The 144,179-nt window shown below is 40.4% G+C and overlaps 5 protein-coding genes across 17 annotated transcripts in view; 4 read left to right on the top strand and 1 right to left on the bottom strand.

The window, feature by feature from the left end:
- The window catches only part of kif26aa (kinesin family member 26Aa), a 104,295-nt gene extending 103,954 nt beyond the window's left edge, over nt 1–341 (top strand). For both annotated transcript variants that reach the window (XM_083562582.1, XM_083562583.1), the window contains one exon: nt 1–341. This exon is cut by the window's left edge and continues 1,368 nt beyond it. The gene's annotated coding sequence lies outside the window, so the exon portion shown is untranslated.
- Nucleotides 342–70,365: 70,024 nt separating this feature from the next.
- Nucleotides 70,366–105,420, top strand: mthfd1a (methylenetetrahydrofolate dehydrogenase (NADP+ dependent) 1a, methenyltetrahydrofolate cyclohydrolase, formyltetrahydrofolate synthetase). 10 transcript variants are annotated; one of them, XM_083562620.1, is made up of 29 exons: nt 70,372–70,913; nt 71,049–71,182; nt 71,293–71,394; nt 72,068–72,152; nt 75,594–75,653; nt 75,757–75,810; nt 76,406–76,542; nt 77,327–77,427; nt 78,134–78,270; nt 80,908–81,019; nt 81,331–81,458; nt 82,411–82,508; nt 83,436–83,609; nt 85,470–85,606; nt 86,570–86,613; nt 86,779–86,883; nt 86,996–87,070; nt 90,679–90,771; nt 90,873–91,007; nt 91,103–91,171; nt 92,142–92,253; nt 94,995–95,125; nt 95,627–95,668; nt 95,799–95,899; nt 96,115–96,292; nt 98,568–98,675; nt 98,774–98,896; nt 101,706–101,789; nt 105,292–105,420. In XM_083562620.1, the coding sequence occupies exons 3-28, from the start codon at nt 71,294–71,296 to the stop codon at nt 101,757–101,759; spliced, it is 2,694 nt and encodes an 897-aa protein (XP_083418746.1). In that variant the 5' UTR covers nt 70,372–70,913; nt 71,049–71,182; nt 71,293; the 3' UTR covers nt 101,760–101,789; nt 105,292–105,420. The 10 variants fall into 10 exon arrangements, 9 of the variants coding, with proteins under 9 accessions (XP_083418746.1, XP_083418745.1, XP_083418742.1 ...); XM_083562619.1 differs by having other exon boundaries at nt 105,314–105,416; XM_083562616.1 differs by lacking the exon at nt 105,292–105,420 and adding an exon at nt 103,122–104,043.
- Nucleotides 105,421–106,322: 902 nt separating this feature from the next.
- LOC310737894 (uncharacterized protein) lies at nt 106,323–116,986 on the top strand. 2 transcript variants are annotated; one of them, XM_083562637.1, is made up of 3 exons: nt 106,323–106,443; nt 111,122–112,811; nt 112,854–113,520. In XM_083562637.1, exons 2-3 carry the CDS (start codon nt 111,168–111,170, stop codon nt 113,301–113,303), a joined length of 2,094 nt encoding a protein of 697 aa, XP_083418763.1. In that variant the 5' UTR covers nt 106,323–106,443; nt 111,122–111,167; the 3' UTR covers nt 113,304–113,520. The 2 variants fall into 2 exon arrangements, with proteins under 2 accessions (XP_083418763.1, XP_083418762.1); XM_083562636.1 differs by adding an exon at nt 115,979–116,986 and having other exon boundaries at nt 106,328–106,443; nt 111,122–113,441.
- A 5,668-nt stretch (nt 116,987–122,654) lies between these two features.
- On the bottom strand, nt 122,655–130,478 carry zbtb25 (zinc finger and BTB domain containing 25). Of its 2 annotated transcripts, XR_014536923.1 has the most exons (5): nt 130,411–130,478; nt 129,103–129,291; nt 126,825–128,097; nt 123,718–125,531; nt 122,655–123,617 (listed from the first exon to the last, which is right to left on the bottom strand). XR_014536923.1 is itself a non-coding variant. In XM_083562733.1 (3 exons), exons 2-3 carry the CDS (start codon nt 129,273–129,275, stop codon nt 127,095–127,097), a joined length of 1,176 nt encoding a protein of 391 aa, XP_083418859.1. In that variant the 5' UTR covers nt 129,276–129,291; nt 130,411–130,466; the 3' UTR covers nt 126,041–127,094. The 2 variants fall into 2 exon arrangements, 1 of the variants encoding a protein (XP_083418859.1); XM_083562733.1 differs by lacking the exons at nt 122,655–123,617; nt 123,718–125,531 and having other exon boundaries at nt 126,041–128,097; nt 130,411–130,466.
- A 3,612-nt stretch (nt 130,479–134,090) lies between these two features.
- On the top strand, nt 134,091–141,918 carry zbtb1 (zinc finger and BTB domain containing 1). Its single transcript, XM_083562646.1, has 2 exons — nt 134,091–134,772; nt 138,373–141,918. The coding sequence occupies exon 2, from the start codon at nt 138,388–138,390 to the stop codon at nt 140,395–140,397; it is 2,010 nt and encodes a 669-aa protein (XP_083418772.1). The 5' UTR covers nt 134,091–134,772; nt 138,373–138,387; the 3' UTR covers nt 140,398–141,918.
- The last annotated feature ends 2,261 nt before the right edge of the window (nt 141,919–144,179 follow it).

The raw sequence follows: 144,179 nt of genomic DNA, 5'->3' as shown, positions 1-144,179 counted from the left end.
TTCGATTGAGTCTCTGATGATCTTTTTTTTTGGAACCTCGTACCATTTTTTCCAAAACCTTTAAACACTAAGAATTAATATTAGAATAAAGAAATCTAATTAAACCTCATTGTCTATTCAATTCTTTATTATTTTGTAATTCTGCCTAATTATTGACATTATTTTATAAGTTTGAAAAGAGTTTTCTGTTTATTTTAGAGCGATGTAAGACCACTCTTATCTTCTCAGTGTTTCCGCTTTATATTGTACAGTTTTTTTAACACTTTGTAAGAACATGTACAGAAACTTCCATATGCATCACTTCATGATTGTGAATAAAAAAATAAATAAAAGAATTTGACCTTGTAGCGATTTTCTCTGTGATCTGATGTTTCATCATTGAGTAGATTGGATTATAGAGAGAGAGAGAAAATTTTTTTTAATGCAATAAACTGCAATACAGTATTTTGCACTGTATCAGATGTAGCTTTTGCAGGTTCCTGGAAGATTCCACTGAACAACTTAATGACATTTATACAAATAACTCCAAGTGAGAAACTCTAAAGATTTGATAAATCCACAGCATCATAACGCACATTTATCTCAGTCTCAGCATCTTTTCAGCTCGGAGGATGGTGATGAAAAGCAGGAGTGCACTGAAAGCTACATTATATACACAAATATGTGCGGTCTCCTAAACATTAAATTGGTACATCCCATTCCACATGTAGTCCCCAGTCACTGTTATAATAAGCTTTATTCTTTCAGGAAGATGTTCCACTAGATTTTGTGGAGGTTTGTGCGGAGATTCCTTTAATGCCTGGGTTGCAGTCAGTGTTCACATTCGCCCCGAAGGTGTTTAATAGGGTTCATAGCAGGAGATCTTCCACATCTTCCAACCCATGGAAAGCAGATCTTCATGCTGCTGCTTTGATCATGTCAGAATAGCAGTTGCACGGCTCCAGATGTGCACAGGACGATCTGCTTTTGGCACACTGACTTATGAAGGTCGGTGCTCGTTGTGACTGTGCGCACAGCCTTGTGCTGCCATCTGCTGGGGTGTAGTCTCAAAACGTTTTGAAACCACCTCGTATAGATCAGTATGGTCCAATTATTATTTAACCACGCCCATAAAACTCCATAAAAGGCAATTTTTAAAGAAGGCAATGACAAAATGATTTCCAATAAAGCAGCTCAGCCACTGCAGCTAATTAACCTCATAGACTAGCATTGACCTTTTGTTGAATAGGGAACCATTACCCTTGTCTTAATTGAATGCCTTTAATGTTTGTGTGTGTGTGTGTGTGTGTGTGTGTGTGTGTGTGTGTGTGTGTGTGTGTGTGTGTGTGTGTGTGTGTGTGTGTGTGTGTGTGTGAACCCATATAGAACACTGCAATAACAAATCAAATTATGCAATTTGAAGCTAGTCAATCAAAGCTTCATGGTTGGTCCTGCTTTACTCTTATTGAATATAAAGTGGGATATGCACACCTGTAAATAATTTATGAATAAATAAATTCATATACAAAATAAACAACAAGACCTGTTACAGACACAAAAACAAAACAGGGGCGAAAATCCCGGTTCCTAACACATTTTTCCCAGATCCAGCCAAAACTACACCTCCACGCTCTCGGTGAGAAGCGATTCCATTACACTGCACACCGCTTACAGAAAGACGAGCCTGATTTGCATATGCAACACCGCTCATTTGCATATCGAGTGCCGTTCATTTGCATAGCGAGTGTTGTTTCAGCGCTCCTGCTCACACTTCTGGACTACGGTAATGAATAATAATGAGCCATTATAAGATTTTGTCGTCGGTGTCACGCTGGATGTTTTACTATAATCCACTGTAGTGTAGCAGGTCAGAAAACACAAAAAACGATACAAAAAATGGAGAAGCACTTTATTTCAAGGGCAGCTAGTCAAGTTCCTATAGTGTATGATTTTCTTTTATGTAAAACAAAAGAAAAGATTAAGCTTCTGTGGACTTTAATACTTATTCTAGCAAATCTGAAGAACATGTTGCATTTCTGGAGCATCTTCTGCCAAAGTTTTAAGAAGGTGTTTGTGTTAAATAAGAATACAAATCTGCGAATAAAATCATGGATACCACTGATCCATCCATCTGACTCGTATCATATATGCGCAAACCCAGCATTCGCATTGGTAAAAATTGTGACCAACACCCAGTCCCTGACCTTCACTTTCCATGTGGTTTCACTGACATCCAGATTTAGACAGAGTACTAATTAAGAGTTTCGTTAGGATCGATGCTCAATCACTGCTTTGCATATGTTTCTTTTATTAAAACATGAACTGGATTTAGTACTAAACCTTGAGGACGCCTTTTAGGTTCCATTGTAGGATACTTTAAGATGCTTCAGAGGTGTGGTGTATAATAAAGCAGAGAAATAAATAACAACGAATTGTCTGTAAAGTGAGTGAAGTGCAGTCCCTTGAGTCCAAACTTAATACTTTTACTGTATTGGCTTCATCTGATTTATTGCCAATTAAACTTGGACTTATTTTAGGGCACTGGTTTTGGTAAATATGGACTTTATAAAATTTAACATTTAATTTAGACTTAACCTTAGCTCTCTAAAAATTCAGTCTCTACTTAACCATGACAAAATCTCCACCATCTTTAGGATTTGGTTTTGATTGGATTATCACTTGACTTTTCTAAGACTCAATCTTGACTTGATCTAAGCTTGGCCTTGACATGTTAAGACTTGACTTGGCTCAGTTTTGACTCCTGAAAGACTTTTAACTTGACTTTGACTTTACTTGGACTATCTTAAAAATGTTTTAACGTGATCTTTACTTGACCTCAGTTTGCTTAAGACTTGGTCTTAACTAGACTTTGACTTTGGCCTTGACTTCCTTAAGACTTGGTCATAAATTTATCTTAACTTGTTCTTGATCATCTTAGGGCTTGTTCTTGACTGGATTAAAACTTGACCTTGACTTCCTCAAAACTAAAACTTAAATTCACCTAAGCTTGGTCTTAAAGATTTTAAGACTTGATCTTGACTTAGTCTTGACCCTCTTAAGACTCAGTTTTTACTTGACCTTGACTTTACCTGGACCACCTTAAAACTCTCTTTTTTAAATCTGATCTTGACATTCCCATGGCCTGCTTAAGACTTAGTCTTGGCTCCACCTTCGTAAAATCTCTGTCTGGACTTGGCTTCACCTCAACTCCCTGAAGACCCTGTCTTGACAATATATTTTAAATTGACTTTGACACCTATTTAATACTCTGTCTTTTTCCAAGCTTGACTTAACCTTGACTGCCTAAGGACTTTGTCTTAACTCTGTATTAGACTTGACTTAGCTTTGACCTCTTTGAAACTCAATCTTGACATAACCTGGACCCTTTTAAGTCTTGGTCTTAACTTGATCGTGATTTGGCTGCGAACTCATTTAACCCAATCTTAACCTCTACCCATTCAAGACTTGGATCTGTTTTGTACTTGTAGGTATTTTACAGGAGAGAAGAAGAACACTGAACGCTTGCCAGCTCTCTAACAGATGCGCACTTTAAGAGCCATCAGTCACTGTTGATTTGCATTGCTCGGGGATAAGATTAGGTAAACGAATGACGGCATAAAATCAGCTCAATTGCCCGCTGTAGAGCCGTTAACGAGTTACCAGACACGGAGGACTGGTGAAGCGACGCAACCACACACACGGACAGTACTGAGGCCAGTCGAGAATTTAATTACGCTACGGACTCCTCGGCTTGTGAGTCAATAAAAAATGTCGTCGAATGGAGTTATTTAATTACACTCTCGAGTGCTGTGGCTGTAAAAGTATCATTAAGCTCAAATAGGAACCCGGAGAGGTTTATAGACCTACAGGGGAACCTCGGTTTATGTGTGTATGTGCTAGCATGCTAGTCCACCTGGTCTCCTTCTCCTCAGCAGATGGCCTTGTTAAATAGAAAAAAATGGCGACGCTAGTCAGAAGACATCCATTTATTTATGTCTGAGTCGTGTTTAGCTGATGATCGTTCAGGAGGGAACTGGTGTCGTCTTCATGGACCTGTGTGTACTGTTATGTACTCCTATGATCTACTACCCCACATACCCACACACAGAAAAATGGCTAAATTACAATCACAAATAAACCTATTGAATAGGATTGAATGCAAAATTAGCAATAGTTCACAAGGATAGCTTTATAAGCATTCATAAGGACACAGCTTAACTACATTTCCACTTAAAAACAATTGATCTAAACTACAGACACCTTCTAAATGTTTTTTACCCCAATTTTGCCCCGAGTCAAGTGACAATGTTTACGACAGTGTTATCAGGCTTCGTTGGACATTCATAAGCCATTTTTGATAAATCAAAACCGTTATAAAGAGTTATACCATCAGCTTTTTCATCCTGATAGCAAATTCAACACAGCACTTAAGTGACATAAGTCAGTGTTCATGAAGCTTAATGACATATATAAATCCAATATTCTTAACATTTATCTTTATTCGATCAGTACTCATCAGTGAGTCATGATAGTGAGTTTGAAAGTTTGATTTGCTTTGATCAAGGTTATCTTGAGAGTGTTTATAAAGCTTCACGACACCTACATAAGCCAGTGACAATGAATAAATTCTACAAAAACTCTTCTTGTTGTTTTTCAATATGAAGTTTAATCTAAGATCTGATTCACATATCTGAGCTGTCATGATTAGAGTGTTCATAAGGCTTCATTATGACTACATAGGCCTATTGTGATAGATAAAACTGAAACAATTAAAAGGATGGTTAAGTCAATTTTATAATCATAAGGCTTCATAATACCTACATAGGCCTGACTGGTGGATCTTTCAGAGGCATTTATAACATTTTATGTTATTTTCTGTCAATGTTGAAGTGTGACGTAGCGTCTCAGTCGTGCGACACTATGAGTTATGTGTTCATAATGCTTTATTACACTTACTGTATTGAGGCAATTTTTGATGACAAATAAAACTTATTTATAAAAGTTTATTTCACCAATCTCTGACCGTCTCACTAGTTAACATTGTGAGGTAAAATCGAAGCATTGACATAAGGTAAGGTTATAACACTCCACAGCTTGACCTAAATTATAACCTCATGTCAAGTGACTTTGTAGCTCAAGTCAAAGTATATTGACATATTTGACATGCAATCTGAAAAATGCAGTGTTTATTAAAGATTTTAGAGCAAGTCTTTGTAAATGTTTGTTATTTTATGTAATTTTATCTCACTATGTTATTTTAAGTCACTGATATAATTTGTGTCATGTTACGTCATTGCTATATTTGTCATGTCACATATATATTACTTTGTCATTTTATGTCACTTGTATATCACTTTGTCATGTTATGTCACACATATCTATGTAAATCTATGCCACTGATATATTTCTTTATGTCATGTTATGTCCTTTATATATATTTTTATGTCATGTCACTTATATGTCTCTTATTGTAAAGTCATATCACAATTATATTAATTCACTTCATTCTTTGTCACATACAGTATATCTCTCTATGTCATGTTAGGTCACACATTTATAACGTCTATTTATTTTACTTATTTATCCCTTCATGTCTTCATTATGTCTTATGTTGCTTATATTTTATTTATATTTTATGTCATTTATATATCACTGTATATGTACATTATATTCAATGTTGTGAATCGATTCTCAAATAATGGAACATGAGGAAATCACAGACATGAACAAAATTGATTGCTTTGAATGAATTTGGCTTAAAAATTTATTTATTGTTTATTTAAAGCTTAAAAAAATGGAGTAAACTAATACAAAAATGATCAGCATCTTTTTTTCCAGGTGATTTTTCCTCTAATGTTAATCGTATTTTTTTTTATGAATGCTGGAGTAACGAAGGAAAAAAAAGAAAGAAGGAAGGTGGGAAGGTTGAGAGGAAAGCCGTTATTCCCCCTCAGGCTAGAAAGCGTAATTGAGTCCTCTTTAATGCTGAATATGTGCGAGGGTGAAGGAAATGGAGTGGCGCTTGGTGGCATGTCGTTTCTGACCTGTGACCATGTTTGTGTGTGTGTGTGTGTGTGTGTGTGTGTGTGTGTGTGTGTGTGTGTGTGTGTGTGTGTGTGTGTGTGGATCTGGTAGAAGTGTGAAATTGGTTATATTTGTCCAATGAAATAATTTTCTGCTGAATTAATGATTCGAGGTTCAACCTAAAAAAGTGCTTATTTGTTGTTTTTGTGTAGAAGTTACAGCGTCTCACAGCTCAAACCACATTCGCTCGTTTGCAGAACTACTACCTGACGTGAACGTTCTGAATGCTAAGTACCAGGAGGTTGTTTCAGTACTGAAATTCATTTCAGCTCATTTTAGAAGAGACGGTTTAAGTTATTTTTCTCTATAAAAGCTGCTGATTGCAGCCAAACTGCCCACATGTATTGACTGAAATGTGTTTCTGTGATGAAGCAGCCGAGAGCTCCAGCAAGATTCAGCGTTTAGACACACCAGGGGAGTTAATAGGAGAAAAAAAGGAGAAAGAAATGGTGAAAATGTGAAAGATGCACTTTTAAGGCTTGTTTACTGGGCGTCCCATTCAACATTTAGTCTCCGTTTTCTCTTATAATGACCTCCACTCTTCTGGGAGGGGTTCCTCTGGATTTTGTGGAGATTTGTGGCAATTCCCTCAGCCACAATGTTGATAGTAAAGTCAGGTACTGATGTAGGTGAGAAGGTGAGGAGGCCTGGGGTCTCACATTCATCCCGAAGGTGTTCAAAAGGGTTGTAGATCTACAGCAGCCCACTCAAGATCTTCTCAAGGCCTCTAGAGCCATATGTGGTTCTTCTCCAAAATGTTGGAGGCACAATTGTATAGGACGTATTTGCATGAAGTTTTAGGAGACCCAAACCTGTGGCATGACAATGCCAGCTCCATGAAAATCTGCTTTCCTTGGGATAAACGATGTGAAAGATCTTTTGCTGTAGAGCTCTTAAACATCTTTGGGATAAATGTGAATGCTGACTCCACCCCATACCTCCTCACCTTCTCACCTGACTTTACTAACACACATAGTTGTGGCTAAATGAAGCTCCACAAAATCTATTGGAACATCTTCCCAGAAAAGTGGGGCTTATATAACAGCAAATTGGGACCGAATGGGGAATGTGACGTTCAGAAGGAAGCACATATGCTCAGGTGTTCACCAACTTTTGGGCATAAAGTGTATTTTTAAAGCATCTATAAGGTGGTATCCAAAGGTTTGGAGACTAGTTTTGTAACACGGCAACAGGTGGCAGCACGAGGCTGCACGCACAGTCACAGGAAGCACCGAACTTCATGAGTCAGTGTGCCAAAAGACATCATCCTGTGTACATTGAAGTCTGCTCAGTTTCTCGCCAGAAACAACATGATCTCGCGTCCACAACCACCCTACTTGCCAGATTTGGCTCCGCTTCTGAAAGATGAAGATCCAGCTCAGAGCTCAACATTTTCACACCATTGCAGAGATCCAGCATGAATCGGAGAAGATGTTAGGAATATGGATTAGAATGATACGTAGGAATAAAATTTTTTTTGTTGTTGTATATTATCTATCCTTTTGTTGAGTTGATTAAGGACAGGAAGCAGGACTGGGCACAACAGGAAGTCATTTGTCAGGAAATGCCGGCTGTGTTTCTTTGACAGTGTGTGAGTGCAGTGAAGACGATGGTGTGATTGACCCATGCTGATGATGCGATGCCAAGCTGTTTCTTTCCTCGTAGAGGGTCTGACAGTGATCGGGTTAATTGCTTCTTGTCACCCTGCATGTGTGTGTGTGTGTGTGTGTGTGTGTGTGTGTGTGTGTGTGTGTGTGTGTGTGTGTGTGTGGAGAGTGTGTATAGGGTGTGTAGTAAACGGTTGTCTTTGTGCCGCCTGTCACATCTTACACATTAATCCCATCAATGGAGCGTCATGGCAACCGTTTGCATTGTGGCTCATTGAAAAGACCTTTATGTAGGTTTTTTAAAAAACATATATTAGTTTGTGTGTGTGTGTGTGTGTGTGTGTGTGTGTGTGTGTGTGTGTGTGTGTGTGTGTGTGTGTGTGTGTGTGTGTGTTTGCTTCTTTCAGTTAATATTATTCCTTTATGCCTAATGATGAGGTAAGTTTCTTTTTTCTGCCTTTTTATAAAATAATAAGGCCTTTTTTTTTTTTTTTTTTTTTTTTTTTCTGAGAAAAGTACATTCCTGAAAAGAATGAAAAAAAGAATGTTTTATCTCTATTAGCGCCACAGAGGTTTATTATAATCGGAATTTCTCCTTGTGCAATTAAAAAAATTTAATACAAATAAAATTTTTTTGTTTATTATTTTTATATTTTTTTGTTATCCCCTCACCACCCGGCCGCAGTACACGTCCCCTTACCACCCGACCCCAGTACACGTCCCCTTACCACCCGACCCCAGTACACGTCCCCTTACCACCCGACCCCAGTACACGTCCCCTTACCACCCGACCCCAGTACACGTCCCCTCACCACCCGGCCGCAGTACACGTCCCCTCACCACCCGGCCGCAGTACACGTCCCCTCACCACCCGGCCGCAGTACACGTCCCCTCACCACCCGGCCGCAGTACACGTCCCCTCACCACCCGGCCCCAGTACACGTCCCCTCACCACCCGGCCCCAGTACACGTCCCCTTACCACCCGGCCGCAGTACACGTCCCCTCACCACCCGGCCGCAGTACACGTCCCCTTACCACCCGGCCCCAGTACACGTCCCCTCACCACCCGGCCCCAGTACACGTCCCCTTACCACCCGGCCGCAGTACACGTCCCCTCACCACCCGGCCGCAGTACACGTCCCCTCACCACCCGGCCGCAGTACACGTCCCCTCACCACCCGGCCGCAGTACACGTCCCCTCACCACCCGGCCGCAGTACACGTCCCCTCACCACCCGGCCCCAGTACACGTCCCCTCACCACCCGGCCGCAGTACACGTCCCCTCACCACCCGGCCGCAGTACACGTCCCCTCACCACCCGGCCCCAGTACACGTCCCCTCACCACCCGGCCCCAGTACACGTCCCCTCACCACCCGGCCCCAGTACACGTCCCCTCACCACCCGGCCGCAGTACACGTCCCCTCACCACCCGGCCCCAGTGCACGTCCCCTCACCACCCGGCCCCAGTACACGTCCCCTCACCACCCAGCCCCAGTGCACGTCCCCTCACCACCCAGCCCCAGTACACGTCCCCTCACCACCCGGCCGCAGTACACGTCCCCTCACCACCCAGCCCCAGTACACGTCCCCTCACCACCCGGCCGCAGTTCACGTCCCCTCACCACCCAGCGGCAGTAGACGTCCCCTCACCACCCGGCTGCAGTACACGTCCCCTCACCACCCGGCCGCAGTACACGTCCCCTCACCACCCAACCCCAGTACATGTCCCCTCACCACCCGGCCCCAGTACACGTCCCGTCACCACCCAGCCCCAGTACATGAGAATGATGAGTTACTGTTTAAAGCCTGACTGTTCTGAATCTCTAACACTGGAGACTCCTTTCATTAATCCTACAGAAAAAACTCCTTACACAAAAACATCACAATATTAATGATGTCATGTGAACCTACTGTCACTATGGAAATGATCCTGGTGCCAGAGCTGCTGTTATAGGAAAGTAAGCCACGCCTCCTGGCCAATCATAACGCAGAATTCTCCAGCTCTGTACTCGAACCTCTTTTCCGTCGAAAAATCGCTCATTAACTCCATGTTTTTCTTTTCAGCTCATTGTGTGAACAAGACAAACATCAGTGTGGAGGGTCCTCGAGTCTCGACCACATCATTAGTGTGTGTGTGTGTGTGTGTGTGTGTGTGTGTGTGTGTGTGTGTGTGTGTGTGTGTGTGTATCACAGTGTCATAAAACCAGTACAGATTAGTGTTTGGCACTACGCCTATTTAATAAAAAATTTTAAAAAACCTGCATTAAAAATGTTGTGTTGTGGTGTTTTGTGTTCACTTGTGCTTTGTTGTGTTGTTTAGTGTTTGATGTGGTGTATTTGTTGTTCTAAAGTGTGTTGTGTTTTATTGTGCTGTGTTTTGTAGTGTTGTGTATTCGTTTGCTGTGTTGTGTTGTTTTGCCTTGTGTGTTGTTGTGATGTACTGTGTGGTGTAGTGTTGTGTTTTGTTGTCATGGTTTTTTGTTGTGCTGCATTGTGTTGTATTGTGTAGTGTTGTGTTTTCTTGTGCTGTGCTGTGCTGCATTGTGTAGTGTTGTGTTTTCTTGTCTTGTGTTTGTTGTGCTTTAGTGTGATATGTTACATTGTGCTGTGCTGTGCTGTGTAGTGTTGTGTTGTGCTTTGCTGTATTGTGTCTGGTGTGTTGTCTTGTGTTTTGTTGTGATGTACTGTGTGGTGTAGTGTTGTGTTTTGTTGTCATGGTTTTTTGTTGTGCTGCATTGTGTTGTATTGTGTAGTGTTGTGTTTTCTTGTGCTGTGCTGTGCTGCATTGTGTTGTGTTGTGTTTTCTTGTCCTGTGTTTGTTGTGGTTTAGTGTGTTATGTTACATTGTGCTGTGCTGTGTAGTGTTGTGTTGTGCTTTGCTGTATTGTGTCTGGTGTGTTGTCTTGTGTTTTGTTGGTGTGTGCTGTATTGTGTAAGGTTGTGTTGTGCAGTGTTGTAAAGTGTTGTTTTTTGTTGTGTTGCATGGTTTTATCATTTGTTGCACTGCACTGTGTAATATTGTGTTGCGCTGTACTGTATTGTCGTGTGTTTTGTTGTGCTGTATTGTTGTGTTATCTTGTGTTGTATTGTGCAGTGTTGTTTTGTTGTGTGTTTAGTTGTGCTGTATTGTGTTGTGTTATCTTGTGTTGTGTAGTGTTGTGTTGTTGTGTTTTTTTGTGCTGTTTTGCAAGGCCCCTCTGCTCCAGGGTCCTCACCTCATGATGGGATATGTGAGGAAATGATTTCACTGTTTCAGTGTGTGTGACAAATCAAATCCTCTTCCTTCTTTCTTCTATTATATTGTATTGTGCTGTGTGTGTGTGTGTGTGTGTGTGTGTGTATGTGTGTGTGTGTGTGTGTGTGTGTGTGTATATGTGTGTGTGTGTGTGTGTGTGTGTGTGTGTGTGTGTGTATATGTGTGTGTGTGTTTATGACTCCTCTTTGTGCTACTAAATGAAATTTTCCCTGTAATTACATTTGGCTGTAATTGTTAGTGAGGTTTGGACTCGGGTGCCGGTGATGTTAATCTGAATGTGCCCTGTTATAGCGTTGAATTTGACATAATAGGGTGGAGCCTGGTCACAAATGGGCGGAGCTTATATCATGGACATGTGGTAACATTTATATGCTTCTAATTTAAATACAGATCTTTTTCTCTTGAATATTTATTTTTATTGTAATTAGGTTTGCTGCCCCTTTTTATTAATGGTTTCCTTCCAGGAATGGGTGCATGTTTTTGAGCAATTTGTAGGTGACTTCAAACTCTTCCATGGAGCTCCAAAAGCCTAGGGGTTTCTATCCATGAGAGCTTCGTGAACCATTAAATACATCCATCAGCATCCATTTTGAAGGTCTCACAAATGATCAGTAAACATATCTTAAGGTTTTCATTTTCTCCCACTTATCCGTAATTCGGGTCACGGGGGCAGCAGTGTAAGCAGGCCCCCGCCTTCGACTGCTGCCCAATCCTCACAGCACCGTCCCTTACGGTCCCTCCTGCAGGTGGTGAGCCCACGGGAAGGCGGCCCTACGTCACTCCGACATCACGGACCTTGATATTTCCCTCGTAAGGGACCCCGGGAGCATAGAGGGTTAAGGGCCTTGCTCAAGGGCCCAAGGGTGGCAGCCTGGCGATACCAGGGCTTGAACCCCAGACCTTCCGATCAGCAACCCGGCGCCTTAACCGCTGGAGCCACCACTCCCCCTTAATCTTAAGGTAATAAATACAAATATAGACATTAGTAAGACATTAGTAAGAGCAATAACAACTATTATAGACAAATGTGAGACTCTGTTTGCTGTGAAGGATGAAGCTTCAGCACACACACATGCTAATCATCTGTACATAGGAATCATGTGCAGGTGCTTGTGGAAAACCTAGTCCTGGTCCGCAGGTGCCTTTATCCAGAGCGATTTACAATGATATCATTCACTTTTCCAAACAAAATGTAGGATTTGGATTCGGAAATGTCCTACAAATAACCTTCTATGAACCCTAATGTCCAGAAGACCTGTTTTTTCCTTTCTTGGTCACAGGATATTTATTGTTGGATCCTGTTCCAGTCCATTTATTGAGATAATGTCTTTAGTATTAGAATGAAGCGACAATCAAGTCAAAGTCCACGGGGGTTCTTGGGAAATTAAAACGCACGGATGGACATGGAAAAAAGGACAATGTGTGTTTCTGGATTGTAAGTTTCCAAAAGAGGCTGAAAAATGCAGATAATCAAAGTAAAAAAAGAAGGTTTTGGAATGTTTTCCTCCCAGCCTTTCTCTTGCTTTGCTTTGCATTTAGTGCTGATGATATTCTTAAATTCTGGATTCTGATTGGTCAGAAGTTGATCACTATGCTTCATGTGCTACAGCAGATGACTTGATGTTCAGATTTCTGTCTCCAGTGTGAGAAGTAAAGCTGTAGGTTTTCCAACTTCAAGCTGCAGGAGGTTTTTCAGCGCTGTGTTGTGTGTGTTGTGTGTGTTGTTGTTTTGTTAAAGATAAAGGTTGATTAGATTTATATACTGTGTGTATCCTGTTATATATTTATTTATATATTCGTCATTCTTTATTAGCAAAGAAGTGTGGAAAACCACAAAAAAAAAAGACAAATATTATCAAACAAATAAAAAACAGATCAAATAAATAAATAAGTAAATATTTGCACAAACAAAAAGATTATATATTTATTTATTAACGTTATTCGGTCGATAAAAAAGGCATGGGTAAATGAACAAATGTAATAAATGACACTTAATTACTCTCTTAATTAAAAAGTATTGCAACATTTAAATTTCAATACCATTTATTAAAGAATTAAAATATAACAACATTGTATTAACATTTTATTAAAATAAATTTTTTTAATTGATTAATTAATTAATTCCTTTATTTTTTATATAGATGTACTTTTTTACTCCACTATATTTAATGCACAATGAACATTTTGGAACCTCTGTTGAAGATCTCATTAACACTTCCTGACCCACATCTGCTGCCTCGAATCCAAAATGAGCTTGAATACTTTCCAAAACCTTTGAAAAGCAGATTTTGTTGAAGTTGAATAAAAAATGTTGCCCCTCGCTGAGACTGAGCTCTGCATCAAATCACAGTCAGCTCTAAAAAATTTGTCTACAATTTATAGAAATTGATTTATTTTCCGTTAAAAAAACTGTCAGCCTCGGATTTTATATGTAATTAGTGTATTACTATAAAAATTTAAGTCAATTCTACCACTTCTGTAGACACTCTGTATGTGTGAATGACAGTTTTATGGCTTCAAATGATTGTATTGTACTGAGCACAATCTCACCACCCCACACCGGTCAGACATTTCAAAATAAATGACGTCATTATTCATGTGCAGTTGCATGTGGTTTCTTAGAGTTTTTGGTGGGTAGTGAAATTAGAAATCTTTTAGTAAGTTTTTGGTTTTATTTCCCACAGAAAGGCTGTTTTTAAGCACTGAAAAACATTTCAATGTTTCAAATAGTGTTTCACTTTCAATTCAATTTTATTTTTACAGCGTATTTTTATAATAGACATTGTCTCAAAGCAGCTTTACAGGATGTAAGAATTATAGATCAAAAATGCAAATATAGTTCATTATTTGTATTTATCCCCCGATAAGCAGCCTGGGGTAAAACTCCCTTAGATGTTATGAGGAAGAAACTTTGAGAGTCCGTTTTGGAACCAAGAGCTATTCAACATCTGAGATTCAACACCTCCATGCCAGAGCCTTTAAATGTGTAATAATGGAGAAACAGCATATTTAAAAAGTTATTTTTATCCATTAAAAATGTTGTTTATCCTCAAAGTCCAATGTCTGACATTTTCAAAAAGTGCGATTCAACAGGAGCTGGTACATCTGTAGATTGTTCTTGAGCCACGCTGGGTCTTACGGGGTCTTCTCTTTTTAATTTCAGACAAAACGTTTGTGTAATTACAATTACAGTATATATCACCTTTTTTATTATTTCTCTTTACCCCCTGTCACCTAAATTTTTATTCACCCCTAGGATATTTCAGGAAGGTTCCACTAATCACATGATCCACATCATTCAGGATCACCAGAAAAGAAAAAGTAAGTTCTTTTTGTCTGTATTTTTCCCTTGATTTTCTGAGAATAATATTAATAATAACTGTAAGGAGATCATTAGAATACCTAGAACTTTGTCATCATGGATGTGGGTTAAGTAGATTCTGGGTACAAAATGAAAAAAAAAATTATTATAATGATTAAACTCTTAAAATTCATAGGTTTAAAACAAACTGGATGAAGTATTGAAATATTACAATACAAAAATGTATACAATAACAATAACAAGCTACATATACATGAAAACAAGGTTAACCAAGAGGTTTTATTGGCCACCGAAGATCTTTAAAGTATTTGTAAAGTATTTGAAGTAATTAAAGTATTAGTAGAAAAGCTGTACCTGAACCTTAATCCTGATAGATCATTTATTCCTCACTCACTATTGTGCGTTTGTTATTCATCCAATTTATAAAGCATCAGCTCAACGTTTTTTGACGTTGACGTCAAACGGCTTGACCAGGAAATCAGAATCAGTTCTGAAGCTGCCACCAAGCAACGTAACACTTATTCCTGGTAAAACATACACAATAAAAATCCCTAGCAACAGCCTGCATGCTTGTAACCATCCCCATTCATGGCATGTCAGTTTGGATAAAGCAGTGAAGGCTTTGACGCAGATGATGTTTAAGGAACGCTCTCTGAATAATGTATGACTTGTATTTGTGCCACAGTATGGATACATGAAGAGGGTTTATGTTTTTAAAGAGAACTTACCGAGTAACACACCGTCATTAAATCTTTTAAATCTTTTGGCCTGGTTTCTGTATAATAAACAGCCAAATCAGAAATCACACTCTTGGGTCAAAAGTCAAGGACAAAGTGTGTACTTTCTGCAAATAAAGCAAATAAGCAGCTTATACTGTCAAATTAAAACAAAAGTGGACCCAAGATAGAGCCAATAGGTACCCTGTAGTTAACAGAGAGAAATTAACCAAAAGTAACTGAAAAATGTAACATTTTTAGGAGGTAAATTATTCAACCTATTATTAAAACTATAAAGCAGTTATTCTGAAGAAAATTAATTCAAAACCACGAGGATTAAAAGGAAATCAATACAGAGTGAAATAATGAAGGGGCCTCTTGACCAACTTTAATAAGTAAACCAGTATAATTAATTTCACTTAAAAATATATTTTTGGTACAGAAAAAAAATATAATAATCTGTATAATTGTTTTATAATTGTCACTGCCAGCAAGCAGCTCCTGACTACACAGCGGGTAAGATTATCACACCTTCTCTTTTTCTCCATTAACTAAAATAGTGAATGCATTTATTTTTCTGTCTGGTTCTGGATAATTTAATTGCTCAACATGATTTTTTTTTTTTTTTATGGATATCAGACAATCTATAAAAGCTTTCAAGAACTGTCTTTCCCAGAACACACTAAAGCTTCCCAGCAACACACTCTGTCACATTTACATTTAACGTCATTACTAAATGTCCTGCTCACTATTTACACACCTGCGATCCATCACCACTCAACATATACTGTAGAGAGATAAGTGGTCTGATGAGGCAGCAGTGCAGTTTCCTTTTGAATCCAGTTACTCTCCAGGTTTCTTCCTAAAGCCATCTCAGGGAGTTTTTCCTTCACATAGTGGCCACTGGCTCACTCATTAGGGATAAACAATTATTAGGAAAAAGCTTATAGGCAATAAACGTATTCATTGTTTTTTACAACCTTATAAACACTTTATCTGTGTAAAGCTGCTTTAAGACAATGTGTAGTGTAAAAGTGCCATACAAATAAAAGCTAATTGAATTGAACATATATATATATACAGTGGGGAAAATAAGTATTTGAACACTCTGCTATTTTGCAAGTTCTCCCACTTAGAAATCATGGAGGGGTCTGAAATTGTCATCGTAAGTGCATGTCCACTGTGAGAGACATAATCTAAAAAAAAACATACAGAAATCACAATATATGATTTTTAAACTATTTATATGTATGATACAGCTGCAAATAAGTATTTGAACACCTGTCTATCAGCTAGAATTCTGACCCTCAAAGACCTGTTAGTCTGCCTTTAAAATGTCCACCTCCACTACATTTATTATCCTAAATTAGATGCACCTGTTTGAGGTCGTTAGCTGCATAAAGACACCTGTCCACCCCATACAATCAGTAAGAATCCAACTACTAACATGGCCAAGACCAAAGAGCTGTCCAAAGACACAAGAGACAAAATTGTACACCTCCACAAGGCTGGAAAGGGCTACGGGGACATTGCCAAGCAGCTTGGTGAAAAAAGGTCCACTGTTGGAGCAATCATTAGAAAATGGAAGAAGCTAAACATGGCTGTCAATCGCCCTCGGACTGGGGCTCCATGCAAGATCTCACCTCGTGGGGTCTTAATGATCCTAAGGAAGGTGAGAAATCAGCCCAGAACTACACGGGAGGAGCTGGTCAATGATCTGAAAAGAGCTGGGACCAACGTTTCCAAGGTTACTGTTGGTAATACACTAAGACGTCATGGTTTGAAATCATGCATGGCACGGAAGGTTCCCCTGCTTAAACCAGCACATGTCCAGGCACGTCTTAAGTTTGCCAATGACCATTTAGATGATCCAGAGGAGTCATGGGAGAAAGTCATGTGGTCAGATGAGACCAAAATATACCTTTTGGGTCATAATTCCACTAAACGTGTTTGGAGGAAGAAGAATGATGAGTACCATCCCAAGAACACCATCCCTATTGTGAAGCATGGGGGTGGTAGCATCATGCTTTGGGGGTGTTTTCCTGCACATGGGACAGGGCGACTGCACTGTATTAAGGAGAGGATGACCGGGGCCATGTATTGCGAGATTTTGGGGAACAACCTCCTTCCCTCAGTTAGAGCAATGAAGATGGGTTGAGGCTGGGTCTTCCAACATGACAATGACCCGAAGCACACAGCCAGGATAACCAAGGAGTGGCTCTGTAATAAGCATATCAAGGTTCTGGCGTGGCCTAGCCAGTCTCCAGACCTAAACCTAATAGAGAATATTTGGAGGGAGCTCAAACTCCGTGTTTCTCAGCGACAGGCCAGAAACCTGACTGATCTAGAGAAGATCTGTGTGGAGGAGTGGGCCAAAATCCCTCCTGCAGTGTGTGCAAACCTGGTGAAAAACTACAGGAAGCGTTTGACCTCTGTAATTGCAAACAAAGGCTCCTGTACCAAATATTAACATTGACTTTCTCAGGTGTTCAAATACTTATTTGCAGCTGTATCATACAAATAAATAGTTTAAAAATCATACATTGTGATTTCTGGATTTTTTTTTTAGATTATGTCTCTCACAGTGGACATGCACCTACGATGACAATTTCAGACCCTCCATGATTTCTAAGTGGGAGAACTTGCAAAATAGCAGCGTGTTCAAATACTTATTTTCCTCACTGTATATACTCAGTTGTATCTGCCCGTGGTGAAGTACTACACAGAGAACCCGTCCTCAATTGGGTGGTGCACAATGTCAATTTATGTTGTACTGTACAGAGATTAACACTTAAACACAGAGCCAGAAGGTAACACAGACATGAGGGATATCTGGGATAAGAAACGCCACCACACCACCATCCACAAACCTGTGTGAACGCATAAGAGTGAGAAATGACAGCATACAAACAACCCAGCTAAAAAGTGTCTTATGTTTGCATACAGTTATAATTAATGAATGAGTAAATAAATAAATAAATAAATAAATAAATAAATAAATAAATAAGTAGCTGAGTAAGTGATTGTATGAATGTGTGAGTGAATAAATGAATGAATGAGTGAGCAATTGGTTGAGTGTATGAGTGAGTGAATAGCTGAGTGGGTGAATATGTGTGAGTTAGTGAATAAATAAATTAGTAAATGCATAAGTGACTGAGTGAGCAAGTGAGGGAATAAGTGAGTGAGTATGTGAATGAGTGAGTGAGTGAGTGAGTGAGTGAGTGAGTGAGTGAGTGAGTGAGTGAGTGAGTGAGTGAGTGAGTGAGTGTGTACATATGGTAGTGATTAAGTGAATAAGTGAGTAAGTGATTCAGTCATTAAATATGTATGCAAGTGATTGAATGAGTGAGTATGTGAGTGAGTGAATAAGTGACTGAGTGCTCAAGGATGTTAATGTGTGTGTGTGTGTGTGTGTGTGTGTGTGTGTGTGTGTGTGTGTGTGTGTGTGTGTGTGTGTGTGTGTGTGTGTGTGTAATAAGTGAGCAGTTTTGAACAATTATAACTAATCAGGTGAATGTGATTGAGACAGAGTCCGTCACTGGAAAGTCTCTGGTGGTCATATTAGTATGATGTGGTGTGTTCTGGGATACAGAGTTCTTAAAGGCTTAATCACGAGTAGAAAAATATCAATACCTACATCACACAGGCCTTTTATTACAGAAGTCACAAAATCTTTTAGCTAAAACCTGCAATTGTTTTTCGATCCCTTGTGAGGATAATTAGAAGCGATGGGTGGCAGCTACGTTTTCCTTTGATAGGCTGAGAAATGTTTAATTACAGTTGTTTATTTCAGGTCACTGTTTGCCGACACTGCTGTAAAATCACTCATTATTGCGTGTCTTGGATTGTGTACTGATTTATCAGCAAAACATCAGCATTTATACACCACATTATTATTTCCTCATATAAGGCAGATTGGAAGAAAAGACAGTGACTCACATTGGGTTAAAGCACTCCTGGCATCAGAGACATGAAAAATAATGAGGGAAATGAGAAACTTGGTGCTAAGCAGGCTGAAGTAATGATAATCACATGGAAAGTAATTGGATGGTGGAATTTAATCAAGTTCCCAATCAGATGAACCATTATGTTCTCCAGCCTGGAAAATGTGACCTCCAGGTTAAACAAAAACACCAATTTCCATTTCCAGGAAAACATTTCTATCTATTTCAATTATAGGAGATATTTTATTCCCAGAACCGTCATACGATGAAATATGAACAAAGTTTATAAACTCGCTTTGTTTTACAAGAAAGTAAGTTAATTATCTCCATTTGCACACAATCACCTACAAAATAGTCCCCTTGCACGGCAATACATCGCCCCCAGCGTTCTTCTGGATTGTGTCCTGGAAGTCTTCTATTCGAAGCGTGTCAACTATAATATCCACCAACCTTTTGGCAACACATCTGGCTTAATTAACAGCAATGTGGGACATCGTGTGGGCATGGATTTGGCAGACATACTTTTTTACATGTCGAGCACCTAGTGCTTGTTTTACAGTTCTTTTTGAAAACAGTATTCTTGTCTGCCCCAGCTGCAGCCTCACATAAAACAGAAGAAGATTCAGCACCCTGGACAGATCTCACAAGTGAGGCAGAGGCTTCTGTGTGAGGGGGCGCTCTCTTCTTTTAATTCGGGGGGCTCTAGGATTACCCTTATCTTGTTCCGCTTCTCAGGCATGCAGACAGGGTCCATCTGGCTCCAGATCACAAAAAGCATTGTATAAGGACACATCAGTGATGATCTAGAAAAGTGGTCCCTAACCCCCGGTCCGTAGGTCAGTTGGTACCGGGCCACACAGAAAGAATACATAACTTACATTATTTCAGTTTTATTTATTATCTGATTCTGACCAATGTTTTATTTTGGAAAATTCCCGGATTTTCTCCTCCACATCTGTCTATGACTCACTCTTGATGCATGTCATGATTCCTCAGTCACATGTCTTACCTCAATCCACTACCTTCTTAAAGAGGCTCTGGCCACTAACACATAGTACATTACGGCTAAAATGAAACCCCCAAGTGAGCAAAATTAACAAAAAATCATCCTCCTTCAGCAGTAAGTTCCAATCACCTTGTCCATGTTGTCCACACCTTCTTGGTTGTGCTTGTAGTCCAGAATGACAGTGGCTTCTTGTCCTCACGATCACTGATCTCTGCTGTTTTGTTTTTGTTTTGTGTTGTGTTTTGTGCAGTGTACTCAGGAGGAGCACATTCTTGTGAAAAAACTAGATTGGTGGGTGTGAACTTTGCGAACTTTGAGGAGAAGGCTTTTCTACCCGTTGTTTCAGGTAGTGCAGGGGGAAGTTCAGGCTTCTTCTTTCTGACTGTTCCAGCCCTGGTGATCTTTCTCTTCAGCAGCTGCTGGCAAAGTTTACAAGATGTGAAAAAAATGTCACATGTGACATTGTGACCCCTCCATCTGTGACATCAAGCACAACCCACATCTGGTGATTCTTCTCTAAAACTTTACTGGTCAGCTTCCCAGGGTTTTTTCTGCTGTTCAAATGATCACAGGTTCATCATTGACCCTGGAGACAACACTCCTGGATTAACCTACAAAATGCTCTGTGGTTTGTAATGTTTACAGAAGAATGGTCACATTAATTATCACTTTAAACCCTAGCGGTAGTTTCCACCAAAATGCATGATCACGTTTTCATGCTTGGTTCTGTTTCTCTCGCTTTCTTTTTCCCTAAAGTTCCAACAGCATTCATTTCATTTCTGTTTATCTTCACCACACACAAAAGCCAAAAACAATCATTACTCTCTCATTTCTTTCTTGTGAAGAATAAATCCATAATTAGAGGTGTGTGTGTGTGTGTGTGTGTGTGTGTGTGTGTGTGTGTGTGTGTGTGTGTGTGTGTGTGTGTGTGTGTGTGTGTGTGCGTGTGGAGGTGACTTGAATAACAATACAAGGATTACAAAAACTTTTCTTTATCTCTGTACAGTCATTTCTGGATAAAAAAAAGAATCACATATTACAACACGTTCTTTTATAATATTAAAAGTAATGGCACCCTTCCATCCGTACTGCATCTTGATGATATGCAGCACTCGGTGCTTCTTTATCTCTACATTATTTCTGAACGTAATTACGATCTTCCTGTGAAGAAAAACATGGTCGTTGTGGAGTAATTAAACACAGACGCGAAGTGCGAGACGGTGCTGTCAAGGGCGAGCATATGATCCTCAGTTGTTTTTTTTGGAGGGATAATAATTAACAGAGCTCTCTTTAAATAGATCGCAGCTTTTCGTCTGTGTTTGTAGAGTGAGGGTTTGAATATTCATGAGCAGGAACGTGTGTAGAGATGAGCCCATTAGGATTCAGACCAGGATTCAAACCAGTACCACAATGTAAAGGTTTTACAAGAGTGTGAAAATAAACTACAGGATTTTCTTATCTTTCTCTCCAGGGATCCAATGCAGCGCAAGTGAACTGCTGTATCTAATTAATTCAATTTACCTTCCGTTATTTTAAATGTTTGCATTTTTTTTTTTTTTTTTTATTCAATCTTATTTAAATATATGCTTATACTGTGGACACAAGCACTACGTTAACAGGGTGCTTAAGCTTCTCTCGCTTGTTGTCTTCCCAGAGTCCTTTTATATTCTCCAGCCTTCTCCAAATCAGTAATGAGTTGCCCTGCTGATTATTTGCCTCCAGTCGTGCACTATTTCTCCCCCCTGCCCTCTGTATATGTGTGTTCCGGCTTTCCACAATAGTAGTGCTGAACATGCGCTGTCCATTCAGCACCACGCCGGCTGTGGTGTTCAGAGCAGCTTCTCTTGTTCTCATAAACACAAATACTCAAGCACCTCATATTAGAACTAACGGCCTGGACACCACATAAACCCCTGTAAGCAACCCCATAACCTCACTAATGCAAAAGAACATCCTACAGACAAATTCTTTACTCTGTTTTTAATTAATTTGTTCATTTTATTTTATGTTTCTGTAAAGAGAAAAACGCACCTGAAGGGTGATGTCAACATCGATACCATTGTACACGAGCTACAGTAGGGTGGTGATGTTTTCACACTTTGTTTTACCTCTTTCACAGCATTTATCCTCCAATAATACAGCATGATGATTACTAGGACCAGCACTAGCATCATCAGTAGGAACTTTCTTAACAACCATTGTGCTAAACATATAGAACATTTAAACATTTATATGTTTTAACATTCATTTTAATAAAATTTTTCATTTTTATTTGATTGTTGTATTTTTTTTATAGGATTTTTTTTTTTGCAGACAAAGAAAGTTGCATAAACTGTTTTTATATATTTATTTAATTATATTTCCCTCACTTTTAACAAAAACCTCTTTAAAGTAAAACAAATGACAACTCAAAATAGTGGAGGTGTTGCTGCACTTAATATTCAGAAATTAATTAATACAAATAAATAATGAATTATTTTTTTAATTGTCTGCAAATGTTTTCTATGTGAATTCATCAAAACCAGAAAGGTGAAATTCGCTGATTATCTCGGTACTTTGGCAACCGTGTAAAGGTTTAAGGTATAATGTATTAGACATCAAGTCAAATATATCTAGTCGAATTTGATTCAATTCAATTCCAATTCAATTTAATTGAATGTGATTTGTAGAGCTTTTTCAATGATGGACATTTTCCCAAAGCAGCTTTACAGAAATAAGGCATTTTACCTCTGGAGCTTTTTGATTGGAGACCACTTGCTGCAGCTGGAGAGGATTCCGACGATCAATGAGGTTACTGTGAACGTTAAACTCGAGAACATTCAAGATGGATTTGGACTATAATTAATATGAACATTCTGCTATAATAAATTCAGACTACAATCATCAACACTTTTCCCCTCAAGTCTTCATCAGTGAACAGGTAATAACTCTTTTAAATCTTGTTTCTCTTAAGGTTTCTTCATCATGAGGGAGTGGTAGCTTAGTGGTATTGAACTTTGGATCTACATCAAGCTGCCACTCCTAGGAGCATCTACTAAATACCATAAATGTAATGTAAATGTTTATAAAGTCTCAGAGAGGTTCTCCCAGCCGCTGGCTCGGTCTTTAGGAATAAACTTAGGGATCAAATTTATAAATCTGTAGGATTATGAAGTGTACAGTATATTTGTAATCGGTTTATTTCTGTAAAGCTGCTTTGGGCAAATTTTATTGAAATAAATCATCAGAATTTGTCATTTGGGTTGAAAAATGATGTTGGATAAGTGTAATGATCGGAGGGATAGTGAGATGTCTAGACTTCTTCGTTGGAGCGTTTCCAAAGCACAAGAACTTGTGGGGTGTTTCAGAAGTTCAGGTTAAGTTTACATTTAGAGCTTTTTTTAGGTTCCCTAATCCAGAGGGTGGATGATAAATATCATTTATACACCTGATGACTAGGTGCAAGGATTTAAACCTTCCTTATAATCAACATCGTACAAATATTACCAAGCACTCCAAAGAAGGAGAATCTGATTCCCCCCCCCCCCCCCTTTCTTAATTATCTACATGCTGCAGAAACTTTGGAATCTAAACATAGGATCTACAAACACTATAATATGTCAGTAAAATGCTAGAACTTTGTACACCCCTCTCTCGTCATATGAGATAATATCAAAAATATCTTCTGAGTTGAACAGCTGAACAGACACACGTGTGATTAGCGTGTTCAGGACGTCTCCTCACCCAGGAAGGAAGCATTTCTGTTCAGTTCCCACTGCGTTCAGTCTGTTTGATCACAGTGTGGTGTGTACGCTTGACTCTCTGATCTCACACAGGGCCTGTAGAGCTCCACACACACTCTTACACGCTCCAGAAAGTGTGAGGTGGTGACACACCTGCTCACACATTTCTCACGTCGAGATCAGAATCAGATTAAATCAACACCAACAAAAATATAAAAAAAATTGTGAACGCATTTAAGACTTTTTACGGCCTTTTTTAAAAGTAGTTTTAGATTTTTAGATTTTTTTTTTTTACTTTTTACGATCCGGCGGAAACCCTGATTCAAAGGGTAATTTTGTGGTAACAGTTCAAGAAGGATGAACATATGGCTGGAAAAGCCAAGTGACCTTGAGCGTGCTGTGTATCTGTATTGTATGTAATTGTAATATTACTCAGAAGAGGGCGTGGCCTCAGTATCAGGCTCCTCAGTAGGAACTGAGATAATAGTGAGTGACGGGAAACTGCACATGATGCTTACAGTTCATGAGAGCTACATGTGGTGGGTAAAATGCTCGATCAGCTCTGAGTGATGACCTGCACCAAAGGCTTTTAAAAGCTTTTTACCCAAAAAGAAACAGCTGCAGCAGATGTCAAAGCCTTGAAACGGCTAAAAAAAACCCCGCAATAAATTGTTTGTGCAGGATGCAGGCTTTTGTTCTGCTCTTTTCAAGGAAAAGTCGCCCAAACAGTTCAAAACAGTTGCACATTTTAATGAACCATATGTACTTTTGTGTTTTCTTTTTTGTAGAATTTGCAAAAATACACACTTTGCCTTTATTACAAATCCCCAAGAAAACTGCAAAGGTTTATAACCATAATAAAGGTTTATACAGGTGAATATCAGTGCTTCTGCTGTAGATGATGTATGTGGAGGTGCAGCTGTGGCTCCAGTGAAAGGAGACGTGTTGAATTGTGTTCAGTGGGTTTCTTGCTTTATTGATTCATTCTTACTGTATAAGATCCTGTGTGTGATGCAGCGCTCTGTCCCAACCACCGCCGACCCCCGCCCTCAGCCTAGCCCTTTGTTCTTCGGGTTTACTTCTCAGTACCTTGGTTGTTTTTATTTTTCTCTATTAAAATCATTTTTCAGTTTGCCCCCTGCTTCATCTGCTCCTCTGGATCTCCACCATGACAAGAAATGCCTTAAGTATTCTAAATCCTGAGAGTGGCATTTTAGCTCTATAGGTCACCTGGATTCCCTGCTTTGAAATGAAATACAGCACATGGTACTGTTTAAAAGCCCAGCAGTGTCAAATTGATGATGTTGAGCTTTGATCTCATCCTTCTGTTCAGAACTCTAACACATTTTTCAGAGCACATCTCTGTGATTAGCTCCTGGCAGAACCACATGGAGTTTTTAAACCTCTGCTACAGGATTACGGTTTAATAAGGTCAAGGAATGATATGTACACAAGTTTATTAATGATCAGATCTGATCACAAATCGGGCTTCATTGTTTTTTTTAAACAGACACCTGCATGTCTTCAAATACTAGCTGCCATGGACTCCCACAAATCACACACACAATAGTGTGGAGACAAAACTGTTTTCAATTACACACACACGCACACACGCACACACACACACACACACACACACACACACACACACACACACACACACACACACACACACACACACACACACCTATTTATTGAGAACTTCGTGAAGTATATGCTCAGATGCTCGTTGTTGTTTCCAATCTTTTGTATCTTTGTTTGTTTTGATACTTTCTACTTAGACTGTTTTGTCTAAGGTTCATGACTCCAGAGTGCCTGACCTTCTCACCTGTCGCCTTTGTCATTGAGTTCATTAAAACATATCCAGCAGGATATCCAGGAGTTCAGAAAAGGTTTGGTTTGAAAAGAGAAAATAAAGAAGCTTTGAGTAGATCGATGGCTGATGAGTCACTCTGCTGATCTCAGTAAAACTTAGACTTCCCATCAGCCTGCTAACACACCTTCATCATCAGCGCTGATCCCAGAGCATTACAATTCCTCAGCACTTGGACGTGGACTTGCTTAGTCATACTTCAAGTCGTCTAAACTTTTATAGAAGTCAAACTGTTCGAGATTTTATGTAACGCTGTTAGCAGAAATCTAACATCTAAACCACTGAGCTACTTCTTCTACTTTACACGTGTTTGTTTCTTTTTTCAATTAAATCTCTTACTCTTACTCTTTTAAAGGGATTTCAGAGTTAATCGAGTCAATAACCTTCTTAATATGTTCAGTAATAGAGACCTGTGATAAGGGGTGTGGTCTATTATCAAGTGCGGCGCTCATTTTAAACTGCAGTTTCTATGTACAGTATCTATCCATCTATCTATTAATTCATCCATCTCAGAAACCTTAAGTCTGATTGAGATAAAAAAAAAAAAAAAAATGTAAATAGATTTCTGAACATCTGCTTTCAGCCAATAAGCTTTCAGTATGCGTTGAGTTTCAGTCTTTCCAACAATCCATCATATGTACATGAGCTTTGTTTATCCTGGTGTACATTTACCCACATATCTACACACACTTTTATATATCTATTCATGCAAGTGTCCACCTCTTAATTTGTATGTGAATCCTTCCATCGATCAATCCAACCATCCATCCATTGATCCATCTATCTATCCAGCCATTTATATATATATATATATATTACACTGATCAGGCATAACATTATGACCACCAGCACAACATTGTGTTAGTTCCTTTTGTTGCTAAAACAGTCCTGACCTTTCAAACATTAACAGCATCAACTTGTTCAGCAATCTGAGCTTGTCTGTTGGATCGGCCCACACGGGCAAGCCACGGGATAACAGTCATACACCTGCATGTACACACACACACACACACACACACACACACACACACACACACACACACACACACACACACACACACACACACACACACACTCCCTCAGCTTTGGCTTTTCAATTACATTTGCACAGCAGAAAAAAATCATCTGCGGTGAAAAGGCAACATTTACTGAGACCTTTCTCACAATATGAGACTGTGTGTGTGTGTATATGTTTGTGTGTGTGTGTGTGTGTGTGTGTGTGTGTGTGTGTGTGTGTGTGTGTGTGTGTGTGTGTGTGTGTTAGAATGAGAATGAAATAACATGTACCAGGCAGGGAAGTCAACATGACCTTAGAATAATGCAGGAAGGGCAGCAGTCTGAGGAACTGTGTCTCACGTCTGAAACAGATCTGTGATTTAATTCTTACTAAACAAAATGTCACACAGCTCTCACACACGACTGTCATATACCTGCATGTACACACACACACACACACACACACACACACACACACACACACACACACACACACACACACACACACGCCATATTTAGATTATTATTATTATTATTATTATTATTATTATTATTATTATTATTATTATTATTATTATCAGCTTCTCCCATTAGGGGTCTCCACAGCGAATCATCCATTTCCGTACCCCCCTGTCCTCTACATCTGCCTCTTTCAAACCAATGGTGCCACCAGGAAGGAGGAAAAGAGGAAGACCAAGGAGGAGGTTTATGGATGTGGTGAGGGAAGACATACAGGTACCATCCTCAGCATTCTCCTACTGATATACCCCATGTTCCTCATCTGCACATGTACAAAGCATCTCAATCACACCTCCCTCACCTTGTCACCAAAACGTCCTACATGCGCTGTCCCTCTAATAATCTAATTTCTAATCCTGTCCATCGTTGTCACTCCAACAAACATCTCAACATCTTTAGCTCTGCTACCTCCAGCTCCACGTCCTGTGTTTTACTCAATGCCACTGTCTCTAATCCATACAACATCTTAGGTCTCACCACAGTCTCACACCCAGTCTGTTCCCTTCACCTACATCACCATTAAAGTCTGCCCCAATCACCAATCTTTCATTCCTAGGTTCACCTTCTACCACTTCATCTAATTCACTCCAGAATCTTTCCTTCTCCTTCATCTTACAGCCAACTTGTGAAGCATAGGCACTGATGACATTTATCATCATCCCTTCATCTTCCAGCTTCACGATCATCACCCAATCAGAAACTCTCTTCACCTCCACTACACTCTTACTGTACTCTTCCTTCAGAATCCCCCTACACCATTTCTCTTTCCCTCCACACCATGATAGAACAGTTTGAACCCACCTCCAATGTTCCTGCTCTTACTCCCTTTCCACTTGTTCTTCTGAACACACAGCATATCTACCTTTCTCCTCTCCATCATATCAGCTCCCTCTCTCCCTTTACCAGTCATAGTACCACCACTTCTCCTTTTCCTGCTGTCTCTGTAGACATCTTTATTTTCTTCTTCTTCTTCTTTCTCTTCTTCTTCTCTTATTATTATTATTATTATTATTATTATTATTATTATTATTATTATTATTATTATTATTATTATTATATCTGTCTATCCATGTGTCTATTTATTCATTCATCTCTCCATACATCTCTTCATCCTGATATCCACCCATTCATCAATTCATTCATTCATTCATTCATTCATCTATTTATCCATCCACCATAATCTTTGTCTATTTATACATACTGTACATATCTCTAGTTATCCAATCATGTGTCTATGTATCAATCCGCCCATCCATCCTTCTATCCATCCATCAGAGTTCTAGCACCAGTAAGCACTTATTATGACACTAAAGCAGGTGTTTAAGCTGTTTGTAATTAGACATCACTTTCACTCTAGAATAAATCCCACCCAGCCTTTCCCATGGATTTATATCCAGAACATATTTCCCAAATACGTCTTGCTGCAGATATATAGCTTTCTGTTCCTAAAACTAACCTCCACTCTGAAGGATTTACCACATCTACAAAATATGTTTTGTTGCCAAGTCTGTTTCTCTAAAGTCTTTTGTGTTTTACATTAGAGAAAAAGATAAGGAAATGTTCACCCCATGACCTGTACAATATGAGCCCCATTAAACACAGACACAAAACTGATAAACCATGAGACCATTAACCAGGAGTTTAATTTCCTACTGATATCCTCACCATCTGCTCCTGGGTGGGCTTCACATATTCAGCACCAAAGATTGTAGAGCAGATGTACAGCTTTGAATTGGGATGAGAAATTATTTGTTTTATTGTTTGCTTTTGGCCATTTTAACTGCAATTTGACTTGCAAATGAATTTAAATAAGATGGAACTACCTTGGCCACTCGTCTGCTGGATCTCTTGGCCACTCATCTACTGGCTTTTTAAACCTTTTAGTTGCTGGGAATTATTTGCCATCATCTACTGGGTCTTTGGACTACTCATCTGCTGGATTTCTTGGCCACTTGGTTCCTGAGTCTGTTGGCCACACATCTACTAGGTCTTTCATCCAATTGGTTGCTGGTCTCTTGTCTATTCATTTCAAATTAATTAAATGTATGTTATTTTTATAGCACTTTTATCAATAGACATTGGCTCAAAACAGTTTAACACAGATAATGTGGCAATAACGAATGAATAAGTTTGTTCTTTATAAGTAAAAATAAGCCAGAGGTGACTGTGGCAATAAACAACTCCATGAGATGGCATAAAAAAGGAAACCTTAGGAGGGACCAGACTCAAGAGGGAACCCATCCTCATCCGGGTGGCACTGAATGTGTATTCATTAGAGTTAAACGTTGAGGTGTGCAGTGATGGTGATCAGATGCAAACTGTAGTCCTGAGTTAGTGTAGCAGACTGTTGACATAGAATCCAAATCCAAATCCTCAAAGCTCCTGTGTTACTCCATAAAGAATGACAGGGTTCTCTTTCACCGTAATGGCCCATGTGAGGAAGCTCTATGCAAAGTCGACCTTCAACAAAGCTCCCCAACATGTACAGTATTAATTAAATGGATATTTTTTGTATACTTTTATTAATATTTTATTCTGGAGTGGTAGCTCCAGTGGTTAAGGTGCTGGGTTACTGATCGGAAGGTCGGGGGTTCAAGCACCAGTATCACCAAGCTGCCACTCTTGGGCCCTTGATCAAGGCCCTTAACCCTCTATGCTCCAGGGGCGCTGTATCATGGCCGACCCTGCACTCTGACCCTAGCTTCTAAACAAGCTGGAATATGCGAAGAACAAATTTCACTGTGCTGTAATGTATATGTGACAAATAAAGGCTATTCTATTCAAATATTTCTTTCCATATCTCAGTGATGTAGGAAGCTGGGGTCAGAGCGCAAGGTCAGGCATGTTACAGCACCCCTGGAGCACAGATTTTTACGGGGGTTGATGTAGGGCACCAAAAGTGTATTAGGCAATACTGGGGCTTGAACCACCTACCTTCTGATCAGTAATCCAGAGTAACCTCAATGTATATCCATACTGAATGTTGTTTGAACATGTGCACTATAAGTAGTCATCTTGTGTTAATTTATATTGTTACATGGAGCACATTGGTCCCTTCTTTTATTTCATTGTGTACTCTACTAAATATGGTTGAAATGGACAAGAGCCACTGGACGACATAATTCACAGGCATTGGCAGAAGAAGGATTAGCATTGTTGGCTTTTGAGGGACCCTTGTGTTGCCTTTGCAAATCTTTTTTTAAGGCTTCTTAAAAAAAATGAAGTGCAGCAGTCTGCTTCACACTACCACACATTTTTTTTTTTTTTTTTATATCACCTCCAAATTTTCCATCTGCTCACAGCCTATTTCTCATTCCATCCTCTGCTCACTACACCGTCTCTGGTTTCCCAAGTCTCCAAGTCTAAATCCCGGCTCCCAGCTCCGACATGCGCTCAGCACGCTGTCACGGAATTCATCCCGTCTTCCCTGCCGTCGAAAATATGGAAACGCTGGCCAGAAAACCAAGCAGCAGAGGGGGATTAATCAGCATATGGGAGACAAATCTCGCTGATCACTTCCCATCATAGGGTTATTACACACACACACACACACACACACACACACACACACACACACACACACACACACACACACACACACACACCCCATCCGGATGAGTCACACCCTACAGCATATGGTTTAGGAGGAAATATTCCCCCTGCAGTACTTTTTTTGCATTATAATCTGTTTATAAAGGCATTCTTAGTGCTTGTCCCCCTAATAGCAATACTTACTCACTGACTCAGACTCGAACCTTGGGGGGGCATGGCCTGATTTACTGAGTTACCATGGCCCTTTATTTTCTGAAATAATAATGAACTAAATACTCTTTAGTGATAAGGACACCTAATTATCTCTCTCTGTCTGTCTATCTCTGTGACTGTCTGTCTGTCTGTCTGTCTGTCTATCTCTGTGTCTGTCTGTCTGTTTGTCTATCTGTCTGTCTATCTCTGTGTCTGTCTGCCTGTCTGTGTGTCTGTCTATCTCTGTGTCTGTCTGTCTGTGTGTCTGTCTATCTGTCTATCTCTGTGTCTGTGTGTCTATCTGTCTATCTCTGTGTCTGTGTGTCTGTGTGTCTCTCTATCTGTCTGTCTGTCTGTCTGTGTGTCTGTCTGTCTATCTCTGTGTCTGTGTGTCTGTGTGTCTCTCTATCTGTCTGTCTGTCTGTCTGTCTATCTCTGTGTCTGTGTGTCTGTGTGTCTCTCTATCTGTCTGTCTGTCTGTCTGTCTGTGTGTCTATCTGTCTATCTCTGTGTCTGTGTGTCTGTGTGTCTCTCTATCTGTCTGTCTGTCTGTCTGTCTGTGTGTCTGTCTGTCTATCTCTGTGTCTGTGTGTCTGTGTGTCTCTCTATCTGTCTGTCTGTCTGTCTGTGTGTCTGTCTGTCTATCTCTGTGTCTGTGTGTCTGTCGGTCTGTCTGTCTGTATGTTTATCTGTCTGTCTGTCTGTCTAACTATCTCTCTGTTTGTCTGTCTGTTTTGTCTATCTAAATATATGTCTGTATATTTGTCTGTCTTCTGTCTTCTATCTAACAATCTCTCTCTTTCTTTCTCTCCCTTTGTCTGTCCGCCTTTTTAACAATCTCTCTGTCTATCTTACAGTCTGACTGTCTAATTGTTTATCGTCTATCTATTGTCTATCAAACTCTCTCGCTGTCTTTCTGTTTAACTGTATGTCTGTTGCATCTATCTAACTATCTCTCTGATTGTCTGTCCATCTGTCTGTTTTTTCTGTTTGTCTATCGCAACCTGTTCATTTGTATTTTATTTTTCTATGCATAATTGCAGTGAGATTCTTATACTCCTTTTTTTCCTTCTTCGACACCCGACAATACGATTGCTATGTGCTCCTTATAAACATCCTATTTCACATTTAGTCTCAATGTCTCTCTAGTTGAAGTGCAACAATAACAACAACAACAACAACAACAACAAAACCTGAAACCACTAATAACAGCTCCATAGAGGTAACAAAAACACTTCTGCTCATTAAACCAGCATGATCTCATTATTGTAGCTGTGTGTGTGTGTGTGTGTGTGTGTGTGTGTGTGTGTGTGTGTGTGTGTGTGAATGTGAGTTTCAAAGCGTCTTTATTCTTCACAGCAGCTCCAGACCTTCATCACTTCTGACCTTCAGATTTACACTTCATTAAAGTCTTTATTGAATCTCATCCTGTACTTTACATTAACTGTCTATTATCTATCTGTCGTTCAGCCTTTTATTTTTAAAACAGTACCTTCTGATAGAACCCTCACGGCTACTGTAAGGACATTGTGTTTTTAATGTCACGTTACATGTGACGTCACGAGTGTAAGTCTTGTAATTATAAGGTGTTAATGTTAGTGAAGTAATCTCAAGCAGAAAATGATGTGATATTTTGATCAGTTCACACCTGCTGGAGAAAAGTGTAACGTTTAGTGGATCGCAGCTGCTGTTATGCAGAGTTTCTGTGGGTTTCTGTGCTTGTTGTAGCCTAATGAACTCTAAAGGTTGAGCAGAAATGTTTAAGATTGTGAAGTCTGTGAGGCTGCAGCTGGACTCCTGCTACCAGGTCCAGTAACTGTTAAAGTCAAGTCAAGAAGCTTTTATTGTCATTTCAACAATTATATATCGGACGCAGTACGCAGTGAAATGAGACAACGTTCCTCCTGAACCCTGGTGCTACATAAACAACATAAAGCTACATAACAGAAAACACAGAGCTCAGGACTAGTAAGTGTCCAGATGAGGATGGGTTCCCTCTTGAGTCTGGTTCCTCTCAAGGTTTCTTCCTTATGCCATCTCGGGGAGTTTCTCCTTGCCACAGTCGCCACTGGCTTGCTCATCAGGGACAAACTTACCTATTATTCACTTTTAATCACCACATTTTCTGTGTAAAGCTGCTTGGAGACAATGCTCATTCTTAAAAGCGCTATACAAATAAAAATGAATTCAATTGAATTGAACTAAGTGTCTCATAAAGTGCATCGTGTGCAACCTGGAGCAAACAGTGCAACACAAGATAGTGTAAGACAACACAAGACTAGTAAACCTGCTGTATATTACACAGTGTGGTGTGTAAAAGAGAACTGAGTACAGGAGTGAACCTTGTAATTAAACAAAATGTAAACAAAAGGGTTTGTGCAAAACAGCAATAGCAGCAATCAAAAACATGCAAAAACAGCATGTAAACAGTTTGTAATAATGAAGTGATATAATATGGGTGGTGCTGAAGACATGGATGGGTGAAGTGAGTAAGAGTGTGTGTTAAGTCCAGGTTGTACAGATCAGTCACACAGTTGAGTGTGTGTGTGTGTGTGTGTGTGTGTGTGTGTGTGTATGTGTGTATGTGTGTATGTGTGTATGTGTGTATGAGGTTCAGTTCAGTTCTGTGTTGAGAAGCCTGGTGACTTGAGGGAAGAAACTGTTGCAAAGTCTGAATGTGAGGCCTGAATGCTCCAGAACCGCTTTCCTGATGGCAGGAGGGTGAAAAGTGTGTGTGACGGGTGTGCAGCTTCCCTGAACATGTCCCAGTCAGTGCATTCGAAGCAGTCTTGGAGAGCAGATATGGATCCTGCTGGCCAGGTTCTCACCTTCTGTTAAAGAGAGAGCTAAAAACCTTTTACCTCCCTCCCTCCCTTTTACCTCCCTCCCTGTCTGTCTGTCTATCTTACTATCTGTCTTTATGTCTATCTAACTATCTCTTTATCTGCCTGCCTGCCTGTCTGTTGGTTTGTTTGTCTGTCTGTCTGACTGTCTGTCTATCTAACTACCTATCACAGTGTCTGTCTAACTGCTTGTTTGTCTAACTCTACCTCTGTCTGACTCTGTCTATCTAATTCTCTGTCTGTCTGTCTTTCTGAGTGACTGTCTGACTTACTATCTACCTATCTATTTGTCCTTTAATCTGTCTGTCTAACAATCTCTCTATGTGTCTGTATGTCCATCTGTCTGTCTAAATATCTCTCAGTTTGTCTTTCAGACATCTAACTATCTCTCTCTGTTTGTCTGTCCGCCTTTCTAACGATCTCTCTGTCTATCTTAATAACAATCTGACCGTCTAATGATCTCTCTGTTTATCTTGATAAATATCCTAATTATCTATCCGTCTCTCTGTTTGACTGTCTGTCTGTTGCATCTATCTATCTATCTATCTATCTATCTATCTATCTATCTATCTGTCTGTCTGTCTGTCTGTCTGTCTGTCTGTCTGTCTGTCTGTCTGTCTGTCTGTCTGTCTGTCTGTCTATCTATCTATCTATCTATCTATCTATCTATCTATCTATCTATCTATCTATCTATCTATCTATCTATCTATCTATCTATCTGACTGTCTGTTTATCTGTCTCTCTGTCCATCTGTCTGTTTTCTGTTTGTTGATCTCAACCTGTTCATTTGTATTTTATTTTTCTATCGATAATTGCAGTGAGATTCTTATACAAATTTTTTCCTATTTGCTCTGTTTACATTTAAAATTACAGCATTTAGCAGATGCCCTTTTCCAATTCCTGTTTTTAATGAAATAATAGTCATAATAATAATAATAATAATAATAATAATAATAATAATAATAATAATAATAATAATAATTCAGAAGCATGTTTACTATACCATGTCTGGAACTCAATAATCCACCAACAGTGTAATAAACACAGGGTTTTTCTGAAGGCATTGTATTATCACTTAATGCTCTGTAATCTCTGTAATCATCCTCCCCAGCTGTCCACATTAGCTTGTTTTTTCAAACCTCTGTCTCCACCTGTTTTACATTCAGAGATGTGAATCAATAAAGCAGATATCGATCTGTTTTCCCGCTGGAGCTGAGCTCTTTATCTGCTGTTGCCCCACAGCCGTGTGTTTGCTGGCCTGATTCCCCATGGGGCCGATCCACGGATCATGAGGTCTGGAGTCGAGGAGAACGGCCTGCACTCTGATCCAGATTAGCAGTTGATTAGCAGAGGCTCTCGGGGGGCTGGTGATCACACGTGATGGACCTTTGGAATAAAGGTTGCTGAGTTTAATGATACAGGAGGAGTAAGTGTGGAAGGAGTGAGGTATCTCTAACGGTGTGCCTTATTAGTATGCATTCTTCCACAATGTAGATCCAGAGAGCTGCTGCTGTACAGAAAATTAACACTGTACTGTTGTTGGAATGATGATGAGTTCTAAAAACATCACAAATATTATTCAAATGCTCTTAAAATGCCCCAAAACAACAAGAAACAGTCAAAAAATCAGCATGGGATGAAACAGAATTGCTGCCTGAACGCTGAAGTTTTTCTGAATAACACGTCCTTAGGTGTTTTATTACTTTTATAATTTCCTATTTTAAATATATAATAAATGTTTTAATGTTTTCCAGTGCATTTTTGTGGAACATCTCAAAAACAAGGTACTTCCTGTTATCTCTAATGTTATAGCAGCTAGGAGCATTCATTCTATCACTGAGCCTGATACTAGAGACTTCTTCCATAAATGTCCCACAGATCCCCAGGAAGATGCTGTTGCAGTGAAAACGATACGATTTCCAAAGTCGGATTGAATGTTTTCGCATATCCACGTAAACAAAGTCCTGGATTTAACAGTAAAATATTTCCATGTAAACAAGCAAACTACCTACAGTGAGGAAAATAAGTATTTGAACACCCTGCTATTTTGCAAGTTCTCCCACATTTTTTAACTATTTATTTGTATGATACAGCTGCAAATAAGTATTTAAACCCCTGAGAAAGTCAATGTTAATATTTGGTACAGTAGCCTTTGTTTGCAATTACAGAGGTCAAACGTTTCCTGTAGTTTTTCACCAGGTTTGCACACACTGCAGGAGGGATTTTGGCCCACTCCTCCACACAGATCTTCTCTAGATCAGTAAGGTTTCTGGCCTGTCGCTGAGTTTGAGCTCCCTCCAAAGATTCTCTATTGGGTTTAGGTCTGGAGACTGGCTAGGCCACGCCAGAACCTTCATATGCTTCTTACAGAGCCACTCCTTGGTTATCCCATGCCCCATGTGCAGAAAAACACCCCCAAAGCATGATGCTACCACCCCCATGCTTCACAGTAGGGATGGTGTTCTTGGGATGGTACTCATCATTCTTCTTCCTCCAAACACGTTTAGTGGAATTATGACCCAAAAGTTATATTTTGGTCTCATCTGACCACATGACTTTCTCCCATGACTCCTCTGGATCATCCAAATGGTCATTGGCAAACTTAAGACGTGCCTGTAAATGTGCTGGTTTAAGCAGGGAAACCTTCCGTGCCATGCATGATTTCAAACCATGACGTATTAGTGTATTACCAACAGTAACCTTGGAAACGGTGGTCCAAGCTCTTTTCAGGTCATTGACCAGCTCCTCCCGTATAGTTCTGGGCTGATTTCTCATCCTTCCTTAGGATCATTGAGACCCCACGAGGTGAGACCTTGCATGGAGCCCTAGTCCGAGGGAGATTGACAGTCATGTTTAGCTTCTTCCATTTTCTAATGACTTCTCCAACAGTGTACCTTTTTTCACCAAGCTGCTTGGCAATTTCCCCGTAGCCCTTTCCAGCCTTGTGGAGGTGTACAATTTTGTCTCTAGTGTCTTTGGACAGCTCTTTGGTCTTGGCCATGTTAGAAGTTGGATTCTTACTGATTGTATGGGGTGGACAGGTGTCTTTATGCAGCTAACGACCTCAAAATCTAATTTAGGATAATAAATGTAGTGGAGGTGGACATTTTAAAGGCAGACTAACAGGTCTTTGAGGGTCAGAATTCAAGCTGATAGACAGGTGTTCAAATACTTATTTGCAGCTGTATCAAACAAAATCTTCTTCTTCTTCTTCTTTCGGCTGCTCCCATTAGGGGTCGCCAAAGCGGATCATCTGTCTCGATACCACCCTGTCCTCTACATCTGCCTCTTTCACACCAACTACCTGCATGTCTTCCCTCACCACATCCATGAACCTCCTCCTTGGCCTTGCTCTTTTCCTCCTACCTGGTGGCTCCATCCTCAGCATTCTTCTACCAATATAATTCATGTCCCTCCTCTGCACATATCCAAACCATCTCGATCTCACCTCCCTCACCTTGTCACCAAAACATCCTACATGCGCTGTCCCTCTAATAAACTCATTTCTAATCTTGTCCATCCTCGTCACTCCCAACGAAAACCTCAACATCCTCAGCTCTGCTACCTCCAGCTCCACCTCCTGTCTTTTACTCAATGCCACTGTCTCTAATCCATACAACATCGCAGGTCTCACCACAGACCTATAAACTTTCCCTTTCCTTTTTGCAGATACCCTACTATCACAAATCACTCCTGTCACTCTTCTCCACCCACTCCACCCTGCCTGCACTCTTTTCTTCACTTCTCTAACACACTCTCCATTACTTTGCACTGTTGACCCCAGGTACCTGAATTCCTCCACCTTCTCCAGCTCTTCTCCCTGCAACCGCACAACTCCTCTGCCCTCCCTCTCATTCACACACATGTATTCTGTCTTACTCCTACTGAGTTTCATTCCCCTTCTCTCCAGCGCATATCTCCACCTCTCCAGGCTCTTCTCAACCTGCTCCCTACTCTCACAACAAATCACAATATCATCCGCAAACATTATAGTCCAGGGAGACTCCTGTCTGACCTCGCCCATCAACCTGTCCATCACCACTGCAAACAGGAAGGGGCTCAGGGCCGATCCTTGATGCATTCCAACCTTCACCCTTAACCAGTCTGTCGTTCCTACTGCACACTTCACTGCCATCACACTGTCCTCATACATGTCCTGCACCACCCTCACATACTTCTCTGACACACCTGACTTCCTCATACAATACCACAACTCCTCTCTTGGCACCCTGTCATACGCTTTCTCTAAATCCACAAATACACAATGCAATTCCTTCTGTCCTTCTCTATACTTCTCCATCAACATTCTTAAAGCAAATAAGGCATTTGTGGTGCTCTTCCTCGGCATGAAACCATACTGTTGCTTACAGATGGTCACCTCTTCTCTCGGCCTGGCTTCCACTACTCTTTCCGAAAACTTCATGGTGTGACTGATCAACTTAATTCCCCTGTAGTTACTGCAAGACTGCACATCTCCTTTATGCTTAAAGATCAGTACCAGCACACTTCTTCTCCATTCCTCAGGCATCTTCTCACCTTCGAAAATCTTGTTAAACAATCTTGTCAAAAACTCCACTGCCATCTCTCCTAAACATCTCCATGCTTCTACCGGTATGTCATCTGGTCCAACCGACTTTCCAATCTTCATCCTCTTAATCACTGCTCTCACTTCCTCCTTACTAATTCTATCCACTTCCTGCTTCACCAACTCTCTCACCAACCTTCTCTCTCTCTGATTTTCCTAATTCATCAGCTGCTCAAAATACTCCCTCCACCTTCTCAACACACTCTCCTCACTAGTCAACACATTTCCCTCTCCATCCTTTACTGCTCTAACTTGCAGTACATCCTTCCCAGCTCGGTCCCTCTGCCTGGCCAATCGATACAAATCCTTTTCTCCTTTCTTAGTGTCCAACCTCTCATACAGCTCCTCATATGCCTTTTCCTTGGCTTTCGCCACATCCCTCTTAACCTGCTGCCGCATCTCCTTGTTCTCCTGTCTACTTTTCTCATCACTCTGTCTGTCCCACTCCTGTTTTGCCAACCTCTTTCTCCTTATGCTCTCCTGCACTTCCTCATTCCACCACCACGTCTCCTTGTCTTGCTTTCTATTGCCAGATGTTACACCAAGTACTTTTCTAGCTGCCTCCCTCATCACTCCTGCAGTAGTTGCCCAATCATCCAACACCTCCTTAACACCACTGAGCCCCTGTCTGACCTCTTCCCTGAACCTCACACTACACTCTTCGTCCTTCAGTTTCCACCATCTTATTCTTCTTTCAGTCCTCACTCTCCTCCTCTTCTTCTTCGCCTCTAAAACCATCCTACAGACCACCATCCGATGCTGTCTAGCTACACTGTCCCCTGCCAACACCTTACAGTCTCCAATCTCCTTTAGGTTGCATCTCCTGCATAGCACATAGTCCACCTGTGTGCACCTTCCTCCACTCTTATACGTCACCCTATGATCCTCCTTCTTCTTAAAATAAGTGTTCACCACTGCCATTTCCATCCTTTTAGCAAAATCCACCACCATCTGCCCTTCCACATTCCTCTCCTTAAAACCATACCTACCCATCACCTCCTCATCACCTCTGTTTCCTTCACCTACATGCCCATTAAAGTCTGCCCCAATCACCAATCGTTCTTTCCTAGGTACACCATCTACCACTTCATCTAATTCACTCCATAATCTTTCCTTCTCCTCCATCTCACAGCCAACTTGTGGAGCATAGGCACTGATGACATTTATCATCATCCCTTCAACTTCCACCTTCACGATCATCACCCTATCAGAAACTCTCTTCACCTCCACTACACTCTTACTGTACGCTTCCTTCGGAATCACCCCTACACCATTTCTCTTTCCATCCACACCTGTGGCGGTCGCTGTTAACCCGGGCCTCGACCGATCCAGTATGAAATTCTCACTTGTGATCCGCATATTTTATTTGGCACATGTTTTACGCTGGATGCCCTTCCTAACGCAACCCTCCCCATTTACCCGGGCTTGGGACCGGCACTAAGAGTGCACTGGCTTGTGCATCCATAATGGCTGGGTTACTGTATCATACAAATAAATAGTTTAAAAATCATACATTGTGATTTCTGGATTTTTTTTTAGATTATGTCTCTCACAGTGAACATGCACCTACGATGACAATTTCAGACCCCTCCATGATTTCTAAGTGGGAGAACTTGCAAAATAGCAGAGTGTTCTAATACTTATTTTCTTATTTTTATTTAGATACTCACTGTATCTAACTAACTCTCAATCTGTCTGTCTGTCTGTCTGTCTGTCTGTCTGTCTGTCTGTCTTTCTAACTATCTCTCTCTCTATCTGTCTGTCTATCTAACTACCTATTTGTCTGTCTGTCTATCTACCTCTCATTCTGTCAGTATGTCTGTCTATATCTCTGTCTGTCTGTTTGTCTTCTATAACTATCTCTCAATTTCTCTATGTCTATCTGACTATTTCTCTATCTGTCTGTCTGTTGGTCTGTCTGTCTGTCTGTCTCTATCTCTCTATTTTTCTGTCTGTTTGTCTGTCTGTCAGACTGTCTGTCTATCTATCTGCCTGTTTGTCTGTCTGTCTATCTGTCTGCGGTCTGTCTGGTTGTCTATCTGTCTGTCTGTCTGTGCCTTGCAACTTTTTACCAACAGTTGGGAAAGTTGTTTGCTTTAAGAATACAACCGGTTTCACTTTTTTATGCTTGTACATCATTCTTTTACTAAAAACCCTAAGCTGAGACTCGATCCATCACATCTTCACCTCCACAGCATTCGCATCGATTTTCTGTGCAATCTCTGAGTCATGAAAACACACACACACACACACACACACACACACACACACACACACACACACACACACACACACACACACTGCTTCTAAGTGAAATATATTAGCAATAAATCTTCCATCATGTTCCGTTTATTAGCTCGGAAAGTTTACAGCATGGTCGGAGCAGATTTCTCGCTCGGAGTCCGAATCTAAAATGACAGCACGGCGTTAATCCTCACCTTCTCACCACAGACTTCCATCCCACGAGAAAGATAAACACAAAATACGTGTTTTTTATCGTTATCCTCGGCCTGTGAGCTCGGGAAGATTGTAAAAAGAAAATTCACTGGGGATTAATTACAGAGTGTGAAATGATACAGATAAAGATACAAAAGAACATAACCAGGATCAGTGTGGAGAAGGAGGAGGAACACCATAGATGAAGTCATTAGATGAAGTGTGAACTGGGATGTAAGGAGAACGTTTATGTTCTGACCTATGGACAAAAGACAGGACGTTCTGGATTAATTTGTACACTTTATCTATTAAAAACCACAGCAGAATAAAGATATAAGTTTTCTAACCTCTTTGTAATATCACTTGATCTTCTCCAGATTCATTAAACCTTCTTCAGAGGAAACATACTGTAGTTTAGATAAGAACGTCTCTAGGTTGCGTATGTAACCCCAGTTCCCTGAGGGAACGAGACACTGCGTCAAAATGCTTTGGGAACATGCCTGACTGTTCACGCTCTGAAATAATGTGTGTAATCTGTCAAAAATTGGACACTGGCCGTCACCGGCAGGGTGACGTCACAACCAGGAAGTATAAAAGCAAGTGTCCAATCACACCAGACTGATTAGTCCCTGACTAGCGTGTATAAGCACAGCTAGGTTGAAGGACAGAGGGGCCAGAAGTGGCATTGTGGTCCAGGTTTTAGAACCAGATGAAGGACAGCTGGGTGGACCAGCCCGCAGCACTGCAAATGTTATGGAGGGGTACTTCAAAGAACTAAGCCATTGAGGCAGCTACACTCTGGGTGAGCTCTGACCCCAAAAGGAGCAGGGAGACCAGAAAACTCATATAATGATGCGATTGCATCAATGATCCATCTGATAAGGCTCTTCGTATTGTCAGGGACGCCTCTCTTCGGAGGGCCATAGTCGACGAGCAGTCGGTCAGACTTTCTCCAGGGACCTGTCCTATGGACCCTCGGTGTCTAGTGTGAGACCTTACAGGTCATGGGATGACCTAGGGCACCTTGGGGCACAAAAAGGGCACTCCAGTAAACTCCAGGAAAGAGTGGGCCACAGAAAGAGCTTGTAGATCCTACTCTCTTAAGAGAGCAAATGGCCAACAAGAACGCAGTCTTGATAGAGAGATGCCAAGATGTCTTGGCCAGAGGCTCAAATGGGGACTCAGAGGAAGCCCCAAAAACGATGGCCAGGCGTCATTCAGGCACTCTAGGTAGCACCAGGGGCCTCAGCCTCCAGGTTCCACGAAGAAAACGCATAACAAGAGGGTCTCTGCTCAGAGATGATACGCATAACATGCCGAAATGGCGGATGCATAGACTTTTAGGGTGGACAGAGCCAACCCCTTCACAAACTGTCCTTGGAGAAAATCCAGCACTGAGCCAACTGTGGCAGTAGACTGGATCCAGCTGGTGGTGATTGCACCACAAGCAGAACAGATGCCATGTTGTTTGCATACAACCTCCTCATGGGGGGGGCTCTGGAGTGGAGAATGGTCTCTACCACCTCAGTGAAGAGGCCAGAACTGCAGAGTTGTGCACCCTCAGGTCCCACAGGAGGATCTGGTACACAAGCCTGTACAGGTGGTGCAAGCACAGACTTCCTTGACGGTTGATGTAAGAAACCACCGAGGTGTTGTCTGTATGGATCAGCATGTGGTGATCTCTAAGGTCTGGAAGAAAATGCTTCAACGCTAAAAGCACGGCCACCATCTCTAGGCAATTGATGTGCCAAAGTAGATGGTGCCCTTCCCATAGACCTTGGGCAGAATGACCACTCATGGCCACTGCCCACCCTGTGAGGGACGCATCCGTCATTAGCATTACGCGATTGAGCGGTTTGAAGGGACATGGGGTATATCGGTAGGAGAATGCTGAGGTTGGAGCCACCAGGAAGGAGGAAATGAGGAGGACCATGGAGAATGTTTATGGATTTGGTGAGGGAAGACATGCAAGTAGTTTGTGTTTTGAAAGAGGCAGATGTAGAGGACAGGGATGTTTGGAGATGGATGATCTGCTGTCGGGACCCCTAACGGGTTTATTACCTGCTGTTTAACTTGTTTGCCGCGAGTTACGTGTTTGTATCTCTCTCGGCGTCTTTCAAACAAACTTTGCTATCTATCTATCTATCCATCCATTTTTCCTCTTTTAATAATCCTTAATTGTTTTTGTCTCCCTGACTTGTGCCTGTAGTTAGTTAACTCGACTATAACTAGTGTTGTTTATATTTATTTTCTCTCACTCACATCTCTGTATAATAAATCTGTTTGTGATTATAAGCACTATGCCGGTTGTTTGTCTGCATTCGAGCACAGGTGAGGACTCGTTCGAGTTGCAAACGGTGGCGTTGGAGATGGAGGCATTGGAGAAACAGATTCGCAAGCTTCATGCAAAGCATGACCGGCTGCGAGAGCGGAAAGCGGCGCTGGAAACATCCCGGGCGGACGCGCACTCATCCCAGGTAAACTCCCGGGTTGAACCTAACGCTCCCAGCACATCAACTCCGCGTGCTTCTCTGCCCAGGCCCAGCGCACCTACAACTCCGGCACCGGTGCAACATGGACCCTGGATGCGGCCGCGTCGGAAGAGACAAGCCAAGCCCCGATCGAGGAAGTCTCCACCTCCACCACCGGCCTTCGAGATCTCGACCGAGAACCGCTTCGTCCCCCTCCGCGAGACGGAACGCGACACTGTTATTCTCGGCGATTCCATCGTCCGGCATGTCCGCGCTACCCGAGCTAAAGGTAAGGTGCACACTCGCTGTTTTCCTGGTGCTCGTGTTCTGGATGTCGCTGCGCAGGTACCCGCGATCCTGAACGAGAACTTCGGAGCGGTTGTTCTCCATGCCGGAGCAAACGACACCAGGCTGCGGCAAACGGAGATCTTAAAGAGGGACTTCAGGATCCTGGTGGAGACGGTACGCAGCACATCACCCACAACGAGGATCATTGTGTCAGGACCTCTTCCCACTTACCAGCGAGGGGCTGAGAAGTTTAGTAGACTTTTAGCTCTAAATGAATGGTTACAGTCATGGTGTCGAGAACATAAACTTCTCTTTGCTAATAACTGGAACTGTTTCTGGGAGCATCCTAGGTTCTTCCGCCCTGATGGCCTGCACCCCAGCAGAGTTGGAGCAGCAGTGCTATCAGATAACATCTCTAAGATACTTCACACCATCTGACTGGTAAGACATCAAGAAATCTTCAACTATAAGAACACGCATACTACAGACCAAATAGTTACAAGTTCACACACAGCCCAATTTATAGAAACCGTATCTATTCCTCGGGTAGTAAAACCAAGAATTACATACACAAGATCCAGAAATAATCTTAGTAATTGCAGTTAAAACTGAAAAATGCCAGATAAACAAACACAACAAAGTTCTAAAGTTCGGTCTTTTAAACATTAGATCACTTGCACCCAAAGCACTGATTGTAAATGAGATGATCACAGATAATAATCTCGATGCACTCTGTCTGGATTAAACCAGGTGATTATATGGGTCTAAACGAGTCGACACCGTCAGGATATGTTTATAAGCATGAGCCCCGTCAGACTGGTCGTGGGGGGGGGGGGGGGGGTAGGAACCATTTATAGTGCTTCTCTTAATGTTAGTCAGAGATTAGGATTCAGCTTTAAATCATTTGAAGTGCTCGTTCTTAAAATTGCACTTTCAGACATGCATAGAAAACTCGCTCTGGTCACCGTGTACAGACCCCCAGGGCCCTATGCTGATTTTCTTCATGAGTTTGCTTGTTTTCTCTCAGACCTCTTGATCAGTTTCGATAAAGTGCTGCTTGTAGGAGATTTTAATATTCATGTAGATGATGTAAACGATGCCCTAGGATTATCATTTGTCGATTTACTAAACTCTTTTGGAGTTAAACAAAACGTCACCAGACCAACCCACCGTTTTAACCACACACTAGACTTAATAATATCCCACGGAGCAGACGTCACTGATATAGATATTTTACCCCAGAGTGATGACATCACAGACCATTATCTCATACTGTACACACTACCGGTAGAGCAGATTAGCCGTGTTTCACCACGGTATCGACTTGGTAGGACTATTGTTCCAACCACTAAGGACAGATTTATATATAACCTGCCTGATTTATCTCAGTTTCACATTAAACCCATAACTGCTGATCATCTTGATGAGATGGCGAACAACATAGACCTTATCCTCACTAGCACTTTAGACACTGTTGCCCCCATCCGGTTAAAAAAGGTTCGAGAACAAGCACCTGCACCTTGGTATAATAGTCATACGCATGCCCTAAAGAGAACAACACGTAATCTGGAGAGAAAATGGAGGAAAACTAAATTGGAGGTATTTAGAATTGCGTATAAAGACAGTATGCTTAGCTACAGACAGGCGCTAAAAGCTGCTAGAGCTAAACACCTGAGCAAACTCATAGAAAATAACAAAAACAATCCCAGGTTCCTTTTCAGTACAGTCGCTAAATTAACAACAAATCAGGGATCTGAAAAATGTGTTCCATCACAGTTTAGTAGTGAAGACTTTATGAATTTCTTCACTGAAAAAATAGATAACATTAGAAAAACAATTGTAGCAGTTCAACCTCTGACAGCATCTCCCGACACAATCGTACCTACAACCCCACAACTACACTGTTTTACATGTATAGGACAGGAAGAGATGTATGATGCTATTATGAAAGCTAAATCAACAACATGTCAGTTAGATCCAATTCCCACTAAACTACTGAAGGAAGTGTTATATACAGCTGGTGAGCCTCTTCTCAATATTATTAACTCCTCACTATCGTTAGGTCATGTCCCTAAATCCCTCAAGTTAGCAGTTATTAAGCCCCTCATTAAAAAACCTAATCTGGATCCAAACACGCTATCGAATTACAGACCAATTTCAAATCTCCCATTTATGTCTAAGATTTTAGAAAAGATTGTCGCTGCCCAGTTATGTAACCACTTGCAGGAGAACAATATCTTTGAAGAGTTTCAGTCAGGTTTTAGGCCCCATTATAGCACAGAAACTGCTCTAGTTAAAATCACTAATGACCTGTTTTTAGCTTCAGACCAAGGCTACATCTCCCTATTAGTTTTACTAGATCTTAGTGCTGCGTTCGACACTATAGATCATGATCTTCTCCTCGATCGCTTACAGAATTACATCGGTATTCAGGGACAGGCATTAAGCTGGTTTAAATCCTACCTGTCCAATTGTTACCATTTCGTAGATTTAAATGGAGAGCTATCCAGGATGATGCTAGTAAATTATGGCGTGCCACAAGGGTCAGTTCTAGGACCCCTGCTTTTCACAATATACATGCTTCCGTTAGGAAATATTATTAGAAGGCATGGAATTAGCTTTCATTGTTATGCTGATGATACCCAGCTATATATTTCATCCAAACCAGGCGATACAGCTCAATTAGCTCGCATAACTGAGTGTGTTGAAGAAATAAGAGATTGGATGACCCATAACTTTCTGCTATTAAATTCTGATAAAACGGAGATTTTGCTCATCGGCCCAAAAAATAGTACACAGAAGCTCCAGCATCTCAGCCTGCATTTAGACGGTTGTTCTGTAACTACTAGTTCAACGGTAAAAGACCTGGGAGTTATTTTAGACAGCAACTTATCTAAATCACATCAATCAAAAAAAAAAACTTTCTTTTCGGCTTCTCCCGTTAGGGGTCGCCACAGCGGATCCTCCGCACATGTTTTACGCTGAATGCCCTTCCTAACGCAACCCTCCCCAATTTATCCGGGCTTGGGACCGGCACTAAGAGTGGCTGGGGATGGTTCCCTGACCGGGAATCGAACCCGGGTCGCAGCGGTGGGAGCGCTGCATCTTAACCACTAGACCACCAGGGGACCTTATCTAAATCACATCAATCAAGTTACAAAAACAGCCTTCTTTCACCTTAGAAATATTTCTAAGCTAAGAAATATGTTATCTATATCTGATGCAGAGAAGCTCGTCCATGCGTTTATGACCTCTAGAATAGACTACTGTAATGCATTACTAGGTGGATGTCCTGCATCATTAATAAACAAGCTTCAGTTAGTTCAGAATGCGGCAGCAAGAGTTCTTACTAGGTCAAGAAAATACGATCATATAACCCCAATCTTATCGTCCCTACATTGGCTTCCTATTAAGTTTCGAATAGACTACAAACTACTGCTACTCACTTATAAAGCACTAAATGGTTTGGCTCCCATGTATCTATCCAGTCTTTTAACACGCTACAATCCGTCACGCTCCCTGAGATCTCAAAACTCTGGGCTTCTAGTAGTTCCTAGAATAGCAAAGTCCACTAAAGGCGGTAGAGCATTTTCACATTTAGCTCCTAAACTCTGGAATAGTCTTCCTGACAGTGTTCGGTTCAGATACACTCTCCCAGTTTAAGTGTAGATTAAAAACATATCTTTTTAGCAAAGCCTACACATAACACACATCACACACATCACATCACAACCTTGTGCTCCAGAATATATGATCACATGCACATTATCAACTTGTGCTGTTAATATCATGAACAGCAGCTACGCTAATTCCTCTCCACTGCTTCTCTTTCTCTCCCCATCCCGAGGCTTCCTGAGGTTTGGCCAGCTCCAGTCACGTCCCCCCTCGTGAAGATTATGGACCTATGGATGATCATGGAGAAGTAGATGCCGAGTGTTTAAAGGCCCTGGCATGGAGAAGCTGATGCTGGATCTATGATGATCACAAATTGTTCTGTATTGTTGAAAGATTTATGATCAAACTCTTGATGTCACCCATATGAGGATGGGTTCCCCTTTGAGTCTGGTTCCTCTCAAGGTTTCTTCCTCATATCATCTAAGGGAGTTTTTCCTTGCCACTGTCGCCACGGCTTGCTCATCAGGGACAAACGCACACCATTCACCTTCACTGTTGTTTTCTGTAAAGCTGCTTTGAGACAATGTCTGTTGTGAAAAGCGCAATACAAATAAACTTGACTTGACTTGACTTGACTTGACTTGAGTGATGTGCTCCAGATCATTGGTAAGTGCTTTTTGAACATCCCATTTCAATTCCCATTCAAATTCCCATTCCCCCAATTTGCTTTTATACTGAGCTCCACTCTTCTGGGAAGCTGTTGCACTAAATTTTGTTTAGATTTGTCGAGATTCATTCATCCACAAGGGTTTTCAGTAGGGTTTATAGCAGGAGATCTTCCACTCCAACCCATGTAAAGCAGATCTTCATTGAGCCGGATTTGTGCACATCATGCTGGAACAAATGAGGATTGGTTCCCCTTTTGAGTTTTTCCTTGCCACAGTCACCACGGCTGCTCATCAGGGATAAATGCACACCATTCACCTTCACTGTTGATTTGTGTAAAGCTGCTTTGAGACAATGTCTGTTGTGAAAAGCGCTATAGAAATAAACTTGACTTGACTTGACTTGACTGGAACAGGTTTAAGTCTCCTAGTTCAAGTAAAGGGCAAATTTCATGCTAACAAATGCATCCCAAGATGTACTATACAATTGTGTACCTCCGTATTTGTGGTAACAGTTTGTAAAAGAACCCAATATGGCTGAAAAAAGTCACGTGTCCTAATATTTTTAAGCATATTTTATATTTTGAGTATATGTTAATCAGAAATCCTTGATTTTTTTGGCCAAATTCAAAGTAAGCAGGATCTTTATTTGTTGAAATATTTATATTTTCAGGCCAAATTATAATGTAATTCCATGCATGGATACAAAAAACATGTTTTGCCTGGAGGTCGAAATCTACACAACACAGGACCAGTGCGCAGAAAAAAAAAACAAAGGCAAATGAATGTTTAAGGGAAAGAGATGGAGGCGGCGGTTCCTGATTAGCCTTTACGCCGAGGCCCAGTCGATAAAATCCCGCCACACTGTTACATCTCATCAATATTTAATAGCAAGGCTTTGAAAGGTCTCTCGAGCTGATCAAACTTAAGGCTCTCGGAGATCTTTTTCTTCTTTATGAAATGACATGAAGCAAAAACATGATTCATGTTCTTGCACCAAACAAGGTATTATATATATATATATATATATAAAACGTAAATTCATTTCAACGGCACTAATTTTATTCACCCATGATTAACGCAGTGTGCGTTTCTGTTTCACTAATTTTATTACAAAAATAAATAAATGAATAATTATATAAGGCAAAATTAAAAACTTCAATTCAACACACATTTATTCGACGTCCTTTCATCGGATATAATCAAAATTAACAAAATTATTTTTAATCACTAAACATTTGTTGTACTGATGCGCCTTAAATCAGCACCACAATTCGCCATGATGCGCACATCCGGCAATTAAATGCATCCGTGTGGAAACATAGCAAAAATTTTCGTTTGGGGTCCGGATGATTTAAAACACGATAATTGACAACATTTACAAGAGTATTTTTACGAGCTGCTCTGTCATCTGAAAATGTTAACAGGCTTTTGTAAGTAAGTAAATTGTTCAGTGCAGAGAAAGAGAAGTAATTGGGAACCTGGTATTTCGATGTCCTTTTTTTCATGTGTCTTATAGACATGAACGAGTTCTTTGAAATACATCTATGACCTTTGAAACATGTCTAGTTTAAATTCTCTATGTTGAGTTTGGTTTTACTAATAATAAACATACATTTGCATACATTTGCATCAATATTTGTCCATGCCAATGTTGATTAGAGTATTAAAAACTTGAAAGTATTTCTTTAAGGTTCATTTAGAACAGATACAAATGTATATATATATATATGATGAAATCACCACTCTTCTGTGTTTTTCTGTATTAATCCATTCTTCTAAACACTCCAGAGCTCATGAGGAGAAACGCCAGGTCCGACAGAAAGTATTTCATATTGAGTACTGAAGATATGGACATCTGAATCAAGCCTCTCCTTGTGATTGTGAAATGCTCTTAGATGCATATTGTCTTCATAAATGTCTTTCTCAACTTTCTAGAAGATCCCAGTTCTCCACTGTGATATGAAACCACGAGACACCTGACTTTCCAGCCATATGTGGTTCTTCCAAGCATGACAATGCAAATCATGTGCACAAAGCCAGCTCCATGAAGATGTGCTTTTCATGGGTTGGACGATGTAAAAATCTCCTTCTATAAACCCAATTGAACACCTTATGGATGAACACTGACTGCACCCCAGGTCCATTCATCATCATGTCTGAATATATCTACAGAAATCTTCACAAAATCTAGTGCAGCATCTTTCCAGAAGAGCGGAAGTTAATTTAACAGTGAATAAAGAATATGCTCATGGAAAGCATTTCTTTATGGGTCTGCTTTTGTGCACAGGGGCATTATCTTGCTGGAAGACATCCTATACACATCTCCAACCATGTGGTAACAGGTTGATATCTTCTTTTTCCAAGAAGATACAAAATATCCAAGGTGATCTCAGAATTTAACCTCCTGGCAACCATGTTTTTGCAAGAAAATTATCTGAAACTTAAAGAATTTGATGAGGGCTTGTGTCAGGTACTTATATGGATTTCTAGTGTGGTCATTATCATGTTTTGACATCTATATAAGGTCATAACCTCCTGGCAGAGGCAACAATTATGATATGGAATTGATGGTGTTTTATTTATTTACAAGTACAAACATTTGAAAAGAATAAAACTTTATACAATATACAGTAAATATCATATCTTTTATCTTCATGCTTCTTAGAACATTTTTATTCTGTCATTTTTTTTTTATTTGGGGTCATTATTATCTATAGACATGTTTTAACCTCCTGGCAGAGGTAAACTTGTGTTTTGTTTATAATATTCATCATCAATATTTATTGTTGTATCTCTGTACTGCATGAACAAGTCTTTCCTTGTGCTATTTTAAATAAAAAAGACGAGGACTAGAATAAAGTTCCCAACTTTCCCCCAAATCTCACCATGCTAATCTCACCATGCTAATCATACCGCAAATTTCACCATGCAAATCTCACCATGCAAATCTCACCGCTAATTTTACCATGCTAATCTCACCATGCAAATCTTACCATGCTAATCTCACCGCAAATCTCACCATGCTAATCTCACCATGCTAATCTCACCGCAAATCTCACCATGCAAATCTCACCATGCAAATCTCACCTCTAATTTTACCATGCTAATCTCACCATGCAAATCTCACCATGCTGAACTCAGAGCAAATCTCACCATGCAAATCTCACCATGCTAATCTCACCATGCAAATCTCACCATGCTAATCTCACTGCAAATCTCACCATGCTAATCTCACCATGCTGAACTCAGAGCAAATCTCACCATGCTAATCTAACCATGCAAATCTCACCATGCTAATCTCACCATGCTAATCTCACCATGCTGAACTCAAAACAAATCTCACCATGCTAATCTCACCATGCTAATCTCACCATGCTGAACTCAAAACAAATCTCACCATGCTAATCTCACCATGCTAATCTAACCATGCAAATCTCACCATGCTAATCCTTCTCTATTCCCAAAGCAACAAACTTGTGGAATTTTTAGTTCTTCTAGCATCAGTGCAAATTAGTCCATAAATACACTTCCATTTTTGCATACATAGAGAAAATATTTACAAAACTGGAATGCAAAACGTATCCCATAATGATGAACACGCCTCCATTCCAGCAGGAAGGAAATATTTGCAGCTATTTATGCATTAAGCAAAATAGAATAAAATAAGCCTTGTTTGTGCAAGTGCCACTTTTGATGATTCTCTCTCTAATGAACAGTGAAGCCGAGGCACTCAGATCTCCGCAGGTCCGGTCCGGTCCGGTCGCCTCGTCCTACAGTCTACGTATCAAAAACCATGGACACGGAGGATGCGTTCAGTAATGAGGCAGCGATAAAACCTCCTGCATTATGCAGAATCAACATGAAGGCGGACAAAGGGAGCCGTTTTACTTCTCCGTTTCCCATGAATATATACATACATAAAAGCTTTATGAATTTGTTCCCCAAACAGGCCATTTCCTCCTCTGCCAGTGCAAATCCAGGCAGCTGATCCCGCTGCGTTTCCATTCCAGACCTGCCACCTGTACAACGTCTCAACACTAGAACCGGATCTGTGTATGAAGCTGAGGAACCTCCACACACCCACACACACACACACACACACACACACACACCTGCAGAGTGTGTCACTGCTGTGGAAGTCAACCTGAAGCAATAGATGCTACAGAAATAATGGAATGAAGAATAAAATAATTGGAAATGTGAATGATTCAACAGCTTTGATCTGAAGTGAGGAAAAGTGTGGAGACTAAACTCTGGGGCAGGTTTTCTTTTTTGGGGTTGAAATGAAGGTATATGGTTAATTTTATTTCAAACCTCTTTCCAGTCAGCAAAACAAACCTGCACTTCCGCATTCCGCACGCTCGCAATCTTTTTCTAATAACTCCTGTCTGTAGAGCTCCGGCTTTTTAAAGACACAGACATAAACATGTTTAACAACGAGAACATGAAAAAAATACAAACTTTACAAAACCCAGAAGAAACAAATTTAAATTTATTCTTTTACATTTATGAATACTTCACAAAGCAGTCATGTCCTCATCTCAGTGCAGAACTATCTCCTAGTCTGGTACTGACTCCTAGCAGTCTGGTACTGATATATTAGTCTGGTACTGACTCCTATCAGTCTGGTACTGACTTTAATCAGTCTGGTACTGACTCCTATCAGTCTGGTACTGACTCCTATCAGTCTGGTACTGATATATTAGTCTGGTACTGACTCCTAGCAGTCTGGTACTGACTTTAATCAGTCTGGTACTGACTCCTATCAGTCTGGTACTGACTCCTAGCAGTCTGGTACTGATATATTAGTCTGGTACTGACTCCTATCAGTCTGGTACTGACTTTAATCAGTCTGGTACTGACTCCTATCAGTCTGGTACTGACTCCTAGCAGTCTGGTACTGATATATTAGTCTGGTACTGACTCCTAGCAGTCTGGTACTGATATATTAGTCTGGTACTGACTCCTAGCAGTCTGGTACTGACTTTAATCAGTCTGGTACTGACTCCTATCAGTCTGGTACTGACTCCTAGCAGTCTGGTACTGATATATTAGTCTGGTACTGACTCCTATCAGTCTGGTACTGACTTTAATCAGTCTGGTACTGACTCCTATCAGTCTGGTACTGACTCCTAGCAGTCTGGTACTGATATATTAGTCTGGTACTGACTCCTAGCAGTCTGGTACTGATATATTAGTCTGGTACTGACTCCTATCAGTCTGGTACTGACTTTAATCAGTCTGGTACTGACTCCTATCAGTCTGGTACTGACTCCTATCAGTCTGGTACTGATATATTAGTTTGGTACCGGATCTTATCAGTCTGGTACTGACTTTAATCAGTCTGGTACTGACTCCTATCAGTCTGGTACTGATATATTAGTTTGGTACCGGATCTTATCAGTCTGGTACTGACTTTAATCAGTCTGGTACTGACTCCTATCAGTCTGGTACTGATATATTAGTTTGGTACCAGATCTTATCAGTCTGGTACTGACTTTAATCAGTCTGGTACTGACTCCTATCAGTCTGGTACTGACTTTAATCAGTCTGGTACTTACTCCAATCAGTCTGGTACTGACTCCTATCAGTTTGGTACTGACTCCTATCAGTCTGGTACTGACTCCTATCAGTTTGGTACTGACTCCTATCAGTCTGGTACTGATATATTAGTCTGGTACTGACTCCTATCAGTTTGGTACTGACTCCTATCAGTCTGGTACTGAATTCTATCAGTTTGGTACTGACTCCTATCAGTTTGGTTCTGACTCCTCTCAGTCTGGTACTGACTTTAATCTGTCTGGTACTAACTCCAATCAGTCTGGTACTGACTCCAATCAGTTTGGTACTGACATATTAATCTGGTATATATGATATATCTCTCATATAATTTTAAAACTGAATTATGTCTTCTGGGTTCTGACTCATAGCAATTCATAAGTGACTTATGTTCTCATTCTAATTTTGAATTGACTTAAATCGATTTAGAACGGACTTTTATGGATTTAGAACTGACTCATGTCAATTTAAGACTGACCCATTGTGCACAGCCTGACTCTAGTTTTGGTAATAAGTAGTTAATTATACAGTTTATAATGTACATTTAATAATGTAATGATTATGTTCACACTGACCCTCAGCTGACCTTCAGTCTGACATGAGCAGGTCACATGGCTAATGGCCAGTGTGCTAATCTATTCATATGTAATTACAGGTAGAGAAGGTAATGGAGCAGAAGTCATACAAAGAGAGTAAAGAAATGGCACAACTAATCATTATGATATTGATAGAAGGTCCATGTATCAGTGGATAATTTTATCTCCACATCTTTGTATGCAGTCCCCTGGAGTCTCCTCAACACCCATCCCACGACCTGTACATTCAGCACACATAATACACACAGTAGGCTGATTATCAAGGCTGGAGCTGAGCTGAACTGTGTGTGTGTTTGAGCAGAAGAACACTCAGAGATACAATACAGAGGTCTGGATTAAGCAACAATGAGAAACACTGTTATAATTTACACAATGTGTTGCATTTGTCACTGCTCATGCTCAGAATGGCTCCACATGAAATGCAGGATCTATGAGGTTACAGTAGATGGTTACACCCAAGAGCTCTTTAATATAAGTTCGCTGCAATGTCTTGGGGCTACAACTTCCTGTCTGATCACTTTCAAATCGAAATATATTATACTGCTTTCACCTGAATAGTTTTAACCCCCAAAACATCGCAGCATCAGTTTATTGTATAACTCAGTGAATGCAAAACATTTAAAACATTCGTAATCGTCTGTCATCTAAAATTTGTATTAAACTTTTTATTTGTAATTGTGTTGAATTAATGAATTGTGCAGATGAATCGTGAACGTCACTAAATAAAGCACAATAACGCTTCAGTTGAGTTGAGTTGAGTTGAGTTGAGTTATAGCCATAATAAATCCTAGTACTTTGGATATTTAAGTGCATTTGAAGCCAAATACTTTTGTACTTTAACTCAAGTGAAGGCTTAAAGGAAAATTTTTAACTTAACTGTACTTTGTCCAGTACTGATGAAAACATTATAAATGGTGAAGTAGAACACTGATGATCTCTTCATTATGGCATCTGTTAGTGGGTGGAATTTTTTTAGGCAGCAAGTGAACATTTTGTTCTCAAAGTTAAGGAGCAGGTTAGGAGCAGGAAAAATGGGCGTAAGGATTTAAGCGAGTTTGACAAATTGTGACGTCTAGACGTCTGGGTCAGAGCGTCTCCAACACTGCAGCTCTTGTGGGATGTTCCTGGTCTGCAGTGGTCAGAATCTATCAAAAGTGCTCCAAGGAAGGAACAGTGGTGAACCAGAGACAGGGTCGTAGGCGGCCGAGGATCATTGATGCATGTGGGGAGTGAAGGCTGGTCCGTGTGGTCCGATCCAACAGACAATCTCCTGTAGCTCAAACTGCTGAAAAAGTTCATGCTGTTAATGCTCAAAAGGTCAGGATTGTTTTAGCAGCAAAAGGGGGCCAACACAATTAAAGGCACATGGTCATTATGTTATACCTGATCAGTTTGTATACATGTACAGTATATTTTCTACCATCTGTCTGTCTGTCTATCTGTCTGTCTGTTTATCTTTTTGTTTATCCTTCTTTTATTTGAAAAGAATCATCTCATTCCTGAACACATCTACAGTTAAACACTGGATTTGAATCTATTTTCAGGGAGTGTTCACCCTGTGACTGATCTGTTGCTATAGAAACGATCCATTATATTACTATAAAAACCGGGAATTTGGACCTGCGCTTCTGCAGAGTCACTGCTATAGAAAATCTACACCTACAGGCTCTTACATGAAACTCAACTGAACCCTTTATTACCAGTAAACACAAACAGGAGCGAATGTGCACAAGGGTTCATTTGTTTCATTTTACAGCCATGTAGAGAAAAGTAAGGACTCAGATTTAGTGAGATGTTCATAACTATAGGGTAAAATCAGAGCATTGCCTGACACACACACACACATAGATCCACACACATGAACGCACACACACACACACACACACACACACACACACACACACACACACACACACACACACACACACACACACACACAGTAAACCTGGTTGTGCTGCTGTAAGCCATGATAATCACACCTCGTGAGCTGAGTGTGTGCTCTCCAGGAATGGCTGCTTCCCACGTCCACTATATTTATATCTACATTTATAGGTCACATGATGACAACCGAAAAAGCTCAGGGACAAAAATTCTATCTATCTATCTATCTATCTATCTATCTATCTATCTATCTGTCTGTCTGTCTGTCTGTCTGTCTGTCTGTCTGTCTGTCTGTCTGTCTATCTATCTATCTATCTATCTATCTATCTATCTATCTATCTATCTATCTATCTATCTATCTATCTATCTATCTATCTATCTCACAAAAAAGGAGAGTTATCTATGGGTTTCAGCAGGGAAACTTGAAATGAATGTAAAATGTAATGGTGGTAGGGACATCAGACGTTTTTTCTAATAATGGAAATAATTGTGGTTGATAACCCAGAATGCATTGGAACGGACTGAGATAGGTGGAAGAGTGAATCAGTGACTTTTGGGCATATTCGGCCCACATAAGGAACTCACTCCACCTCTATTCCTTATCACAGTAAGTCTGTAAGAACCATCCCAATTTTTGGTTCACCCTTTGAGCTTGAACGTTTGCCTGAGTATAATATCCTGATGTGAATCTGATGTTGATTCTGAGCAGACTGCAGAAAGAATACCACACACAAGAGGTTTTAAAGCCTTAAAAAATGTATCCACCATAAACAATATGGCGGTGTGTCCCTGAGAGTTATGGAGGTCGGTGACAAAGTCTACAGCAGTGTGGGACCATGGTCGTTGTGGTAGGAGGAGTGGCTTTAACAGTCCGTAGGGGAGCTAAAGTCCTGAATTGTTCACAGGTTGGGCAACTCTGGGCATAACCATTGATGTCTGGTAACATTGAGGGCCACCAGAATGCATTCTGGATCAGTTTGGTGGTGTGTTGGATACCTGGGTGGCCTGAGCTGAGGGTGGTGTACACCCTCTCCATGAATTTAGATTGCAGATTGGTGGGGAAACACTGCTTGGTGTAAGGACAGCCAGGGGGAGTCAGTTCATTGGTCTGGGTTTGCTGTATTTCGTCTATTATATCCCAAAAGATTGGGGCGATGATTACAGTTGGCACTAGAATGGATTCCAGTGTAGGTGGTTTGTTTACCGGGTTATAATGACATAGTGCTTTGCTGTTCTTGATGCCAGAGTTATGGGTTGCAGTAAAGTTGAAGCAGGTGAAAAACAGGGCCCTAATGATGGTTTAACCATTTGGGGTTTTTGATGTATTCCAGGTTATGGTCAGTAATGACCTGAAACGGTTGCTGAGCTCCTTCCAGCCAATGCCTCCATTCCTTTCGTGCACCACCACACTTCTTCCCCACATAGAAAAATTTTGCAGCAGCAAAAGAAGTGTTGAGGGCCATCCTCCACCGATGGTCCAAAATTCCACTTGGCATCCAAACACCTGAAAGTCTATCAGTCTTTGAAAACCCATCTAAAGACCAACCTTTTCTATCAGTTCTTAAAATAGCTCACTTTCTTACTATTTTAATAGGGTTTTAGAACGATTGCATTCTTGGTCTTGGCCAAGATCAGATTTATATTTATTGATTGTGACTTCAGAGCACTTTTGTACATCCCAAATTCCATAAATGTAAATGTAATTGGATTGCTTGTGTACACACTGATGTACAGAACTCAGGGGTCAGCAAATAAATCTGAATGTATATATTTTTTTATTTTGCTGACAGCACTGTGTTTGAAATTGGAATTACATTATAGACAACAACACAAAAGGCAAATTGGATGCTGCCTGTAATACAGAGGGATGGGCTCGGGGGGTGTGGGGGTGTTTGTTGGGTAGATCATTGTGAGAGGAGTAAAAAAATTGCCCATCCAACTTTGGAAAGTGTTTTTCTGCTTTAGTTTACATCCAGTTCTACAGAACATGTATCATTTATTCAATACAGTTGTCTAAAACACTACTCTGGGCTTTTCACTCCGACCAAGCAGAAAGAGCCAACAAGACTATGAAACTTTTCTTCTATTGGATAAACGTCTGGTAGATAAACAGCTTGTGGGCTTTCCAGAAGATTCCATCGATGTTCAGTGTAAAGTATTGTGTGGAAAATGTCGGGAAAAATACTATAGTAGGCACGGTTCTAGTAAAGTGTACCAAAGCTAGGTGATGCTGGCATGCTAGCATAGAATGGATACATTCTGCGGCAATTACGGATACATGCTTAACCTTTTTGTTTTATCCACATTATTAGCATTATTTTTTTACGTGATCATATACAAATTTTTAGATAGGTCCCCTGGTGGTCTAGTGGTTAAGATGCAGCGCTCCCACTGCTGCGACCCGGGTTCGATTCCCGGTCAGGGAACCATCCCCAGCCACTCTTAGTGCCGGTCCCAAGCCCGGATAAATTGGGGAGGGTTGCGTTAGGAAGGGCATCCAGCGTAAAACATGTGCCAAATCAAACGTGCGGAGGATCCGCTGTGGCGACCCCTAACGGGAGAAGCCGAAAAGAAAGTTTTATATACAAATTTTTAGATGCTTCAGTAGTTTTTAAATTGCACACTTACAATTAGTTTATTTTTAAACATAAATTCTTAAATTACTAGGGTTAGCATACAACATTTCCTGCTACAGAATGCATCCAAAGACGTCCATTACAAATATGGACCTTCAAGAGTTTGTAGAAGAACCACATATGGCTGAAGAAATCAGGTTTTCCAATACTTTTACTCACGTAGTTCGTGATTTTACTTTCATTAACGGAAATCTGACAAAGAGGTAACGGGATCTGAATTAGCGATAAGCAGGTATTTGCGCCTGACCTCTCTGTAGACCTCGCTTCATTACGGCAACGCGATCTGATAATCACCAGCCCGGTTCGATCCGATCCGAGAGACCTCTTTTCTCTTCATCCTGCCGTTTGAGCAATTCATTCTGCTAATGGCGTCCGATCGGCCCCAGGCCGCTCATCACGCGTTTCAAACGCACCGCTGCATCAAGGGATTATCGAGTGGACGCTGCCATTAAGGAAGAAGAAAGGAAAGACTTCCATTACGCTGGAAGAAGAATGAACATTTTCTCGGCGTCTTTTTTTCCTTCAGCTCCCTCACACAAGTCGAGACCCTTATTAAAAAACAGCCGGGGAGACTGGACTAGCCTTAAAAGCGCCACTGATTCACTCGGGCCCCGGCCGGCACTTCAGAGATGCACTTCATTGGCATTAGCGCTCCAGCTGAGCCTTTAAACCAGAGGCTGAAAAATAACAGCGTTCAATGGAAATTGGAGCCAGAAGCTGCTGATTGCTTGCTATAAAGTAATGTTCGCCTCGAGGGCTTTCCGAGGATTTTTTTTTATTTTTTTTTTTATGCAATCTGTGAATTAAAATGCTGGTGTAAACACTAGTTAGTTACAGGGTGAGAAAAATACAAATTCAAAAAAAGATTTATGTTCAATCTTGGGCCCCAGCATCATTCCTGCAACACTGTATGTGTTCACAAATTCAAGATTTAAGAGTTTTCTGTCATATGAAATAGTCCACCAAACAGCCTGTGGTAAATAAAGGACATAAAAAAATAGACATCAATCGCATAAATGTACAAGAAACAGTAGTGTGCATTTGTGCAGTTTGCAACATAACAGTGTAGAAAGGCAGGTGTGTGTGTGTGTGTGTGTGTGTGTGTGTGTGTGTGTGTGTGTGTGTGTGTGTGCAAAATATGCAAAGGTAATCAAAGCAAAGAAAATGCATTCCAAGTGCATTTAGGGTGAAAATATGTATACAGTGGACATATAATAAATTATATATTATGTAATATTAATAAACAATATAGTATGCATATAAAGCACATGTAATATTTATTGTTTATTTAAGTGTGAATTTGAAGAAGAAATACTTTTATTTTAAGAAATTCTTTCTTTTTATATTTATTTTATATTTATTTACAATTTCTATTGGTGAGAGTAGTGAGCAGGTGGAGAAGATCCTGGAGAGGTGGAGGTACACGCTGGAGAGAAGGGGAATGAAAGTCAGTAGGAGTAAGACAGAGTACATGTGTGTGAATGAGAGGGAGGGCAGTGGAGGGGTGCGGTTACAGGGAGAAGAGGTGGAGAAGGTGGAGGAGTTCAGGTACCTGGGGTCAACAGTGCAAAGTAATGGAGAGTGTGTTAGAGAAGTGAAGAAAAGAGTGCAGGCAGGGTGGAGTGGGTGGAGAAGAGTGATAGCAGGAGTGATTTGTGATAGAAGAGTATCTGCAAGAATGAAAGGGAAAGTTTATAGGACTGTGGTGAGACCTGAGATGTTGTATGGATTAGAGACAGTGGCATTGAGTAAAAGACAGGAGGTGGAGCTGGAAGTAGCAGAGCTGAAGATGTTGAGATGTTCGTTGGGTGTGACGACGATGGACAGGATTAGAAATGAGTTTATTAGAGGGACAGCGCATGTAGGACGTTTTGGAGACAAGGTGAGGGAGGTGTGATTGAGATGGTTTGGACATGTGCAGAGGAGGGACATGGGGTATATCAGTAGGAGAATGCTGAGGATGGAGACACCAGGAAGGAGAAAAAGAGGAAGACCAAGGAGGAGGTTCATGGATGTGGTGAGGGAAGACATGCAGGTAGATGGTGTGAAAGGGGCAGATGTAGAAGACAGAGGGGTATGGAGACGGATGATCTGCTGTGGGGACCCCTAATGGGAGCAGCCTGAAGAAGAAGAAGAAGAAGAAGAAGAAGAAGAAGAAGAAGAAGCAGAAGAAGAAGTAACATTTTTTTTTTTCAAATTTTATTATTGATTTTGGGTGATTTAATTGGTTTACTAAAATGTCAACATTTATTTATTGGTTTATTTATTTATGATTTTATTTTATTATTATTATTATTATTATTATTATTATTATTATTATTATTATTATTAAATTGAACACAAAATTAAAACTACATAAATTAAATATACATTACATGACAGTAGAAATGCAAATACAACATATTGAAAATTAAATGATCAAATTATTTGTTTACTCAAAAATAAAAATGTCTAAAAATATAATAATAATAATTTGAATCATTTTAAAAATTCTAAATTTTTAAACTATAACTTGTAAAAAATACAAATAAAAATCACATTTTTACCACAACTTCGTATTTTAGTAGTTGGGATTTTGGTCCAATAAATGAAACGTGGTTGCCTTGTGAAAAGTGTGTGCTGATTTGTATTCCTTTTATTATAATAATAAATGCACCAACGTTCGCACTCGATCGCTAATTTATGTTGTAGAAATCCTTGTAGCCTCTCGTACTCTTTATAAATGTTAATGACAGAAGACGGAGGTGACATTTTTGTATATGAGGTTAATCTAGGTTGTCTTGTTTTACTGAAACTCAATTTATTAGCATATCGTCTCAATAAGATGTGTGCAGCGAGGCAATGCGACTCGCTAAAGGTCAGTCACCGCTGCACTTCTACTTAACGAGCTCGAGTTGCAGGCGAACGTCTGATCGGGTCGTCTGTATTAAAATATTTCATTCAGACCAGATTTCTGTGAAACAGTGATTTAAATGTCAGGAGACGTCTGAGAGAGTAGCGCTGTTCTACACTGCCGATTCTGTCACTGCAATGCTACTGCAGGTGTGAATTTCAGTGTAATTAGTATTTGCGTAACATTATTATCTAATTTAATTTATGCAGAAGTTTAAATGGTTTATAGCTGTTTTGAACTGTTTTGGCGACTTTTTCCCACAATGTCCAGCTTTTCTTGTCTTGTAAACGACCTTGTAAGTGTTTCGGTTACTTCTCCTCTGTCAGTCGTTGTGAAATAAAAGCAAAAAAAAAACAAACTATTGAATCCGCGAGTATATGTGAGATTGTGCAGTTTGCTACAGATGCAGGTTGTGAGCTCTGAATAGTGACGCTTTCTGATCATCCAATCAAAGGACGGGAAAAATGCAGACGTTATTGGACGGCTGCTAGAGATCCCCAGAATCAAACTTGCAATCTGATTGGTTAAATCAATTAGAGTTTATCAAGTCAAGTCAAGTCAAGTCAAGTTTATTTGTATAGCGCTTTTCACAACAGACATTGTCTCAAAGCAGCTTTACAGAAAACAACAGTGAAGGTGAAGGTGTGCGTTTGTCCCTGATGAGCAGCCGTGGCGACAGTGGCAAGGAAAAACTCCCTTAGATGATATGAGGAAGAAACCTTGAGAGGAACCAGACTCAAAGGGGAACCCATCCTCATATGGGTGACATCAAGAGTTTGGTCATAAATCTAAGTCTGGTCATCAACATGTCATGTGGTGGCTGAAATCTGATTGGATAGAAATTCCAACATAAACTTACACTCGTATAATTTAATATAGATTTATAGACAAAAATATATTAAAAGGTAAGTCAGTGATTCTGAGTTCTCTCTGAGTTCAGAGATATATGTGTGTGTGTGTTCAGCTCCTACTGCTTTCACCTTACCGACTTGTTTAATTCCAATCTCTCTCCTTGGCACTGAGCTGTGTACAGGTCAAGGTCATGTTCTCAGTCTGCACCTGCTTCTATTCCCAGTATAGACGAGTGAGTGAATAAAAACCTTTTCTGATCTGCAAACACGTATCAGTCGAACACGTTTCTCCTGAGGAGCGCTAACAAGTGACCTACATATGGCTTCGTGCTGTCGGCATACAGTGGAACATCTTCACTTTGTTCTTCTTCTGATCTCCTGATAGTGATTTATTCAACCGCATCCTCAGAGCCGTGTTTTATTAGAACCCTCTAATCGAGTCCTAACTCTTGACGTAAGTGGGACAGAGGAACTTGCTCGGGGACGTGGCAGAGCTCACTGAGAAACCAGAGGGGGTTCCAGAGAAGAAGGATTCGAGTGTCCGCGATGCCGTCAGCAGTGTGTTTAAAATGTATGAGAACAGAGCAAACAGCACAGTGTGGTTTTTAGATCTTTACTCCAGAGTAAAGAAAATGGAATAGTAAAGATTTGAGGAAAGAAGTAGAACGTCCCGGTGTCAGACTTTTTTCAGAGACTTGGATAGTTTACCTGGAAGACAGTTCCTCATATTCAGAATCAGTTTATGCTCTTTACCTCATCGACTTTATGATCAATAACATCACCTTACGTCCTTCACCCCTCTGAGGCTGCCGAAGGTTTTTAGTAGAATAATCCAAGACAGGGTTTAAATTTACAAATAAAAATTGTTTTTTAAAATCTGGAATCAGAAATATGGACTAAAATAAGAAATAGATTAGATTTATTTACTGTCAAATGTAATATGATGATGTATAAATGAAAAGATGGGAGTGAATAAGTAAGTAAATAAATGAGTGAATGAATGAATAAATTAGTAAGTGAGTAAATGAGTGAGTGAGTGATTGAGGGAGTGAATGTGATTGAGAGAGTGGGTATCTGAGTGAGTGAGTGAATGAGTGTGTGATTGAGTGAATGAGTGAGTGAGTATCTGAGTGAGTGAGTGAATGAGTGTGTGATTGAGTGAGTGAGTATCTGAGTGAGTGAATGAATGAGTGTGTGATTGAGTGAGTGAGTATCTGAGTGAGTGAGTGAGTGAGTGAGTGAGTGAGTGAGTGAATGAGTGTGTGATTGAGTGAGTGAGTATCTGAGTGAGTGAGTGAATGAGTGTGTGATTGAGTGAATGAGTGAGTGATTATCTGAGTGAGTGAGTAAATGAGTGTGTGATTGAGTGAATGAGTGTGTGATTGAGAGAGTGAGTATCTGAGTGAGTGAATGAATGAGTGTGTGATGGAGAGAGTGAGTATCTGAGTGAGTGAATGAATGAGTGTGTGATTGAGTGAGTGAGTATCTGAGTGAGTGAGTGAGTGAGTGAATGAGTGTGTGATAGAGAGTGAGTATCTGAGTGAGTGAATGAATGAGTGTGTGATGGAGAGAGTGAGTATCTGAGTGAGTGAATGAATGAGTGTGTGATTGAGTGAGTGAGTATCTGAGTGAGTGAGTGAGTGAATGAGTGTGTGATTGAGAGAGTGAGTATCTGAGTGAGTGAATGAATGAGTGTGTGATTGAGAGAGTGAGTATCTGAGTGAGTGAGTGAATGAGTGTGTGATTGAGTGAATGAGTGAGTGAATGAGTGTGTGATTGAGAGAGTGAGTATCTGAGTGAGTGAGTGAATGAGTGTGTGATTGAGAGAGTGAGTATCTGAGTGAGTGAATGAATGAGTGTGTGATTGAGAGAGTGAGTATCTGAGTGAGTGAATGAATGAGTGTGTGATTGAGAGAGTGAGTATCTGAGTGAGTGAGTGAATGAGTGTGTGATTGAGTGAATGAGTGAGTGAATGAGTGTGTGATTGAGAGAGTGAGTATCTGAGTGAGTGAGTGAATGAGTGTGTGATTGAGAGAGTGAGTATCTGAGTGAGTGAATGAATGAGTGTGTGATTGAGTGAGTGAGTATCTGAGTGAGTGAGTGAATGAGTGTGTGATTGAGAGAGTGAGTATCTGAGTGAGTGAATGAATTAGTGTGTGATTGAGAGAGTGAGTATCTGAGTGAGTGAATGAATGAGTGTGTGATTTAGAGAGTGAGTATCTGAGTGAGTAAGTGAATGAGTGTGTGATTGAGTGAATGAGTGTGTGATTGAGAGAGTGAGTATCTGAGTAAGTAAATGAATGAGTGTGTGATTGAGAGAGTGAGTATCTAAATGAGTGAGTGAGTGAATGAGTGTGTGATTGAGTGAATGAGTGTGTGATTGAGAGAGTGGGTATCTAAGTGAGTGAGTGAATGAGTGTGTGATTGAGTGAATGAGTGAGTGAGTATCTGAGTGAGTGAGTGCGTGAATGAGTGTGTGATTGAGTGAATGAGTGAGTGAGTATCTGAGTGAGTGAGTGAATGAGTGTGTGATTGAGTGAATGAGTGTGTGATTGAGAGAGTGAGTATCTGAGTGAGTAAATGAATGAGTGTGTAATTGAGAGAGTGAGTATCTAAATGAGTGAGTGAGTGAATGAGTGTGTGATTGAGTGAATGAGTGTGTGATTGAGAGAGTGGGTATCTAAGTGAGTGAGTGAATGAGTGTGTGATTGAGTGAATGAGTGAGTGAGTATCTGAGTGAGTGAGTGAGTGAATGAGTGTGTGATTGAGTGAATGAGTGAGTGAGTATCTGAGTGAGTGAGTGAATGAGTGTGTGATTGAGTGAATGAGTGTGTGATTGAGAGAGTGAGTATCTGAGTGAGTAAATGAATGAGTGTGTGATTGAGAGAGTGAGTATCTGAATGAGTGAGTGAGTGAATGAGTGTGTGATTGAGTGAATGAGTGTGTGATTGAGAGAGTGGGTATCTAAGTGAGTGAGTGAATGAGTGTGTGATTGAGTGAATGAGTGAGTGAGTATCTGAGTGAGTGAGTGAGTGAATGAGTGTGTGATTGAGTGAATGAGTGAGTGAGTATCTGAGTGAGTGAGTGAATGAGTGTGTGATTGAGTGAATGAGTGTGTGATTGAGAGAGTGAGTATCTGAGTGAGTAAATGAATGAGTGTGTGATTGAGAGAGTGAGTATCTGAGTGAGTAAATGAATGAGTGTGTGATTGAGAGAGTGAGTATCTGAATGAGTGAGTGAGTGAATGAGTGTGTGATTGAGTGAATGAGTGTGTGATTGAGAGAGTGGGTATCTAAGTGAGTGAATGAATGAGTGTGTGATTGAGTGAATGAGTGAGTGAGTATCTGAGTGAGTGAGTGAATGAGTGTGTGATTGAGTGAATGAGTGAGTGAGTATCTGAGTGAGTGAGTGAGAGAATGAGTGTGTGATTGAGTGAGTGAGTATCTGAGTAAGTGAGTGAATGAGTGTGTGATTGAGTGAATGAGTGAGTGAGTATCTGAGTGAGTAAGTGAGAGAATGAGTGTGTGATTGAGTGAGTGAGTATCTGAGTAAGTGAGTGAATGAGTGTGTGATTGAGTGAGTGAGTAAGTAAATGAGTATTTATCAGTTTTTTGGACCAGATGTTTAAAACATGAACGACTTCCTCCATGCGTTCCCTCTCTAACGCTTCTTCACACAGGAAGTGCAAGATCATAGCATTGATGTCTGAACGAGAACCGAGCAGGAGGAACCCTCAGCAGATCAGGAAGCTCCACAGAACTGATGTTGTGATGTTGAGCAGGTAAAACATTTCCCATCTCAGCACACTGAACACGTTTCAACACCATTTCCTCAGACATCTGGAGCTTTTCTCAGGAGAGCCATGAAACTGTGGCGTCGGTGCGTTATTAATGGCACCCTTCATGAACTAAACCATACAGAATGAATACAAGGAGGCGCACGGTATTGTATTGTGTGATTCAAATATTGGAAATAATGCAAGAAAAATTTGCAAATAATAAAGATGAATGTGTTTTATATAACTTTATACTTTTATTTATCCTTTTTTCCAGTGAGAAACATGACGATTATGTAGTAACAGAATTGCATATGCCTGAAAAAATCAGGTGTGGGTTAAGGGCCATACCCAAGGGCCCAGTAGTGGTGCTTGGTGGTGCGGGAATTTGAACTCACAACCTTTTGTTCAGATATCAATCATCTTATCTACTGAGTAAGCATTTCCCATGTTGCATAAAGCTGTTGCTTTAACCAATCAGAGTTTAAGTCCCTCTAGCAGGCGTCCAATCACGTCATGTTCACGTCCTTTGATTGGATGGTCAGAGAGCATCAGCGGTCAGAGCTCACAACCCGCATCTGTAGCAATCTGCACCATCTCGAATACATTCATGTGGATTAAAAAGCTGTTTTTTTTTATTCCACAGGTTTAATTCAAAATACACTTAAAGGGATGTTTGCAAGCAGGACATGGTGAGGAAACGTCACCAAAACAGTTGTTCTGCTTTTTTCTTGAACCGTTTATACTTTGGTGTTTTCTTTCCTGTACAATTTGCACATAAACACACTTGAAGAACAAGAACAATGAAGAACAAATGCACACAAACCCCGGGGTGATGTGATGAAGTGAATATCGATGCTACTGCTGGAGATGATGTATGTGGAGGTGCAGCGCTCTGTTCTACTGCGCTTCTCTATAACACTGATACGTTCTACAGACGTGGGTCATAATGAAGCTTTTAAGTGGTGAATTGGTTCAGGTAGAACATCACTGAAGTTCTGTGAGTTACAGGTGTTTCACATAATACCATATTTTCATTTTAGTGTCGCTTTTAATAAACTAAAACCAATACATGCAACTTTGTAGTAAATAAATGAAGGGAGGCTGTTTGAAAATAATAAAGTTCTCAAGGAACATCCAGACAGCCTCCAGTCCACTATCACTATAAAGGAACACATGAAGGACCATCTGTTTAAAGTCCCACCGGTGGAGAGATATTTTAGTTTGTTTTATGTAACTAATAACGGCTGTGTTTTTCCGGGCAGCTCCGCAAGCTGCCTTGGTGTGAACATGGGTCCGTCCAGGATTTTCACCAAATGCTGCGGTTTCTTGAGCCATTAGTTTTCCCAAAAAAGATCCTGAAAGTTCAGCTTGTTATATGAGTTTATTTATATACCCCTCTGCTGTTCATCTGCTTCTATTATTAATAACTCCACTCTTCTGCACTGTGTGTGTGTGTGTGTGTGTGTGTGTGTGTGTGTGTGTGTGTGTGTGTGTGTGTGTGTGTGTGTGTGTGAGATACCCTCTCTGCTAATACATTCTCTCCTAGACCTTTTTCAGAACCCTTGGAATAAAAGAATGAATGTGGATTCTTCAATTTATGATCAAAAGTTTGTGGACACCCGATTGCTATGTCCTTTTTTCCTTTTCTTTTTTTTTTTGAATGTCCCATTCCACATTTATTCTCCATTCGCTGATATAAAAGCCACTTCACTCTTCTGAGATGTTCCAATAGATTTTGTGGAGATTTCCTCTTCGTTTGAACTAGAAGATCCAAACCTGTTCCAGCATGACAAAGCAAACCCTTTGCACAAAGCATGAAGATCTTGTTTCCATGGATTTGGAGTGGAAGATCTCCTACTATAGAGCTACTGGATAAATGTGAACCCTGACTGCACCCCAGGCCTTCTCACCTCACCCACACACACACACACCCTTGTGGCTGGAGGCATCTCCACAAAATATCTAATGAAACATCTACCCAGAAAAGTGAAACTTATTATAACTGCAAATGGAAACTAAATGTGGAATATGATTTAAAAAAAAAATTAATCCTACCGAACTTTCTATACCATGAGGTTGTTTGATCATCCCCCGAGCGGGAAGCGAGATGACTTGCAGGTTTGTGTGGGAGGGATTTCCAGTGCAGTAAGAGGAGATGAGAGGTGTGTTTCTGGCATTAGCAGCATGTGGGTTCTTCTCTCCACAGCACCATTAGAACCCTTATAGCCTTTCAAAACCTCCTCCTTATTTCCTGCTCAATGGACATTAGCACCTAATTGCACTGATGGAATGATCTTGTTAGCCAAATGATATATGCCTGACTTTCTCCTGGTGCACATTGCTGCTGGAGCCTACAAACGATTCCTTAAAAATATAGTATTAATATTAATATAGGATTAACACTATAATTATTAACAGAACATTTATACTGGGTAGAAAAGGGATTTTTTTTTTTAAATAAAGAAAGAAAAAGGGTTTTATGTTTTACATATACAGCGCCCCCTGGAACAGGGAGTGTTAAGGGCCTTGCTTAAGGGCCCAACGGTGGCAATTTGGCATTGCTGGGACTTGAACCCCCGATCAATAACCCAAAACCATAACCATTGAGCAACCAAATTAAAACATTTTTCATACCAAATTGATTCTCTAATGTAATGATATTACAGTTACGCCTTTATTGGAACAAAAAATATCCTAATGTTACGAGCTTTGCATAAGTATTTAACACACTCAACTCACACCACCACCACCCCACCAGCCCCGCAACAATTTCCACATATTAAAAGGGATGCATCCTGCAAATGAATTTAATTTTATTGAGATTTTATATCATGAGCATGAAAAAAAATTGCTTCCAAAGTCATAAAACCAGTCAATGAATTGTTCTCGCAATTGAATTAACAAACGACCAGAATGAAATGGACAAGTTTTTTAGTAATGTCATATTAATGTCAATACATATAAGGGGAAACAGGAATTGGCTGGAATGGAGACAAAAAACTAATCGGAACTAAACCTCGTTTATGTAAATACTGAAAATTCGTTGTTGCATTTTGCATGAAACCGACAGGTAAAAAAGCACATACACACACACACACACACACACACACACACACACGCACACAATAGCATCTCAAAGTATCAGGACCAAGTTCTGGAACACTATATCAGAGTTTGCTCAGAAAAGAAAAGAAAAGAAAAGAAAAGAAAAGAAAAGAAAAGAAAAGAAAAGAAAAGAAAAGGAAATAAAGGAAAGGAAAGGAAAAGATGGAGACAATGGAGCCAAGACAAAGCTGCCTAAAGTAGTGGATTATTAATAAAAAGAGGCTGCTGTGCCACCACCACCATGCTTCATTGTGAGAACATTTTTCTCAGGATGATGGTTTTCTGTCCTTTTTTTTTTTTAAACATACTGGGATTCGATGTCAGTTTGTAGAAATTCCATGATTGTACGTGACCCTGACAAGAACCTACACTTTATGCACATAAGTTTTGGGACACCTGACGTCTGAAAAATTTGTGTCCCAATACTTTTGGAACACATAGTTTAGCATTGACTACAATTTAACACACATTTATTTAAAACATCAAAGACTTCAATATCAGTAGATGCTGACTTGTTCTCCAAAATAACCAGAGCTGTTCCTTCAGCTCAGTGTGAGGTTTGTGGATCTGCATCGCCATCTAGTGGATTTAAAAATGTATGAATGAATTATGAATTTATGAATTTATGAATTAAAAATGAGTCACTTTATTTTTCTTTTAATACATGCTTTCCTTTCATTTAGAATAGGTAAAAACCCCACACAATAACAACATACTGAAAAGAAAAAGATCATGGGATTGAAAACTTTTGCACACCGCTGAAGATGTCCATATTTTGGCCCTGGCTTGACCTTTTTTAATAACCACAGTCAGAATCGATTTCATGAAGATAAAATAAATAAATAAATGCGAAAAGCACAACGTCCCAATACTTTTGCCTGTGCGCTGTCAACAACCCACCCTGGTTGCCAAGTCTTCAAATATCTAAAACAAAGGACTGTGTGATCTTTAATCACACCAAACCCAAATATTAATCACCCCCTGCCTGCTAATTGCCCCTATAGTCTCAAATGAAAGCTTACTACCCCTGGGGTTGTGCCAAAATATCACAAAAGTGTAGAAATCAAAAAAATACTGAAAAAATAAAAGAGAAAATACAAATAAAAAAGGAACCGAATTCTTAAACATTCTTGACTTGCATTGTAAATGTATGGCATTTGCCAGACGCCCTTATCCAGAGCAACTTGGGGGTTAAGGGCCTTGCTCAAGGGCCCAACAGTGGCAACCTTTCAGTCTTTTCACATCCTTTTCAACGTCTTAACCACTGAAGAGGTAGTTCTTGCCGCATCGGCATATTTGTTCTAAAAAGCTTTTCATGAATATTCAGTGTGTGTGTGTGTGTGTGTGTGTGTGTGTGTGTGTGTGTGTGTGTGTGTGTGTGTGTGTGTATAACAATTATATATCTTCCTTTATATGTGCTCGCCTCAATACCGTTTTTTGCTATTTTAGATCACTGGGGGAGGAGGCGGGGTGTCAAAACTTTTGCACTCATTTATCTGACAGGTTATCAGTATGTTCAAAATCGTGTCTCTTGAAATCATGGTGTTTTGAAGGAGGAACCTTTTCCACCCCCTTTGTGATTGGACGGTATCCAAACCTCTTTTCACTCATTGGACAAAGAAACACAAAAGGGCGGGACTTTCTCATGGGTTCACAAGAGTGCAGAGAGAGTGAATGTGTGTGAGTGTGTGAGTGTGTGTGTGGGTGTGTTTTTCACTGGAAGCCAGCCAAGACCCTCCCAGAGCATTCCTGGCTTTCGCTGTGAAGTTCATGTGGACGTTTCTTGTTTTTCTGTAAAATCCCTCACACGACTTTGTGTAACAGAGAAATACAGAAATGGAGGGGAAAATAAATCTCGCTCTGTGATTGGCTGAGAGGGAGAAGAGACGTGATCACTTCCTTCACGTCAACAAAGGAGGCTGAACCTGATGCTCTCGGGTTGTTACTGTAAACCTTTTGAAACTTTAACCGTGTGTGTGTGTGTGTGTGTACTCATGTGCAGATATAAGAAGAAGATCTGCAGCTGAACTGAAGTAGTTGTAATTGTCTTATTTCTCATTGATATATTTGCAGTATTTCCAGGAGCCAAGTCTCATGAGCAGGACAGAAACAAAGCCGGAGAGATGAAACTATTTGCAAAGAAATGACAGGAGGAAACATTTCTTACACAAATGCAACACCGAGACACTGAATACACACTACATAAGGTGATCACAAGTCTGCATTCTCCTTAAACCAGAAATCCTAAATACAGCTTTCATCTTTCGTCTTTCTTTCATCTTTTTGTTTTGTTTAGGTTTTTTGTTTTGTTTTCTAGCATGTTCCCTGTAATTGCAACGAATCTCTTCAGAAGAGCCGCAAAATGCTGGGAAAGTTGTCGCACCGCAGCTACTATCATCTCCGGCACCAACATCTCACAGTGAGTCCGTCCTCCTCACATGTGTACCGAAGTCCAAAAGTCCAGAAGGTCGAATGAAAACACTGTAAACGATCTATAGCTCACGAATGTTCTCCTTATGTTACAAAAACAACCATCTAGAAACTTATCTCAGGAGCCCAGATGCTACCGATGATAACGATTACATTAGTATAGATTAAAGGTATGAAAATTCCAGATTTGTTAGGAAAGTGTGTCATAACCCTGTCATAAACTGTCATAACACCTGTTATAACCCTGTCATAGTCCTATTCTTTGGGATGCATTTATGAGATTGTTATAAAATATTATAAAACTCTTTTTATAAAAAAAAAATAAATAAATTGAAAGAGACAATAGAATTATAGATTTCTAACATGTCATTACAGTGTTGTTATAAGTGCTTATTTAATGCTTATAAGCAGAAATAACATTGAAATAAGTTCTTCCTGGGACCTACATATATAGTTATAAAGCCTTGATATTGCAAATGATGAAAGCAGGTGCTGTGAATTTATACATCTCTATGATGTGTTCATGTATGTGTCATAAGGGACAATGTAGGTGTCATGAAGCCTTATGAACAACACATTCATATAATGTTTTAAAATGCTAATTTTTTAAATAAACAACCAATTAAAATTGTTATTAGCTTCCATGGTTTCTTCTCCACCAGACATGTGACAGAGCGTCTGAAGAAGGATGTAGCAGAGATGAACCAGCAGCTTCCAGGCTTTAGACCAGGCCTGGTGGTGCTACAAGTGAGTCCTGTGTATGTTTGTTTGTTTGTTTGTTTGTTTATCTCAAATTATATAGTTGACTGATATAAGCAAGCTTTTTCCTCTGATAATCTGACTCTTTCTTTTATTCTTTCTTCTTCCCTTTTTTCCCTTTTCTTTCTTTTTGTCTTTGTTTATTGCTTTCTTTTTTCCAGCTGGCCATTTGATAACATGCCATTCTCTTTCCCATCACTGATCTCACACTTTCTATGACCAATGATTACATTCATAACTTGTTATAATTGAATTTATAAAGCATTAAATACACTTTCTTAGCAGTGGGTGACCTCATTTTGACCCCATACACCAGTGGGTGACCTCATTTTGACCTCATACAGCGATGTTTGGTGCCAAAATGCTCCCGTTGTTTGTAAACACTGTTCTACGCTGGTAGAGTTTATTACGATCAAGTGCCGACCCTTCTACCTACTGAGGGAATTCACAGTGTCGCTGTTTACATCCCTCCCACCGCTAACAACAGCGACCGAATTGAGGAACTTTACCAGGCTATCAGCGAGCAACAGACAGCACACCCGGACGGATTTCTTGTCACTGCTGGGGACTTAAATAATGCAGATTTAAAATCTTTTCTGCCAAATCTTTATCAGAACATAGACTTTCCCACAAGGGGCAATAATACACTGGACTTGGAATACACAAACAGCAAAGGAGCATACAAAGCCTCCCCCCTTCCCCACATCAGACTCTCTGACCACATCACCATCATGCTCAGACCTGCGTACAGACCAAAGGTGAGATTTACCAGACTAACCAAGAAGGAGGTACCATCCTTCTCCAGGATTTAACATCCAAAACACCACACACGCACAGAAGATCCCACCTTACCAACTGGAGCAGGTGGTGTGTCTGTCCCCAGTCAACGTGAAAAAGACCTTCATTAGGATCAACCCATGCAAGGCAGCCAGATCAGACAACATACCTGGGCGGTTTCTAAAGGTGAGGGCGGTTTCTTTTACTGTGTAAAAAAAACTTAAGTATGTACTCATTGACATCTTTGACATCTCACTGAGTCAAACAGTCGTTCCAAAGTGTTTCTAAGACCACACAATAATTCCAGTTTCATAAAAGCCAAACTCATCCAGCCACAATGACTACCGGCCCACTGCAATGACCTCCATCATTATGAAGTGCTTCGAGCGACTGGTCATGCAGCACATAAAATCCATTCTTCCTCCCTCACACGACCCGTTCCAGTTTGCATATATAACTAACAGGTCCACGGAGGATGCCATCTCAGCCGCTCTCCATCCAGCCCTAAAACCGCGGGACTCTAAAGACACCTATGTTTGAATGGTGTTCCTGGATTTTAGTTCAGCATTCAACACAATCAACCACCAGCCGCTAATAAACAAACTGAGTCACCTGGGACTCAACTCCCCTCTGTGTAACTGGGTGCTGGATTTCTTATCATAAACACCACAAAATGTACGGGTCGGCAGTAATACATCAATGATCACCATGCTGAGCACAGGGGTACCACAAGGGTGTGTGCTCAGCCCACTGCTTTTTACCCTGTTGACCCATGATTGTGTACACAGTTACAGCACCAACCACATCATCAATTTTGCAGATGACACGACTGTAGTGGGCCTCATCACCAACAACAATGATGCCAATTACAGGAGCGAGATTAGCCGACTGATCCAGTGGACTAACCACAACAATATCTTCCTCAACGTGGGAAAGGCCAAAGAAATTGTCATCGACTTCAGAAGAGGACCTCAACAGCACCCCAAATGATCATCAATTGTATGGTACCGCAATGGAGAGGTTCCTGGAAGTGCATATCTCTGAGGACCTAGCCTGGATGACCAAAAAAGCTTAGTCACGCCTCTACTTCCTCTGCAAACTGAGGAAAGCTCGAGTCCCACCTCCCACCTCATGTGCTCCTTTTAGCGGGGTGCCATTGAGAGCATCCTCACCAGCTGCATCCATGTGTGGTACGGAGGCTGCACTGCCTCCTGTCGAAAGACTCACAATGCATAGTGCATGCAGCCAGCAAGATCACTGGTGTCTCTCTGCCCTCTCTTATGGACATCTACCACACCCGCCTCACTAGCAGAGCCATCAGCATAGCTGCGGATAGCTCACACCCATCAAACCTCCATTTTAGCCTCCTGCCTTCAGGGAGAAGGTACCAGAGCCTCCAGGCTGGCTTCACAAGACTTTCAAACACCTTCATCCATTAGGCTGTCAGGATGCTGAACTCTAGCCATTACCTCCCCCTTTCCCCACATACTCCTGAACTCTAAGTATTTCCAGCTCGCCACACACTTCTTTATTACAAATGAATCAAGACACTTTATACTTTTTGCAGAAATTCTGCACAAATAGACCTGTTTTATAAACACCTTTTTAAAAACTGTTACATATACAAATTCTTTCAATCTGACACAATCTATTTATTACAAGTACACTGCTGTTACCTCATACAAAATCTATCTATACTGCATTGACAATGTGTACACTTGATGAGAGAGAAGAGAAACGGTATTTCGATTCCTCTGTATGTCTGCACATATGTTGGCATTGACAAAAAAAAACCTTGAACCTTGAATACACCAGGTTTTTGACCTCATTTTGGCCCCTTACACCAGTGTGTGACCTCATTTTCACCCTGTACACCAGTGTGTGTGACCTAATTTTCACCCCGTACACCAATGTGTGACCTTGTTTTGACCCTGTACACCAGTCTGTGACCCCATACAACAGCCTGTGACCTCATTCTGACCCCATAAATCATTGTGTGACCTCATTTTGACCCCATATATCAGTGTGTGACCTAATTTTGACCCCATACACCAGTCTGTGATCCCATTTTGATGCCATACACCAGTGTGTGACCTCATTTTGAACAAATACACCAGTGTGTGACCCCATTGTGATGCCATGCACCAGTGTGTGACCTCATTTCGGTCCCATACACCAATGTTAAACCAAATTCTGGCCCTATTCACCAGTGTGTGACCTCATTTTGACCCCATTCACCAGTGTGTGACCTTTATTTTGAACCCATACACTAGTGTGTGACCTCATTTTGAACCCATACACTAGTGTTTGACATCATTTTTCCCCAATGCACTAGTACTTCACCTCATTTTGACCCCATACACCAGTGTGTGACCCCGTTTTAATCCAATACACCTGTGCATAAGTTCATTTTGGCCTTATTCACCAGTCTGTGACCCCATTTAGACCACCCAATATACCAGTGTAGCCACGTTTTTTTCTCCATACACCAGTGTGATTCTATTTTGACCCCTTCTAGAATGTGATGACATTTTGATCAATTTTAAAAGTTATTTTCTGTCTGTTATGGGCTTCTATTGCCTTATTTTAAGATCAACTACGACCTGCAATGTGCAGCTGAGAAACAAAAAGAGATTTCTTTGTCCATTTCAGGTCGGGGACAGAGACGACTCTAATCTTTACATCAGTATGAAGTTAAAGGCAGCAGCCAGAGTAGGTTGGGATTCTACAGCTCGACCATGTTTACTTGTAACTGTAAATGTATTTGAATTCTCTTGATTTCTGTTTTTTAGTCTCATAATGATTTGTTTTTCAGATCGGAATTAATGCTAATCACATCAGACTTCCTAAGATGGCTACAGAAGATGAGGTAAAAAAAAAAATGTAACATGTTCTATGGATTTTAAAATTGATTGACAATTGATCAGTGGAGACAAATTCTAGATTGATAGTGACACATTTTGTTGTTGCAATCTGCTGTTTACCCTGACCTTGGGAAAAATCCAATAACATAGGGTAAAATCATTGTCAACAAACAATCGAGGGTCAGGTGATAAAATTATTATTTTTTTAAATGGTGAAAGGTCTAGACTGCAGGCAGGCTTGTATATACCATTTATTAATAATGGATCATTTCCAAATATGCAAGCAGCCCATTCCACAGGCACTAATTTTCTCCCATACCATCAGGGATGCAGCTTTTTGAACTGAGCCCTGATAACAAGCGGGATGGTCCCTCTCCTCTTTAGTCCAAAGGATGTGATGAAACATTTTATTTTGATTTGTCATCTGATCACAGAACAGTTTTCCACTTTGCCACCTGAAAGAAGGTGGGAGTTTTGGAGCAACACAATAGAAACAGCTAATGAAAAGATGCAATCAGGCAATTTCTATGTAATGGAAACATTTTCTGACATGGTCACATCGAAGCTACAGTATTTTATAATATGTTACATGTTGTATAGGTGCTACAGAGTATAAGAATGTTTAACGAGGACCCGGATGTTCACGGCCTTATCGTCCAGCTCCCCCTGGACTCTATCAATCCCATAAACACGGAGAAAGTCACCAATGCTGTAAACCCAGACAAAGATGTGGACGGGTAAGAGATTATACTGTATTATAATATCTCTATTATAGATTTTTATGCTTACACCCAAAAATGATGTCAGCTTTCATAAGGTGTTGGAATAAAAGGTTCTATTTGCTCATGCTATTTTGTTTGTGGGTGGTGACAATATCAGTGGTGGACTGTCAGGGTCAGCAAGTCCTCCTCTGTTGATCTAAACTTTCGTTTTAATATATTTTTTGACTATAAATATGTATTAAATTATCCCCAATAGTCTTTTCTCTTCATTTCATAGTGTTTCTGTTTTTTTTTAAGTTAAAGTTTCTATCCAATCAGATTTCAGATAGTAACAGTTCATGCTGCTTGAAATCTGTGACTTTAACCAATCAGGTTCCGAGTTTGCAACACTTACACCTTTTAGCATGCATCCAATAACGTCTGCATTTTCACGTGCGGGAGGTGCAGCTGTGGCTCCAGTGAAAGGAGACGTGTTGAATTGTGTTCATTGCGTTTCTTGCTTTATTCGTTCATTCTCACTGTATGAGATCCTGTGTGTGATGCAGCGCTCTGTTCTACTGTGTTTCTCTATAATACTGATGCTTTCTATACACGTGGCGTCATAATGATAGGATTCAGATTGGATTAGTTGGGGGTCTGGGGGGTGAAATGCATGGCTTGATACTGCATTATACAATTAGTGGATAGAAAACAAATAGAAGACTGTACAACTGTACAAAAAGAAAGTCATGAGCTACTTGTATGTGTTTGTGAATGAACTGTAATAATGAAAGCTCCACCTGTGTGTTCATGGCTGCAGTCTGAACAGTGTGAACGCAGGGAAACTGGCGCGAGGAGATCTGCACAACTGCTTCATCCCTTGCACACCTCACGGCTGTATGGAGCTCCTCAAACATGCAGGTGAGAAACATCACCTGTAGGAAGAAATCAGCTTGATGAGAAGCAACAGATTAAATGGCAGCATTGTTGAATTCTGGAATTGGCCAGAATACTTCTGATAGGCTCTTATAAGTTTCTGTATTATGGGTTGTGAATTTTCTATTAAAACCAGTTGATACAGTCAGGTTTTCTGTAAGGAATAGCTAATTTACTCAACATTTATGCAAGAAGTGTCCAGTGTCAGTTGTTTGCTCTTGTTTTCTTGTCTAATTAACTTAAAAAAAAACATAACAATTGAAAAACAAGTGCTTAAAAGGTCATAGCCTAACATAGCATCCATTAGGCTTTGGCCTGAATGCCATTAATTGCTGGCATTCAAAAGATTACACATCAAGATAATGGACATCAAGTTTTATTAAACTAATTCAGTTTGTTTAACAATAACTGAATTTTTATTTTATTTTATTGAATTTTTTTTTACCATTTCTACATTCCACAATTTAACACTTTAATATTTTTCCAAAACTGCCAACTCCTAGTTCTAAAATGTTCTCGTTTCCCTGTGATATCCTGTATAATAGGAATCTCTTAGAAATGTGCTTTAGTATAAAAAATACCAAACAATTCAGAAACAATAGTACAAAATTTCCATTAGATGTCTTTGTGGATGCAGTCCTGAGATCAGAATGTGTTTTGTGAAGACAGATGTTGAACCTTGTTTGTGCAGGTGTTTCAGTAGCGGGCAAGAACGCTGTGGTGATCGGACGCAGTAAGATCGTTGGAGCTCCCATGCATGACCTTCTCATGTGGAACCATGCCACTGTCACCTGCTGTCACTCCAAAACTCCAGACCTTCCAGCTGAAGTAAGTCCTTGTTCTTATTCTTCTCTTCCTACTACTCCAATTTGTCTAGTCTTTCTCTTCTTTCATATACAGGTTATTGAAAATCGCTTTTACAGGCAATAGGTTGTTGTTTAAAATAGTTTGAGTATGTTTTTGGTGATCTTTTGGATATAATTTATAAAGACACTGTTCTCTCTAGTGTGTATGAAAGCAACTGTTTTGAATGAAAATACAAGTCAAATCAGGTCAAAAATAAAAGAATCAGCAAACCTCTGGGAATAATAGTAAGAAAAAAATAATCTTCATCTTCTTTCGGCTGCCCCATTAGGGGGCGCCACAGCAGACCAGCTGTCTCCATACCCTCCTGTCCTCTACATCTGCCTCTTTCAAACCAACTACCTGCATGTCTTCATTAACCACATTCATAAACCTCCTCCAGAATCTTTATTTTTTCCTCCTTCCTGGTGGCTCCATCCTCAGCATTCTTCTACTGATATACCCCATGTCCCTCCTCTGCACATGTCCAAACCATCTCAATGTCACCTCCCTCACCTTGTCTCCAAAACGTCCTACATGCGCTGTCCCTCTAATAAACTCATTTCTAATCCTGTCCATTGTCATCACTCCCAATGAAATCTAAGCATCATCACCACTGCAAACAGTAAAGGGCTCAGAGCCGATCCTTGATGCAGTCCAACCTCCACCATAAAACCAGTCTGTCGTTCCTACTGCACACTTCACTGCTGTCACACTGTCCTCATACATGTCCTGCACCACCCTCACATACTTCTCTGACACACCAGACTTCCTTATACAATACCACAACTCCTCTCTCCACCCTGTCGTACGCTTTCTCTAAATCCACAAATACACAATGCTACATCTCCCTTATTTTTAAAACCTCGATCAAAGCTCTGTGTTCTGTATGTAGCTCTGTGTTCCTTTATGTAGCTCTGTGTTCTGTATGTAGCTCTGTGTTCTGTATGTAGCTCTGTGTTCTGTTATGTAGCTCTGTGTTCTATTATGTAGCCCTGTGTTCTGTTTGTAGCTCTGTGTTCTGTATGTAGCTCTGTGTTCTTATATGTAGCTCTGTGTTCTTTATGTAGCTCTGTGTTCTGTATGTAGCTCTGTGTTCTGTATGTAGCTCTGTGTTCTGTGTGTAGGTTTGTGTTCTGTTATGTAGCTCTGTGTTCTGTTATGCAGCTCTGTGTTCTGTGTGTAGGTTTGTGTTCTGTTATGTAGCTCTGTGTTCTGTTATGTAGCTCTGTGTTCTGTTATGTAGGTCTGTTTTCTATATGTAGCTCTGTGTTCTGTATGTAGCTCTGTGTTCTGTTATGTAGGTCTGTTTTCTATATGTAGCTCTGTGTTCTGTATGTAGCTCTGTGTTCTGTGTGTAGCTCTGTGATCTGTTATGTAGCTCTGTGTTCTGTTATGTAGCTCTGTGTTCTGTATGTAGCTCTGTGATCTGTTATGTAGCTCTGTGTTCTGTATGTACCTCTGTATCCTGTTATGTAGCTCTGTGTTCTGTATGTAGCTCTGTTTTCTGTTATGTTGCTCTGTGTTCTGTATGTAGCTCTGTGTGCTGTATGTACTGTAGCTCTGTGTTCTGTATGTAGCTCTGTTTTCTGTTATGTTGCTCTGTGTTCTGTATGTAGCTCTGTGTTCTGTATGTAGCTTTGTGTTCTGTTATGTAGCTCTGTGTTCTGTTATGTAGCTCTGTGTTCTGTATGTAGCTCTGTTTTCTGTTATGTAGCTCTGTGTTCTGTTATGTAGCTCTGTGTTCTGTATGTAGCTCTGTGTTCTGTATGTAGCTCTGTTTTCTGTTATGTAGCTCTGTGTTCTGTTATGTAGCTCTGTGTTCTGTATGTAGCTCTGTGTTCTGTATGTAGCTCTGTTTTGTATGTAGCTCTGTATTCTGTATGTAGCTCTGTATTCTGAATGTAGCTCTATGTTGTTTTATGTAGCACCAGGGTTCTGGAGAAACGTAGTTTCATTTTGGATTGTTTGGTGTGCTATTATAATAAACCAGCTCAGCATTTACAGCCACCTCCACTTTCACTTATTACATATCGTAAAAAGATTAAATAATGCGATTTAAGATTCCATTAAAGCTTAGCAAGAACACACTTCTAATTCATAATGGTAGCTCAGTGGTTAATACAGTGAGCTTCCATTAGAAAGGTAGTCCTAGTAAACCCAGGTGTCACTGATGGGCCCTTAACTCTTAGGGTATCTCAAAAATGCCGAAAATGTAAAAAAAAAAAAATAATAAATAAAAAAGGTCATATCTAAAAGATAAAGTTATATAGACTGATTTTAGAAATTTCAAATTTATATTTAAATCCACAGAAATGTGTTTTCTGCAAAGCAGCTTTGGGACATTGTCCATTGTTAAAATCTCTTTACAAATAAAATGGAAGTAAATTCATTTAAAAATACAAATCAGGATGAAAAAGTGGGCGGGGCTAAACAGGAATCGTACTGAAACAGAAATGCTGGAAAAACACCCGTAGACTGAACCTTCGTTAGTTCTATATAATAAAACAAAGTACGCTTTTGCAACACAGGCTCCAAGCATATATGTTTAGCAATAATCTGATTGAGAACATTCTGAAGGTCCATAGAGAAGCTCTAACAGGCTTTGTCTCCTCTGTGAAGGTCAAAAGGGCAGACATAGTGGTGGTAGGTGCTGGGAAAGCCGAGCTGCTGAAAGGCGAGTGGATAAAGGAGGGCGCTGTGGTCATCGACGTCGGCATTAACCACATCCCAGGTCTTTCTCTCATAATAGTTTGATGTACTATAGGTTTATCGAATGTCTTCACCTTTTGCTGTCATGTTCACGTTCCCTGTAAATGAGAAGACACATCAGGGGTCATACAGCATGTGAGCATAAAATGTTTGCATGGAAGTAGATTTACTTATGACCAAGATGTAGCCCAAGTGTTAGTGGTAAAAATGTGTGTAACGTACGTGTGTAAATGTACACGGCTGAAAGGCAGGTTTTAGATTTGCAGGATTACATTTTGTTTAAAGGAAAAAATAATGTAATGCAGATTTTTAGTGTGTATTTTTTCTGCACAGACAGTAGCAGGCCGTCGGGTGTACGCGTGGTGGGAGATGTTCACTATCCATCAGCTAAAGAGCGAGCAGGCCTCATCACTCCGGTTCCTGGAGGAGTGGGCCCCATGACTGTTGCCATGTTGATGGAGGTATGATTTAATTTTTCAAAAAATTCTACAAACGAATCCCCGTAATGGCAAAGTGAAAAAGGTTTGTTTGAAATCTTTTTGAGTTTGATGCTACAAGCTTGACCAACTATTGTTGGGCAGTTTCTCACATTCTTCTTTGCAGAACCTCTAAAGCTCCATCAGCTTGGATGGGGAGCATCAATGCACAGCCATTTTCAGATCTTCAGAGATGTTAAAGTTGTTAAAGAGTTGTCCCGTAGACACTGCTTTGTTATCTTGGCTGTGTGCTAAGTCGCTGTCCTGTTGGAAGATAAACCGTAAACCCAGGTCCAAAGCACTCTGGAGTAGGTTTTCATCAAGGACGTCTCTGTGCATTGCTGCATTCATCTTTCCCTCGATCCTGACCAGTTTCAAAGTTCCTGCTGCTGAAAAACATCCCCACAGCATGATGCTGCCACTACCATGCTTCACTGTAGAGATGGTACTGACCAGGTGCTCAGCGGTGCCTGCTTTCCTCCAGACATTATGTTTGGCATTCAGGCCAAAGAGTTTAATCTTTGTTTCTCATGGTCTGAGAGTCCTTCAGGTGCTTTTTAGCAAACTCCAGAGCCTGCCATGTGCCTATTACTATTAGGAGTGGCTTCCATCTGGCCACTTTACCATACAGGCCTGATTGTTGGAGTGCTGTAGAGATGATTATTCTTCTGGAAGGTTCTCCTCTCTCCACAGAGATTTCACCAGGTTCATGCAGAATTTAACGTTTGTTCTTTGTTCTAACTTGCTGTCCATGATGAAATTGCAGATGTGGTAACGCATGTGGTCAGAATAGCACAAATTACATCATTAGTCTCCAAACTTTTTGATACCTCCTCATATATATGTACAGCATATGGTCTATTCTTATTATCACACTGAGCTCTTCATGGGTTTTCTCAACACAATATTTTCATCATCTCATCATTGTTATTTACAGAACACAGTCAGGAGTGCTCAAAAGTTCCTGCAGATGTACAGACCCGGGAAATGGAGTGTGACGTACACCAAGCTGAAACCAGACAGACCCTGGGCAAGGTGCGTGAACACTGGGTTTTACGATTCATTTATTTGTGATGGTACAATCTATGGAAGAACCTCACCTGCACATGGAGGAAGGAAGTGGAAGCAGGTGACAGGTTCTCGAAAACCTTCTGACACTGCTTGACATGCTCCCAGGGCTCTCGTATGTCCTCCTTTTATCCTTTTCGTTATTCATTGCAACAGAACACACTCTGTGTAAAAAACTGTGTAAAGGTGTGTGATCCTTACTGGATCATTCACAAACTGCTAGCACAGGCCGATATAAAAAAAGACACTGCGTGTCATAAGTTTCATTATTTCAAGGTTATTGCAGGCGGTGTTTAGTAACAAACAAGCTCTAGTTGTGTTTTATCTTCCCAACAGTTTTATTGTTGATTAGATAAAAGTGACTTTAAATATAAAATAAGAGAAAATATATAACAAATATAATAAAGTGGGATTTTTTGCATAATCCAGTTTGTTAGAAATCTGGGGTCAGCGATGGTACAGCACCCCTGGAGCAGATAGGGTTAAGGGCCTTTCTCAAGGGCCCAACAGTGGCCCACTAGGGGTGCTGGGGCTTGAACCTCTGATCTTATGATCTGTAACCCAAACTCCTTCACCACTGAACCACCACTGCTAATAAAATTGCAATGAATCTCCTAATTACACATTTACAGATGGGATGGACGTATAATAGATATAGTTTCTTTTGTGTCTGGTTTCTCTCAAGGTTCCTTCCTCGTGTTCATCAGGGCCGCTTTTGCCTCATTAGCGCTGCAACAACTTGATTCATTTAATTATACTGATTCATAATGTTCTAAAAGGATTTATGTTCATCCCAAAAGCAACAGAATTAGAGCAAAGCATCAAGGTACTACAAGAAAGTGTTTAACTTCAGAGTATTTGTTTTTGTAATTTAAGTCTGATTTTCACTCACAGTGACCCCTGGATCTCTCAGTGTGCTGCACGGAAGCCCATCCTTCAGCTGGCGAAGGAAATAGGACTGTTCTCGAAGGAAATGGAGCAGTATGACAGGAGCAGGGCGAGGGTGAGCCTGGATGTCCTGCAACGACTTGACAAACAGCCTGAGGGAAAATACGTAGCAGTCACTGGGTAAGATTTAACCGTGTGTATATTTTTATCTCAGCAGAAGGTCTTGAGTTTAAAGTGCAACTGCTGGGCCCCTGAGCAAGGCCCTTAAGGCCCTTAATCCTCAATGGCTCAATTGTATATATTAAAATCAGTGTAAGTTGGTCTGAATGAGGGCACCTTCTCGAGTGCTTTCTCTCCGCTGCTGCTACATGAAAACAACGTATCGCAACACTGCGGAGACGGAGGCGTGTCCTGAGAGTCACATAGAATACAGATTAACATGGCAGAGGTAGAGCTGTAATTTTCTGCACACACAACAGGAAATGAACGTCTGTTTTTATTCTTTGTACTTCTTTTTTGCACTAAAAAGACTTGTGAAATAAGTTAGAAGTCAGAAGGCACTTTGTAAATTGCTGATCTGCTGTCAGCCTGAACCAAAGACATAAAAGTTCACTGTCTGTAATATTTTTCCCATTGGATGCATCATATAGTATCACATCGGTATTCAAATAGATCTTTTGTATTGTTTTCTACTGTTGCTTATGCATCGAGATGCGAATCACATCGGCCTCAGTTATGAAGCTGTACATTTATAATGTATACATACAGTATGTATATACAGTAGGTACACAATCATGTATAATGAAGGAGATTTGTGAATAATGAGAATAATGCATAGAGTTGAATTATTTCCAGTAACTACATGCTCCTGAAGTCTTTAATTCGTTTTATTGAACAGCAAAATTCAAACAGTTAAATTTTTATTAAAGAATAACACATCATACATATACCCAAGTTATGTATTGCCCAGGATGGTATTGCACAGCAAGAGCCTTTTATTATATACCTGTCAGGGATCCCCCTGCCACGCCCCCCTCGGAAGCTGTCAGGGATCCCCCTGCCACGCCCCCCTTGGTAGCTGTCAGGGATTCACCCTGCCACGGCCCCCTCAATTGCAGTCACGCTGCTTTCCTTGATTACCGACAGCTGTGGCTCATTAAAGATCAGACTACTTAAACTCACGTTCTTGAGTCACAGGCTGTCGGTCCTTGTATTGTCATGCTGGTAATTCGCGTGGCTGCTCGAACACCGGCAGTCACCGCTGGCTCTATAGCCGAACTCCGTTTCCGTGTTGGATTACTCATTACCGGTGGCTTTACTTACATTTGGATTTTGCTTTGGACATTCGCGCTCATGGTGGATTAATCGTTTCGAGCGGATGTCTTTGTTTGTTTGTTTTCCTCGTCTTGTAAGTGTTTTGTTTTTTGATAGTTCATAAAGACAATGATTGGACTATATCTGCTTCCGCGTCAGCAGCCTAACAATACCTGAGCAAACGATCTAAACTGCAGTCGTAAACATAAGTGTAGAACAGAAAAGGGTCTGGCTATCAGCAAACATCAAAATAAGTTAAAAACTGAAAACATTCAACAAGAAATGTGAAGCAAAACATCTCAATATACCTCAGTATAACTGAAAGAGTTCATTCTCGAACTTTACAAGGAAACAATGGGGTATTTATGCATTTACGCTCTGAAAAAGGGCATTTTGCAGATGATCTTATCCAAAGTGACTTACAACTGAATAGTTGAGGGTTAAGGGCCTTGCTCAAGGGCCCAGCAGAAGCTTTGGTGGTGCTGAGATTTGAATTTGTGACCTTGTGATCCAGAATCCAATGCCTTAATTACCGAGCTCCAACCTCCCATCAGTTTTACTCACAGAGATGCTGTTCTTAACCAACCTAATCAACACCTATTGACCAATCAGAATGCAGGATTTGATGTGCTGTGGTGTATGAGAGAAAGAAACCAATATTGTATATACAAATGTATTGTGTATATATACAAAAATTTGAAAGTATTTTGTGTGTTGTCGGCTCAGAATAACGTCTGCTGCACAAGCTGAAGGTCTGCGCACCGTAGCTCTGGGGCTAGCTCAAGCTTTGGGAGCACATTTGAAGGTCAATGCTTTTGCCTGTGTTCGACAACCATCTCTTCGACACTGGTTAGGTGTCAGAGGTAAGAATTCCTGATGCCAGCGAGCTGAATAATATACTGTATGTATGGATGTTTTAGTTCTATTCTTTGTTTAGTGGCTGTGAAGACTTTGGAGTAATTTACGGGTTTTGAGACACCTGCATGTTTACATTTGTTTCTCTGTAACATCCTTTTTGAAAGTCAATATCACACATGAATTAAACAGTAAATGAGTGGAGGAAAGTTCTGAGGAGTGCAAATGGGACATTTGTGTCTCTATCAGAAGAACTTGTGTGAGATGGAGACCAGGAGAGAACATCTAATCAGACTCCCTCACCCCCACACTCACACATGGAGGTGAAAGTGTAATAGTTTGGGGTTGTTTTGGAGCAGTGAAGGTTTCGGAAAGTGAAAGGAATCTTGAACCTACACGTCTCCCATTCCACACTTCACCACCATGCAGTTCCGTCTGGACTGCGCCTCATTGAAACCAACTTCACCGTCCAACAAGACGATGAGCCGAATCGCACGTCTGAGTTCTGTAAGTGTTATTAAGAGATCAAACAGACGTCTGGAGTGATATTTATCATGATACAACCTGCCCAGTCACCGCACCTCAATCCTACTGACCTGCTCTGGGATGAAGAAGAAAACTCCAACTAGTGAAGAAAATCTTTGCAGAATTTTACGAGTTTTACTTTGCAGAAACACGGAAAAGTATTTCAGCTGAATGTTTGGAGGAAGGAAGTGTCTGGAGGCTGAGTGTGTGTGTGTAAAGCTGTTCTTTATGCTAAAGGAGGATTTTACATTAAAAATGATGTGAAACATCTGGACATTTATAGATTTGTTTGGTCAAAGAAAATCTTCATACCGTTACATTGGCGAGTTTGTTGCAAAGAAACAAAAGGAACATGACAGTGTCTCTCAAAAACTCAAAGTCTTGGCATCTCCACACTTCCCTCACAGCCACTGTATGAAGCTCATATAAACACTGTTTATTACCAGGAGCTGCTGATGGAGGTGGATGTTCTCAGATCTCCATGGAGGAGGTGTGTTTCAACTTTTACCTTAGATTTTAATATTACACAGATATGAACATCTAAAAATAGATGTGTGTGTGTGTGTGTGTGTGTGTGTGTGTGTGTGTGTGTGTGTGTGTGTGTGTGTGTGTGTGTGTGTGTGTGTGTGTGTGTGTGTGTGTGTGTGTGTCATAGGCCAATTTTCTGTTTCCAGACACTGAGGCTGTTTCAGCATCCAGTGGCTTCATCACAGACACCATTGAAACTTTCTGTCATTATCAGGACAAACTCTCTGACCAGGTTAAATCTGTGTGTGTATGTGTGTGTGTGTGTGTGTGTGTGTGTGTGTGTGTGTGTGTGTGTGTGTGTGTGTGTGTTTATATTTATTCTCAATTTTATTTTTTGTTTTTAGGATCTTTTTGGCCTCTTGGTGCCAGTCAGAAATGATCTCCGAGCCTTCTCGTCTTCCCAGCTCAAAAGGCTACAGGTATGAACCTGAGGCTTAAGGATGCTCATAAAGCGACATAACACTTACATAAGCTCTTTATAGGACCAATGCACAAATATGTTTACAAAGTCTCATTAAAAATTTCCTCATTAAAAATGTGATTTCAATGTCAAGTTAACTTCACATGTGAGATTGTGTAGCTTTTTGGTGACATAAGGGTGATGTTAGAGCATTATTACAGCAGACATTGTAGCATGATGAACTTCTTATAAATGTATAAGAACCAACAACTGTCATTAAAATTTTTTACCATCAACTTAAATGAACATGTGAGTATTGAATTGTAGTTATGAAGTGACATAAGGCTGACATTGGAGAGTTATGACAGCAGATGTTATAGTGCAATGATTTTTTACAATGTACTGTACATGAACATTTATAAAGCCAACAGTTTTTATAAAAAAAAAAACTTTTCTGAATTTAAATATTTAGTTGACAACATCTGTGATAATGTAGACTTTTGGTGACATAAGGGTGACATTAGAGAGTTATAATAGCTGACATTTTGGCTCTTATTAGCTTACATTAAAATTTATGAATACTTGAACAACTTGAACAAGTCTTAGTTAAATAGTTGTGTAAAGGTTTGTGGACATAATGGTGACATTAGAGAGTTATGACAGTCGACTTTGTATCTTGGTGAAACTCATGACTTGGTGATTCATATCATGATGATGAGCTCTATACCTCTAGCTCTATAACTCTGTTATAAAGTGTAATAGGAAAGTTTTGTAATAACTTAGCTACAATGAACATTATATTTACACTATAAACCCAAAAGTATTGAACTGTTACCTCAAAGTTGGAGGCACACAATTGTATTGGACGCTTTGGATACGGGAGCATTGAATTTTCCCTTCATTCAAACTAGGAGATTAAACCTGTTCCAGCATGACAAAGCCCCTGTGCACAAAACCGGCTTAATGAAGATCTGCTTTCCCTGGAGTTGAAGCGAAAGATCTCCTGCTATAAACCCTATAGAACACCTCTAGAATGAATGTAAACACTGACTGCACCCCAGACCTCCTCACCCTTGAATGAATCTCCACAAAACCTTCACAAAATCTAGTGGAACATCTTCCCAGAAGAGTGGAGGTTCTTATAACAGTAAATGTGGTCTAAAGGTGGAATGTGGTGTATAAAAGGAAGCATATAACAAATGATTGTCCATATAGTGTATGAAGTGCGGTCATATATATATTTATATATATATATATATATATATACAGTGAGGAAAATAAGTATTTGAACACTCTGCTATTTTGCAAGTTTTCCCGCTTAGAAATCATGGAGGGGTCTGAAATTGTCATCGTAGGTGCATGTCCACTGTGAGAGACATAATCTAAAAAAAAATCCAGAAATCACAATATATGATTTTTAAACTATTTATTTGTATGATACAGCTGCAAATAAGTATTTGAACACCTGTCTATCAGCTAGAATTCTGACCCTCAAAGACCTGTTAGTCTGCCTTTAAAATGTCCACCGCCACTACATTTATTATCCTAAATTAGATGCACCTGTTTGAGGTCGTTAGCTGCATAAAGACACCTGTCCACTCCATACAATCAGTAAGAATCCAACTACTAACATGGCCAAGACCAAAGAGCTGTCCAAAGACACTAGAGACAAAATTGTACACCTCCACAAGGCTGGAAAGGGCTACGGGGAAATTGCCAAGCAGCTTGGTGAAAAAAGGTCCACTGTTGGAGCAATCATTAGAAAATGGAAGAAGCTAAACATGACTGTCAATCTCCCTCGGACTGGGGCTCCATGCAAGATCTCACCTCGTGGGGTCTCAATGATCCTAAGGAAGGTAAGAAATCAGCCCAGAACTACACAGGAGGAGCTGGTCAATGACCTGAAAAGAGCTGGGACCACCGTTTCCAAGGTTACTGTTGGTAATACACTAAGACGTCATGGTTTGAAATCATGCATGGCACGGAAGGTTCCCCTGCTTAAACCAGCACATGTCCAGGCACGTCTTAAGTTTGCCAATGACCATTTGGATGATCCAGAGGAGTCATGGGAGAAAGTCATGTGGTCAGATGAGACCAAAATAGAACTTTTGGGTCATAATTCCACTAAACGTGTTTGAAGGAAGAAGAATGATGAGTACCATTCCAAGAACACCATCCCTACTGTGAAGCATGGGGGTGGTAGCATCATGCTTTGGGGGTGTTTTTCTGCACATGGGACAGGGCGACTGCACTGTATTAAGGAGAGGATGACCGGGGCCATGTATTGCGAGATTTTGGGGAACAACCTCCTTCCCTCAGTTAGAGCATTGAAGATGGGTCGAGGCTGGGTCTTCCAACATGACAATGACCCGAAGCACACAGCCAGGATAACCAAGGAGTGGCTCTGTAAGAAGCATATCAAGGTTCTGGCGTGGCCTAGCCAGTCTCCAGACCTAAACCCAATAGAGAATCTTTGGAGGGAGCTCAAACTCCGTGTTTCTCAGTGACAGGCCAGAAACCTGACTGATCTAGAGAAGATCTGTGTGGAGGAGTGGGCCAAAATCCCTCCTGCAGTGTGTGCAAACCTGGTGAAAAACTACAGGAAACGTTTGACCTCTGTAATTGCAAACAAAGCTTACTGTACCAAATATAAACATTGACTTTCTCAGGTGTTCAAATACTAATTTGCAGCTGTATCATACAAATAAATAGTTAAAAAATCATATATTGTGATTTCTCTCACAGTGGACATGCACCTACGATGACAATTTCAGACCCCTCCATGATTTGGAGAAGGGAAGTGGGAGAACTTGCAAAATAGCAGGGTGTTCAAATACTTATTTTCCTCACTGTATATATATATATATATAAAGTGTAACGTTACAAGTCCTAATATAATGTGGCGAACTGCAAGTTTGTTTAGTCTCGGCCTCGCACTTTGTGCACATTCAGCATTTTTATTATTTTTAAACTTTAAAACATACGCCACAATGGCAGGAGTATAAACGTTAGCGCAGTGTAACTGTGGTCACTCGCTCTATACCAGAAATAAGATTAGTTTTGTGCATGCATGAAAATGCTAAAGAATTCATCGTGCTAGTGTTAACCGCTAACCAGGAAGTGGCTAGCAGCTCACGCTAGCGCTGTGGATTCAAGATTTTTTTATTTGTCACAAACATTGTTATGTGCAGGATAAAACTTGCAGTGAAATTAAAAGCAAAAAACCCAAATAATAACAAATTTATTAAATTTTATGAATTTGATTAGTGGCAATTTATTTGATTACTCAATTGAAACAATATAATAAAAAAGTTTGTTGCATAATTTTTTTATTTATTTTTTTATAAAATATTATTTTATATAACATTTAACTAAGAAGACATTTTATTTAAAATTGTTTAAAAAATGTAAGCTTTCAAATGTTGATATTAACAAATTATTAATATTATTTTTAAATATTTAAATTAATAATTATATTTAATATAAAATTACAAGCAGTTTTATGTTCTGCACTCTGTCCTCTAACTGTACCGAAATTAAAAATGTAAAAACTTTATGGTGGTATTAGTAATATTACCCTGTGCCATGATGTTTACTGAAACTGACCTCTAAGCGACCTCTGTGCAGAGACTTGGCATTGAGAAGTCTGACCCCTTCACCCTGAACCATGATGAGATCAGATGCCTGGTTCAGTTGGACATTAACCCAGACAAGATAACGGTACGTGCTATTATGGTCACAATGCTGTGTCCTGTCTCGCTGTTCATAGTGCATAGATGAGACTTATATACCAATGGAAGGACACTGTGTGTGTGTTACAGGATCGAGCGTCGTTAAACAGTGAGCTGAGGGCCATCGTGTCTCTGAGCAGGAGTGTAGAGGACATGAAGGACAGACTCGCTCGGATGGTGGTGGCTTACAGCACATCTGGAGAGCCTGTAACCACTGACGATCTGGTGTGTGTGTGTAGCAAGGGTGTTTGTGTGTGTGTTTGTGTGTGTTTGTGAGAAAGAGAAAGAAAAGTGAAGCATTCTGGTGTCTTTCATTTCAGGGTGTTAGTGAAGTTCTGTGTTTGGTGTTAAAGGAAACCCTGAAGCCGTGTTTGATGCAGACACTGGAGGTATAATAATACCTTTAGATTCCATGTATACATATATATAAACCTGCTAACCTTACAAAAATGTTTATATTTATTATATATGTAAATATTTACCACATTACCACAGCTCATATGCTGTATGGCAAAATTACTTATGAATTCACCTATAAATGTATTCTTTCAATGCTATAATGCATTTCCTTTACTTATATACACAGTTAATAAAAATAGCAGGCAGCATACAATATTCCTGTATTTATTGAACATTATATGAGGTGATATCCAGGGCTAGGTGAGTGCTATTGACAGAACCAGGGCTTGATCCAGGGGTCGGCTGTGACGTGAAGTTGATCCAGGGGAGACGTGAAGTTTTTTAGGACACAGGTAAAAACAATGAATGCTCAGGAAAAGTCAAAAGAACACATTGGCGACATCTGGTGGGAAAACAGAGGAAACACATAGACTGGAACAAACAAAACATCATGTTAGTGCAGGATACAGAGGTGAAAAACAGCCTGCAGTGAAGCAGAGCGCTTTAAAACAGTGTTAAGCCGCACACCTAGTTGTGGATTATCACCTTATGTCGTGATCACTTCCCAGCATTGATAATAATGAAGCTGTTGGAGTGAGGTTTTTCGTACTATTTCTCATTTGAATGTTTTGTTCTCCAGTTTGTCTGGAAAATTCATCTTGTGCCTTGAGGTGTTTATTAAAATGACCGTTTTCACCACAGAAGATCCACCACAAAACTCTTCCATGGAGCTCATTAGGGTGGTTAGGGAATGTGTACACTAGCATATATGAATCTGAACATGTGGAATGGCTACAGGTGTTTATAAGGCAGATTCAACTATTTTGTTCAATGCATTGAACTCACGCCTGAACTCCTTCCAGCCAATCACAATCCAGTATTTACACATGACCATGGTATAACAATGGTTAACATGGTACCATGGACAGCAACCTCACACATTCTCTGTGTTTCTTATAGGGAACTCCAGTCTTTCTTCATATCACTCCATCCACTGATGTCCCATGGAGCAGTCCATCCATCATGGCAGATAAAATGGCTCTAAAATTGGTCGGGCCTCAGGGCTTTGTGGGTGAGAGCCGCTCTGTCATTCAAATTCCATTTCAAGTTCTTTTTCTTCAGTTTCTGTGCAGTTCATCTCGAAGCTACACAGCTAAAATCCCCAGTGTTCTGTTATACACCTACAGACTTGGACCAGACTCGAGTCATATGAACAGCGTAGGTGTGAAATTAACACTAAGGATTTAGAGTTATTTATTTATTTATTAAAAAAAAAAAAAAAAAAGATGATAAATAAGATCAAAAATAGGACAGAATTTTTAAACAAGAACATTCTGAGGGTGCCAATAATTATGGAGCTGACATTATTCCTAAATATGTTTTTATGTAAGTTTATGATATCAAAGCAGTACATGAGAGGAGTTATGAAATGAAATGCATTCATTTGTTCACACAGACCAAAAGTATTGACACCCTTCAACTAAACTGATCAATAACTCTCTTATTGACACTCTAGTGATTAATTAGGCTTAAACTCAAAATCCAAAAACCGTCAAAATCCCATTTAAGTAGCGCATTTTTCTGGAAAATGCAGTTTCAAACTTATTTTTTACCCCACAATTTATAGATAATGAAACCCCAAAAGATAAAAAAAACCCTTAAAGGATATATTGGATCTCCTCCATGAAAAGGGTTTCAAGGGTGCCAATACTTTAGGATCCGACAACGTATTGATGTGCTTACATTTTTGCGTGCACTTTCTACAAGATTAACAAATTCAGAAAAATTACTAGATGCGGAATTTGATCTTTTAAGTTCTGCTGTCAATTGCAAAAGTTTTGGCACCCCAATACTGATTTTATAATATAAAAAAAAAACACATTGGTGGATTTCATTTTCTTCTTTCTTTTTTCTTTCACAGCACTTTTTTTTGCCACCCACTTCAATAACAGGATACAAATTTGGACCTCAGCTCTATGCAAGAGATTTCTTACTCTTCCAACACATCAGCAAATGGAAATAAAGCAGATTTTTAGAAGACTCAAGTCAAAACTCAAAATCCTCTAAAATCTTTTTCAACCAGTGCATTTGTGTAAAAATATGGTTTATAAATGATTGCCACCTCCACAGTTTATAGATCATGAAACCGCACAAAGATCTTGAGGGATATACAGTGGGGCAAAAAAGTATTTAGTCAGCCATCAATTGTGCAAGTTCTCCCACTTAAAAAGAGGAGAGAGGCCTGTAATTTAACTATGAAAATAAGTATTTGGTCACCTACAAAAAAGATTTTTGGCTCTCACAGACCTTTAACTTCTTCTTTAAGAGGCTCCTCTGTCCTCCTACATTTGTTATCTGTATTAATGGCACCTGTTTGAACTCGTTATCAGTATAAAAGACACCTGTCCACAACCTGAAACAGTCAAACTCCAAACTCCACTATGGCCAAGACCAAAGAGCTGTCAAAGGACACCAGAAAACTGTAGACCTGCACCAGGCTGGGAAGACTGAATCTGCAATAGGTAAACAGCTTGGTGTAAAGAAATCAACTGTGGGAGCAATTATTAGAAAGTGGAAGACATACAAGACCACTAATAATCTCCCTCGATCTGGGGCTCCACGCAAGATCTCACCCCCGTGGGGTCAAAATAATCACAAGAACAGTGAGCAAAAACACCAGAACTACAAGGGGGGATCTAGTGAATGACCTGCAGAGAGCTGGGACCAAAGTAACAAAGGCTATCATCAGTAACACACTACGCCACCAACTCAAATCCTGCAGTGTCAGACTTGTCCCCCTGCTTGAGCCAGTACATGTCTGGGCCCGTTTGAAGTTTGCTAGAGAGCATTTGGATGATCCAGAAGAGGATTGGGAGAATGCCATATGGTCAGATGAAACCAAAATAGAACTTCTTGGTAAAAACTCAACTTGTCGTGTTTGAAGGAGAAAGAATTCCGAGTTGCATCCAAAGAAAACCATACCTACTTTGAAGCATGGGGGTGGAAACTGCCAAGGGACCAGGACGCCTGATCCGTGTGAAGGAAAGAATGAATGGGGCCATGTATCGTGAGATTTTGAGTGAAAACCTCCTTCCATCAGCAAAGGCATTGAAGATGAAACGTGGCTGGGTCTTTCAGCATGACAATGATCCCAAACACACCACCCAGGCAACCAAGGAGTGGCTTCGTAAGAAACATTTTAAGGTCCTGGAGTGGCCTAGCCAGTCTCCAGATCTCAACCCCATAGAAAATCTTTGGAGGGAGTTAAAAATCCGTGTTGCCCAGCAACAGCCCCAAAACATCACTGCTCTAGAGGAGATCTGCATGGAGAAATGGGCCAAACTACAGTGTGTAAAAACCTTGTGGAGACTCACAGAAAACATTTTATCTCTGTCATTGCCAACAAACGGAATATAACAAAGTATTCTTTTGAAGATGAACTTTTGTTATTGACCAAATACTTATTTTCCACCATAATTTGCAAATAAATTCTTTATAAATCAGACAATGTGATTTTCTGGATTTTTTTTTTTTCCATTTTGTCTCTCATAGTTGAAGTGTACCAATGATGAAAATTACAGGCCTCTTTTATCTTTTTAAGTTGGAGAACTTGCACAATTAGTGGCTGAATAAATATTTTTTTGCCCCACTGTATTTGACCTCCTCCATGCAGAACCAAGGTTTCAAGGGTTCCAGTAGTTTTGCATCTCAATTGCTTGAATTTATGGTCTCATTTTTTCTTTTTTATGTACATAACCATGATTTACATAAACATGTGTTTACTCTTCTTCTTCTCCACTTTCACCTCATTAGTCACTGAGACTCCAGATTGTGAGAACTTCCTCAGCATCACGTGTCGCTCCTCAGGCCTGAGACCCCACGTGCTGGTGTTTGTGACGTCTGTGCGAGCTCTGAAGATGTGCGGCGACGGTGCAGGAGCTCAGGTGAGTTTCATTGACACTCCCCAACAAAACCAAGCCTCAGCCTGCTTTATGGTTCTGTGGTTGGAGATAAAGCTGAATGTCAGCACCAGGGGGCGCTGTGGCAGGAAACACAACTGAAATAGAAATGGAAACCAAGAAGCATTTAAGATGTACCAGAGATTACAGTTTATTCTACAATGACTGAGGTATTTTACACACTCCTACACACACACACACACTCTACACACACACAGTCCTACACACACACACACACACACACACACACACACACACACACACACACACACACACACACACACACTCATACACTCTCTACAATCATACACACACTCTATACACCCCTACACACACTCAGTCTACACACTCCTACACACACCCCTCCACATACACTCCTACACACACACTCCTACACACAGTCACTCTACACACACACACACACACACACACACACACACACACACACACACACACACAATGATTCCCACTCTTTTCTGTTTGTAGATCTCAGCATGTTTTTCTTCCTCTGATCAATATACAAAGCAGGTAAAACTCAAATCTCCCACATCTGAAAAACATTTAGATGTCTTTATTTAGATTTTGATATGATGATGGTAAATCCTGGGTCTCAGCTTTTCAGGACGGTGTAAAATCTGGTTTCCTCTCTGTACTCTAGAACGTGGAGCTGCTGAAGAGGGGTTGTGCTCATCTGCAGAGACGTTTAGAGAAAGCCAGGACGTACGGGGTACCGCTGGTGGTGGCTGTAAACACCTTCAGGTCAGAAGGTCTTCAGCGAAATTAAGGTCTAAATTAAGCTGTTAACTCCTGCTGCTATATTTAGTTAAATCCACTGCTCACCCTGACCATGAGTATGATTCTTAATACCAGCTCCTCTGGGTGTTATTTATGGAAGGAGTCTCTAGTGTCAGTGCTGTGGAACAATCAGAGTGAGCAGGAGGAGTGATGAAGGTGTGATGCTTTTCTGTGTGTAGTTGTGACACAGAGGTGGAGGTGGAGGTGGTGTGTGATCAGGCGAGGAGTTTCGGAGCAGTCGAGGCTGTGCAGTGCAGAAGTTGGTCTGAAGGTGGCGCTGGAGCACTGGAGCTGGCACATGGTGTTCAGAGAGCAGCCGAGATCCAGAGCACACTTCATTTTCCCTACGAGCTGCAGGTACAGCGCGGGTTCTCAACCCGGTACACACACACAACCCTGTTTTAAAGGTGAAATACACACATACACACACACTCACACGCATGAACAAACACACATAAAACACAACACGCAAACTCGCACATAAACACACACACACACACACAGACAGGCATGCCCACACATGCATGCACTCACACATAAAACACAACATACAAACACACATACACAGGTGCACACATAAACAAATACCTGTATACAAGCGCAGGCACGCACGCGAACACACACACACACACACACACACACACACACACACACACACACACACACAAACATATAAAAACACCCACACACATATACACAAATGTACAAACACACACACAATTTTTGCTTATTTTCGGGTGAACCTGTGTTACAATAATATTACTACTAAAAATAAATAAATTAATTAATTAATTTGTGTAAATGTGTGTGTGTGTGTGTGTGTGTGTGTGTGTGTGTGTGTGTGTGTGTGTTAATCATTCATTAATTGCATACTTCTGTAGTTGTGTAGTTGTGTACTTGTATATTTGTGTACTTGTGTGATTGTGTAATTGTGTGATTATGCAGTTGTGTGATTTTTTTTTTTAGTTGTGTTATTGTGTAGATATGTGATTGTGTAGCTGTGTAGTTGTTTGATTGTGTATTGTGTAGTTGTTTATTTATAGTGGCGGGCCGTGTATTTGGTACCAGGGCCTTCATTGGGGACGTCCCGACTTAATCCACCCTTTAATACCACCACATCACATCTCAATAGAAAACATCAATACAATAGAAAAACACAATATATTACAGAAACACGTGGCATTACAGAGAGACATTTCACATCTGGAGGTAAAAACCATTTTACTAAAGCAAGAAACCCAGTTAAGACTCCAAACCTCTACACTACAACCACAACTGTGCACCTACAACATCTGGAGCAGTTCAGAATCAATATTTGTCCAATAACATGACAAAAACATTAAAATGTAAATAAAATACAACCTACTCACCAGAGATGCAGACTCATAATGTGCAGCGCCCCCCAGAGGCTGTGATCCAGTGGTAGCGCTCGTATTCACTGGTCTGAAGGTGGAGAACAAACCCTTTCCCATGCTGAGACACGCTAGCTAGCTTCAGGGTTTACTGACCTCCTCACCATGTCTAGCTTTTCTTCAAAATGTACTTTCAAGTATGTCCGAGACCAAATCAATTTCTCTTCCTCCGTAGGTATAAAAAAGTCAAACTCAGATGTATTAACATGTGCAGAGCTGCAGACGTGTTTTACCAGTCGAACTCGGCTGTAACAGTTTCCCTCTGACCAACCAATCAGAGGATAGAAAAATGCTGACAATATTCTGGGCCAGCGAGCTGCTCTGTGAGGAGAATCTAAAATCTGATTGGTTAAAGAAACAGACTCATTTTTAATAGAGACTGAGGTAAAAAGTCCAGCAGTACTGACTATGAAGGCCCTGGGCAGATTAGATTGACATGGCAGCACATAGAGGCTGAAATCTGATTGGACAAAAACATCTACATCAACATAAAAACATCTGCATACACATACTGGAAGCAGTGCAGCCAAGAGAGTGTTTATTCCAGCAGAGAAGGATTTGCTGGCTCTGACCGCCCACCACTGTTAATTTGCATAGTTGTGTGAATATGTTTTTGTCTATTTGTGTTGTGTTGTCTGGTTATGTAATTGTGTGATTGTGTATTGGGCTGTTGTATGATAGTGCAGTTGTGGATTTGGGTAGTTGTGTAGATGTTTACTTGTGTAATTGGATAGCTGTGTGTTTATGTAGTTGTGTGACTGTAGTTGTGTGATTATGTAGTTGTGTGACTGTAGATGTGTGATTGTTTAATTGTGTAGTCATGTGATTGTGTAGTTGTGTGATTGTGTAGTCATGTAGTTGTGTGATTGTGTAGAGGTGTAGCAGGCCGTAGTGTAGACGAAGTGCAGGAATCAGCATTAGAATGCAGAGAGAAATGTCCATGTGGGTGATGAAGAAGGTCTCAGGCTGCAGTGTGAGTCTGTGGGGAAGTTCATTATCACCTCTAAATTAGAGCTGTTTCATTATCAGCACATATCTGTACTAAACACCCTTCATCTTCATCATCATCAAATTATCATCATTCTCATCATCTCCATCATCATCATCACATCATCTTCATCTTCATCATCATCAAATTATCATCATCATCATCATCATCATCATCATCATCATCATCAATTATTATCCTCTATGCCTATATGTATCTGTATATGTTTTAGATGTCTGTGGAAGAGAAGATGAGAAGAGCAGCCTGGCAGATGTTTGGTGCTGAAGATGTGGAGTTGTCTGCTGAAGCTGAAGAGAAGCTGGATCTGTATGTGAAGCAGGTAGACTTTATTCTAAATGCTTAGATCAGATTTGAGAAAATCTCCTGGTTTGATTCACAAACTAAAGTCTGTCACTTTTTCGTACGTGATTTTCACAGGGTTTTGGAAATTACCCAGTGTGCATCAGTCACGTGAGGAACGACGCCGACGTGAAGATGGTGCCCATTTCAGACATCCAGGCTTTCGCAGGAGCAGGATTTCTCTGCTGTCAACCAAACATGGTGAGCTTTACACCCATGTCACACACACACACACACACACACACACACACACACACACACACACACACACACACACACACACACACACTCATGTAGCACTGTAAAGATTTGTCAGATCTGTGTCTATGTGTGGCTGTATGTGAAGGAGGAGGCGTGTCCTTAGTGTATGTCAGTATCAGTAAAGGAGGCATGTCCTTAGTGTATATCAGTGTCAGTGAAGGGGGCGTGTCCTTAGTGTATGTCAGTATAAGTGAAGGGGGCGTGTCCTTAGTGTATGTCAGTATAACTGAAGGGGGCGTGTCCTTAGTGTGTGTCAGTGAAGGGGGCGTGTCCTTAGTGTATGTCAGTGTCAGTGAAGGAGGTGTGTCCTTAGTACATGTCAGTTTAAGTAAAGGAGGCGTGTCCTTAGTGTGTGTCAGTGAAGAGGTCGTGTCCTTACTGCATTTCAGTCTAAATGAAGGAGGAGTGTCTCTATTGTATGTGAATGTCAGTAAAGGGGGTGTGTCCTTAGTGTCAGTCAGTATCAGTGAATGGGCGTGTCCTTAGTGTATGTCAGTATCAGTGAAGAGGTGTCTCCTTAGTGTATGTCAGTATTAGTAAAGGAGGCGTGTCCTTAGTCTATGACAGTGTCAGTGAAGGGGTGTGTCCTTAATTTATGTCAGTATCAGTAAATGGGCGTGTCCTTAGTGTATGTCAGTATCAGTGAAGGGGTGTGTCCTTAGTGTATGTCAGTATTAGTAAAGGAGGCGTGTCCTTAGTCTATGACAGTGTCAGTGAAGGGGCGTGTCCTTAGTGTATGTCAGTTTAAGTAAAGGAGGCGTGTCCTTAGTGTGTGTCAGTGAAGGGGGCATGTCCTTAGTGTATGTCAGTGTCAGTGAAGAAGGTGTGTCCTTAGTACATGTCAGTTTAAGTAAAGGAGGCGTGTCCTTAGTGTGTGTCAGTGAAGAGGTCGTGTCCTTAGTGCATTTTAGTCTCAGTATAGGGGGCATGTCCCTACTGTATGTCAGTCTCATTGAAGGGGCGTGTCCTTACTGCATTTCAGTCTAAATGAAGGAGGAGTGTCTCTATTGTATGTGAATGTCAGTGAAGGGGGTGTGTCCTTGGTGTCAGTCAGGAAAGCCAGTATCTTCATGTCTTCACATAGAAAGGAGATAAAGGAGGCGAGGCCTCTATACCTGTCTGTAAGGGTATTTTATATAATGATGTCAAACTTTTCTAGAAAACATCTAACCATCTATATCGTATCTCTCTCTCACACACACACACACACACACACACACACACACACACACACACACACACACACACACACACACACTGTACAGCGAGTAAGAGAGTGGTCGCTGATGAGTCTGAGAGAATGTGCCTCACACTGGTCACGCGTGGAGCGGATATTTTTATCCGGACGTGTTGCTAGGTTGCAAGTCTACGCAGAAGCTCCAGAACCTCAGCGAGAGCCAACATTGATCCAAGTGACCTAACTGTGTTCAGAGCATTTATAGATCAGCCTTTTATACTGTGTCTTCTTTCTCTTCTTTTTCTTCCTTCTCTCATTCTGCATGTTTTAAAAATAAAGTGAGGATCAAGTCTCGGTTCAGGTTCCACCAGATGGTCTTATTCGTTTTATGGTGCAGATGTGAATCAGGCCTATGAGAGAAAACATTTTGAAGGTGTTATGACACCTATACGACACCTGCATAACCCCTCTATATCTGATAAACCGACATTCTGTGCAGATAAGACTTTTCTCATGGTGCTCAGTAGTTCCATTTTAATGGCAAGCCTTTATGACAAGTCTATGTCAAGACATAACTACCAGTGACAGTTTTAAACTGTTATGACATAGTATGATACTTTATGCCTGTCTATGTCACATGACTAGAAAGTTTATACTGTTTAATAAGTACTATATGTACAGCTATGTTATGTTGTTGATATGAGATTGTCTTATGACAGTTATGTATATCTATGCCAGGTGACATATCTCTTGTTGCCATTAATATGTATGAATGACCTTTATAATGCAAAAGCCCTAATGACACAGTTATTCATGTATATCTCACATGACAGATGTTAGTATGGCATTTAAAATGTGTATACTGTAATAATTCATTAATGTACCATTTGATGATGCTGACCTAAGACTGTCTTAAGATGCTAATAACGCAGTTTTGCATGCCTATGTCATGTGACAAATTTTGTCGTGTGATGCTGGAATGTTTATAATGTTTAATAATTAATTTCACTACAGCCATAGACATATGGTTAAGTTATAACAGTGTTATGTATATCTATGTCATGTGACAAATGCTTTTGAAAAATAATATTATCACTTCCTCTGTGGGTATGACGCCCTTATGACAGGGGTATGTTTAGTATTTTTCCTTGGGCTTTTATTTTGACAGAATAATCTTATAAATGCTATTTGTTGTATGATTAATGGAGTAAATCTTGAAGGCCATGTTCATAGGGCTGCATAACCCAAGACAAGCTCTTCATGAATTTGCTCTGAATTAGAGCAATAGCATGTCTTTAAAGTCACATCATTCGTTATGTGACTGACATAGCAGAAACTCCAAGAAATACATATAATCATTGTCATGATATCATGCAGTGTTATAACAGCCTTATGTCAAGAAAGACCTGTCAATTTAATGATAAAACAGTTCAGATCACACTTTATGGTTGCCAACACTTGAACAAGGTCATGTTAATGTAGGATGATGCATATGATGTCATATAATGTCATCTTATGCAAATGTCACGGAAGACTTATGAACATTATAAGTCAATTATGAACTTTTTACAGGGAAAACATCCTGAAGATCCGAGGTGGCCGTTTGCTTTTCGACAGTTACCTTGAGAGGAACACCTAGACACTCCTTTCTTTTAGGTAAGTCTATCGTTTCAACCTATAGATCTACCCTTCATGACAGCTCGTAAACCTATAAGCTGTCTATAAGCACTTATTAGGAATTATTATTTCTATAGCTTTTCTATAACTTCGAAGATTTTTGTCCCAAAGCAGCTATACAGAATTGAATTGATTTCAAATATACCGTTAAAATCTTATCCCTAATGAGCAAGACAGTGGCAAGGAAACACTCCCTGAGATGGTTATGAGGGAGAAACCTTGAGAGGAACCTGACTCAGGGAATAATTATGGCATTTGGCAGACGCCCTTAACCAGAGCGACTTACATTTTTCTCATTTATACAGCTAACGAGTGGCAGCTTGGTGTGTCTAGGATTTAAACTCATGACCTTCATATTTAAAGTCTAATGCTTTAATCACGATCTTCTATCACCTCTCCTGGTTGAACATCATCCTCAACATCAAATGTCCTTTCATTATAATTCCATAATTGTTAAGGTTATCAACTGTTTACTGCTGGACACTTGAATGCAAAAACTGTTCATAGCAACAGTAGCCCTGAACTGTTCATATTAATAACAGTCCAAATCCATCTTCATGGTTCGGCTCAGTAACATTATGGATCTTGAAACTGTTCATGCATCCATGAACCATCAGGCAGGTCCAGAAAGAAGAAAGGGGCATGATCATAATCCTCAGCTTGAACATCTTGAACCTACGACCATCTGACCACTAACCAAGAAGCTTAACTTGTGAGCCACCACTTTCCATATTGTCATTGCAGCTGTAGACCTTTAAAAACACAGAACATTTCCTATGTCTGCTTATAACACTGAAATGAACATCTATGACAACAGCATAAGGTTATGCCGGACTAATACACCAATTCCTTTTATTTTATTTAGAACTGTTATAAATTTTCATATGGAGAATGGTTCTGATACCTGCATAAACCTGGTATTACAAGTGATATAAACCCATATATGTGCTTATAAAGGCTTATAAGAATATTTTGGTTTAAAAGCACGATCTTCTAGCTTGAAATTCATCTTGATTAGGAAATTCTTCAAGCCGTCTTTAACAGCTTTGTCTACAGAGTGAACTGAAGGACGCATGAGGGTTTGAGACTTGCCAGGTACATTACATAAAGCAGTTATAACAGCCTGTATAACACATCATAACTGCTTTTACAACAATGTTTTATAGTCTTGTTGTCTACAAAGAACCTTATACTCAAGGTACAACCAGATAAACCAGAGATGTTCTAGACTGGGCATTTTTAGCTAGAAGATCACGATTGTGGTGAAGCGGAGAAGGTTTTATCAGTTACTGGATTTATTTTTAATTTCAGGTTCGAGTTCCATTATTTTGGAAGAGGAGCTTCTGAAAAATGCATTGTGTCTTTAAACACTCCTGCACATGAGCCCAGAAGCAGCTGCAACTCGGAGGCTTTGTGTGTGTGTGTGTGTGTGTGTGTGTGTGTGTGTGTGTGTGTGTGTGTGTGTGTGTGTGTGTGTGTGTGTGTGAGGTCTAATAATATGACTAATATACATCTAGTGATTCATAAGTCAAACGCTACAGCTGTGAATTTACTATAAAACCCACTGAATCGTATTTTTTTTATTAATAATCAGTAACTTTCTATTTCTAAACATCTAATAATGTCATTCAAAAGTTTGTGGACAGCTCACCATTTACTTCTTGAACAACCCATTCCACATCGAGTCCCCATTTACTGTTATAATAACCTCATCCTCTTCTGGGAAGATGTTCTGCTAGATTTTGTGGACATTTTGTGAAGATTGGTTCAGACAGGGTGGGAGTAAAGTCAGGTACTGATGTGGGTGAAAAGGTGAGGAGGATTTGTGGAGTGCAGTCAGAGTTCACATTAAACCCAAAGGTGTTCAATAGGGTTTATAGCAGGAGATCTTCCACTTCAACTCATGTACAGAAAGAAAGAAAGCTCTATGGCAGAAGAGGGTGGTTTGGAGGAAGGGAGAATGAGTAGAGTGAAGGAAGGAAGGAAGGAAGGAAGGAAGGAAGGAAGGAAGGAAGGAAGGAAGGAAGGAAGGAAGGAAGGAACGAAGGAAGGAAGGAAGGAAGGAAGGAAGGAAGGACAAATAGAAAAGGGCATCCCAAAGGTGTTCAATAGCTCTATAGCAGGAGATTTCCCACTCCAACCTATGTAAAGAAAGAAAGAAAGAAAGAAAGAAAGAAAGAAAGAAAGAAAGAAAGAAAGAAAGAAAGAAAGAAAGAAAGAAAGAAAGGGAGGGAGGGAGGGAGGGAGGGAGGGAGGGAGGGAGGGAGAAAAGGGAGAAAAGGGAAAAAGAGGGATGGATGAACAGAATAAAGAAGGGAGGAGGGAAGGGCAAAAATAAGACATTCCAAAGGTGTTCAGTAGATTTGGAGTTCTACAGCAGGAAGTGAAAATTTCATGCTACCAAATGCATCAAAAAGATACAATTGTGGGTTGAAGAACAGTTGAAGAACCAAAAAATGGCTGGAATGTCAGAAACCCAATACTTTCGGCTGCATAGTGTATTTTCTGCCATATTTAAAAACATTTTCTTTCGAATTCTAAGAATGTTTTGTTTACAAAAGGAAAAAAAGGAAGTCAGGCTTTTTAAAGACTATAACGATATAAATCTGATCAATCCGAAATATCAAATACTTTTAATATCAGTACTGCTGAATACTTCATTCTGATTGGTCAGAAGATGCTTCATGTTCATTAACAGCAGGTTCGTGTTACCGTTTCTGTAGTAACAGCTCAGTCACAGGGACTCTATAGCGGGCGCTCCATGTAAAGACGTTTTTTTATTATTATGGAGAAATTTCCTTTTCGTCAGGAGATTTATTTAACACAGACAGAAGGAGTCTCCAGTATCAGTGTCAGGAACTTGAATGTAACTATAAATGGTTCAAAAGTTTTTTGTTTTTCTGTAATAATTAAACGACTGTAATTAGTGTTATTGAATAACACTGACCTCATTCTTTATATATTAATACAATTATTTCTATGTTTCTATCATTATATTATAGACCTGTGATTCAGGTTAACACTGGAGGGCTGTATGTTTAAACCCAAGCTTCAGAACATCTCTGGGCTTCAGCACTCAGGCTTTAGGGCTAAAATAGTATCTGGTGATGGTTTCGAGCCTCGAACTGAATAATGCAGTTACACTGAATTGAAAATCCAAAACAGGGATGTTTCAAGGAGCCAAGAACAAACGTGTGGATAAAAGTCTATTAAAGTATTAATAGCCCTGAGAACACACACTGACCAAGAGAAAACACACACACACACACACACACACACACACACACACACACACACACACACACACACACACACACGTCATAGAACATTTAACTATAAATTAACCATGAGGGTGTGTAAAGCAATAATAAGTGGCATTTTATAATTTGCAATAATAAGTGTCATTTAATTTCACAGAGAGAGTAGGATTTTTATATCTGTATTATCAGTGGGTTCTGACTTTCACTCATGTCTGGTCAAGCTTTAATTAAAGCTTATTTCAGGCTTATACATGCTGAATTCCACATGATTCTACTGACCTCTTACTGGACTTCTACTGGCCTCCTACCGACCTTCCACTGGCCTCCTACTGGAATTCTAGCAGCCTCCTAATGGCCTCCTACTGGACTTCTAGCAGCCTCCTACTGGCCTCCTACTGGACTTCTAGCAGCCTTCTACCGACCTTCTACTGGCCTCCTACTGGACTTCTAGCAGCCTCCTACTGGCCTCCTACTGGACTTCTAGCAGCCTTCTACCGACCTTCTACTGGCCTCCTACTGGACTTCTAGCAGCCTCCTACTGACCTTCTCCTGGACTTCTAGCAACCTCCTACTGGCCTCCTACTGGACTTCTAGCAGCCTCCTACTGGCCTCCTACTGGACTTATAGCAACCTCCTACCGACCTTCTACTGGCCTCCTACTGGACTTCTAGCAACCTCCTACCGACCTTCTACTGGCCTCCTACTGGACTTCTAGCAACCTCCTACCGACCTTCTACTGGCCTCCTACTGGACTTCTAGCAACCTCCTACCGACCTTCTACTGGCCTCCTACTGGATTTCTAGCAGCCTCCTAATGACATTCTAATGGACTTTGTGCAGCCTCCAACTGACATCTTACTGGACTTCTACTGGCCTCCTACTGACCTTTCACTGGAATTCTAGCAGCCTTTAACTGGCCTCAGTTATTTCCGCATGTGATTTATACTCTTGATTAAATGATTTCTATATTGAATAAATATAATACATTTATATCTATAACATATATGTATAGTTTTCTTTCTGTATTCGCATTTCCAGGGAGACAATTCCGTTTTTTTCACGTTACACTTGTCGTTTTCTCCAGACGAAGATGCCTTTGTAAATAGTCTCTGAAAACCATGGACAGCAGTGTAAACCTTATCATCTCCTTTAAATCCAAACTGCTGGGAAATCGACACTGCGATTCGGTCGTGACGTCAGCGTCAGCGCTGCTATAAAAGCCACCGGAGTGACGTCATCAGGAACTGTCAGTCAGCCGGTTGTTATGGAAACTGATGAGCCGCACGCTGAGCTCCTCACACACACACACACACACACACACACACACCAACCACTCGCACATCGAGCTCCGTCAGAGCGCGCTCCGGTACACGGGTAAGTGATGCTGAATGCTTTTCTCTATTTTTATTGCATGCAATCTTCAGTTTCTTCACACTTCAGGATTTTCAAACATGATGCTCTGTTTCATGCAAACGGCACAAACTTTATTCTGCAGAGCGACTCGTGTGCACATCAAATGGAAAGGTTCGATCATCTGGAAAGTGCTCCAGGTGAGAGTAGGTTGGAATGATCACCTCCTCTGGCATGCTGATTCACTTTTTCAGAAATATCAGTGAAAAATTTACATTTTAGTTTAAAAAATAAAACTGTTTTAAATCATTACAGTATATGATGATGACTTGAGCGTATTAGCTTCAGAACCCATGTACTGATGGTTGCAGCTTTGAGAACTTGACAGCATCCTATATGGAGTTTATACCCTTTAGGTACTTGTGAATAAATGCTTTAAAATGAGAATGCATTAAAGAATTTAAGTGTTAATAGTCTCTTATTATCAACAAAAAATATGGCCTGCAAACTAACATCAATTCTCCTACACTTTCACCATTTTTGAAGGAACTCTGCAGGTAGGTTTGTTCCAAACATCTTAGAGACTAAGCACAGATCTTCTGTGCATGTAAGCTCCTCAAATCCTTCTCTCTCTTCATCTAATCCCAGACAACCTCGAAGATGATTGAGATGATTGATGATTGGTTGAGATCGGGATTCTGTGGGAACCAAAACGGTCACTTTCAGGACGCTTTGTTTTTCTCTACACTCAAGATAGATCTTTTACTGGATTTGTATGTTTGCAGTCGTTCTCCTGCTGCAGAATAAATTCAGGGCCAATCAGACGCATCTCTGATGGTACTGCATGATTGAGAAGTATCTGCACTCCTGTGTTTCTCAGCACACCATTAATCGTGAACACATCTGCAATAACGTGAACAAAATGCATCCCTGAACCTGCAGGAAACCACCACCATGCTTCACTGTTACCTGTAAATGCTCACTATTTTACCGCTGTCCAGCATTTCAGCAAACATCCTGCATCCTGCTACATACAAATATTTCAGATTGTGACTTATCAGTCCAGAGCTCCTGCTGCTATTTGTTTAACCTTGTTTCCATGTCGGAGGTTTGGCCTTTTGGCGGCAATTCCTTCACGAAGACCACTTCTGACCAGACTTCTCCAGGGAGGTGTACATGAATCCCATTGGTTGGGGTTGATGGCATTACTGGAACATCTTCACGTGTGTTTCTTAAACCTGATTCTTTTACATACATATGACTCTTATACTTGATTCTTTTATTCCTAGTATTATTCTTGTGATGTCCACATTGGATTATTGTTAGTATTAAGATGAGCCTCACACATGTTCTCTAAACACACATTCCTATGTTGTGTGTTCAGTGTCTATAGGATGTTTACGATGTGAGTATGTAATGTATACAGAAAGTCTTTGTCTGGACTCACACATATCCGGTTATTATGCCTTCTTACCCAATCAGGAATAGTTTAAGGTCAGGTTTTTTTTACTGTGTATATTTACTTGTCTGTTATCTGCATTACACTGAAGAAGAACATATGCACCATTCTGTGTGATTCTTTGTTGTTTAGAAAAGACACCACGGGCCTCGTAGATCGCATGGAAAAACTATCCGAGATTTTTGTTCAAAGGTTTTGGTTCGGGCATGATAAAACTCTAACACTTATTAACCGTCATTAATTTATTTACTCATGTTATACAGGTATTGTTATACATGAGTTTTCCTTCATTTTGTTGTCTGAAGAAGCACATGCTCTATATGTAGCTTTTACCAATGTTCTGGAGCCTCCTACCAGCCTCCGACTGACCTACAGGCTTCCTACTGACCTCCTACTGACCTCTTACTAGCCTCCTACAGGCCTCCTACTGACCTCCTACAGGCTTCCTACTGACCTCCTACTGACCTCCTACAGGCTTCCTACTGACCTCCTACTGACCTCCTACAGGCTTCCTACTGACCTCCTACTGACCTCCTACAGGCCTCCTACTGACCTCTTACTGGCCTCCTACAGGCCTCCTACTGACCTCCTACTTATCTCTTACTAGCCTCCTACAGGCCTCCTACTGACCTCCTATAGGCTTCCTACTGACCTCCTACTGGCCTCCTTTTGACCTCTGACAGGCTTCCTACTGACCTTCTGCTGACCTCTTACTGGCCTCCTTCTGACCTCCTACAGACTCTTACTGACCTTTTACCAGCCTCATACTGATCTCCTACTAACCTTCTACAAGACTTATACTGATCTTCTACTGTTTTATCCCAGTGTCCTTCTACTGAGAGATTTTTTAAACTGTACATGTGGAAAGTACATCACTTTAAAACAGAATGTCAAACATTCCCAAAAATCTTCTGTTTAGAAGATTTTCCTGCAGGAGATCAAATAAATAAAATAGTTCAGCACTATTTGTCTCCCAAATGTGTAAAAATAACTGCTTTGGTTGGCTTTTTTAAATATACTCAAAATTACACTGCTGAGAAAATGTGTTGATCTGTGACACATGCGTGCTAGTTATGCTAGTTATGCCAGTGATATCTCCTGATTTACATATTCGTGAATATTCATGCATCCTTGTATTTTAAATGCAGTTCAAGGTGTACAAAGAGCACAATTATTTTTCTCCTCATCTGTGAGAAGAAACTCCCTCTCTCTCTCTCTCTCTCTCTCTCTCTCTCTCTCTCTCTCTCTCTCTCTCTGTGTGTGTGTGTGTGTGTGTGTGTGTGTGTAATTAGCTAAATTGAATTGCCGTTGTTGTTTATCTATAGAAAAACACGCAGTCAATAAAGTCAATACAGCGGCTTATTGATCTGTCACTTCAATCATCCCAGTAATTAATTATTTCAAAATGTTCAGTAAGACCTGTGTGTGTGTGTGTGTGTGTGTGTGTGTGTGTGTGTGTGTGTGTGTGTGTGTGTGTGTGTGTTTTGTTAATACTTGGGATGGAAACTTACATGCATTTAAGACTTGGAATTTTCTGATATTATTCATTATATGCTTTAGTTCAACACTGATACTATCTGGTTTAGCGCTAATAAAATTCAGTTTACCATTGTTTCATTTCTGTTTAGCTCTGAGATAATTTGGATTTAGCTTTCATATAATTCAGATTTATTACTGATATAATTTGGTTTAATGCTAATATACGGTAATTCGATTTAGCATTGATATAATTTACTTTATCTCTAATATGATTAGCATTTAGATCATTCGATTAAGCATTTATAAAAGTTGCTCTGATATAAAACAGGTTCAGTTTGATATAAATCAGTTTAGCTCTGATATAATTCGGATTCGCTCTGATATACTTCAGTTTAGCTTTGATATAATTTGGCTTAATGCTAACATAATTCGAATTTAGCATTGATATAATTTACTTTAGCTCTAATATGATTAGATAAGGTTAGCTATGATATAATTCAGTTTATTTTTATAGAGCTAAACTGAATTATATAAATTCTAAACTGAATTATATCAAAGTGAATTCACTTTAGCTCTGATATCATTCAGTTTAGCTCCGATATAATTCAGTTTAGCTCTAATATAATTCAGTTTAGCTCAGATATAAACTTCAGGAATGTGTAAACCTTTGTGAAAACTGCTTAAATGTTATTAAAAGAATAATATACAAGATTGTTCTTTGAAAAAAGACTTCTGAGTAGGGCCAGCTATTTGGAAGCAAAGATCTTCAATTGGCTAATGTTTTAATGTTTTATAGTTACCTTCTGGGATAATGTTAAGAGTGAGGTTTTGGTTCACTTTGTGGAACCTCTTTGTGGAAGGTCTTTAATTTATCCATAAATCCTTTAAAGAACTTTTATTCAAAGCAATCTTGAGAACTTGGGTATCTTCAGGACGTTTTCAAACCACAACCCATTCCTCTCTTGAAATAGTAAAAGCGGTTCTGAATAGAATTATTTTAGGGCACTAGGGAGAATTAATTAGCCAGTGTACTCTCAAGAACCCATGAAGAACCTTTGTTGTTTGTACAAGAGAGAGTAATGGAAAGTAAAAATGCTTTTTCTTTTTTTGAGAGAATCTGTAAAGTTGTTCATGGAACCCATGAAATAAATGTTCTTATAAGAAAGGGTTCTAAGTAGAACATTTTGTGGATAGTGAGAACCCATAATTATACAACAAGCCCCTTCAAGAACCCTTACAAATCCATAGTTTTCCATAAAAAATAAAGTATTGGGACACCTGTCTTTTCCACCCATAAGTGTTTTTTCTCCAAACTGTTACCACAAAGTTGAAGGCACACAATTGAATCGGACATCTTTGGATGCTGAAACATAACATTTCCCCCTAATTTTAGATCTAGAACCTAGAAGACCTAAACCTGTTCCAGCATGACAATACAAACCCTGTGCACAAAGCCATCTCCATGATCTGCTCTTTATGGGTTGGAGTGGAAGATCTCCTGTTATAAGATCCCATTGAACACCTTTGGGGTGAATGTGAACACTGACTGCACCACAGACCTCCTCATCTTCTCACCTACATCAGTACCTGACTTTACTAACACCCTTGTGGCTAAAGGAATCTTCACAAACACACTCCAGGAGGTTATTTTAACAGTCTTATGGTCAGGTGTCCACAAACGTTGGTCTATAGAGTGTATATGAAAATGCTGCAAATGTTCGTTCTGAAAAAATCCTGATTGTTATTTTTGTTCTTGCATTGCAGGTTTATGAACCCATCGTGAAAGACGCCACCTCTGAATAACTGTTTCATGTTTCCTGGATACGGGTTCCTCACAGCTGCGGAAGGGAACCTACCTGCCCTGATGGCAAATGAAGAAAGCGATGGTGGAGCATTCCAGGAGAAAACAGGCTTGAAGAGAAAACTTACCGGACCACCACGTCTCCTGTTGGGAAAATCCAACCGGTCTCCAGGTCAAGATGAGAAGAAATCAAGAAAGCACAGACAACATGACGACTGCAAAGAGACACCGTCAGACATGACAAAGCAAAGCCCTGAAATGCACGAACTGACGAATCCTAAAAGTTCTGAAACTATTGAACATGAAGGAGGAACTTGCATGGATCTTCAGGGCGAGGGTTTGGAAGCAACTTCCAATTTGGAGGAAAATGTGAAGAAAAGACGGAGAAGAAGCAAAGCCGGAGCAACCATTAGACGGATTTTCTCCTGCGTTAGGAAGGGAAAGAAATTGGAAACGAAAGTTAAGGTGGACCGCGAAGCTTATAACAGCATCCAGGACAAGGAACTTCTGACCCATTCAGAGCATTCAGAAGAACACAGAAAGCAGGTTAGCACAAGAAATTTCAAAGTGCGAATATGGCGCATCTTTAAAAAACCTACCTCAGAAAGCAAGCGTGAACGTGAAGAACACGGAGCAGGACGATGTCACGAGACTTTCACTGAAATATCTTGTGCTGATCCACCAGATGACCATGAACAGCAGAATGGATCAAGTAGGATTGATGAGGATGAGACCAGAATCCATGACGAGATCTGTTCAGGAGCACAAGATTCCAAGAGCAAGGCTATCGAAACAATTTTCTTGGAGATGAACATCGACTCGAATGCTGTCTTCATTCAAGAAGATCACAATCATCCATCCAAATCTGACTTCCCATGTCTTGTAGATGAAGTGGAGCTCAAAGTAAGCAAGGCTCCACTAACACTGGATGATGAATATAATTCAAATCTGAAAGATTCCCGGATCTGTCCAGAAGATCTGCAGATTTCTCCTGATGATCCCCCGATGTGTCCAAAGGATCTGCAGGTTATAGAAAACACACAAATACCTCCAAAGGATCCACGGATGTCTCCAGACATTCTCCAAATATCTCGAAAGGATCTGCAGATGTCTCTGGAAAACCCACAAATGTCTTCAAAAGATCCCCAGATGTCTCCAGAAGATCCCCAGTTGTCTCCAGAATGCCCCTGCATTTCTCCTAAAAATTCACGGATGTCTATAAAGGATCCACAAATGTCTCCAGAAAACCCACGGATGTCTCCAAAAGATCCCCAGGTGTATCCAGAAGATGCCCAGAAGTCTCCAGAAGATCCCCAGACATTTACAGAAGATCCCCAAAAGTCACCAGAAGATCCCCAGAAGTCGCCAAAGGTGCACCAGATGTCTCCAGAGGATCCCCGGATTTTTCCTGAAGATCCTCAGATGTCTCTAAAGGATCTGCACCTTTCTCCAAAAAAAACATGGTTGTCTCAAAAAGATCCACAGACGTCTCAGGAAGATCCCGAGATTTCTTCAGAAAACCCACAGATGTCTCAAAACGATCCTCAGATGTCTCCAAAGGATCTGCAGACGTATCCAGAAGATCACCAGGTCTCTCCAGGAGATCCCCAAATTTCTCCTGAAGATCCCCAGATGTCTCCAGAGGATCTGCAGGTGTCTCCAAATAACCAACAGATGTCTCTAGAAGATCCGCAGACGTCTATAAAAACCTCACAAACATCTCATGAAGTTCCGCAAATGTCTCTAGAAGTTGGCCAGACGTCTCCAAGAGTTCCCCAGTTGTCCCTAGAAGTTCCTCAGATGTCTCCAGAAGATCGCATTGGGGGCAACATTGTAGTTGCTGTCCCTTTTGAAAACCCCAGCGCTTTTAAACACAAACCCATCATCACAATCACTCATGACGTTCACTCGTTGGACGAGGAGAACGACGAGCTTTTTGAAGACACACCACCGCAGCATGGCACCTTGTCTCCTCTCGTCCTGCTGAATGGATCCTGTTTCGCCTTGAAGATCTCCCCGGAACGTCGGATTTCTGAGATCCTGCTTGCTCAGACGGCTTTGTCGTTGGTCCGTGCAGCTATTAGCGGTGCCATGGAACAGCTTTTGGCCGAGCCGCAGAGATCTCTGGATCAAGATCATGTCTAATACTCTTACACACTCACACACACACACACACACACACACACACACGGTACTGGCCATGAATTACAGCCTTATCAGTGTTTGTTATTTATTACTCAATGCTAGATGAGTTAGCGTGTAATTATTGTTAGCTGCATGTTCGTGCCTTTGTAACCGTTTTCCAGCTGTTTCTTGATATAATAAAGGCGCACCAAAAATCAGAAAATCCTATTTATCCTATTTATTCACGTCATTATAATACAGTTTTTTTGGATTGCTTAAGCACGATTTTCAAAACACTACACACAATTAGCACAACCACACACCCAATTAGCAAAACACTACAGATCCCTTGCATAATTAAACACTCTTGTAAAAACTATACACTTCTGTGTAAAAACCACACTTTGTTATCATATGAAACACACACGTTTCACATTTCTATACTTTGTTTGCACGAGTTACACTCTGCTGTGATAAACCTAAAACACTTTTAGCACTTCTACTTCCCTATGATTAGAGTAGGCTACCATCAATAAAGTACAAATATAATGTAAATTCACCAAACACTACACAAGACCAATGTTGCAGACTGAAGAAACTTATTCATTTGTCAACACGCCCAAATTGTTGACATGGAGATTCATAATACTGTAACAAAACGTCCCTTCACGTATTGTACTGTAAGTTCACTGTAAAAAAACAAAAAGAACTAGACATTGTCTCTTCGCCTAGCTGGATCTGGCCAGAGAATCTCATCAACATCGTAGGCAATGCATCCTTGCATTGCTGCTACCTCCATCTGGTCACAGGCCTCCTCCATGGCTTGGATGAGGGGTAGGTACCTCAGCCTGGAGACAGAGATCATATACCTTCCACCGCCATGCCGAGAAAAACTCTTCTATAGGGTTGAGGAATGGAGAGTATGGTGGAAGATATAGGACGGTGAAATGTGGATGTTGCTGAAACCAGTTCTGAACCAGAGCAGAGCGGTGGAAAGACACATTGTCCCAGACAACAATGTATTGCATATGATCGTTTTGATTTGCTGCTGTTATGTTGTGCAATTGGTACAAGAATGTAAGTATGAGTGCTAAGTTGTAAGGGCCCATATGGGCATGGCGGTGGAGGACCCCATTCTGTGTAATGGCTGCACAGAGTGTTATATTACCCCCATGTTGCCCTGGGACATTGACTATAGCCCTGTGGCCAATAATGTTTCTTCCCCTCCTTCGTGTTCTCGATAGGTTGAACCCAGCCTCATCTACGTAAATGAACTCATGCTGGATCTCCTCTCCATCCATTTGTAAAACTATCTGAAAAACAGTGTCATGCAAAATTGTGTAGTTCAGTGTAGATCTGGTATACATATTACAGTACAGTAAAAGATTATGAGACAGTATGCAAGAACACACTGCTAAAGTGAATACATCCTCTGCAGAATCATGCCGCAGTCGTTTCACCCTTTCGGAATTGCGCTCGAAAGGCACTCGATAAATGTGCTTCATTTGAAGATGTCTTTTTTTAGGATGCGTGCCAGTGTTGATGTTGAGACCTGATGGATATCGTTGAAACTGGCATGGTTATTGACAATGTTAGCTTGGAGCTGATTGAGTGTTATAGCATTGTTGGCCAAAACCATGTTCAAAATCATGCTCCCTCTCTTGCTGTTCTGTGAACATAGGAGGCCTTCCCCCTTGTCGTTCCTGACCCTCAATCCTATGTAGCAAAAGAAAACAGTATACAATAGTACAGTAATTTCACAGGAAAAGGTAACAGAAGTGCTGATAGTGCATAGAATACATTACTGTGAGCAGTTAATGAAACCGTGCAGATGTTTTTGATATGATGATATTTTTACAATACCTATTTTCCAGTCGAAATGTTCTTATCACACTTGCCACTGTGTATCGGCTTAGATTCGGCTGTACTCGCAGTCCAGCCTCCCTCACCGTCAGGCCGTGGTTGACAACGTGGTCAACCAATGTTGCGCGGATATCATTTGTCAGATTCGGTCCTCTTTGAGCACCTTCTTGTCTTCCTCTTCCTCTACCTCTACCTCCAGAATGGCCTCCATCTCTTCCTCTTCCTCTGTTGATTCCTCCTCTGTTGACTCCTCTTCCTCCCCTTCCTCCTCTGTTGACTCCTCTTCCTCCTCTGTTGACTCCTCTTCCTCCCCTTCCTCCTCTGTTGACTCCTCTTCCTCCCCTTCCTTTTCTGTTGACTCCTCTTCCTCCCCTTCCTCCTCTGTTGACTCCTCTTCCTCCCCTTCCTCCTCCTCCTTGTCCTCCTCCTCGTTCTCCTCGTTCTCCTCCTCGTCTTACTCTTTCTCTGACTCTTTCCATTGTGCTTGAAGACCGATGAACTCACCTGCTGCTTTTTATAGTGCTTATACACCTGATTGGTGTGTCTGCAATTAAGCAAACAAGTGTTTGCACTCCTGATGACTGTGTTGAACCAATTGGTTGGACGGTGCAGTAATTTGACAGTCAGTGCTTTGGTATTGCAAGGAGGTGACTTCATGATAGATTTTTGTGTGTAATGTATGTTAAATGTGTTTAGTGTTTTGCAAATCACTGTGTGTAGAGTTTTGCAACAAGTGTGCGGTTGACATTGTGCTTATAGTTGTGCAAATATGGGCTGATGTTTTGCCTCTTGAGTGTAAGGTATTGCTAATAGTGTACTACTTTTAATTTTAGTGTGTAAGCAATCCAAAAAAACTGTAAATATGCGCATTATTTAGCATATATTAGCAGTAGCAAAAAAAACACTACATGTGCTTCTTTTTGAACGTCGCACTCCACATCCAGTCTTTGTTTTCACTTATAATATGAGGTGAATTCAAAAGGTTCCAAGACCAGTTTAGTAACATGCCAACAGATTGGATGCACAGTCACAGGGAGCACCGAACTTCATAAGTCAGTGTGCCAAAGTTTATGGTCCTGCACACATCAGGAGACGTGCAACACGTGCGTTACCACGTCTGCTATTCTGACCACCCTGTCACCGAGCTCTCCTTACACGTGAGTTCCCAAAGACTTCCAGGACACGTTTCAGAAGAACGCTGGGGGCGATGTATTGCTGTCGGACAATTTTGAAGGTCATAGTGTGTAAATGTAGATAAATAAAGTACTTTAAGTACTAGATGTTCCTCTAGATTTTGTGGAGGTTCATTCAGCCACAGGGGTCTTAGTAAAGTCCAGTTCTGATGCAGGTTCATATTCATCCAAAAAGCTCTTCAATTGGTTTGGAGCTCTCTAGCAGGAGATCTTCCATCCCCAATGTATCTTCATGAAGCTGCACAGGCGCATTGTCATGCTGGAACACATTTGGGTCACCTGATTGAAGTAAAGGAAAATTTTGCCGCCAAACACGTGCGATACAATCGTGTGCCACTGGGAGTTTGGGGGGGAAAAAACAGCGGCGGATGGAAACGGTGCGTGTCCCAATACTTTTGGCGGCACTGTGTATATAACGATGTATATTTCAAAAGATCTACATGCGTTTTTTTTATTACTTCTCCCACAGTTGTGTGATATTTTTAGCCGGGAACGTGACATTATCTCTCCTATCACTGCAACGTAAGCCTCGTTTCTATAGCGATGGAGAACCCATGTTTTTTTTTTCCCCTCTTTTTTTTCCAAACAACTTCTAAATTAATCTTCATGTGAATTAAAATAAAAATAAAAGAACATTCCCAGGTTGAATCTCGATAAGCTTTGGGTTTCGATGCAAAAGAATCTTTGAAGTGAAGGTTTTGAATAAAGGGAAATGTGTGGTGAAAGAGCAGGCAGGGAAAGAAGCCATTTATCTTCCTGTGGATTAGATCCGTATGGAAATGTAAACCGTGCAGGGAAATGAGCTACGCTCTGGAGATCCTGCTGAAGGTCGGGCCTCGAAGTGTCTCCTGAGACGCCGGAAAAAATCTGCTTTCCGGAGGGTAACGTTGGGAAAGTCAGAAGATGGTTGTGAATCCGGAAGCACACGTTTCCCTCTAGTGGTAAAGCGAGATCAATGAATATGTACACTGAAAGATGAAAGAATCGTTCCCTCGTTTATTACTTTTATTTGATTCGTATTCTTTAATTTTAATATTAGGGAAAGAAAATTATCTTTGTGACACCAAGATCATAAACTCCATAAATAACCGTGCAACTTTTTATTATTGGTGTATTTTTGATCATAAAAAATGCAGAAGGAAAGGAAATTTCAGATTGACCCTTCAGCTCCCTTCAGCTACTATAGCTAACAAACATTTGTGACTCTGAGCTTCCATACACACCCTCACACGTTCCTCCACCCTCACACTGATCGAGCCCATACACACCCTCACACGTTCCTCCACCCTCATACTGATCGAGCCCATACACACCCTCACACGTTCCTCCACCCTCATACTGATCGAGCCCATACACACCCTCAGACGTTCCTCCACCCTCATACTGATCGAGCCCATACACACCCTCACACGTTCCTCCACCCTCATACTGATCGAGCCCATACACACCCTCACACGTTCCTCCACCCTCATACCGATCGAGCCCATACACACCCTCACACGTTCCTCCACCCTCATACTGATCGAGCCCATACACACCCTCACACGTTCCTCCACCCTCATACTGATCGAGCCCATACACACCCTCACACGTTCCTCCACCCTCATACCGATCGAGCCCATACACACCCTCACACGTTCCTCCACCCTCATACTGATCGAGCCCATACACACCCTCACACGTTCCTCCACCCTCATACTAATCGAGCCCATACACACCCTCACACGTTCCTCCACCCTCATACTGATCGAGCCCATACACACCCTCACACGTTCCTCCACCCTCATACTGATCGAGCCCATACACACCCTCAGACGTTCCTCCACCCTCATACTGATCGAGCCCATACACACCCTCACACGTTCCTCTACCCTCATACTGATCGAGCCCATACACACCCTCACACGTTCCTCCACCCTCATACTGATCGAGCCCATACACACCCTCACACGTTCCTCTACCCTCATACCGATCGAGCCCATACACACCCTCACACGTTCCTCCACCCTCATACTGATTGAGCTCAAGGGTTATTAACCGCACACTTAGACCATGTCCACACTAATACGTTTTCATTTATCTCTCTTATGTCCACGTGTCTACAAATCGACATTCTCATTTAAACGAAAAGGCCTCTTATCTTTACTTCTGCACAGTACAGGGACGTTTCAGATGTTTGCAGACGTTTCAGTAAGGATGAGCAACTTTGATTTCAAAACGAAAATGTTACACATGCAAAAAAACACGTGACATGGAATGGTAAGACGCAGCGGGATCCACAATACTTATGTCCAGGGCCGTTTCCAGGAGGTTTCACCTTACATGTGATTCCTCTCATCACTCCACCCAACGGCTCCGCCCTTTCACCACAATGCCCCACCCCCACACTATACAAATCATTCACAACCGTCCATGAAAAAATATTACCTATTTAAGAATCATTGCGAATTTGCCTAAATTGAAGTATGTAAACACTTACTGAATATTAAACTTCAGCAGAAAAACAGGTAAACAATTAAAATGCAGAAAAAACACAATTATTTTAACACAACAATATATTACGTCATCAGCTATTAAGTGATATACAGTAATGCACAGTTCCTAGTTCCTAGTTTTCAATAAAATACCTATGCACGTTCCTTTACGGAAAAAAAGTAAACAAATACAAGGACCTATATATAAATAGAGCTTTGCATATTTTAAGCATCGACAACTTTCAAACTACTCAGATAATCGCAAGTAATCATGATACGCAATATAATGAAAAATAAATGGTACTATTACTATTAAATAATAATAATAATAATAATAATAATAATAATAATAATAATACTGGAGGCAGGGGCGAGGACAGAGGCGGAGCGGGGGGTGCTCACTGGCGCCCCCGGCTGGTTGCGCCCTAGGCCACTGCCTAGTTCACCTATAACATACGTCCCTAATCCTGAATGATATGCAAAACTACCTATATATACTGTATATATATATATATATATATGCAGTACTGTTTAAGGTTTTAAACAGGTGTGTAGAAATGCTGTTAAATTAAGAGCGCTTTCAAAAATCTATATTTTATTGTTGATTTTTGTCCATTTAAAATTGAAAATAAGAACAGAAGAGAAATCCAAATGAAATCAATATTTGGCGTCACACTGTTTGGCCTTCAATCCTTACTTTGACACCCTCTGTGCACTTGCACAAAGTCATGGATTCTGACTCAGGAGAATGATTCCTCAGTTCTCCCACTCAGGCGCTAATGATTATCAGTTTCATCTGTAGGCTGAAACCCTGTCATTACAGTTTTTCTCGATTGCTAAGACACATTTCTTGAAAGCTGCTCTCTTATTCTCTAAACTGTGAACACAAAACCCAATTCTCAAGCTACATTCACAAAACCTCAGACTCTTCTTGCAAAACCAAATTTTCACCTCAAAACAGTTCAGTCTGAGCTCAAAACTGAACTATGTTGTCAAATCGTGCCCCGAGTCAATCAAAATGAAAATCACTACGGAACAGTCACTAAACACTACGTAGAAAAATAGAAAACACAATGCTCAGGACATGAAGCTGGAGAAATAAATGTTTATTGTTCACTGTAGGATAAATGCATGTTGCAAAACAAAAAAACCCTGTGCATTTAGCACTTGTACAAAAAGACAAAACAGAAATCTTGTGCATTTACACGTAGCACTTGTAAAAACAAACAGAAATCTTATGGGTTTGCCACTTGTGTACAGTAAGCCCATGTAAAAATAAAGTACAAAAATATACAAATAAGTGCATTCCTCATCATGTCTCCGTACTGGGTCATGCCACAGGGCTTCATCCACATCACAGGCCACATTTTGTCTGGCCAGGCAACGGGGGAAAAAAACCCTGGCATGCCGTATCCAGGCTTGGCATGCCTCCACACCTATGTCACCACAGGCAAGTCCCATGTTTTGCAGGAGATTTACTCTGGTGTAGGGTTGGCGTTCATATACCTTCCACCGTCATGAGGAGAAGAATTCCTCAATGGGGTTTAGGAAAGGAGAGTACGGTGGAAGGCAAAGAGTGATAAAACCTTGTTTCATATTGAACCACTCTCTAACCTGGAGGGCTCTGTAAAAACTCACATTGTCACAAACAACAACATAGATGGGATGCTCATCCTGCTGCCCTACAGAGCATCTCGCGTGTGATTGAGTGAGATTTGGTAAGATTGAACCCAGCTTCATCCGTGTACACGTATTCATGGGGTCTTTCCATTGCATCCAGTTGAAGAACACTCTGTAGAAATAGATATAGTTTTGTAAGTGATACGGAAAAAGTGATTTAGGCCACTACAGTAAATCACTACTTAGAGTAATCAACATCGGATGTGTCTGGATATTTGCCAACCTGTACATACTGGAATCTTTGCTCTCTGACTCTGTCTGAGTTGCGATCAAAGGGCACTCTGTATAGTTGTTTCATGCGCAGTCTGTTGCGGTTGAGGACACGATCGACAGTAGAGAGGCTGACACTGATGATACCCTCAAAATGTACATGGTCCTCAATGATCTTCTGCTGAATTTCACTCAGTCTAATGGCATTGTTCTCACGGACCATATCTCTTGGTGGGGGGAGAACATACCTGTCCTCCCACCCCCATGTGGCAGTCTTTCAATTCTACAAAAAGAGAACATGGAGTTACAAAAAATATACATGGAATACTAGGCCTACAAACAGTTAGACCAACCCTCCATGACAATACTACAGTACATTGGTACAGTGATGTACTGAAACATATATTTACTTACAGTATACTGTGGTACAGTATGTAGTCTGTCATACAGTAATTGCTGTCAAAATTTACATACTGTACTATAATGTAAAAAAAAGGTAATTACCTGTTATCTTCTCTAAATCTTCGGATTATGGTGGACACAGTGAATCCACTGATGTTTGGTTGTACCCTTTGTCCAGCCTCCCTCATGCTCATACCATGGACAAGAACATGGACAATCACAGTAACTCTGATTTCATCAGATATTACTGTTCTTTGTCTTCGCTGACCACCTCAACCTCCTCTCACACAAACTCTTCCTCTCAGATTTCTATCTATTGTAGGGTCTCACAAACCAGTGCTCTCTGAACTGGCTTACTTTATATGTTCCCTCACATCATTAGCCACAAGTGTGATCCATTTTGAGTTGTAGTGTTCAAGTGGTGAAACTTGTGCTTTAATTGTGTTTGACTTTTGTCACCTGTGCTCACCATTATGCAGCACGGGTGCATCACAATGAAAATGTGTTGGCAAGTTGTGCCTAAACAGGTGAAAAGTGCTTATGGTTTTGCCAAAAGAGTGATTGATTCAATCAGTGGGTTCAGGCAACTGAGCATTTGGTTCAGACAATAGAGTTCAGTGTTTTAGCAATTGAAAAAAACTGTAAGTGAGACAGAAACAGCTTCAATCTGAGTGAGGAACAATCAAACTCTGCTCCTCCATGGTGAGGTTTTTGGAAGATGTTTATGTCACGGGTCCTACACCATGGCAAGACTGAGCACAACAACAAAGAGTCAAAGATCTCAAAGCAGACTGGGGTCACAAAAAAATGGGTGATGATGAGGAACGTAGAGGAAACTTAATGGAAACTTCTGTTCGACATCAGATGTCCAGCAGTGCCATCATTAAAGAACTGGAGGAACCCAGTTGAACCAGGTACCTCAATTTTCTGTCTGGAGATGTCTGGAGAGCATTGTGGCATGTGAAGCATGGTGGAGGTTTTCTGCAAGTTTAGTTGGAGATTTGCACAGGATTAATGGTATCAAGCAGATACTTGTCCATCAGGGAGGCATCTGATTGACCCCCAAACATACAGCCAATATCATTAAGAACTGTCTTTAGCTTAGAGAACAAGGTCATGGAGGTAATAGTTTTGGCCTCCACATAGTTCTGATTTCAACATCAGAGTCTGTCTGGAATTACGTGAAGAGACAGAAGGATTTGAGGAGCTTACATTTAAAGAATATCTATGGTCAATTCTCCAAGAAGAAGAAACAAACCTACCTGCAGACTTCCTTCAAAAACCGTGTGCAAGTGTAGAAGAATTGATGATGTTTGGAAGTTCATTTTCTTTCTAAATTTTCATTGATAAAAAAAATATATTTTTATATTTTATATTATTGTTTGTTTTATCAAGTGATTTAAATATTCATTTGGATCTTTATATTTATAAAAGGAAATTAGAATAAAAAATTATGAAATTATAAAACATTTATGAATATTTTAGATGTTTTTTATACATAAACCCTGTTATCAATGCAGCGATCAAAATAAAAACAGCCAATTTTAATACATTTTTTACAAGTTTCATTTATTCACAGCACAGTTGGCATTTTACCTCGATATGTCCAAAAAAATAAATAATTCCACAAACATTTTTCACGTCACCTGCCGAGGCACAGACAGGAAGGTCAGACCATGATGACCGGTGACCTTTGACCCTAATGATGCTTGAGTCATTCATTCTCACAGAAGTGACCACGTAGCTCTAGTTCTGCTTGTGGAGTGAACCCAAAATCCATATTAAATATTATTTTAAAAAATCTTGTCCGGTTTGCATTCAAAATTATTTTTTATTCTCGTGTTTAGATGAAAAAAAAAAATATCCGAAAATCCATCAGGAACCATGAGGAAAAATACATTCCATTACAGAGCACACAATTTTCTTAAAGCACCAATTTTTTGACACATTCTACTGATAAAACCAGGCGCTGGACTGAACAATACAACACTCATGCACTGAAAAAAAGGGAGATCAGTTCAAGTTATTCATTTGAAGTTATTAATCGTTACGATTCATCAGTTCTGAAGATCAGTGTGGGACCAGTTTTTTTTTTTTTTGATCGGTCATTAAGTGCTTTTAGTTTCACGATTGTAAAAATGTCTAAGGCACTGAATTCGATTGAATCCCATGCTGGTTTGTTTGTTTTCTATGTTTTCTTGAATACTACAAACACAACAGGGTTTTGTTTGCGATGTCCAAAACCGGGGCTTCTGGGTAACAAAAAGGAAACGAACCATAAAAACGCACTCAGTGAAGAAGGATTTGATTGTAGACATTGCAACGTCTAACTATTAGTGCTGATTTAAAATTTATAAAGTGTCTGATTTGAAACATCATAATCAATCTGTTGCTTCAGTCCAAAATTTTGACAAAAAGATTCTGACAAAATGTTATTTATTATGATGGAAAAGGGAGGGGCTTATTTTTGTCTCATCCGAAACTCTGCCCCATTTTCCATATTGAATGGTGTACTTTACACTCATCAAAAACAACGCCTCCTTTTCCATAATAAATAGCGCAATTTACACTCATCAGAAGCCCCGCCCCATTTTCCATAATAATATAGCGTACTTTACACTCATCAGAAGCCCCGCCTATTTTTATAATAAATAGTGCAATTTACACATTTATCCTTTACATATTAAACCACGCACTTTAAATTCATCAAAAGCCACACCCACTTTTCATCATAATAATTACATATTTAAGGCTCATCAGAAACCCCGCACCCTTTTCCTCTAAATAGATCACAAATTTTAGATTCACCGAAAGCCCCGCCCACTTTCCATCGTTTTAAATGATGCTTTTTTACCTCACAATAAATGACATACTTTCATTTATCCTCAGCCCCGCTTACTTTCCTCTATAATACATTACATATATTTGGCTCATCCGAAGCCCCGCCCACTTTCCCCTCTTCTTATGTTATTATTATCCATACTCTAATGGTTCTTTTTTTTTTTTGGTTAACCTAAATCCTACGTATCAACAAAGATTATTTCTAAAATTTAGGGCTGATGGAAAAAAAAGAAATTTTTGCCATTTGTGACTGAAATAATCATTAAACAGATGGAGGACATGTGGCAGTTCTTCCAATGAGTTCAAAACATCTACACAATTAGCAGTCAGTGGTTTGTCCATTTCTTCTGAAGAAAAAAAGAAAACTCTCTCTTTTCTTTGGATTGAAAACTCGTAGCATCGACCTGTCAGGCCTGAATCCAGCGCTGTTCGGTTTAATCCACAAAGCACGATGTAAAACACACACTGACACCAAACCCCATCAACACACAGAACAAAAACACATTGATGGTGCTCATAAAAGACAGGACAAGACACAAAGAAGTCTGAGGATAAAACAATATTCACCGTCCTGCTTTACAGCAACACTTCAAACACACCCCAGTCAATTTCCTGTTTCCTCATAATCCCATAATCCCCTCATATAAAGTCTTTAACCTGGCTTTGTTTTTTATATTGTATTCTGTTGCAATGTTTCCCACCAGATTTCTAAAATATCTTCTTCTTAGTAACGTTTACACCATTAGCAGTCAAATATCCCCACAATGTATTAGCGAGCTGTTTACTATGAGCAGTTATAACTTCCTGTTAAAAATCCTATCAAAAATCTTTTCAGTCAGGATGTGTGATGTCAGCTAATAAATAAATTTCAAAAACGATATAAAATCCTATAAATATTCTCTCAGGAATCTTGTCAGGACAGCTCTTGGAAGCTAGTTTGCTAGCATTGGCAATGAAAATAATTAATATAACTTTATTACCAAGTGTTAGCTGTAAAGGAAATTTGAAATTCTGTCAGGTTAGCATGTTAGCTGGCTGACCAACGATCATAGTAAAGATTTTAAACATTGAAAAATATGGCAGGGTTAGCTCATGGAGGCTAAGTTCCTAGCATCGCTAGTAAAAGTTATAAATATTATAACTATATTATCACCAGGTTGTTGTGAAGGAAACTGAAAATCCTGTCAGGTTAGCATTCAAGATGACTGACTAGCATTTATAGTTGGGATTATTAGCATTATTAACATTGTCAGATTAACTCTAACAAGCAGTATTTCATTATCAGATGGAATTATAAACATTTAACTTCTTGTCAAAATTGTGCCAGTGTATTATCATATAGTAAAACATATAATGTTTATAAAATATAAAAAAATTTTCAACCTTTTTTAATGGTTAGCTACCTGCTACTATGTTAGCAGTAAGGATTTTAAATATCACATTCTATATAAAATACTCTCAGGTAGGATAGATGACAAAAATGAGTAATAAAGATGTATTACCAATAATCAAGGAAATAGAATTATTAGTGCTAAATCAAGAATATACCTTGATATACCCTGATATTTATAAAAAAAAAAACAATCCTGTCAGGTTAGCTCATTTTTGCTAGCTGGCTTTAGTTAAGAAATAAAGATTATGAATATTATTTGTATTATTATTTGTATTATTATTGAATATTATTTGTATTATTTGTATAATATAATATTATATTATATAATATTATATTATATAATATAATATTATTTGTTGGGGGAGTGGTGGCTCCAGCGGTTAAGGCGCTGGGCTGCCGATCGGAAGGTCTGGGGTTCAAGCCCCGGTATCGCCAGGCAGCCACTCTTGGGCCCTTGAGCAAGGCCCTTAATCCTCTATGCTCCGGGGGTCCCTTACGAGGGAAATATCAAGGTCCGTGACGTCGGCGAGACGTGGGGCCGCCTTCCCGTGGGCTCACCACCTGCAGGAGGGACCGTAAGGGACGGTGCTGTGAGGATTGGGCAGCAGTCGAAGGCGGGGGCCTGCTTAGACTGCTGCCCCCGCGACCCGAATTACGGATAAGCGGGAGAAAATGAATGAATGAATGAATGAATGAATGAATATTATTTGTCATGCTATTGTGTTAGCAAATAGACTAGCCTTAATCGTGGAGATTACTCTGGAGGTCACTCATTATTGTGAATATTTTTAAGAATCCATAATCCAGATTTGCTGTAACTAAAGACAGCTAGTTGCAGCTAATCTGACATGATTTCTGACAGATTTGTTTTTAAATGTCTATAAATGTCAAACAGTTATTGCTAGCAAGTTCACATAATAACAGGAATTTCTAATTTATATTCCGGATCTAGTTTGCTAATGACCTAAATAGTGATAATATACTTTCACTGGTCATTGATCATATATTTTAACAGCTAATACTGGTCATCTTCCTAAAATGAGATAACCTGATATTAGCAGTGGAATGTATTAGCCTTTTGTTTAATGCTAGCTACCTGCTTCTGTGTTAGCAGGAAAAAATTGTGAATAGTATTTAAAAATGCTCAAAGCAATTCTATTTTGATTATTTGCTAGCTATATCGTGCCAGGTGAAAAGGTCAAGAATATTACTTAAAAATCCTATTAGCATGTTGACTAGCACCAACACTGGAAATTGTTTAACATGTGAATACCTGCTTGGTAATCTCATTTTAGCTAGCTGACTAAAGTAAAGATTATAAATATAATTTAAAAAAATCCTGATTTTTAGGCAAGATTTGCTTTAGCTCTCACTGTGTAAAATTACTTTAGCTCTCACTTACAGCGTAAAACCATAATCAATAAAAAAAAGTGTGTGTGCTAGCTAGCTTAAGAGACTAGTGATGTTATGAATTTAAAATCCTGGCAGTTTTTTACTTATCAGTGAAAGTTTATTGTTGGATGTTGGATGATGGGTATAAATAGCGGGAAAAGATTTAATAAAAAATTTTGAGCCAATTTATATATCAATCAAACTTAACTAGCTAGGACCACAATTCGAATACTAGCTAGATAACAGAGTAATTAGGAAGCCGATGTCACTCCATAGACATGAGGGATGTACTGTGGAAATTTACGAGGGTGTGTTAAAAATGCGCCGGAATGCATGGACCATGTCCCTGATGTTGCAGAAGATATTATTCCACTGCCACGGTATCTATGCTCTCATGGGAGACTTCTGAGTCCAGCGAGTAGCACGAGCTTCCGTTATCCTGAGCTACTTCGTCTATTTCCGAGGTTCCCTCGCTGGGATGGATCAGCGGTCCAACGAAGCGGGCGTATCGATGCTGGCGCAGTGGCTTGCCCAGGTGGGCGAACATGTGCTCCTGGAGCTGGCTCTTTTGCGAGAAGCGCAAGTTGCAGACTGCACACGCCATCTTTCTTTTCCGTGTGAAGCCTGCAGGTGGACTTCCTGTCCCTGTCATACCTCGCCTTATTTCTGATGCTAGCTCGTCTGCTAGCACGTGGCACTGTCGTTCTTCTGTCGGCCCTTTGACGATGTCTTCAGAAGGTCCTTCCATGAGGGCACATGCTGCATGAGTGAACAGATGTTCCTGTAGTCCTTCAGGAGAGAGGCATCGCTCTCCACACTGAGGACAAAGCAGCGCCAGAGGGCCATCCTTAAATCCACCAGCCTGGCATGGGCTCCCGTGGGTCGAAGGCAGAGACGCAGGAGCTCGTGGCTCCTCACCTTCATCCGGCTCCTCCTCTTCCTGTTTGATCCGTGCCAAGATGTCACACTCGTCCCCTGACGTGACGCCGCGCAGACTGAGAGACTGGTGCTCTGACGTGTGCCCTTCGATCCCTGTTAAAGCCGGAAGCGGACGTCCACGCGAGCCACATCGACGGTCCTCTGGGTCCCGCACCCCACTAGCCTTCATGCCTGGCGACTCTTTAGTGCCTAGCTGGGAGGAGATCTGGATGCCGTACAGGTTGGAGATACGTATGGCATCTGGGGAGGCGTCATTCCCACCGTTGGTTGCTTTGCTGCACAGCTGGTACGCATGGAGGAACTTGATCCCATCCTGTAAACGACCCTGATCTACCGGCTGCTTGGGGCCGTTTCCAGTGTACATGATGTGTAACAGGTAGCTGAAGACGTCTGGCTGGATGTCAGTGGGCTGGATCTTGATACACTCACTGAACACAGGGAAACAAGTGGAGGAGACAGTTAGCAAGTAATTTTACACTGTACTGTACATATCTGCCTGAAGTATTAATCTTGCTCCAAAGTGAATTATATGCTTTAAATAAAAAATTATATATATATATATATTCCATTCAATAAATTTTTATTTGTATAGTGCTTTTAACTTTGACATTTTAAGTTTAACATTGACTCAAAGCAGCTTTACATAGATAATGTGGTGATTAAAAAATGAATATGTTCTTTATAAAACTATATATATATATATATATATATATATATATATATATATATATATATATATATATATATATATATATATATATATATATATATATATTATTTGAACAAAAGTATAGGGACACCTGAATTTTCCAGCAATAAGTTCTTCTTCCTTAAAATATTACCACAAAGTTCCAGTCACACAATTTTACAGGGCACCTTTAGGTTTAGTAGCATGAAATGTTCCTTTACCTAAACTAGGAGACTCAAACATGTTCCAGCATTCATACAGTGAGCAGGGGGCAGCATGATTCCTACCCCAGTGGGACTTTAGTAGAACATGTGACTTGTTTTATAGAATTAATGACACATTTTCTTAAAGTTACAACACATTTCCTAATAATAACATATGTTAAGAAAGACGATACCTGTGAAAACTAAGAAAAGTCCATTGTCCTAAAATCGTCACAAGGTCCAGTCCATGCTAATGTTAATGCTAATGCTAATATTATAATGTTATATAATGTTATATTTCTCATTGACAAAGCTCCCATCACTAAGCACTGTAGACTCCTTCCATAAATGTTAAATAAACATCAGACAAGCTCCTCTATATTGATGACTACACACATGCTATAGAAAAAATATTTTAAAAATCCATCTATACCTCGTGACCAATCACAATACAGGATTCATCAGCACTGTACTGTAGAAATAAATAATGATTGGCCCATGTGTATTTTTTGTTCTCTTCATTAAGATGAAATCTGGTTAACCTGGACTGATGGATGAAGATCATCTTGAAGTAGTTGGAGAAGGCAGCCAGAACTGCTCGATGAGCCTTGAAGTACACGTTGCCAATGGCAACCGTGCAGTCACAAAGGAAACCAAACTCCCTTTGGACATTAAGCTGCTGCAGGAGGAAAAGGCTGTGTCCAGACACGTCCATGATGTCCCCTCTTAACCTAACACACAAAACAAAACACACACACGTACACAAGTGTTCTCCAACGTTTTTGGAATGTGAACATAAAAATAGCAAAGTGTCTCGATACGATGACTGTTTGTGAACAGAAAATCATTCGGGTCGCATCATCCTGGTCAGGGATGTGGATTTTTTTCAATTAGGTGAGAAGATACTCTTCATTTACTCTAGTCTAATTTTCCAGTCAATTGCAATGCAAGATGTACACACACACACACACACACACACACACACACACACACACACACACACACACACAGACAGACACACACACAATCCTGTACAGTGGTCAATCATTTCAGCCAGTAGACAAACTGGAATGCTTTTAGGAGGAAACCAGAGAACTGGAGAACCAGAGAGGGTCGTACCAGGAACCCTGGAGATGTCAGCCTGTCTTGACCAGGATGAAGCAACTACTATGGATGAAAATAATTATTATTCATATTATTTTTTATAAATAATATTAGTAGTAGGGATATTATTATAATTATTAAGCATTATTCATTTAAGATATGCGACCTCTATTGGTGATAATTCATATTATTATTATTTCATTTATTCATATTTTGCACATTTTATAGGGGAAAAAACCCCAGCTCAGATGCCAGCTCAGATGTCTCAGATGGGCCTCACACGTGCACACACACACAAAAAATTTACAATAAAACAAATGAAGATTTTTGCCATATTTTATTATATTTATGTTTTAATTTGTCGGATTTTTTTTTCATTGATCTCAAGCACCTTGAATTCCTGCTTTGAATACGAGCTTGCTGCTGCAGGACGTGATGAAGTGTTGTAATGCATCTGAGAAACGAAACAAAACCAATCTCGGCGTTGCACGAGAGCAGAAGTGTGAACAGCGCGCGCTTATTAATAACGCGCTATAACGGAAGGGGCGCGCAAGGAGAACGCGGTGTATGTAAGTGTGCAGCGCTGCGTTTCATTTTGCATGCATTAAATCAATGCCCCGAAAAATGATGAGAATTCAAATCAGGATGATAATATGCATATCTTTGTCATGCATTTTTCCCCAAAAAATAAAGCATGCACGTGCGTGAAAACGGCTTCTGCGAGGAAATAGAAAAGGCGTCCTTACCGCCTATAACCGCGCAATCTGCTCTTTATTTCCCTGATATTTTTTCCTGCAAAGGGGGGAAAAAAAATTCTCTTGACGGTCCTTCCTGGGAGACTGACGTCTTGGTCACGTGACTGCAACGGGAGCCATACATGACGCTTTTAGCAAAAACATTATATTTCTATAGAGGAATATTTTACATTTCATGATTTCAAAACACTGAAACAAACTTGTGCATGCATACATACAATTTATATGGTAATGGAAAAATTACTGCACTTTACAGATATGAAAAAAGGAATAAATCCTATGACATTATAATAAACAACAGAAATTGTTGCTATTTTAAAAGAACGTACTGAGAAAATGTGCTGTAACAAGAAAAAGTGTTGTCGTTTTAAGACAAGTTGTTAGTCTTCTATCTCGCTATTATGAGAAAACATCGATATTACGTGAAAACGCAAATAAATTGTTCAAATTAAATAAAAGTTGTTATTATTAGAAATTGTGTTAATTATTACAAAGCGTGTTGTTGATTAGAAACATATAGAAAAATATAGAAAAATATATGTATATACATGAATGAGTATAGCGGATATTTACAGTACAAATGAAAGTGATTTATTGATTGTCCTTAAAGTGTCCATGTGCAGTGTGGTGTGGTATAAAGTGTCCATGTGCAGTGTGGTGTGGTATAAAGTGTCCATGTGCAGTGTGGTGTGGTATAAAGTGTCCATGTGCAGTGTGGTGTGTTATAAGGTGTCCCTGTGCAGTGTGGTGTGGTATAAAGTGTCCATGTGCAGTGTGTTGTGGTATAAAGTGTCTATGTGCAGTGTGGTGTGGTATAAAGTGTCCATGTGCAGTGTGGTGTGGTATAAAGTGTCCATGTGCAGTGTGGTATAAAGTGTCCATGTGCAGTGCAGTGTGTTGTGGTATAAAGTGTCTATGTGCAGTGTGGTGTGGTATAAGGTGTCCATGTGCAGTGTGGTGTAGTATAAAGTGTCCATGTGCAGTGTGGTGTGGTATAAAGTGTCCATGTGCAGTGTGGTGTGGTATAAAGTGTCCTTGTGCAGTGTGATGTGGTATAAAGTGTCTATGTGCAGTGTGGTGTGGTACAAAGTGTCTATGTGCAGTGTGGTGTGGTATAAAGTGACACTGTGCAGTGTGGTGGTATATAAAGTGTCCATGTGCAGTGTGATGTGGTATAAAGTGTCCATGTGCAGTGTGGTGTGGTATAAAGTGACACTGTGCAGTGTGATGTGATATAAAGTGTCCTTGTGCAGTGTGGTGTGGTATAAAGTGTCCATGTGCAGTGTGGTGTGGTATAAAGTGTCCATGTGCAGTGTGTTGTGGTATAAAGTGTCTATGTGCAGTTAAACTCCGATTGGCCTTCGGGAAGAAGCTCTTCCTCATTCTCTCTGTATTTGCTTTCAAGGAGCAAAAGCGTTTCCCTGAACACAGGTCCTGCGTGAAACTGTGCACTCTCTCCACTGGATTTGAGAAAACGGGCCATTATTATTAAAAAACGTGTTGTTCTATGAAAGCATGGCTCATTCAGTATTTATTGAACTGCAATACATTCTACTAAAGTCCCACTGGGGTAGGAATCACGCTGCCCCACTTTCACAGCAGATGTGCAGTAGACAGATCAGTGGACAGGACAGGCTATAATATACACTATATAGACAGACGTTTGTGGACACCTGACCATAATATTGCTATGTCCTTCTTTTTGAACATTCCATGAATTACAATGGACATTGTCTCAAAGCAGCTTGACACAGATAAAGAGGTAATAAAGTTATATAAAAGAATGTGTATGTTTATTGTCTTATCATTTTTGTTCCCTATAATTGTTTATCCCTGCTGAGTGAGCCAGTGGGGACTGTGGCAAGGAAAAACTCCCTGAGATGTTAAGAGGAAGAAACCTTGAGAGGAACCGGACTAAAAAAAAAAACCTCATCCTCATCTGGGTGGCACCAAATGTCCATTAATTGTAGTTACATTATTGAGGTGTGTAGTAACAGGTGCGTAAATACACATCTATTCATGCAAAATGTGGTCCGGAGCCATTGTAGTAGACTGTTGATATTACGGTCTGAATCAGTCCTCAAAGTTCTTGAGTTGCTTCAGCGGCTTTATAGATCTTTAGGCTGTAGATGTGGAACCATCGCAAGCTGCACAGAGCGGTCACAATTGAGAAGGACTTTATCCAGAAGTAGGACATCAGGATGAATCGAGCAGATCTGAAGGGAAGAAAGGAACACTGGTCACTGGAGGTGGACCAACATTGGAAGGTTTCTCCATAACTGTGGGGCTTTATAAGAGAAAGATCTTTATTATTTTAGGTACCAACAAATAGCCTGCACCTACTGATCTAAGTAGGCGTGGGGGATCATAATTTATCAAAAGTTTGCTGCAGCGTGAGAGCGTTAAGTGCTTTATACGTAAGTAGTAGTATTTTATAATCAAAGCGAGATTTAATTGGGGTCAGCGCATGTAGGACGTTTTGGAGACAAGGTGAGGGAGGTGAGATTGAGATGGCTTAGACATGTGCAGAGGAGGGACATGGGGTATATCGGTATAAGAATGCTGAGGATGGAGACACCAGGAAGGAGGAAGAACAAGGAGAAGGTTTATGGATTTGGTGAGGGAAGACATGCAGGTAGTTGGTGTGAAAGAGGCAGATGTAGAGGACAGGGGGTATGGAGACGGATGATCTGCTGTGAAGACCCCTAATGGGAGAAGCCGAAAGAAGAAGAAGTGTAGACTGATTAAAACAGGGCTGATATTTCCTGTTTCTGGTAAGGACTCTTGCTGCTGCATTCTGAACTAAAGCAAGGTATCAAGCATCCACTGTCTAATGTCCTTTACACACTCCTCAACATTGTTAAGCTGATCTCTCTCTCATCTGGTTTGCTGAAATAAACACCCATGTCATCATCAGCATAGCAATGGAAGCGAATACCATGTTTATGTATAATTTCACCCAGAGGCAGCATATATAATAAGAAAATAAGTGGGCCTAAGACAGATCTTTGAGGAACACCAGATAGTGTGGAGAACTCACCATTTACTTCTACAAAGGTCAGGTTTCCTAATTAGCGGGTTAAAAGCTGCAGTTTGAAGGATTTCGGTACAAAACCAGTGCACAAAAAAAACAAAAGTGGAGAGGGTCTGGATAATTTTTATCATGGCACCTGTTAGTGGTGAACAGTTACAAAGTCAATTTAGTTAGTTCCTGTACTTAAGTAGTTTTTTAGCGTATCTGTACTTTACTGAAGTTTTTCCATTCGGAGAGATTTTTACTTTATTGCATTTCAAAATCAAACTTCTCACTTTTTTACTCAATTACATGTAGTGAAATCAGTCGTTGCTTTTTTATTTATGAGGATAAAAACGTAACTGGAGAAACACGCAGCCAATCACCAATCAGGGACGAGGGTTCTGATCAGCACTTCATGCATCAACTGATCACCAACATACAGTTCAGCATCAATTCAACATCAAGCAGAACATTTAGAGAGGAACAAATGATGAAGAAACTCCAGACTGGAACTCGACACAACACACGTGACCTTATTTACACGTTTTCATTAAAGTAGTTGAAAAGGTTTTGGGTTCATGATCATTTATTAGAAATTAATCAGTGTTTGAGTCATTAATATCATTCAATTAATAGATCAGTGTGCTGAGTGACATGGTCGTGGGGGGCAGAGGCTCTCTGATGCACGTGAGGAGCGAAGGCTGGTCCGTGTGATTCCGATCCAACAGATGATCTCCTGTAGATCAAACTGCTGAAGAAGTTCATGCTGTTAATGTTTGAGGTGTGTTGAAGAAAGAGTGTGAGCACTTCCCTCCCACACTCCTGCATGTATTTTCATGTTGATGTATGGTTGCATGGTGACTGCACGGTGTTTGTGATGCACGCGGCGGCGGGGCGGGTTGGTGTTTGTGATGCACGCGGCGGCGGGGCGGGTTGGTGTTTGTGATGCACGCGGCGGCGGGGCGGGTTGGTGTTTGTGATGCACGCGGCGGCGGGGCGGGTTGCTGCAGCGGATTTGCGTGAGCGGGGCAGGATTTAGCTTGGAAAGGGCGGGTTGCATTTGCGTGAGCGAGGCCGGATCTCGCGCAGAGGCAGCCCTCATTTGCGGGAGATCCGACGCGACGCGACGCGATTCGCGAGCGCGCGCGGCTGTATGCGGAAGTCTTTTCATCATCATCATCATCATCGCTTCTCGCCGCTGCTCGTGCCGCCGCCGTGAGCACGAGCGTGCTCCGGCTCCAAGATCTTCATCGTCCTCATCTCCTTCACGCAAAAAAAAAAAAAAAACACCAGAACAACCCCGACTTCGACTTCCTGTTCCGTGTCCGGAGCGCGCGGTGAGTAGACGCTTCTTTGTTGTGCGCGATCTGCGTACGTGCGGGGCGCAACGCAACGCTCGTGCGGGAGACGAGTCGGTTCTTGTCCGCGTGAACCCTTTTTCCTCCATCGCTTCCTGATCCTACCGACCGCTGGGTCTGGTTTTTATTGCCTCGTTTGCGCTCCCAAACCGTCGTGTGTGCGTGCGTGCGCGCGCGCCGATTTTGGTGGAACGCGAATTAACTTTTTTGTGTCGTTTCACTTTTTTTTTCTTTTTCTTCTTTTTTTTTTTTTTTTGTTTGCGTGCGTGAGTTGATTGACAGCTCACGACGCACCGCACTTAGTCGGTCACGTGGACCGCCGACCAATCAGAGAGCGGCTTGGGGCGGGAGTTAAGAAACACACACACACACGCGCAAATACACACACACACGCGCACACGCAAATACACACACACACACACACACACACACACGCGCACACGCAAATACACACACACACACACACACACACGCGCGCGCGCAAATACACACGCAAACACAAAAAGGGGAAAGTACCCGTCGCGCGTGCGCCGCACAGCCCTAAAAACAAAATGTCTACCTTTTCTATTGAAGACTTTTCTTTTATATATTTATTTTCCAAACTACACCATGTTACACACACACACACACACACACACACACACACACACACACACACACACACACACACCCGTATGAGGTTTAACTTTGGTGCAAAATCATATTCAACTCAAAGTTTGTTCTCCACCCATATGCGGTTCTTCCACAAACTGTTGTGTAGGACATCTCTGGAGGCCGGAGCTTGACTAGGAGAACCAGGAGATCGAAACCTGCTCCAGCATGACCATGCAAACAGTGTGCACAAATCCACATCCATGAAGATATGCTTTACATGGGCTGGAAGTTGTGGAGGATCTCCTGCTATAGAGCTCCTACTCTGTTCAACAGCTTTGACGTGATGCAGCGGCACTTTATTGTTTTAGAAGTATCGTAATAGTATCAGTTAACATCTATTTAACATCTGTTGTGTAACAGCTATTCCTTATTATTATTATTATTATTATTATTATTACATACACTATATAGGCCAAAATTATTGGGACACTTCCAGCTATATATGGTTCTTCCCCAAAAATATTAGCACCAAGTTAGAGGCACATAAGTGTATACGATCTCTCTGAAGGCTGGAGCATTTTCTCTTCATTTCAACCAGGAGATCCAACATTGTTCCAGCATGACAATGTCCTTTCCTACGACTCACTATAATAAACCTGTATTTAATAATAATAATAATAAAATAGATGTGTAACGACAATCAAAATTTCACGGTTTGGTACGTAACTCAGCAGATACACTGTACTGGCAAAAAGTATTGGGACACCCGACGTTCACTTGAACCAGGAGACTCAAACCTGTTCCAGCATGACGATGCAAAGCCAGTTCCCTCTGATCTGCTTAACATGGGTTGGAGTGGAAGATCTCCTGCTGTAGATCTCTGACCTCATAATCATCAATGTGAACTAAAAAATCTACTCTTTCATATTAATCAATATAGCAAACGTGTAATATTAAGCCCTGATTCTCAGTATTAAACTTCTGAGAGGACTTCTTTCATCAATGGGTTTTGTTTTTGTTTTTAGTTCTGTATTATTTAGATGATGTTAAATAGCACTTCGTCCATACGGGTTTCCAGACAGGTTTCTTTCACATCGATATGTCCTCGTTTTGTAGATGTGATCTGAAGTTGATCAGGGTCAGGACGTCCCAAGTTTCCGTTCGGTAGAATAGCGTGCAAGTCTTCAGTTCATCTCTCGTTCATCTCTATGTGAAGTACGTGGTGCTTTAGTGTTTCAACATCTACCATGATTTGGTGCGTCTCCACTGACTCTACGTTGTTGCGAGTAACAGCTAATTCTTATTATAGACGGTGTGTGCAAAAGTATTGGAACACCCGCAATTTCCACCAGTTCTTCCCCAGACTGTTATCACATTTACACTCACTTAAATATCCATGATAGAATTTACCAGGTTCCCAGCTGCACACTTCCTAATACTGGCCTAATCTCCATCAGTCTAATTCTTCATCGCTAATTTTTTGTTTGTTTTATTTTGTTTTGTGATGTTTACATTTTTTAAACAAGTCGACCAATTCATCGGCTTTCCTAATTAATCAGGCAACGATTGTTGACTGTTGAACCTCTCGGCTATCGGCAAAAACCCTACTACAGTAAAACCCAGTTGTTCGAGCATAATTAGTTTTTGAAAATTGCTCGTACGTTCATTTGCTCGTACGTTCGAACTGATTTTTCCCATAAGAATGAATGTAAAAGTTCCAAGATCTCATTCGATCCCTTATTTCTGCACTTAAAAAGCATTTGTAGGCTATTTTAACAAACAAATACACGCAAATTACCGTAATGTAAATATAATTTAACACTGACTCGTGGTAGTGGTTGATTGCGAGTGTGAGACGCACATCACGCTCGTAACCTCGGTTTCCATGGTCATTCTATTTACTTTCGTTTTCAGAGCACCGTCACTGATTTTCTTGGGAGACATTTTTCAAGATTTCTAGTGAAATAAAAATATAAAACTTAAAAAAAGTTATGTTTTTGCTGCACTGAACAACGAGAGCGACCGAGTGATACGTCATCAACTAAGCGACTGATGTGACCCTCCGCCGAAAACGGGGAACCGGCAGCGTGGGTTTGCTCGTGCCTTCGAAATTTGCTCGTGAAACAGGGTAAAATTTGGCGAGCGAGGTCGCTCATATCTCCGTCTGCTCGTACTATTAGTTGCTCGTACAACAGGGTTTTACTGTAATAGTTTTTCCGGGTTACGTTATACAGCACGAGAGCGGCCACTAGAGGTGCATCACTGATGCCATGTTCTGTTTATTTGAAGTGTCTTTTTTTTTTATTTATTTACTTTGGATGTAAATTTCTTTTTATGGTGTGTTACTTTTTGTTTCCGTTCAAATGCATGGCTTTTATTTTCTTCAATATTTATCAATATAATAGCATATTTTCATAATTCAGAACTTTTTTTACATTACTATTTTACATGGAGTTGTTTTTTTTTAGTATCCACTATCCTTTTTAAAAAGTATTGTTTGAATAATCAGTTATTGGCAAATACGATCCAACCCAGCTATCGTTATCGATAAAATCTACTATCGGTCGAACTCTAATTGATCCAAAAAAAGAAATTATTTAGTTATAGTTAATTATCCATGTAATTGTTAATTATATGTACCTGTTCTTTATGCCATGTTGCTCAGGAACCTAAATATTGCTCAGTTTTGACTGAACACAATGTACACATTCAGAACAAACCCTTTAAAAACCCAGCTTGGTCTAGAAGAACCTGCTCAAAAACAATGCCAAAGTGGCTGTTTATGGTATACTCCTTATTTAGGCAATAATTATGTTTCCATAGGAACATTAATAAGAAAATTAAGACACACCAAAGACCAATCAAAGCTGAGAAATTGTATTGTTGTTGTATATGTTTAATTATTTAATACTTTTACACAGGAACACTCTTTGAATTGAACTGAGATCCCATGCTGAATGTATTTTGTTTGTTTTTCTCTTGCAGGCCTTTTCAAGGGTGATGGCAAGACCAAGCCACAGCGAGCATGTCCTGCAGCAGCTCAACAACCAGCGGGAATGGGGCTTCCTGTGTGACTGCTGCATTGCCATTGGTGACATTTACTTTAGGGCCCACAAGGCCGTTCTGGCAGCCTGCAGCTCCTACTTCAGGATGATGTTCATCCGAGACCAGCAGGGCACGGCGCGCCTGGATCTCAGCAACATGCAGATCAGCGCAGAGTGCTTCGACCTCATCCTGCAGCTCATGTACCTCGGTCGCATCGTGGTGGGACACTACGAGTTTGAGGAGCTGAAGTCGTCCATGGCGTACCTGCAGATGTACTACATCCCCGACTCGCTGGAGGATCTCCGAGACATCCGCGCGTCCAATCTTACCCCCTCTTCCTCGGCTTCCTCGTCATCTTCCAGTTCCTCATCTTCCTCCAGCGTGGTAGGAGGGAAGATGATGTTTGGCGTTCGCATGTTCGAGCAGCAGAAGCCGAGTCCCTCCAAAAGTGACCATGTGCCTAAAATTTTAAACCCAGTCACTCAGCAAAGCATTAATATATCTACTGTAAGACCCGTTGAGGACGTGGCTCTTCAACTTCCACCAGTGCACTCAGAGAATCTTGCAGAGCAGCCATGCGACCTGAGAAAGAGAACCTCCGGCCGAAGCACTGCCTTGAAAGAGCGCCCCCGGTTTGGTCGCACTTACACCTGCGACGACTGCGGGTTTGTCTTTAGCTGCGAGAAGCTCCTCATTGAACACATCCTCACATGCACGAACCGCAAAGCTTACCAAACCCCGAGAGTTAGCAAAGGCGCTGACAGCGACTCCAGCAAAGGTGAGAGCTCAGCTTCTGAAGGGACTGGGGACCAAAGAGTGGTTTGTAAAGGTGAGGAGGATTGGCCTGATAACAAGTCTGACACTGACACTGTCATCAGGTCTATTGCCACAGGGATGGACAATGATTCGTCAGCATCCAACGTTAAGATCAAACTAGAGCAGGAAGACGACTCTGATATTGAGACGGAAAACATCAGCGTGGTCCAAGTTAGCAACCACAGCGTGGGGAGCTGCAAAGTACGCCGAAGAACGTTCAGAGACAACATGAGATTTGACAGCGAAGAAGAAGCAGGAGTTTCTGCCATAGACCACGGCGCTCTGGAGGGTCACAGTAAAGGTCCGGAAGCGAAGGTTTGTCGGATTAAAGAGGAGAAGCCGGATGGAGAGTGCGCTCCGTGTGAGCTATGTGGTGCTTTGCTAACCGAGGAGGAACAGTCTGCTCATTACATCTCAAATCACATGGGACACATATGTGCCTGTGGAAGGTGTGGTCAGGTCCTGATTAAAGGCAGGCAGCTTCAGGAGCATGCTGAGCGCTGCGGCGAGCCCCAGTGCACCGAAACCGATTCTCCAGGTGAAGAAAGTCCTTTAACGGAAGACCCCCAGACCATGGAGGAAGGCTTAATTGAAGGAGCTGACTTAGGCTTCCGTTGTCCTCTTTGTGGCTTGCTCTTTGAGACGGAAAGCCTTGCAGTAGAGCACACTCTGGCCTGTCCTGAGCAGGACACCTTTCGACCTGCGACGGTGGAAGACGAGCCGGACCACCGGCGCAAGCACTTCTGCGCCATATGCGGCAAAGGCTTCTACCAGCGCTGCCACCTGCGTGAGCACTACACCGTGCACACCAAGGAGAAACAGTTCACCTGCCAAACCTGCGGAAAACGCTTCCTCCGTGAGCGCCAGCTGCGCCTCCACACCGACATGCACAAGGGCATGGCACGCTACGTGTGCCCCGTGTGTGACCAGGGCACCTTCCTGAAGCACGACCACGTACGGCACATGATTTCCCACCTCTCGGCTGGAGAGACCATCTGCCAGGTGTGCTTCCAGATATTTCCCAGCAGCGAGCACTTGGAGAAGCACATGGACGTTCACCTGTACATCTGCGGTGTGTGTGGGGAGAAGTTTCGCCTTCGCAAAGACATGCGAAGCCACTACAACCTGAAGCACACCAAGAGGCAGTAAACGGGGGGGGCGTGAGGATGTCCTATGATATGATTTGTTGGTTTTTGTTTCCTTTTCTTTTTAAACTAAGCCATTATTTGTGATAAATGTGAGTAATCTATGCACTTAGACACCAAATAATCTATGGAACTGCACTTTTATTGGTAAACATAATCCAGGTTTTGTTGGTATTCAGTGCCTCAAGCTTTCGGCACACTTCAATTTGCTCAAAATCTCCTACTCTACTTGGAACATTTAACGACTGGCAGGTTTCAAACCGGAAACGAACAGGTCCTTATTTTTGAGACCAGATTAAACTGGCAACTAGTCCGTTTTCATATGATCAGTTTTCCTGCTTGTCTTACAGAACGTTATTATTAAGCAGGTTTCACACTGTTAGATTTCTGCTGTTGCATAATTGGAAAAAAACAAAAAAATGACGTAGACATCAGAATTTGGCACCGAGACAACCGTCAGTGTGAGGAACTTTCGATTTTGTTTAAAATGCACCAAACTGAGGACGGTGATGTAGACAATTTACGTTTGTGGCATATACCAGGCACCCTTATCTAGCCTGACTTACAATTATCTTATTTAAATAACTGAATATTTAAGGGTTAAGAGCTTTACTCAAAGAGCGGCAGCAGCTTGGTGCTACTGGAATTTGAACTCGCAACCTTCTGACCAGACGTACACCGTTTAATCATTAAGCTACCACGTCTCAAAATAAAAACATTTACATTTAAGGCATTTGATTTACAAGCGATTTTTTAATTATCTCCTTCATACAACTGAACATTTAAAGGTTAAGGGCCTTGCTCAAGGGCCCAGTCGATTGGTGCTACTGGGATTTAAACTTACGACCTTCCGATCAGACATTTTTACCATTAAGCTACCACATCCCAACATGAAACCCTTTACATTTAAGGCCTTGCTCAGTTGCCCAGCATTGGCACCTTGGTGGGGCTGGGATTTGAACTCACAACCTTCAGATTCAACGTTCGACGCAACCACTGAGCTTCTACTTATTGACAATGGTGTAACAACGGATTCCGACACATCAGTGAATCATCGGTTCTTTATCGTACAACCGAAAACGGAAAACCCACACGTTACCATTAGCACGTCACAAGAAAACACACATAATCCTACATCTTATATACTTTTAATACACTCCTGAAATCTTACATTTCAACACCAACTTCAGCAGGATTTTTTTCGGTGCTTTTGTTTTGTGATCTGATACTTTTAAAAAAATATTATTGTTATTATTATTGTATGTAGAATATTTTGACCGATCATTTTATTTTTAGCATTAAGGAATACTGTATTTCCTGTCAGATCTAAAAAAAAAAAAAAACATTTGAAACTGACAGAACACTAAAATATTTCATTTAACACAGTCTTAAAACACTCTCTAGAATTCGCTCATCTCGCTTCGGTTTATTAGTCACCACTTTCGGTTTTTCTTACACTTATTCTGGGATTTATTGTGTAAACTATGCAACTCAAACTTCTAATAAAAGAGTTTCTTCAATCAAACCGCACTGTGTTATTTTTACTCCATCAAACGTCAACTATTGTTTTTTTTTTTTATATATATATATATATATATATATATATATATATATATATATATATATATATATATATATATATATATTATATAAATATTATATATATTATTACTTTCATTAATTAATGAAAATGAATGAAGCATTTATATTACATATTTAATTGTGCAAATTCTGAATGAATTATTAAACATTATATTATTACATTTGTTACGTTATCATAATTTTCTGTAATTATATTCCAACGTAAAGAAATAATAACATTTTTATTTAAGGGAAAAATATTTAACAAGAAAATAAACTTAAATTCATTTTTTGAAGAGCTGCAAAATTGTTGAATCGAATTGAAAAAAATAATAATAAAAAATGTACTATTGCAAATTTCAGGTTTGCCTTTTTAAAATAATTTTTGGGGAAAAGTCAATTTGTATAATTTTTTATATATTTTGGCTTTGGAATTGTATTTATTCTCTTTAATATGATAAAGTATTAAACGTATAAAATCCTATAAATTAAGTTTATTAAAAACTTTTTCTATGTGAGTTCAGGTCAAGGTATGTCTCTGTAATTTCCTCAGCAAATGTTGAAATCTGGATTCTGATTGGTCAAAAGATGTTAATGCTCTCTAGCATTACATGTTTGCATGCATACAATAATATGGTATAATGCCAAAAGTATTGAGACACCTGACTTTTCCAGCCATATGACGTTCTTCCCAAACTGTTACCACAAAGTTAAATGCAAACAATTATATCAGACGTCTTTGGATACAGTGGCATTCAATTTTCCTTTGAACTAGGAGACCCCAACCTGTTCCAGCATAAAGATGCCCCTGTGCACAAAGCCAGCTGCATGAAGATCCGCTTTCCATGGGTTGGAGTGGAAGATCTTTTGGGGAACACCTTTGCGATGAATGAATTAGCTGAATGAATCTCCACAAAAACTTAGAGGAACATCTTCCCAGAAGAGTGGAGGTTACGGTAGCAGTAAACATTTTTTTTTTACAGAAAAACAAAACAAACGTTCGCCTATTTTTCTCCACATAAACACGTTCTGATCAAATCAATCCGTCCATCTGCAGTTTTCTCATTGCCCGCTTGATGGCGCAGTTCTGCATAAACCCTCGCAAAAAAAAATCTTCAGTATGTTTCCTGTATAGTGTCCTGAATCTCAGTTTGGATTAGATTAATTTACTTAGGACGTTGTTTTAAAACCTAGATCAGCCTGTGTGTGTGTGTGTGTGTGTGTGTGTGTGTGTGTGTGTGTGTGTGTCCTGTCCTGACATAATGACTGCTCTGTAAGCGAGTTTGCGGTTGTCTGATCTGCTAATCCTGTGTGAGTAAGGGTTTGCAGTGTGAAGCTACAGGGCCGTGAGTTTAAACCAGTTAAACACCAAAACACAGAGAGAAACACGCAACAAACATAACACACACGTCAATAAATATTTACACGCATGCATAAATGACTTGCGGTGTCCAAACTAAATTCTTTTGTCCTATTTTATGGAGGTTGAGCTAAATAACAGACACAAGGGTGTGAGGAAAGTCAGGTACTGATGTAGGTGAGAAGGTGAGGAGACCTGGGGTGCAGTCAGCGTTCACATACATCCCAAAGATGTTCAAGGAGATCTTATAGCAGGAGATCTTCCACATCTTCCATCCCATGCAAAGCAGATCTTCATGGAGCTGGCTTTGTGCACAAGAGCATTGCCATATGACAGGTTTGGGTCTCCTGGTTCAAGTGAATCCTCGCATTCTGAGACTTATATTATTACTCTATTATTATTATTATTATTATTATTATTATTATTATTATTATTTTATTATAATTTCTATGCTTTAGAGTTTTTCTCTTTACACAGCAGTCCCTGTTTCCCTGAAAGCACATAGTAAAAAGAATCCCGTCCCACCGGAGACAAAACTCTCCATTACACAGGTTTTGATATGAAAATCGACTCAAACCCCAGAACAGTTCAGGACATTTAATATTATAAAGAATGATACATTTAGTGTTTTTCTTCCTCACTGTTAATCTGAGAGCTCCGTGTTTGTCTTCGCTGTTCCGGCTCCTCTATTATCCCTAATTACATCTTCTAAGGGTGCGGTCAGTGTGTGTGTGTGTGTGTGTGTGTGTGTGTGTGTGTGTGTGTGTGTGTGTGTGTCATAAGCTATGATCTGTTTATGATCTGTCGTAAGTGTTAAGTGCATCTGTTTAGAGTCACGGCAAGGC

Source organism: Silurus aristotelis (genome assembly GCF_946808225.1).
Source record: "Silurus aristotelis genome assembly, chromosome: 15".
NCBI classification, from domain to species: Eukaryota; Metazoa; Chordata; class Actinopteri; order Siluriformes; family Siluridae; genus Silurus; species Silurus aristotelis.
The sequence above is the reverse complement of the archived record's forward strand: the minus strand, read 5'-3'. Positions and strand labels throughout refer to the sequence as shown.

What these genes read in the sequence shown, in the direction of transcription:
- mthfd1a (XM_083562620.1), top strand. Translation starts at nt 71,294, where the DNA reads ATGTTCCCTGTAATTGCAACGAATCTCTTCAGAAGAGCCGCAAAATGC. An exon ending in CGGGCCTCAGGGCTTTGTGG is followed by an intron (nt 92,254 to 94,994) that starts GTGAGAGCCGCT and finishes TCACCTCATTAG; the next exon opens with TCACTGAGACTCCAGATTGT. An exon ending in GTGGCTGTAAACACCTTCAG is followed by an intron (nt 95,900 to 96,114) that starts GTCAGAAGGTCT and finishes TTCTGTGTGTAG; the next exon opens with TTGTGACACAGAGGTGGAGG.
- LOC310737894 (XM_083562636.1), top strand. Translation starts at nt 111,168, where the DNA reads ATGTTTCCTGGATACGGGTTCCTCACAGCTGCGGAAGGGAACCTACCT.
- zbtb25 (XM_083562733.1), bottom strand. Translation starts at nt 129,275, where the DNA reads ATGGACGTGTCTGGACACAGCCTTTTCCTCCTGCAGCAGCTTAATGTC. An exon ending in ATCTTCATCCATCAGTCCAG is followed by an intron (nt 128,098 to 129,102) that starts GTTAACCAGATT and finishes CCCTGTGTTCAG; the next exon opens with TGAGTGTATCAAGATCCAGC.
- zbtb1 (XM_083562646.1), top strand. Translation starts at nt 138,388, where the DNA reads ATGGCAAGACCAAGCCACAGCGAGCATGTCCTGCAGCAGCTCAACAAC.